The sequence below is a fragment of the Dermacentor silvarum genome, chromosome 1 (assembly GCF_013339745.2).
Source record: "Dermacentor silvarum isolate Dsil-2018 chromosome 1, BIME_Dsil_1.4, whole genome shotgun sequence".
NCBI classification, from domain to species: domain Eukaryota; kingdom Metazoa; phylum Arthropoda; class Arachnida; order Ixodida; family Ixodidae; genus Dermacentor; species Dermacentor silvarum.
The window spans coordinates 193,383,425-193,527,603 of record NC_051154.1 but is presented as its reverse complement, the minus strand read 5'-3'; the positions used below and the strand labels follow the sequence as shown (position 1 = coordinate 193,527,603).

General features: G+C 44.2%; 3 protein-coding genes and 1 long non-coding RNA gene across 7 annotated transcripts; 3 read left to right on the top strand and 1 right to left on the bottom strand.

Annotated features, from left to right (window-relative positions):
• The first annotated feature begins 32,485 nt into the window (after positions 1 to 32,485).
• Positions 32,486 to 37,045, top strand: LOC119436219 (endothelin-converting enzyme 2-like). The gene is made up of 2 exons (XM_037703010.1): positions 32,486 to 32,491; positions 34,925 to 37,045. The coding sequence occupies exons 1-2, from the start codon at positions 32,486 to 32,488 to the stop codon at positions 37,043 to 37,045; spliced, it is 2,127 nt and encodes a 708-aa protein (XP_037558938.1).
• A 33,174-nt stretch (positions 37,046 to 70,219) lies between these two features.
• On the top strand, positions 70,220 to 77,556 carry LOC125941522 (uncharacterized). The gene is made up of 2 exons (XR_007464413.1): positions 70,220 to 70,323; positions 75,766 to 77,556. It is a non-coding gene; the product is annotated as an uncharacterized LOC125941522 (long non-coding RNA).
• LOC119436584 (general vesicular transport factor p115) lies at positions 77,392 to 130,128 on the bottom strand. Of its 4 annotated transcripts, none has more exons than XM_037703469.2 (20): positions 130,008 to 130,128; positions 129,412 to 129,498; positions 129,179 to 129,317; positions 128,667 to 128,770; positions 127,558 to 127,716; positions 125,327 to 125,447; positions 122,175 to 122,539; positions 117,664 to 117,752; positions 109,839 to 109,993; positions 107,868 to 108,073; positions 104,043 to 104,153; positions 101,347 to 101,468; positions 98,709 to 98,890; positions 97,059 to 97,177; positions 93,896 to 94,034; positions 91,540 to 91,664; positions 88,087 to 88,275; positions 85,359 to 85,490; positions 84,150 to 84,164; positions 77,392 to 77,753 (listed from the first exon to the last, which is right to left on the bottom strand). In XM_037703469.2, the coding sequence occupies exons 1-20, from the start codon at positions 130,083 to 130,085 to the stop codon at positions 77,658 to 77,660; spliced, it is 2,733 nt and encodes a 910-aa protein (XP_037559397.1). In that variant the 5' UTR covers positions 130,086 to 130,128; the 3' UTR covers positions 77,392 to 77,657. The 4 variants fall into 4 exon arrangements, with proteins under 4 accessions (XP_037559397.1, XP_037559398.1, XP_037559399.1 ...); XM_037703470.2 differs by having other exon boundaries at positions 91,540 to 91,652; XM_037703471.2 differs by lacking the exon at positions 84,150 to 84,164.
• A 165-nt stretch (positions 130,129 to 130,293) lies between these two features.
• LOC119436585 (palmitoyl-protein thioesterase 1) lies at positions 130,294 to 131,516 on the top strand. The gene has a single exon (XM_037703473.2). The coding sequence runs from the start codon at positions 130,475 to 130,477 to the stop codon at positions 131,429 to 131,431; it is 957 nt and encodes a 318-aa protein (XP_037559401.1). The 5' UTR covers positions 130,294 to 130,474; the 3' UTR covers positions 131,432 to 131,516.
• Positions 131,517 to 144,179: the final 12,663 nt, after the last annotated feature.

The window sequence follows — 144,179 nt, the reverse complement described above, 5'->3', positions numbered from 1 at the left end:
TCCGCCACCATTGGAGGTCAAGTCGCCAGACGGTCTGCGCAAGAAATGCATAATCAGGACTAGATCTATACTACACATACACAAATACCCAACAACGTGAGATCATTGCACGCGCCATGCACAGGTCGTGGGCTCGGCTTCCACCGGCGGCAAGTTTTATTGCGATAGCAATTATATGGACACTTCAACTGGATTTCTGCCGTCGGCGTCGCCGTCGTTGTCGCCGTCGCCGTGAGGTTCCGTATAGATAAAATCTTCGCCGCGCGCCGTATGCCCGAGCGGAAGCGTGCGGGGACGCGCGCTATCACGGAGAACGAACGCACTCAATCTCCCACGCGCAAGCAAGGAAGCGGGCGCACTTCTACTCTGCCAACAACCGCGCTCGTCGCTCGCCCGCACCGTCTCTTATCTCCACACGGCTCTGACCTTTGCATGCGCTGTGCATTCGCCGCTCAGTTTCCGTTGAAGCGATAAACCGCACGTACCTTCGCCCGCTGCGGCGTATGCGCTTGCTGCCAGCGTTTTGACAGTCGTCTGCAGTCATTCAGTGTGATCTATTCATGTTTGTTTGTGCGCGCTCACACCACGCTTGTTCATTCAGTTAGTAATAGTCGGGCCACATTTTCCAACGCACGCTACACATGCAATGCTGCCCGGATCGGCAGTGCAGTGCTACAGGTGTCCCTTCGCACGCGCTGCCCACGGGAAGCGCTTCCCATCAACACCACCGTTTCACGCGCGCCTTCTCGTGGTCATCAAGTCTCTCTTCATGTCGGTCTACTTACGCCGCAGCACACCTGCTGACTTAATCAGCTCATGTTTACTACAATTCATATTGCTACCAAAGCCGCTCACCTTACTTCGTATGACATTGCTGTGTTGCTATCGCATTCATTGCTTCGAAACTGTGACATTTTTTTTGCTTCCACTTTCATCCCACCTTTTCCTTATTATTCCTATATTTCAATTTAAAAACACAGTTAATTTCCCGTTTTTATTGCTTGCCTTCGCCGGCCCTTGGGTTCATATGATTGTTCGTAGCAAAAAAAAAAAAAAAAAACTACCCCTCAGTTCCACTGAGTTTTACATCTATATAGCATATACGAAGTATTTTGTGAATACATTGTCAAGGTATAATGTAACAATTCTAATGCTGTTGTTTACGCGAATCGTCAAGGGTGCGAACGGCGCTCTGCCTGCATTATCACCAGGATTGGCCAACTGTCACACATATTATTAGTGCCCGCATTCACAAAAAGCTCTTACGTTAAATCTCTCCGTAAGACCAGATGCCAGCCAATCGTGACCTTGGACATATTATTAGCGAACGGGCCTATAGCCAATGGCAAACAACATTTACGAACGAAAACGTTTGTGAATTCGGCCATTCTTCCCGAGCTCATTTATTTGTGCGCTAAACACGGTACATAGAATACGAATCGAACTCTTATCAGGAAGTTTTACAGCTGCCCACCATGTAGCAGCTCAACGCAGCTGATGCAGTGACTGGCGAGGTGTAAAGACGATAGATGAGACTTGCCTATAGCGATGCGAACAAATGAGTCTATCACATTGATGACGTGCACTTCTGCAGGGGCCGAATATGTTACCGGTCCGAAGAGGTCAACTGAGTGCAGCGACCGGTTCGCGTCAGACGGTCCTCTGACCAAGAGTGGCACGATTACGAAGTCCTGTGGAGAAAGCCTCGCACGACACAGCATGCGACGTATCCGTGAGTTAATGGATCCCATTGTGCTGATACATAAGGATGTATGAAACTCTAACTTTGTCGTTTCTCTTTTACGCGGGGAATGGCTGCATGGTGCAACTTACACATAAGCAAACAGGTAGATTGAACGCATCTATATATACCATACACACGCGCACACACACACTCAAGCAGCGGCCGTTTACAGCACGCCGGCTGAAGGTTATACACGGCGTTCCAGCGCAGTGTGTGTACTAAATAAACGGGCACGTGGGTCTGGCGCGTGGGCGCCCTAGCTGCCGCGTGCCCACTGCAGTCGACCCATATGTGCGCGCCGCTAACCCGTCAGCTCGAACGGTGCGCAAACTTCGCCAGAGGCCGGCAGCCCTTGGCGCGGTGCAGTGAACCTGACGCGTCGCGCGCGAGGCAGGGCCCATTGTTTATGGTCGCTGTAAGAGCTGGGCCAGGTGTGCGTTGCGCGCGGCGGCCGCCGCCCCCGTCATGCGTATGCCATTCGCTGGTCACGGACGTTCACCACGCAAGTAGGTCGACCTTGAGACAATCTTTAGCACATAACCTGCGTGTGAGCTAGCCGTCGCATACGCGTATGCGTGTGGATATAATTCATCGCGCATTAGGCCCCGGAATGATCGAAAGCTGATAAGCAATCGTACTTGACTGATTTGCTTGCTTGCTTGCTTGCTTGCTTGTTTGTTTGTTTGTTTGTTTGTTTGTTTGTTTGTTTGTTTGTTTGTTTGTTTGTTTGTTTGTTTGTTTGTTTGTTTGTTTGTTTGTTTGTGTCCGTACGTGGTGTGTCGAGGAAGGAGAGGGGAGGTAGCAATGATTAGGCACTGTGCACGCCTTCTTATGCACAGTTCATCGTATGTAGCGGACACGAGAAGCGAGCGAGTCGACGCGGGATGCAAGCCTGGAAGAAGAAATAAACGAAGGGAAAACGGAAGATGATGTCTGCATCTGAACGCCGAGAGAACAACGAGACATTCAACAACTAGGTGTGCATATGCGGCACCACTTGGACATTCCACAGACAGCCATGCCCAACAGATAACGCAGTTTTGCACTCTGTAGTCGTTTACATCAACTGCTTTCCTAAATGTGAGTATAAATGGTGAGCAGAGGTTAGAAAATACCGTTAAATACGGTGGACCGACCCTTGAAAAAGGTCGGTCCACCGACCGAAATTGTTGGGTAAATAAACCTACGATAACCGCGAAGTTGTGCTTGTGATTTTTCTAAATACGCTTGGCCCATATATATATATATATATATATATATATATATATATATATATATATATATATATATATATATATATGTGTGTGTGTGTGTGTGTGTGTGTGTGTGTGTGTGTGTGTGTGTGTGTGTGTGTGTGTGTGTGTGTGTGTGTGTGTGTGTGTGTGTGTGTGTGTGTGTGTGTGTGTGTGTGTGTGTGTGTGTGTGTGTGTGTGTGTGTGTGTGTGTGTGTGTGTGTGTGTGTGTGTGTGTGTGTGTGTGTGTGTGTGTGTGTGTGTGTGTGTGTGGTGTGTGTGTGTGTGTTGTGTGTGTGTGTGTGTATCCCTCATCCTCAAAACCTGATTTTCATTCCCACCCCACCCTCACTTTCACCTTGAAATTTATTTTTGCCCGCCAACTCCTTATCAACCATAACTATAGAAAAAAAGTTACAGTGACGTGAATGCGGGTATGGGTGCACACGACGCTATCGGCCCTCGGTGCGCCTAGACGCTTAGACTGTCCGCATCGCAGATCGCTTTCAAGATACGGCTCGCGCGGATACGTCGTATGCAGCAGCCGCTGGAGTAACCCCCCATCCCTAGGTAGGAAGACGGCGCGCTTCCTCCCCGTTTTCCTGCATTGCGCGCGCGAGATTAAGCCGCCATCATCGGCTCACCGTCGCCCGCTTTCACTCGCACATAACAGTATACGGCGCGCGGGGACGATGTTATCACGAGACGAACCCTATACGTCCATTCCGCACACAGAACCCGTAGCAACTGCCAGAGGAGGTCAACCCAGCAGGCCTCTGCCTACCCTCCTCCTCCGTGACGCTTCGCCTCTTTTCTACCTTCCTGGAAAAAAAATTATGGAAAAAATATTAAGGAGATGTATACAAAAATGCGAGAATGAAAAACATGTATAGCATACCTGATTAAATCAAGCAGGCTAGATGACTATTTGTCACGACCCCGTTTCAAAGGGGGGTGTCATTAAATCATCATTACACCATCACAGCGCGCTCCTTCGTACTTTCCACGGCACGCGATTCTCTTCTCCACCTCCAGGCGCCTTCCTCCTCCGGCGCTCGCTTCCTTCGCGGCTTCAAACATACATTCACCAATTTCACTGGCGGGCCACTTATGCTTGAGAGTAAAAGATGTCGCCAGCGCTCACATTCAGTTTTCTGCGTCTCAATAAAAAAAAATGTGCTTTTCCAGGTAGTGAGAACTGTCCAGGTAGTGACAAGCTTAATTGACAATGGTAACTATATTAAGCACCCTTATTCACACAGCCAATTTACGAAAATATTTTGACGCAAGAAAGGTTTTCCGGAAAAATCGTATTTATTAAGCAAAAATTCACAGGGTCTTTTATGTTCTCCCTAAGACGACTAAGGCGAAAGCCCAAGTGCTGCTGCATTAAAGACGGACACATGACGTACACATCCCCTTTAATTCGCTTAGTCTACGTCGCTTAGTCATTCCTCTTAATTCGCTTACTCATCCTCTTAATTCACTTAGTCATCCCTCTTAATTCCAAATGTCGAGGGTTCTACTCCTACCTAAGGTTGTGGGTTCGAGTGCCATAATTAGCTGGGCCTTAAAAAAGAGGGAAATGACGAGGTTTACGCTAACTCAAATCGGAGCCCCTTTTTTATGTTTTATTACTCGCCGGCCACTCTGTCTGGTGTGATGAGAATTCAGGGGACAGTTATTAACTCCCCATATAGAAGGTAAAGTTATTCAAGAAATCCCGTGCGCATGCCTAACGCATGTGCAATAACATGGGTCCTCATTTGAGGACACCAGGGCTAAGTGCTCGCCGTGTCTAACGTGAGGTGGTAGTGCATCGTAGGGCACAACTGCGTCTATTTATTTTTCAGGCGCTAAAATTAAGCTTTGCTTGTCTTACTCAGTGACGAAGGCCCATTGGTCTCGCTTCTAGCCGCTCGAAGACGCGGATGAAATGTTTGCCCAACTTGATAATGGAAATCAATCAAACGTTGGGGGAAATTATGAGGAAGACGATGACTTCATTTTTGAGGAGATAGGAGACGGTGACTGCGTTTTTGATACATCAGATGCGTCTGATGAGTCAGATGAGGAACAAGTATCTAAAGAACTGTCATGGTGAAGAAAAGCTTTTGAGAAGCCACAAGCTGATTATATAGTAGAGTTGGTGACGAAAAAAGCCGGCAGATCTCACGCCCGGTGGGAATCGATGTTATGTGAAGCAGTGTGCGGGGAGCCTACCAAGTTAACGAAATAAGCCATGAGAGCAACAAGACGTAAGCGGCTGTTTCATGACCTACATGATACGCATGTCATGACATTCATGTCATGAGTCCTCAGGAGTCCCTTTAGCTACGCCTAAGAGACCTAAAGGAGAAAGCCTCAGTCATGCTCATGACTATGACTTCGACCATCAACCCTTAGCCTTTCCCTTCACTTAGTACCACATCCGAACCCATTCCATTGGTTTTTGAGTGTTGTTCGATCTTTTTTTCACTGAGAAATCGTCATTTTGCTGAGTCATGGTCATGACTATGACTTCTACCACCATCCTTCAGTGTTTCATTTACTTAGTACCCACGTCCGAACCCGTTTCAGCGGTTTTTAATTGTTAATCATTTTTCGACGAGTCATTCTCATTTTTGCTGAGTCATGCTTATGACTATGCCTTCTGCCATCATCTTTAGTGTTTCCTTCACTTAGTACCCACATCAGCACCCATTTCAGTGGTTTTTGAGTGTTTATCTTTTTTCCCTGAGTCATTGTCATTTTTGCTGAGTCATGCTTATGACTATAACTTCTACCATCATCCTTTAGTGTTTCCTTCACTTAGTACCCACGTCGGAACCAATTTAAGTGGTTTTTGAGTGTTCATCTTTTTTCGCTGAGATATTGTCATTATTGCTGAGTCATGCTCATGACTATGATCTCTACCATTATCATTTAGTGCTTCCTGCACTAATTGCCCACGTCCGAAACCATTCCAGTGGTTTTTGAGCGTTAATATTTTTAGCTGCATCATTGTCATTTTTGCTGAGTCATGCTCAAGACTATGGCTTCTACCGTCATCGTTTAGTGTTTCCTTCACTTATTACCCATGTCATAACCCATTTCAGTGGTTTTTGAGCGTTAATCTTTTTTCGCTGGGTAATTGTCATTTTAGGCGGCTGTTTCATGACCTACATGGCACGCATGTCATGACATTCATGTCATGACATGCGCCCATCATTTATGTTCGCCATACACTCTTGTCATACTATGCCAATTTTGGTACATACCAAGTTAACGAAACTACCATAAGAACACCAAAACGTAGGCGGCTGTTTCATGACCTACATGACACGCATGTAATGACATTCATGTCATGACCTATCATTTATGTTCGTCATACACTCTTGTCGAACATGTCAATTTTGGTACATACCAAGTTAACGAAACGATCATGAGAGCACCTGGAAGTAGGCGGCTGTTTCATGACCTACATGACACGCATGTCATGACATGCATGTCATGACCTATCATTTATGTTCGTCATACACTCTTGTCATACTATGATAGTTTTGGCACATATCAAGTTAACGAAAAGACCATGAGAGCACCAAGACGTAGGCGGCTAGATAAATAAATAGATACTGTCAAAATGGCAAATGTTCGCCAGGAAATGCTTCGCATTTAATATGCCTTGCTTAGATGAACTACCGACTCCGTACTAATATTTACCACGCTGCATGCCCAAAAGCGTATTATTTGAGCTGGCTGTAACAAACTATGCACAAGCTAGAAAAATGAACTGTCAGACAAAGCTTCACTTTTGCCTCTACTACAACACTCGGTTCTGATGATTTCATTTGAGGACGTATTTCCAGAGTTCACAGAGTTCACATAAAACGAAACACAGGCATTTTTTTTTTCATATATTTGGGTTTGTTAGGCGGTAAAGAAGCCCAGAAGTGTGGCTAAAATATATAGGGGCGAATAAAAAATTCCAGGGCCAGGAAATTTAAAGACGATGTATGAACCCGCCGTGGTTGCTCAGTGGCTATGGTGTTGGGCTGCTGAGCACGAGGTCGTGGGATCGAATCCCGGCCACGGCGGCCGCATTTCGATGGGGGCGAAATGCGAAAACACCCGTGTACTTAGATTTAGGTGCACGTTAAAGAACCCCAGGTGGTCCAAATTTCCGGAGTCCCCCACTACGGCGTGCCTCATAATCAGAACTGGTTTTGGCACGTAAAACCCTATAATAAGAAGAAAGACGATGTATGGTGTTGTAGCTGCTATGAGAAATGCCGTATCATTCTACCACGATCGTCAAGTTGGTCAGTGGTGTGATACGTTTTCAGCAGACATGTTTTTGCTGTTTGATCGCAGTATGCCAACCCTCGCTGACACGGCTGCGCATTTATTATTACTTTCAGACGCTGGTGACAGGTTTTAGGGGGGAGGGGGCCTAAGCTTTTACATGCGAAGTGAATGAACGATTACATATGGTCCGGCCGGCCGCAATTTATTCACACAACCTACGTAGGTTGCATCACGCCTCAAGGCAACGTAGGCCAGCGCAAACAAATGCCTGACCCACAGCGGAAAGGACAATTTTAAATGCACTAGCCATGATGATGATGGCCTCAAAGACAGTGGCGCACACGTGCTTAGAGGAATTCTCCAAGGCTTGGACGGCGCAGGCAAAATGCGTTTTAGAATAAACTTTCAGAAGCTAAGCAAATAAAAGAAGCAAAGGAGTGTGACTACACAGTCTGACGCGGATAGTGGAATTTTTTTAATGAATCAGCTGACTCGGTCGCATCGTCGTCACTAAATTGTCCAGCGTTAAATATTATTCCTGATTTCGCTTTTATAACAGGAGTTAGATTTAAACGCCTTTTGTTTCTGAATTGCAATGCATCATCCCTACTTTCCACAAATGATTTTCGACATCTACAGTTCCGGTGGAACACGAACAAATGCCTTTCACGACAATGCGAGGTGACCTTATCAAGCTTCCGTTGTAGAGTTCCCCGCCTAATTTTTCCCTTCATAGATCTGGTTTATCCATACCTAACCTCTGCTCTTTCTGCAATGAACCAGAAACTCTGGACCAATTTTTTTATTTCTTGGCACAGCTCCTCCTTACGCAGAATGTTTCTCATATTTACAACTAGTAAATTGGGGTTAGCGCTTACACCAAACATTTTATTCTTTGGTACCTCTCATTTAAATAGTCACAATCCGTGGGTCGATAATTGCTGCTCTACGCAAGTCCATTGAAGCGCCGGAAGGTTTTGCTGCTAGGGTACCGACCGTAGGATACTTTATTTATTTATTTATTTATTTATTTATTTATTTATTTATTTATTTATTTATTTATTTATTTATTTATTTATTTATTTTGTTTGTTTATTTATTTTGTTTGTTTGTTTGTTTGTTTGTTTGTTTGTTTGTTTGTTTGTTTGTTTGTTTGTTTGTTTGTTTGTTTGTTTGTTTGTTTGTTTGTTTCTCCCTAGATTTATGGATAGGCCCTCTCAAAATTTATGTTAGCATTTAGTTGCCTAATGCTTCGTTTTCAGTCTTTGCCTTTACCCCTTTTGGTATTTTGTTTGGTGCACTTTTCAATCAACCTGCAGTGGCCAATCCCCCCTGTGGGTACGAGCCATGGTTTCAGACAACAACAACAACAACAACAACAATTAGGTTGTGTGCTTGAATTAAAATGGAATTAAGTAAAGCATGTCAATGCAAGGATACAGAGAAAGAAACGACTAAAAGAACAATAAATTCAACAATGCTCTTGACGACTGGAGTCATGAATGAAATTTTTCACGAACAAGCCTATGTTACTTATTATGTTTTCTTTGCCGATCACTACGTGCGGCTGCGCGTGAGTTGGACCGTTTAGTTCCTCGCCGTCAGCAGCATTCGCACATAATCCCGTGTAAGTACGTGCCCACTGGTTAATCGCATGGTCATCACTTGACTGCCGAAGAAGATAGCCTAAAAGTCCAGTACAGCCAACCAAATGTTTCCCTACACAAACCAAAAGCCGCTCCGAAGCAGAAGCCCCGGTGATCGAAATTCGCCTCGACTGCGTCGCATCTACCCGTCGAGAGGTCCACTGAGCCGCTCCCCGAGCTACTCCCCCAGCTACTCCCCCAGCTACTCTCCCAGCTACTCTCCGACAAGCTTTCCTCGGAGACTGCCGGGCAGGGGCGCGACACGGAGCATCCGCAGCCCCTCCAGAAACCAGGGCGAGTACCGAAGGCCCGGTGAGTGATGCGTACGCGCACGCTGTCCTTTACGATCGACGGCAACGGTCGTCACGAAAGCGTTTATTCTCGGGCGCGGCCGTAGACATCTCCCGCTTGGATCTGACACGGTCCTGAGTAGACGGTGGTTTCACTGTCGAGCTTGCGACTTCCGGTGCCAGGCAACAACGTTCACGATTTCGCTAAATCCTTGCGTCTGCGCAGGGCCGGCGTCGCTTACTATTGAACAGGCTTCTCTAACTTTGACTATCCCACCGGAATGACTCAGAAAGTAAGTCTGACGTGGTCTGACTCAACTTCTGTACTTTCGATCTGGAGATACGGGCAAAAGGAATAGGCGACATTAGGGTCGTTTACCTGTGCCTTCCGCCCCCACAGGGGAGGCGGACCTAGGGGTTTCAGAAGACTAATTAACGAAAATTTGTTAACTGACTCCAAGTTTGCCATATAAACTGCCCTTGGGGGCAGTTGTTTATATGTTAACAAACAAATTCAAGTCAAAGTCAGTCAAAACAAAACAAAGTCAGTTAACAAATTTCCGTTAATTAGTCTTCTGCAGTTGTTAATATGGCAAACTTGGAGGCAGTCAATTTTAATGCACCCCTTTTTTATCTTCAAAATCATACCTGATTTGAAATATTCCTCGTAATATTTCAACGCTCAATCCAGAAACCGAGCGCTGCGAAGCAGTCTTTGCGAACATCAGGTGCTTTGAATCTATCTATCTATCTATCTATCTATCTATCTATCTATCTATCTATCTATCTATCTATCTATCTATCTATCGGCGTAGGAGGCTAGATAGATATCTATCTAGCATCCTACGTCGTGACGCCGGCGTGGTCGTTTCTTAAACTGGGTATGCAGGGTGTCCCAACTATCATGCACCAATATTTAAAAATATGCAAGTGCCACGTAACTGGACAGAACCAAGGTAATGTTATTTGCCGTCGCTTCCAGATACTCAGATTACTTTTTGCATTCCGCCTAATTACGTAATTGACCTTAATTAAACAACTTCTCAAATATTATAATTAGATAGAAAGTGTAAATGAGAAACTTGTATAGAAACATGAAAAACTACCGATACAGCTTTCTGTTGCTCAATACGTGCTACATAAAAGTGTTTTTCGGAGCGTGAAAGAAGCCCGAGAATACACGCAAAGTGCCTCGAGCGACCAGTCGCGCGGCAATATTGGTGAAAGCAACTGGTCAATAAACACACACATGCTAACTGAAGGCATCAATGCTCCCGGATTCGAGACCCTCGCTATATAATGAACGAGAAGAAAGAACAATTTTTTTCATCCATTTTCATTTCCATTAATTTATCATTTCTTTAATTCAATTAATAAGTACAAGTAATTTCCCCTATGCTGTCCTTGGTGTCTTTGTTTGTTGGCTTCTTATGATATCACTAATAAACATCGGGCCCCTCAGTTTCCTTTCTTCTCGTTCATTATATATAGCGAGGGTCTCGAATCCGGCAGCATTGATGCCTTCAGGTAGCATGTGTGGGTTTATTGACCAGCTGCCTTCCCCCAAAAAGTTCACGTAGACGTGACGCCTGCGGCAGAAATAATGTTCCACACCAGGCGCCAAGGCTTGCGAGTGGTGGCGCTGGCTAACACTCCCAGGGTTAGTTCTAGTAGATAAACATAAATACCTGGTAGTACCAGCCAACGCTACTCAGAGCCACGGCGGACGCACGTGGAACACCCTTCTTTGCTCGATGGCGCCACGCAACACGTGAACCCAGGAGACCAGCAACGTGGCCAATAAACCCTCGCATGCTACCCAATGACATCAAGGCTGCCAGATTCGACACCCTCGCTATGAATGGAGGTAAAAGGAAACAGAGGCGCTCGATGCTTTTATTAATCATGACCACATAAGCCATCAGGCATATAAGCATATCAGCCATCACCATACAAGCTAGTAAGCAATGTAGCCAAGAAAACCATAGGGGTAATTAGCTGTGGTTGAAAGCGACATGTAGAAAATAACGATGGGAAAATGAAGGTGGACCAAAAGATGACTTGTCGCCTGTGTGGGGGCCGAACCCACAACCTTCGCATTAAGTGTATATATTTTTTTTCTTTAACAATCGACTCTCTATGTATACCACAACGAGCGCGAGCCGACGCCATGTTTTCTCGTGCAAGGCGGGAGCCCTTCGTCCGCCAACGAAGCTGCTAAGCGCAGCGAGGCCTCCTCGCCTGCGCTCGCCCGGGTGCACTCGGTCCCGAAACGCGCCGACAGCGGAGCGGCCGCCGCTGCCAGCACCAGCGGAGTGGCCGCCACTGCTAGCACCAGCGGACCCTCAAAGGCGACGGGTGAAAACGACGCGGAGTCAGCGGCGGGCTCCCCTGGACCTAGCGGCCAAACGACACCGGCTGCTGCCAAAGACACCCCGGCTGCTGCCAAAGACACTCCGGCCGGTTCCGACGGCCGTGACCATGGCGCCAACGGCAGCGGTGAGACAAGCTGTATCACTTATGTTCAGTCGCGATTCAAACACCACGTTGTTCTGTTTTATTATTATTATTATTATTATTATTATTATTATTATTATTATTATTATTATTATTATTATTATTATTATTATTATTATTATTATTATTATTTATGCGAAAGCGTCAAATGGCCCATTGAGCGAGAAAGCCTGCGTCTATAGTCTGTAGCAGCAAAACGGCACCTAAAGTCCCATTGGCTGCGACGCCACGTCACGAGCGCGCCTCGACGGAGCAGAGCGGGCGAAGGGGGACACCTGCTGGTTGCTAGCGCGCTAGATGTTGCGTGAGGGGAGAGGGCATCGCCGCGACGCCACACCACGTCACCCTTACTCTCACTACTCTTGGAAGCCAGCGCGCGGTGCCAGCGCCTCCGTGCCCGAGCCAGCACCGCAGCATGCTGCTGCTGCTTGCTGGCTCGGGCAGCACGTACCTCTGCCGGCCTTGGTGGCCGCTGCTGCTTCTTCGGTCGCGCAGGACGTCGGTGGCATGCGGCGTTGGCACCGCAGGCTGCTGCTGGTTGGCTCGGGAAGCACGTACCGCTCTGGTACATTACTCGCAGAGCAAAAGTCGAAGGACCGCTCAGCGGCGTTCAATTGGACATTTATGCTTTCGCATTCACAATGCATCAGAAGTGCTTAGGTGTCTTCGGATTTTTCTTTTTGGAACTTTATTTTATTTTTATCTTTAAATCGTATGGGACATATACACCGTAATTGCACCTGTCTAGGTGAATTACAAGAGGTAGACATTATTTGGACGACTTATCGGACAATCGGACAAATACGGACCCAGGGGCCGAATTCACAAAGCTTTTTGTTTGTAAGTGCTGTTTTACACTAGCCGACCGCCTTCACGAATAACGTGTCCAGCATCAAGATTGGCTAAAATTTTCTATTACGAACAATTCTAGCGTAAGAGGTTTTGTGAGCACGGGGCCGTTGTAACGATGAATGCAATTTGATTGTCCCGCATTATTACGGCTGACTTATTTGTAAATAGGTCCAACGTGATTATACAGTTGCATATGCCGAAACAACATGCATGTTCCACGGTAGTTCTTGGCACCATGGTTGTCGGCAGCGGCGGCGGCAGCAGCAGCAGCAGTGGTAGTCGATTTTAAGTTCAGTACAGGCCGAGGGCCTCTCAGACTGATATACGCCTGCAAATTTCCTACTCCTATCACAGCACTTTCTCCCCTGATGTCCTTACCGTTTTTCCTTTCCCGTATTCTGTTATGCTCTAACAGACCACCCCGTTTACCTGGTCTACGCATTGCATGAACTGTTCAACTCCACCTATTCATCTTAACCTCAACTGCAATATCAGCTATACCCTTTTGCTCTCCACTGCCATACTGCCTTCTTCCCGTCACTTAACCAGACACCTACCATTTTCCACACCATCACGTGTTGCGCCGTCCTTAGCTTCTTCTAAAGTGTAGTTGTTATCCGCCAAACGTTTCAGCCCTGGCATATACAGGGTGTCCCAGCTAACGTTAGCCAAGCTGTTAAAGAAAAAGTAATATTACGCAATCAACGTGCAAGAAACAATTATCTACATACCGAACACCGTAGGTCTTATAGCCGTATCTTGCACCATGACTTCTTAATCGCATTGTTCCTTTGAACAGCTTGGCTAACGTTAGCTGGGACACATGGTATACGAGTGACATTACCTATACCGAACACCGTAGGCCTTATAGCCGCAAATTACATCATTATTTCTTTTTTTTTTTCAACAGGCTAACGTTAGCTGGGACACATGGCATACGAGTGGCTCTCGGCATACGAGTGGCCTAACTCTTTCATTATCGGCCCCAAAGAAATTTATCAACTTGACCGACAGTTTTTCGACACGTTGTTAAATATATGTCCGTTCGAATTATTTCACCAACAACGCCATGCGCCGTATGAAACGACGACTGCTCTTGAACATATTCGTCATGATCATATTTGACGGCAGATTGGGGGAGTCTGTAAAAATAAAACTTCGACCGAGGTATTGTCGAAGCTAGCCTCCAGGTGCTACTAGCACTTCCCCATAAGACGAAGCAAAATTTGTGCTTTGGTTGACTCGGCAACCTAATTTTAAATGACAGCAGCATTGAAGACACAGAAGCTTCTGTTTAGTTGTCTAATTTTCCGATCTGACGTCTATAGGCTGTCTCAACGATGTCTAAAACATCGGTAGATGCTAATGAGTGCGTGTTATTTTGATAATTGTGTCCGACTAACATCAGGTGCAACCTCATTTTTCCCAAAGTGGTTTACTTTTGTCCATCAGCGTTTCGACAGCGTATGTACGAATTATTTCGAGCGATCCTTCTAGTCGTAAGGAGTTTTCACTCACACAAGAGCTCGCAGTCGATTTCAGACCGACCTTCGACCGAAACTTGACTAGCAGAGCTAATCTCTTACTAACAGCGCCCGAGCAAATGACCTTATTCATGACTGTGCAATATTGCGCGCAACACTGCACATTACTGTACAGGGCTGTACAGCTGCTGTACAAAGCACGTGGAGGCTGTAGCGCCAGTTCAACGTGCACAACTAGACCAGCTTGCTTGCGCAGAAAAGCTGATCGAACATAACGATAACTGTTGCATAACTGAGCATAACTGTTGTCCCCAAACGGACAACAGTTGCTCAAGCCTAAAGAGCCTAAATTATGCATTAGAAAAGGAACCAGGTGCCTGCTGCAATGAATATAAACAAATTATTCATTCACAATAGGCAATTACCCGTTTTCACAATTGCCAAGTCACGGCTTTCCCTCGTAGCATGAACATTACTAAGGCTATTGTATTCACGCCAACAAAATGTTTTTCCAGCGTGTTCAAACTTACAGAAGTTGGGAACTAGGAGACAGACGCAATTTTGTATATTTCAGATTTTTTTTTTCTCTCAGTACTTATACTAAAATTAGCAAATAATTACTTTCATTCATTTTTCTGGCGGTGGTTGTTTGAAGTTTCCCAAAACAATTCTCAAAAAACTCTCTAAGAATTTATTTCTGCGTTACATTCATTAAAAACACCAGTGATAAGGTTACAGTTTTATGTTACATGGTATACGTTGTGACTGCTATGCATTGAAATAAAAGGTTAAAACATAAAAGCACGAAGAATTACCACATTTCTTGTCCTAAGGAAACAGTTAACAATCAAGCGTTCGTAAATAGTAAATGTTTGTCGAGAGGCTGCAGGGACAAATTCGCACCAAATGCGAGCAAAAAGGTCCACCCTGAAAATGAAACGCCGCGTCCTGGCTGAAAATCAGAAATAATGAGCTCATTGCCACCCCTGCGCAGAAGCGCTCGCTCTTTCCGCGAGACATGCGTTCGTGGGCCGCTATAGGACGGCCTCTTCTTTCTTTTTCTTTTTTTTTTCTTTTCTCTCTTTTTTAATTTTTTGCTTGCATTTCAGTTATACTTTTGCTCGACCGGGGTGCGTTCCACAACTCGGACATGCCGCCCATGCATTTCATTGGACACTTTGAAAATTAATATCTCGAAACTGGTTCAGTCCTGAGAATTCGTTCCAAATGGATACACCTTGCGAACTCAGCGGCTATAATTCTTAGATTGAAAGATGTGGCGTAAAATATTTAATGAAAAGTTAATTAGCGTAATTATGTTAATTATTCAAACAGGCGTTTTGATTTCTCGTGGAACTAATGGCCGTCTCATCGAGTAGTTTATTTCAAGGATTATAATTGTGCTATCTGCCACAGGCAATTTTTTTAAAATTTGGTGCAGCTAAAATGAAACACCCTGTATGTAGCCTATGACGCTGGAAGATATACACGTGCAGTGTGTAGATTTTGAATAGTCGCAGAAATATATTCTAACAGTTTCGGCCGTTAGATACGGAAAGTGACTCAATCATTGCAGCCAAGTTTAATGTAGTACATGGTGGCCGCGTGTGTCCGTGGAAATGCCAGTTTAAACAACGCGGCCGGCTCACATCGGCCCTTCTCTAGGACTCAGTCCAATAGACCCCAAGACAAAACACGTTTCTTTCTTTCTTTTTCATTCACCCTTCCTTTATTTCATTCTTTCTCTAACTTCACACTACTTGCTCAACCTCTTTCGATGCCGCGCCCATTCGCAAATCAACCTTCCGGAATATATACGACCTGCGTTTGATAATTCTGAGGCCCCTTTCTCCTTCTGACATCTCGCTATAAATTTCGACCACACCCGAGCAACCATACCTTCTGTACGAGCGCAACATAAGAGAAGAAGCCCAATCAGTATGCAAATGCTATGTTGCAAGCCAACGTTTGATTTCTTACAAGCCACCTCGATGGTGCCCGAGACGAGACCGACAGAAAACCTTCGGCATTAGTCAGCGCCTAATGAAAGGATTAGATAATTTTACCTTAACGTTTCCTGTCTGTTCCGCTCAGACCACTGTATGCGCCGCAGCTACCCGACGCCAACCCTGATGAAGTAGTCGAAACGACTCCGATACATTTTGGTTGGTGATTGTTTAATTTGTGTAATTTCACTTGTCCCCTACCGGGCGGCTGATTCCAGTCGAATGTTCACCTATACGGTGTAGTATGCATACAGCTGCTCAGAAGGCATGAGCGTTGTACGCGCACGACGCTCATGCCAGCAGCGTCCATGCTCATGTCATCGTTATGACGATAAAGTCAAATTTATAGAACCGTGTCCGAAGTGCTTGACTCTTACAAGCGCCAACGGCAGTAACTGCTGGAGCTGTGGCCAGAGATACGAGCGATCGAGTTCCTTAAAGAGCTCGATGTCCCGAACAGCTAAACCACAGTTCAGTAAAAGATTAGCCAAATTCATAAAGCTTTTTGTTCGTAAGAGCTGTTTGCCATTGGTCCACCGCGCCTTCGCTAATAAAATGTACAACATCACGATTTGGTGGCGCCTGCTCTTAATAGTTCCTGCTCATACGCTCCCGATTTGGTTGCACCTGCTCTTACGAGTAACGATATATATATCCTTACTCCTGTCGACAAGACAAATCCTATTTAAAATACGAGAAACACCATGCACGGGCCGAATTCACAAAGCTTTTCTTTCGTAAGTGTTCTTGGCCATTGGCCAGCTGCCTTTCCCTAATAACATCTCCAGCATCAGGATTGGCTGTAGTTTTTCTCTAGGAAAACTTTAGCGTAAGAGCAGCGTAAGAGTGTTGCTAACACGGGCCCTGCATGTTTAGGCACTGCTCTATACCGTACCACGTGCCCCATGTGCACGTACCGCACCAACCCATACGTTGCAACATATCCATTGTCACTTAATCAGGTGCGGCGTCACCGGCCGATAAGGGGGCTGCTGCGCTGCCAACAGATCCGAGCACCTGCAGCTCCAGTCCGGAGGGCGGTCACGGCCACTGCCAGGGGCGGTTCGGGGCGGCGTGCTCCAAACGCCGGCGCATAGTGATCGGCAACCTGGTGGACTTTGAGCGCCGCATAAGCCGGGTGCCATTCATGCAGACCGCCAGGGCCGCCAGCCTACCGGTATAGTATATAGCGAGGAACCCGTCGTCGCTTTGCCTCCGGCTCGTCGCTATGACTAAAAGCGGGAAAAAAATTGACAGAGACGGAACACCGCAACCCACCGTGCGCGCACGTTCTCTTTAATGCGCAAACATTCCAGGGCTGCTTCCCTAGGAACTCTCTCCGTCCGTCCATTTGTCTGTCTGTAACGCGTGACACGATGCCCTCCATAGGTATACATGGGGTCCTAAGGGGTATATAGGGTGTCCCAACTATCATGCGCCAAGATTTAAAAATATGCAAATGCCACGTAGCTAAAGAAGCCCGCGAATACACGCAAAATTTCCATGCAACTGGCCGCTCGAGGCACTTTGCTTGTATTCGCGGGCTTCTTTCACGCTCGGAAAAAAAAAAAACATTTATGTAGCACGTATGGGGCAACAGAACGCTGTATCGGGAGTTTTTCATGTTGCGTGAGGCAATACGTCGCACCTCTTTGTGGTCCCGGATCCATTATTTAAACCGCGTTCACCACATTGGCACATTATTGTCCAGGAGCTCCCTCGACACACATATCCTGCCTCTCCGAGGAGCGAAGTGCAACTGACGGTGGTCCGGAGCACACCAACGTCAGTTGTTACGTTATATATGTGCAACTTACGTATTTAAAATGTATACTGTCTTAAACCAAGGAAGAGGCACCGTGCACATTTGGCGAGTTCGATACGACACGATTATACAACAGCGCCGAAACAAAACCTGGACAGTGTGTATATACTTGGACTACGCGAGAGACGACAACAGCGCCGACTCGCCAGTTCTTTAGTTCTTTCTGAACGAACGTGTATGGCGGGATACCTGTAGAAGAAAATGTAACTAGTCATAAAAAGCGTGTGAAAAATTTTTAAGAAAGAAAGAAAGAAAACTAAAAAAACAGAACAAAAATTGAACAGGTACGTAATGTATGTTCCTCCTATCGAGGAACTAACGTAATCCAAGTTAATAGAATTCAATTTCTTGGTCTCTAGATGAACCACACGTGCTTACTATAGGAAACCATATCCAGGGTGTTCATTTTTTGGTTTTACGGAATTTTTAAAAATCACCTGCGGCACGTAGCATACGTCTTGTCGTTGAGCTGGGTTATTCGAAGAGGCGGACATTAGTAGCACGAGAAATCGAAACACATAGTCAACTAATTAACAAAAATTGACTAATGAACTTCTTAGTTAATTACGTTACGACACATATTGCAATTTTGCGAATTGTAGCCGATGAGTTTGAAAGACGCATCCACTTGAAATGAATTTCCAGAATGACACCAGTTTCGAGATATTATTTGCCAAAGTGTGGGACGAAATACATGGGCGTTCGAGTGACTTTTGTGCTTCAATGTATAAAACAACATTCTGGTAAAATTAAATTAAATTATGGGGTTTTACGAGCCAAAACCACGATCTGATTATTAGACACGCCGTAGTGGGAGACTACGGATTAATCTTGACCACCCGGGGTTCTCTAACGTGCACCCGATGCAGGGTACACGGGCGTTCTTGCATTTCGCCCCCATCGAAACGCGACCGCCGCGTGGCCAGGGCCGGTATTCTGTAGCGATGCCTTTCCGGTCATAATGCCTTTTCGCGCTTATCGCGCTTTGTCAGTGGTCGGAGCGACGGTCCGCTCGCGTTATGAAACGGGATCAGCCGGCCGTGAGCGGCGGATGATAAGACTAGAGTAGAATAAGTCATAATGCGTCGCTACAATATCGCGGCCCAGGATTGATCCCCCCGACCTCGCGCTAGCAGCGCCACTCCAAAGCCACTACACGCCACCACGGCGGGTCCATGCAGTTGTCGCATGTACTGAGGAAAGTCAAACTGAAAAACACCCTTTTTCTTTGTTCCCTTCAAACAGATGTTCCCAATCGCCCGTAGCATTTCTGGAGCCCAATTACATGCACAACGTGAAACAAACGAACAACAAATTGCATCACCAAATGCAACAACTAACAAAAATATTTGCTAACAAAAATTTTAGTACCCAAATTAGCATAAGTTAAACATGCTTATAACGAACCTCAATGTAACGAATTTCTGGATATAACGAAGTTCTTCTATTCCCCGCCGTTACCCCATAGAAGCACATGTATTTGAGACGTAACGAAGTGGCAGCGGGAGACCCCCTCGAAATAACGAATTTTCCCCGCCGACAACCTAGAGATTTCGCCCCAAATTTTGTCATTTTTGCGCGAGCAGCAACCGGAAGCACTTTCTCCGCCGCAACGCAATGCGAAGCGGCGGCGTCGCGCTTGGCGCGCTCGAATTCGAGGCGACTGCGAGGCGAGAGCGAGCACACGTGTGCGTGCTTGCGACCGTGCGCGAGGCGGGCCTGCATCCCTCGACCCGGCGATCTTGCCGCCGCGGGCGTGACCTTTCCCCCTCCCGATAAAACGGGTCCAAAAATTGTCTGCGCGTTAGAATCGAGTACAGCCCTAAATTTGCGCTACTATATCGCCATCAGCATTTCAATATGGCCGCCTCCTACGCACTTCGAGCCTAGCTCCCGTAGCTTCGACCATGTACTGTAGTATACATGTGCTTAGGCATTAGTCTACCAATTTAGTTAAACAGCGAATGTTTACAAGTTTATACGGCCGATAAAACTTCTATCCTTACTTCGTATAGCTGTCTGCTAATTTGCTATCGCAATCGATGCTTCGCCTTTCGGGCGAAACTGGGACTTTTTTGTTCATCGCAACTTTAGTGTATTGGGAGCAAACCTTGAGCGATAGTTGTATCTCTGTATGAAAGCATGAGGTGCGCGGTACTGTAAAGGATATTTTCCCTCTCTTTTGGTCACGGAAAACAGGTGTGCGTTACAATCGAGGGCGCGTTAGAATTGAGTAAATACGGTGAGCGTTTCTTTTTCGAATTTTCGTGCCGAACCTGCATATAACGAAATCCTCTTTATAACGAAGTTTTTCGGGAATTTGTCAATTTCGTTATATCCAGGTTTAACTACCTTCATATCGCACACTTGAGATCTATCTTTTCCCAAGGCCGTTACGTTTTGTAACATTCTCGTTAACTAGACTGTGCGTCAAGGTATCAGTTGCTAGAATCTGCAAGGCCATCGAAGATCTCTCTACGCAAAAGGTGCTGCGGCCGAAACGAAACAAGACGTGGATATGCTGTGCTTATGTGCGTGAGGAACAGCGGATAATTATAACACGCGTAGAAATTAGCTTTACTGTTGGTGTCCTTACGCAATTCAATCCTACGTTTCATGCTTCTGAAGGAAGTAGCCGGAACTCGAGAGAGAGAGACAGAGAGAGAGAGAGAGAACGTTTATTCTTTCAATTACGCTGGCCGATAAGCTTATATCAGCTGCAGTGCGTCAGGATAAGATTCCATGCACTGACTTCTCAAACGTTTTTCTCATTTTTCTCAAACATAATCTCTCCCCTCCCTCCCCTCCCCACTCGCACACACTTTTGTTTCTTTACTTAAGCACCCCTGTTCCCCTCCCTGTTCTTAGGATAGCATATCCAGAAAAAGAATTGTTACGCGAACGTACACTAAACGCCTCCTTGTATGCGAACAATTGCTGTCTATGTCCGCGACGATGTCGCGCCGAAGTCTTCCTGAAAGCGCTGTATCTCGAACAGCCTCCGAATGAAGCAAGGACAGTATTTTACGGGACAACAGTAGCAGAACGAAAGACTCTGTGTACAGCGTGAGCCCGTTCTTTATAGAGGTACGTGGTGAGAGCGAGCAGCAAATTACCCATCTGGGCACAACTTTCTTTTTTATTGCGTTAAAAAAAAACAGCTTATCGATGTCGTTTGATTTGACACTTTGGTCATGACGTGCACGAAAAAAGGCATAATAATGTTCCAGAAGTTTATTTATCAGGCCGACGACGTCTTCGTTAAGAACACGTTGCCCTCTTGTTTGCGAAATGAAGTATACATGGAGCACTGTTTGTCGACGGATGTGAAGGAAACTGGAAAGGAGTAATGGTGCCAGCGCTAACGTTCGCAAATGCCATTCTGTGCTCAAAATAAGACATCCTACATGTTTGCGATAGAAGTTAACCAGATATCGGTACGCGGGTTGGCCTACGGTAAAACTACAAATGAGGCAGTGCAGAGAGCCATGTGTTGGGCCTGTTTTGAAGTCAGAGAAGCACAGAGCAAGACAGAGCAAGATTAGTTTTGAAGAAAGACTCAGGAACATGGACGAAAATAAATGGGTGACTAAAGTGCACAAGTATCTGTACCTGAAAATCGTGGACACAGAATGGAGGAAGAGGTCAAGAAAGTTGGCAACCAAGTACAGGGTAATTGAAAGTGCAAATAGACAACCAGGATCATCATAAAAAAGTGAGATAAACAGAGACAGTGAATTGAATGCAAATAATGGAAACAAAGATCATGGAGATTTCCAAGAATGAGAAGAAAAAAATACGAAGGGAAAATCTGTACGATAACACGAAAGGAAATTCCTTGCTGTTTGAAGCTCGAGCCGGTTGCCTAAGGACAACAACATACCGGAGCAAATATTCGGAACTAGATGAGGCATGTGTCATCATCATCATCATCAGCCTATACTTTATGTCCACTGCAGGACGAAGGCCTCTCCCTGCGATCTCCAATTACCCCTGTCTTGCGCTAGCGTGTTCCAACTTGCGCCTGCAAATTTCTTAACTTCATCATCCCATCTGGTTTTCTGCCGACCTCGACCGCGCTTCCCTTCTCTTGGTATCGATTCTGTAACCCTAATGGTCCACCGGTTATCCATCCTACGCATTACATGACCTGCCCAGCTCCATTTCTTCCGCTTAATGTCAACTAGAATATCGGCTATCACCGTTTGTTCTCTGATCCACACCGCTCTCTTCCTGTATCTTAACGTTAGTCCTAACATTTTTCGTTCCATCGCTCTTTGTGCGGTCCTTAACTTGTTCTCGAGCTTCTTTGTTAACCTACACGTTTCTGCCCCATATGTTAGCACCGGTAGAATGCAATGATTGTACACTTTTCTTTTCAACGACAGTGGTAAGCTCCCAGTCAGGATTTGGCAATGCCTGCCGTATGCACTCCAACCCAATTTTATTCTTCTGTAAATTTCTTTCTCGCGATCAGGGACCCCTGTGAGTAATTGACCTAGATAAACGTACTCCTTTACAGACTCTAGAGGCTGACTGGCAATCCTGAATTCTTGTTCCATTGCCAGGCTATTGAACATTATCTTTGTCCTCTGCATATTCATCTTCAACCCAATTCTTACACTTTCTCTATTAAGGTCCTCAATCATTTGGTGTAATTCGTCTCCATTGTTGCTGAATAGGACAGTGTCATCTGCAAACCGAAGGTTGCTGAGATATTCGCCGTTGATCCTCACTCCTAAGTCTTCCCAGTCTAAGAGCTTGAATACTTTTCCTAAGCATGCAGTGAATAGCATTGGAGAGATTGTGTCTCCTTGCCTGACCCCTTTCTTGATAGGCAACTTTCTACTTTTCTTGTGGAGAACCAAGGTAGCTGTGGAATCCTTGTAGATTTTTGCTAAGATATTCACGTATGCCTCCTGTAGTTCTTGATTACGCAATGCCTCTATGACTGCTGGTATCTCTACTGAATCAAATGCCTTTTCATAATCTATGAAAGCCATATAGAGAGGTTGATTGTACTCCGCAGATTTCTCGATTACCTGATTGATGACATGGATATGACCCATCGTAGAATATCCCTTCCTGAAGCCAGCCTGTTCTCTTGGTTGGCTGAAGTCAAGTGTTGCCCTGATTCTATTGGAAATTATCTTGGTGAATATTTTATACAACACTGAAAGCAAGCTAATGGGTCTATAATTCTTCAATTATTTAACGTCTCCCTTCTTATGGATTAGTATAATGTTGGCGTTCTTCCAGCTTCTCTGGTACACTTGAAGTTGTGAAGCATTGCGTATAAAGGGCCGCAAGCTTTTCCAGCATGATATCTCCTCCATCTTTGATTAAATCTACTGTTATTCCATCTTCTCCAGCAATTTTTCCCTGGTCATGTCTTTCAAGGCCCTTCTAACTTCATCGCTAGTTTATTTATTTATTTATTTATTTATTTATTTATTTATTTATTTATTTATTTATTTATTTATTTATTTATTTATTTATTTATTTATTTATTTATTTATTTATTTATTTATTTATTTATTTATTCAAAATACCTTACAGGCCCATTGAAGGGCATTGAGTAAGGGGGGCAACAGTAATTACAAGTTAAAAAAAATGGCAGCCGGTCCGGAGTCCAGACAGGCTGCCAATGGAAACTGAACCTGGCAAAGTTCAACACGCGCACCCTCTCGAGTGAGGCTAGCTTAGCAGGACTATTTGAAGAATTATCAGGCATTGCCTGGGATATTATTGGCCTTAGTGACTCTGGACCCAGAGATTCTTAGCACCCTCTGCCGCGTAGCAGGTCTGACCGCCGCCTTGGTCAGGTGCTCCGCAGCCACTGGGGACTGAGGGCCATGGGTTAATTGTCGGAGTCATTAGGGAGGCGTGTGTATGCTGCAGCAAAAATCTGGATACAACTCAGCAAATCCTAATGAAATGCGAAGGGATTGACCCAGTGAGACCCGTGGGTAACGTCCACCTTCCAGAAGCGGTGGGATTTAAAGTGGCTAGAAGCATTAAACGATCAGCAGTCGAGATAAGCAAGATTCGTTTGGAGTATTGGTGTAAAAAAAAAAAACAAGAAAGAAATTTATAGGACCGGATTTGCTACAGGCATAGGTAACTATACAAGGTATATATAGAGGTTTGAAGGAAAAGAAAAAGAATATGGAGACATGCAAAATGCTAAACTGATAAATATCTATAGATTACTCGATTAACTCAAACAAACTGGGTGACTATTTGTCGTCGCCGCTTTTCGAAGGGGATGTCAATAAATCATCATCATCAAAATATGTTGAGAGAAAACCACATTAGGAACATTGCACAGTAGAATTTCCTTGGAGAATGAGCAAAATAAGATTTATTGCACGACAAATATTGTTAAAAATTAGTGTGACAAAGCTAGCACTAGAAAAGTTTTCTATTTTCTTTTATAACCCAAATAAGAAATAAAATACATATATCAGCATAAGAACTGAGAATGGTCAAGAAAGAGAAGAGCGTACAAAACAGCATAATGATCACGTCAACATTGATAAACCTAGGTTCGTTAACAAGAAAAATTAGCCTCTGGTATGCATCCCCTATTAAAGTGTATATCTTGCTGCCGCAACCAAGGGCCCAATTCTCCAAGTCCCGAAGCGCGGACGCGGATATACAGTAATGGGACCTCAATACCATCGGTTTATAAATAAAATGTTTGCTGACAAAAACCAAACGAGTTTGGAAAAAGGCAGGAGCGACCGTGTAGCTTAATGTTGCCTTCCAACAGATCATCGAATACTAATGCACTTGATACGTTCAAGAACACGTTATCAAATAGGGGGCTTTCCCTAAAGCAGGGGTTGTCAAACTGTTGGCCTTGGGGCAATCCAACCTGCCTTTCCGAGGGGGGGGGGGGGGGGCGGCCTCGCACGCACGCACGCACGCACGCACGCACGCACGCACGCACGCACGCACGCACGCACGCACGCACGCACGCACGCACGCACGCACGCACGCACGCACGCACGCACGCACGCACGCACGCACGCACGCACGCACGCACGCACGCACGCACGCACGCACACACACACAACACACACACACACACACACACACACACACACACACACACACACACACACACACACACACACACACACACACACACACACACACACACACACACACACACACACACACACACACACACACACACACACACACACACACACACACACACACACACAACACACACACACACACACACACACACACACACACACACACACACACACACACACACAACACACACAACACACACACAACACACAACACACACACACACACACACACACACCACACACACACACACACACACACAACAACACACACACACACACACACACACACACACACACACACACACACACAACACACACACACACACCACACACACACATTTTTCCTACCGATGTGCTATCCACGGCCTCCCGATGATTGTTGCGAATGGCCTAAAAATTAGGACAAAATAAGTGCACAAATTATCGAATAATTTAAACAGGGTAATCAGTGTGGTGCTTAGTGCTGCTATATATATATATATATATATATATATATATATATAGATAGATAGATAGATAGATAGATAGATAGATAGATAGATAGATAGATAGATAGATAGATAGATAGATAGATAGATAGATAGATAGATAGATAGATAGATAGTTCAAAAAATAGAAGCACGTAGGAAAAACAAAACAGGACTTTACTTTATACACGCAGAATTGCCGCACGACGGGCCGCTCGAGGCACTTTGAGTGTATTCGTGGGCTTCTTTCACACTCGGAAAAACACATTTATGTAGTACGTATTGAGCAACAGAAAGCTGAATTGGGAATTTTTCATGTTGCTCAACAACTTCCTCATTGACACTTTGATAATTAGGACAGTACTTCTCAAGTTAGATAATTAATTACAATTACCTAATTAAATCTCAGTAACGAAAAAATTACTGGCGGCCACTCCACTGTACTGGAAACAATACGCACTACGTTTGCTTCGCGTAACACCGTTCCTCTTTTTTTTTTTTTTTAATCGTGCTGCGTGATAGCTGGGACACCCTGTATATATGTTGTCACGGGTATCAAACTATGTACACGATGTATTATTTACAAGCAATACATAAACAGCAGCTGAGAATCCAGAGAGGCTGTTGCCACTTCGTCGTCATCTCCGTCGTCGACATTGTCTTCGTTCCTCCCCCTAACACAACCCCCGGGGCGGAAAAAGCACCGGGACGGGGCCATCGGGAAGGGCATAGTAAAGCTGAAGCCAAGAGACGTGTACGACGTCAGGTGATGTGGAACCCGGTGGCATAACGGAGGTCACTAGGATTATCTCATAGGTGACATTGGTCACTTGACGTAGACCGCGGTAAGGGCCTTTGTAGCACGGAAAGTAGGGTTGGCACCTGCCCGCTTTTGGACTGGCCGGGCCGGTTTTTTAGACAACGGGCCGGTGGCCGGTCCGCACCTAAGACCGGCCGTCAATGGCCGGTTTTTTTTTTTTTTTTTTTTCGGGGGGTGGGAGTGAGGGGGGGGGGGGGGGGGGGGGTTATAAGCGTCAGTCCAGCAATAACGATGATAAATGTTTGTCGGTCAAAATAAATTGTCATACATAAATATCTTGCATGGCGTTTACAACAACGGGAACAAAAAACAAATCGCGCTACAAATGCAATCTCATGCATTACAAACTACAAACATTGTGGCACGCCAAGGCCGTTCAAGGAAGTTCAAAGCACGCTATAGTTCAATTCGTGGCGTGGCGGTTTGTGAAAAACGCATTAAGTTCAGCATTTTCCAATAGTTTCTGTCTGAAATGAAGTTTGTGTCCACGGATTTCAGCGCCCAATATTTTAGTTCGGCTGAAAACCTCGGCGGCAACCATTTTCTTCAGTGCGCTAGCCAGCAGACTAGTTGGTTCGCTCAGTTCGGTGTTTGTATGTACGTGGACGTTGTGTTGATGTTGAAGGGTGCAATAAATGTCATTGCATGTCGAAGATTTGACATGGAGTTTCTTTTTTTCTTTCAACACAACTTCAAGCTCATGTCCCTCCCCCCACTGACGGGCCGGGTTTTTTTCTGGGAAAGGTGGCAACCCTAACGGAAGGAGTTTCGCGGAGAGCCCCACTCGGCGGCAAGGGGACCAAAGTAGTACGAGAGAGCCTGGTGAAAAGTATACGTCTCACGATGGCGGCAATTGCAAGCGTGCTTTTGAGTTTCCTGCGATGTCAACAAACGAGTACGGGCAAGCTGACGCGCATGGTCAGCGTGGGCGATGGCGTCGCGGGCATACTCGGTCCCCGAATCCCGTACCAAGGGGAGTAAAGCATTCATTGGTAATACAGGGTCACGACTGGAGAGCAAGTAAAAAGGGGGATGCCCAGCAGTATCGTGGCGTGACGAATTATAGACGAACGTGACATAGGGCAGCGCAACATCCCAGTCCTTGTGGTCGGGTGAAACGTATTTCGATAGCATGTCCGTGATGGTCCGATTAAGTCGCTCAGTAAGCCCGTTGGTCTGGGGATGATAGGAGGTAGCGAGTTTGTGCTTGGTAGAACAGGAGCGTAGGGTATCGGCGATGACTTGGGAGAGGAAAGTGCGGCCGCGGTCGGTAAGGAGCTGTCGCGGGACGCCATGGACTAAAATGATATCCCAGAGTAGGAAATCTCCGACGGCAGTCGCGCAGCTATAGTGGGAAGTGCCCGAGTGATGGCGTAGCGCGTCGCGTAATCAGTAGCCACAGCGATCCACCTGTTGCCGGAGCTGGACTCGTGGAAAGGGCCAAGGAGATCCAAACCAACGCGGAAGAATGGCTCAGTTGGAATGGCGATCGGCTGTAAGTACCCGGCTGGAAGCATTGCTGGCTTTTTCCGATGTTGACAGGGCTTGCAAGCAGCTACGTATTGCCGTACGGAGCGTGCGAGGCCGGGCCAGTAGAAGCGGCGGCGCACACGGTCGTAAGTGCGAGCAACCCCCATGTGTCCTGCAGTTTGGGCGTCATGAAGCTCGTGAAGAACGGATGAGCTGAGGTGTTGGGGAATGACAAGCATAAGGGGAGAACTGTCAGGGTGACAATTGTGTCGGTACAATATCCCGTTGTTTCGGAGGAACCACCGTAACGATGGATCAGTAGGAGCAGATTCCATTCGGTCAATGAGGGTCCTCAAGGTATATAGCGTCATGGCGTTGCTCGTGGGCCATGTCCAAAAGCTGGGAAATGGGAAGAACACTTGCGGAAGCGTCCGTGTCGGCGTTGGCGGGCGTGTGTGCAGGGAAATGGGTCAAGCAGTCGGCGTCATTGTGTGGGCGACCAGACCTATACACCACAGAATAGGAATACTCCTGTAGCCGCAAAGCCCGTCATCCAAGCCTCCCTGTAGGATCTTTTAAAGACAAAGCCAACAGAGGGCGTGGTGGTCCGTTACAATATAAAATGGCCTGCCGTATAAATAGGGGATGAATTTCGCTACTGCCCACACAAGGGCCAAACATTCGCGCTCGGTAATAAAATAATTCCGCTCCGCAGGCCACAAAAGACGGCTAGCGTAAGCGATAACACGTTCATGGCCGTGCTGAACTTGTGCCAAGATGGCACCGATTCCATGGCCACTGGCATCGGTGCGCACCTCTGTAGGGGCTGACGTACAGGCGCGGATCCAGGGGGGATGTCCGGATGTCCTGAGCCCCCCCCCTCAGATTGCTGCATTGCCCCCTCGCTGACAGGGGGATAGCCCTGTCGCAAAAAAAAATATGGCCACCAGCATTCTCCAAAAGTATTTTTGGCGAGTACCAGTGGCATCAGCCATGTAGAAGTAAAGCTAGCTCGCTCACAAGCTTAGTTGTATTCCGTAGGAGTGTGGTGTGGCGAAGTTGCCGTAGTTATTTTTTCTCATGAACACCTTGGACCTCCTGGCGCCTGCCGTGCCTCACTCGTCCCGTCGGTGGCGTCGAATGAACGAGGGGACGTCCCTTTTGCCAAGCACGCCGAGGTCCGCTCGAGCGCCTTCGCGCCTGATTAGTTTCCTTGGGGTGTCAACGGTTGCCTGATTGGCTGTCATCGGTTCCGCGACCAACCTGCTTAATGAAAGAGATCTCTCGCTGAAGTGTTCATATATAAATAATAACTAACAGCTAAACTATAAGAACTACGCATAGGCAGCGTTTTTATTGCGATAGCAATTATATGGACACTTGAACCGGATTTCTGCCGTCGGCGTCGTCGTCGCCGTCGTCGTCGCCGTCGCCGTCGCCGTGAGGTTCCCTATAGATAAAATCTTCGCCGCGCGCCGTATGCCCGAGAGGAAGCGTGCGGAGACGCGCGCTATCACGGAGAGCGAACGCACTCAATCTCCCACGCGCAAGCAAGGAAGCAGGAAGCCAGCGCCGGAGGGAGCAAGGGGGGGGGGGCGCACTTCTCTGCCAACAACCGCGCTCGTCGCTCGCTCGCACCGTCTCTTATCTCCACACGGCTCTGACCTTTAAGTGCATTCGCCGCTCAGTTTCCGTTGAAGCGATAGACCGCACGTACCTTCGCCCGCTGCGGCGTATGCTTGCTGCCAGCGTTTTGACAGTCGTTGTCTGCTGTCATTCAGTGTGATCTCTTCGTGTTTGTGCGCGCTCACACCACGCTTGTTCATTCAGTTCGTAATAGTCGGGCCACATTTTCCAACGCACGCTACACACGCAATGCTGCCCGGATCGGCAGTGCAGCGCTACAGGTGTGTCCCTTCGCACGCGCTGCCCACGGGAAGCGCTTCTCATCAACACCACCGTTTCACACGCGCCTTCTCGTGGTCATCGAGTCTCTCTTCATGTCGGTCTACTTACGCCGCAGCACACCTGCTTACTTAATCAGATCATGTTTACTACAATTCGTATTGCTACCAAAGCCGCTCACCTTACTTCGTATGACATTGCTGTGTTGCTATCGCATTCATTGCTTCGCCCTTAGGGCGAAACTGTGACATTTTTTAACTGTAGCACTCATTGTGATCACAGTTACACGTTGACAATATCCAGTACGAGCACAGTACCGTTCGTGCGCTACAAGTTTTTCATTGTAACTTCGCAGTTTTATTGTCGTACATTAAGCATAGAAGGCTCAAACACGCCGGATCCGTTTATCTGAGTGGGCGTTCTCGCGGAGCGGGGCGAAGCCTCGAGCCGCGGCTGCGAAGTGGGGGAGCGTGACGTCAGCGGCCAACGCCAGCGCGCGGGCCTAGGATGGCGTCGCGTGGTTAGAGAAACGGGAGCAGATGCGCGCCTTGTGTAAAAGGATGACGTCGCGTGGGACACAAAACATGAAGACGCTGGCTCGCGCTCTCGGCTACTATGCCACATCGTTATTCTTGTAGGTGGCGTCGTGAGTCTTCATACGCGGTGATTCGCATATCGTAAACAACCGGCGTAGTGGTTGCCGCGTTGGAGCGGAGCGTTACGCCCGTATTCAAGAACGTTCCTCTAGTCAACACACCACCACGACTCAAGAGAGAAGATAGCACCGCCATCCCTCCACAGAAGTGGTCACTGAGCTTCATGATCATTCACGGGAATTCTTGAGAATAGTCGCGTCTTTATCAGTCGAGAGGCGGCGCTCTGCTCAACAAGGTGGAGTGAACTAAGAGCTTCGAGTCGAGGGCTGTTTGAGAATACGGGAGTTAGTCCTCCAAAGCAAACGAAGGTGTCTCAGCCGAACACAAAGAATCTTCTTAAGGAAATCAAGGTGTCCCAACAGAACTTCAAAGACGGAGCCGTGCTTACGCATTTATTACGAAACTGCTAAAGATCATCCCAAATTTTATTTTAAGAAACAATACAGGCTAGATATACCGGGTGTTCAAAATTAAGTTTTATGGCTTTCTTAAAATTATGCACTGGGAGGCACATGCAGACCACCTGCGCAAATAAGTTATTTGGCCAGGGGGACACAAAGTGAGATGATAATTATCGCTGTCAGCAGCCCAATTAACCAAAATTGAATAATTAACTTTTTATTGACTGCAGTAAGTTTGTATTGACTGCAGTGTATGTTTGTATTCAAAAGTTAGAGGCAGTCGTGTTTCTACACAGTTTCACTAAGAAGAATTATTCTAGCGTGTCTGTGCTCCGAGAAATCCAACTCCAAATTTCAATTGTCGTTCGCATGATTAGCATGCAAGAGATTGAGGATCGGCGCAAAGCTCTTCCTGATGTGACGCGGCTGTTGTGTGTGGCGTTTAGTCTGACAACGGGGCGGAGGCATTGGCAAAGATAATAACTGTCCGCCTTCCCCTCACGGCTGGCGAAATGAAAAAAAAATCTAAGAACCCGTAACCGCTGTCCTAACACGCGAGCGCGCCGCATGTAAAGATGGCGCAGCTGCCATGCCGAGATAATGGCGCGAGCGGAGGAGCCGGAGGGCAGTACGCGTGCGTAATGGTGACTAGACCGGGCATGCTCCTTGTCTGGGCTACGCAAATAAAGTCACTGCTGATTTCCAAGTATTTTAAGTTTTATTGAAATCAAGAGCAACAACTGCACCATCAACAGCAGAAACCTATTTAGCTATGCTAACGAATATTTCATACTGCCGCTTTAAGTTTGGTGTTGTCATGCACAAATCTCATGACAACACTTCACCCATCAAGATGTCAATGCCCTAAAAATGTCCAAAATGCCTCCCTTCCACAGCAACGCAAAGCATAAACCGCTCTCGCGTCGACTCGATTATTCTGCGCAGTATGACAATTGAAATTTGGAGTCGAATATCTCGGAGTACGGACACGCTAGAATAATTCTTCCGGCTGATACTGTGTAGAAACTCGACTGTCTAAGTTTTCAATACACACATACCCACTTACTGCAGTCAACAAAAAATAATTGTTCAATTTTAGTTAATTGGGCTGCTAACAGCGATAATTATCATCTCACTTTGTGCCCCCCTAGCCACATAACTTATTTGCACAGGTGGTCTTCGCGTGCCTCCCAGTGCCTAATTTTCAAAAAACCATAAAGCTTAGTTTTGAACACCCTGTATTATCAGGCGCAGCCGCCAAGCACGTGGCTGTATTGGGTAACGTCCTTTTCCTATAAGCTCGGAGAAACCGATACCTGGCTTCGCTACAGGTCTTCTTCCTCTTTCTGGGGTTTTACTTGCCAAAACCAGTTCTGATTATGAGGCACGCCGTAGTGGAAGGCTCCGGATTAATTTTGACCACCTGGGGTTCTTTAACCTGCACTACAACGCAAGAACACGGGCGTTTTTGCATTTCGCCTCCATCGAAATGCGGCCGCCGCGGCCGGGATTTGATCCCGCGATCTCGTGCTCAACGCCTGAGCTGACTGAGCCACCACGGAGGGCTACAGGTGTTGCTCTAGCCGTATAAAACGCGGGTTTATCGTGAGCAAAAACGGTAAATTTCAGTAAATAAGAAAGGCCACTATCATCATCATCATCATCATCATCATCATTGACAGAAGCTGACCCCCCCCCCCCCCCCCTTCAGAAAAAACCTGGATCCGCCCCTGCTGACGTATCGAAGTGTCCTAGAATCAGCAGGGTGTTGAGTATGGTGGTAAGGTAAGAAAAGGCGGCGGCCTGAGAGGCTCCCTGTGAAAACGGCACACATTGCTTCAGGAGATCTGTCCGAGGGCGTGATATACGGTGACAAAATCTTGAACAAAGTGGCGGAAGTAAGAGCAAAGGCCGACGAAACTTCGGACATCTTTTGCGGACTGTGGAACACGAATATACAGGGTGTTTCAGCGAACACTTTCAGAATTTATTTAAGGTTGCCTGTGGCAGATAGCCCGGTTTCTAGTTAGTAAGCTGGTCTACTCGAAGAGGCGGACATTACTTGCACAAAAAATTGGCATGCATAATCGACTAATTACCAAAAATTCACTAAATAAGTTTTTAACTAATTATCTGATGATATTGCAATTTACAAATTGTAGCAGGGGAGTTCGCAAGGCGGGTCCACTTGGAATTAATTCTCAGGATGACACCAGTTTCGAGATATTAATTCCCGAACTTTGCGGAGAAATGCATTGGCGTTCCAGTTAATATTGTGCTTCAATGCATAAAGCGACATTTTGTTTAACTAATTTAACTGGAACGCCAATGCATTTCTCCGCAAATTTCGGGAATTAATATCTCGAAACTGGTGTCATCCTGAGAATTAATTCCAAGTGTATCCGCCCTGCGAACTCCACGGCTACAATTTGTAAATTGCAATATGGGCCATCAGATAATTAGTTAAAACTTAATTAGTGAATTTACGCATGTCAATTTTTTGTGCATGTCCGCCTCTTCGAGTAGACCAGCTTATTAACTAGAATTGGGCTATCTGCCACAGGCACGCTTTAAGAATTTTTGAAAGTGTTCGCTGAAACACACATATATATATACATATATATATATATATATATATATATATATATATATATACGGTAAAGTGAAAATGCTCTCATAACCCTCTACCTTCCCTCATAACCTTTTGGCACGGAGCATGTTTGAGCATGCTTCAATGATTTCACCAGAAATTCCTTTGGACGAGAAAGAATAAACAAGTGAACTCACGATAGTCCAATAACACCCGAATTAATTTTTTCCCCGCACTGCTCCGCGCGGCGCGCTCCCTAATGCAGCGCGCGCCGGCAAAACGGCTACCTCTCGATAGTTACCGCGTGCCACTAACAGAGTCCTGGCGCAAACGAAGTGTGGGACGCACAAACGTTTGCTTATTTACTATTGCGATAACAATTATATGGACACGCCAGGCTCATTTCTGCCGTCGTCGTCGCCGTGATGTTCCGTATGAAGGGCGATAACATCGTCGCCGCGCGCGATGTTATCGTCGCCTTCCCACATCGTCGCCGCGCGCGGTGTGGAAAGGGGGTGGGGGTTCTACTACGGCGGCTGCTATTATGGCGCGGCCGTGTGCGGCCGCGCGGGCTTTATTTTGAAAGCGATCTGCGATGGGGACAGAGTGCGCCGAGTGCTGATAGCTTCGTGTGTACTGTGTTTTCGCCGCTTAGTTCGCGTTGAATTAAGCGACAGGCAGCACGAAGGTCAATTCGCTCGCTGCTGCGGCCGCGCTTCCTCACTCGAGCGTTTTGACAGCGAGTTTCCGCGGTGATCGAGTGAGCTGTGTTCATGTTTGCTAGTGCGTGCGTGACACCATGCTTGTCAACTTGGTTAGTAAGCAAATGTTCGCAAGTTTATACAGCCCATAAAACTACTATCCTTACTTCATATAGCTGTCTACTAATTTGCTATCGCAATCGATACTTTGCCTTTCGGGCGATACTGCGACCTTATTTTTTTGTTTTCTCCAACAAATATTGCAAGTTATTTGCGCTATGGAATGGTCATCAATACACATACCTATCGCAATGGTATCCCGCGCATCCCGGCCACGTGGGAGCGCCGTACGCGTTGCGCGAGTCGATGTGGTTGTCCCATGTTTTTATTCCGGAAAACGCAGAAACGGACGCACTGCAAAATGAGGCCAACCTGAATATATGTAATCTTCTCCGTAACGAAATCAGGGTGCCTTTACCGCAAACGCGCCCTGCATGCCCTTACAATACGCCGAAGATGGCATTGTCATACGTCGACAAGGAGTCGACAGCCTGCTAGATTCGAAAGTTGCTTTCAGCTTGCAGGACACTAAATAAAGTCTATTCCCGTTCAGACCAAGCTGCGAGCACGAATGAATTGCGTCTAGTGCGGACACTGTGGGCCCGCGAATCACACCCCCATGGGTCTTGAACGCTGCTGCCGCGATTGTCTTTCTCGCAAGGACTACCGAAGTGCTGATGTGGCGGTTTTAATTGTTAAATCCAAACTCTAATGTAAAAATCCACCGAAGGAGGGATGGGGTCGGATACGTTTTAACCCCTCGTGGAACCATAAAATGACCAGTTTGGGAACCCCTGCCCTAAAGCATTACATATACAAGAAGTTGACGTCCCCCTCTTTTTTTCCATTGTTCCTTTCGCAGCTCACGCTGTCTCCCAGGGGGCGGCGCCACACGAAGGACAGGGACAGCGGCACCCTGATCGCTACCGCCGCAACGACGATCGTGCTGGCAACGCTGATCACGCTGCTCTTTTTCCTTGTGCCCTCCAAATCGCGTTCACCCGAGCAGATGCAAGGACGCGAGGCGTTGTGCCGCACTGTGGGTTGCCGCTACTACGCTGAGATCTTGGCAGGCGCGGTAAACGCCACGATAAACCCGTGCGATGACTTCGAGGGGTACGCCTGCTCCAGCTGGGCCCCTTTCGCGCAACCTTACAGCTACGGCACGGCTTCCATGAGCAGCGCTATTGGCGCCTGGTACGAGGGCTTCCGCAACATCTTTCTCGACGGGTCCCGTCAGCAGCGGTTCGGCAGGAAGGTGGACGCCGCGTTCGCTTCTTGCATGCTGACCAGTCCCGAGGACTCGACGAGAGGCATCAGGGAGCTGAAGGCTTTCATGGGCCAGCTGAGGATCCCGTGGCCGGACGCACCGCTGGCAGGAGTCGATCCGTTGGGCGTGATCCTGGACTTGTCGCTCAACTGGCGTCTAGACATCTGGTTCAGCGCGGCGCTTCGCCAATGCCCGCACGGCTGTGCGACGAGCGGTGGCCGACACATCCTGCTCGATGCCACTAGCTTCTTCACTGTCCGCACGAACATGCAACGGGACCTGTCTGCTCTGAAATCTTACATGACGTACTGGAATAGATTTAGCAATGCCTTCTTTGCTCCTGGCTATCCGGAACGCTCCGAGGAATACATCAACCGGATTGCAATGGTGGAGAGGAGCGTCTTTGATCGGTTCGTGCTGGTCAGCAAGAAAATTGCCGTTCAGCCGGTGCAATTCGAGCTCGGCAGCATACATCACGTAACGCCGAACATACCGGAATCACGCTGGATTTTCCAACTCAGCAGTAATGTGAAAAGTTTGGGCGAGTTTCACCGTAATGACAGAGTGACCGTCTGGGACAGAGATCTTCTTTACGCTGTGAATGAAATGTTTGCCAACTACACGAGAGAAGAGCTGCTGGAGCACATAGCTTGGACTTTTGTGCAGAATTTTGGCCCACTCGCAGATAGAGAACTGCTCGTGAAGCAGTACGGAGACAAGAGGAGAGCGGCCGAGTTCCGGCCCATCTTCTGCGCCACGCAGATCGAAATTGCCTACCAGTGGCTGTTCACGTCAACGTACGCTAAGGATCACTTCACTACCCAGACAAGAAACGGCGTTGACATTCTCCTGACCAGCGTGACGCAAGCGGCTGTCGATAAGATTTCCAGCGTGCCCTGGGCCGATGACGTTTCGAAGCAGGATCTCGTCGATCACGTCCGAAACGTCACGGTGGTGCTATGGCCTGGAAGAAGTTTTTTATCCGACCAATCAATATACAAGTTGGAAGAATTCCTGTTTATGGACGAAAACAACCTTTTCGTTCAGCAGTGGATTTGGGCCATGAAAAAATGGCGCAGCCTCCGCGATGATCCCACGAACAGTGTCACTGATAACAGTCCGCGCAACTACGCGCTTCCGTATTTCAAGTACACGCACGTTCTCAACAGGGTGTCGATATCTCTGGCCGCGTTATCCAGGCCGTGGTACTACGCCGACGGCACCAACGCCATGGCGTACGGCACTGTAGGCTTCTCCTTCGCACGCGAACTGGCAAGGTCTTTCGACCCGTTCACGGTGCCGGTCGACATGCGAGGACAGGCGGCACTGTTCCGGCCATCGACCACTTGGGCGGCGGCATCGAGGCGCAGAGCTGCATGCCTCAGCCCCTTCCACAGTACGCCTTTTCCCGAGATACCGGCCTTGGAATTCGCTTACCAAGCATTTAAGGACTCGGTCGCCAGTAAAAATGACAGCGAACGCAGGGTCTCGAGCTCCATCAGCGACGAACAGCTGTTTTTCCTCTCCGCCTGTTTCACGATGTGCAACCTCCCCGAGACGATCAACTCTTACCGCATGCACTGCAACAAGGCGGTATCAAACTTCGCCCCCTTTGCGCAAGCTTTCGGCTGTCAGGATGGGGCAAAAATGAGTCCTCCCATTAAGTGCTCCTATTTGGACTGCTCTGCATCAACCATATGCCCGCATTTTTAAGTTCTACCGCCTACCCCCCCCCTCTTTTTTTCTTTTCTTTTCTTGTCTTGTGCAACGTCCATCTGTGTCGCTCGCTTGCGGAATGAATTACAGATGGATTCAGAGTGAGTTCACGTTGCATCGATCTTTCCTTGCTGGAATTCGATTAGGCCAATTATTAGCGTCGATGAAACCGTTTTTGCATACTCTCGGGCATTTCTGACAGACAAAGTTCGTGCACTCTTTTTTCCTTTCTCTCAGATGAAGCAGGAGGGGCCGCCGCATGGATTACAGTGTGTGTGTGTGTGTGTGTGTGTGTGTGTGTGTGTGTGTGTGTGTGTGTGTGTGTGTGTGTGTGTGTGTGTGTGTGTGCGTGTGCGTGTGCGTGTGCGTGTGCGTGCGCGTGCGCGTGTGCGTGCGTGCGTGCGTGCGTGCGTGCGTGCGTGCGTGCGTGCGTGCGTGCGTGCGTGCGTGCGTGCGTGTGTGCGTGTGCGTGTGCGTGTGCGTGTGCGTGTGCGTGTGCGTGTGTGTGTGTGTGTGTGTGTGTGTGTGTGTGTGTGTGTGTGTGTGTGTGTGTGTGTGTGTGTGTGTGTGTGTGTGTGTGAAACTGATGAAACGCACGAACAAAAAAAAAACTAGGAGGACGCTTGAGCTTCGCCTTTAAGGTGGTGGTCCCACTCCGGCGGCACGAGCCCCCCGTTTTCAGTATTTTTGGAGCAACCGTGACGGCTCTTCTACTTAAGATATGAAGTTGTCGTATAAACCATAAAAAGCTTAATTCTTGTAGATTCCAACTATATATAATATAAGGAAATTGATTAATGTGATTTACAAATAAATGCTCAAGAACAAGCATGAGATACGTGGTTTTTGCAAACTGTGTCTATGTTGTGACCATATTTAGAAGAAACTACCGCACTTACTGCATTGCGGCTTGCTCTGTAGCTTTAGGACATATTTATCTAGTTCCTAGACGTAGAAAATTAATTTTTAATTTTTAATTTTTGAATAATTTGCTTTTGAAAATTGCCAAATATTGCAATCTTCTGTTGTAAACAGCCCGGCAACTACATGCCCAAGGAAGCTAAATTTTGGCTAAAGTAGAGTTCAAGGAATTTCCATTTAGGACACAAAATTTCATTCATGTAACTTTATTCGTTTTCCTAATAATGCGGCCGAAAATAAGCAATATTTAGAATTCTGGTTTTATTTTTGCCCATTTTTGCGGGAAGGTAATAAAGCTGCGAAGCTGCGCTTTAAAACTAATAAAGTTACATGAATGAAATTTTGTGTCCTAAATGGAAATTCCTTGAACTCTACTTTGTACAAAATTTAGCTTCCTTGAGCATGTAGTTGCCGGGCTGTTTACAACAGAACATTGCAATATTTGGCAATTTTCAAAAGCAAATTATCCAAAAAGTAAAAATTAAAAATTAATTTGCTACGTCTAGGAACTAGATAAATATGTTCTAAAGCTACAGAGCAAGCCGCAATGCAGTAAGTGCGGTAGTTTCTTCTAAATATGGTCACAACTGAGACACAGTTTGCAAAAACCATGTATCTCATGCTTGTTCTGGAGCATTTATTTCTAAATCACATTAATGAATTTCCTTATATTATATATAGTTGGAATCTACAAGAATTAAGCTTTCTATGGTATATACCACAAATTTATATCCTAAGTAAAAGAGCCGCCACGGTTACACCAAAAGTACTGAAAACGGGGGGCTCGTGCCGCCGGAGTGGGACCACCGCCTTAAGAGTAGAACGCGACAGCGTTGTCGGGTCCCGTTCGCATCGTATTTTTCTTTGAGTAGGCTTCACTGCAACACAGAACGTGGGAACGCCAGCTTACAAAGACCAAGCTTACACCGATCCCCTTAGAGTCGGCTTCACTTTTAAACAGAAATGCATTGCTGGGAAGACGTTTTTTCAGGGGCAATATTTAAATGTGAACGCCCTAGGACTTTTTTATTATTATTATTGTTTGCTAGCACCCCGACACGCGCGCGTGTCCAAAACTCATTAGGCAGGCCAAGTCCCAATTTGACCTGCCGAGGATGCGAGCGCCATCTGGATAAGATTTTCGCAATTAGCCTACCCGAGCGCGCCGCTGTTGGTGTGGTATAAATGCTGGAAAAGGGGTTTGTGTTTGAATTTCCTCGTAACAGAATTATGTTTTCTCGTACATTCAAATAACATTGTAGGTTGTGGTTAAGTCGTACTTTGCCATTTTTCTGACGGATTTCACTGTGATAAATTCAATTTTTGTTCACTAACACCTTGCGCCACGTGGAGGACCTGCGCCGTCGGGGTGGTTCGGGATGATTTTCTTTGCCACGGACGTCGACATCCCACCAACGCCGAATTTTCTGCGACACCGGGACTTTAACGCTATCGCGTTAAAACGGTTCAAGCACTTATAGGGTGCTCAATAGGAAAGCGATTCTTCTAAACATTTACTTTATCAGTCGGCACACCCCAGTAGCATACAATTACGACTAACGAGGGGCGTTGTGTGCGAGAATGGAGAGATGCCTATAGGCAGAGACACTTGGACTTATGAACTCGGCCATGTCAGTTCTGTCCCAAGGCCAAAACATTGTTTCAGGGGCTCCGCAGAATCAGTTTCTGTTGAAGCTCCCAGTTCGGCCGTTTAGGTCCGCTTAATTGCTACTATTACTATAGATAAACAGTTAAACCAAATAAACAGATAAACAACATTCACGGAGAGCAACAATGACGGCATCCTCGAGAAGGGTAAATAGGTAAGCCACCGAGTTTATCACTACGGCTTTTTGTAACAATAACACTGCGGTCGCTAATATAAATGCCGTCACCATCTCAGTCCGTGGCAACAACGTCGTTTTACGGCGCGAGAAATGCGATTTTTGTTGCGCGCCATGGTTCAGCGTACATGTACGTCTGGCGCTTCCCAGTAGATTACAACGCTCTTCGATTTTTTAAATCTTTCCCGTGGCACAATGTGCATGATTTGGACTTTTGTGTCCACGCTTAGTCGGCGCAAGACTACGCCGCGCATAGGTCGGCAAACTTTCTCATGAATCGACTCACTGAGACTGAGTCCTACCCGTGAGTCTGCTTCTGAGTGAGCCCGGCTGAGTAGAATTTTGGTGAGTCTGAGTCCGAGTGAGCCCAAAGCAAAAAAAAATGTACTATATTGCGAGTGAGTCTGAGTTCTGATCATTTTGCCAACCTAAAGAAAATTTCAGCGGAACCTCCCTCAACGGGTACTGTTCAAGGTGTGCGCAGCATTATATGGCAGTCGGCGTGGTGCGGAGTGTGTTATGCGTGGTAATGATATGTGTGCGGGTTATGCTGATGCACTATGCGTTATTTATATATGCGTGAGGAGCACGAGCAGTGAGATGCACATATTTACATTGCCGAACATATACATTCCGCACCACGCTGACCGCCATATAATGCTATGTATATCCTCCTAAGACCCCTTGTACTTTTTTTTTTCGAAATTCACTCGGAAGTGATTACGGAAAATATTAATCCTGGTTATGAAGTACGGTGCATGTGTAACTGTCAAGAAGGGGTTTACTCATATTCTTGTCATCCGCTTTCGATAAATTTGACACTAAATTGATCTAGACCTCTGTGTCGTCCCAGACGGCCGACAGCAACTTTAAGGTGTGTTTCGAAATCACTGAGACTGCGTGAAAATACCGGACGCGGCAGCAACATGGCAATGTACTAGACGTAGTTCCTTCTTCATCTCTGCGTTTAAGCAATGAAATGCAGTTTTTACCATAGCAAACAGGAAGATATGATGGAGATAGTTATTTTTTTTTTTCGCGAACATGGAGACGCAGCTTTTGGCATCATACCGTCGTATTTAAATTGAAAAAAAAATTGTTTTTCAAGTTCATAACATAACAGTAGACAATAAAAACTACCTTGAAGACCGGTTATATCCCATAGTTGTGTTCAGGTCTCAGGAGGATATATGTTCGATAATACCCGTACAGGGAGGTTCTACTTAATTTGTTTGATTTGTTTGCTCGATGCCCGACGCGGCATAACGAACGCGTTAATGCCGTCATAGGAAGCGGAGGGGTGTATACATGCGTAATTATTGCGTGTACATGCGTAATTATTGCACGAGTGGGGCATCCTTTCGTTTTGGGTCCCCTTTAGTCACCTTTGATTCTCACTGGTCGGGTGTTTGCCAGGGCGTCCCATACTGCTTGCTATCCCCCTTATAGTATAGGCTTATGCATTTTTGGCCTAGGTTTAATGCCTCCTTTGTACGTATGGCGTATGGGGAACAGCGAAAGCGGAGGAGCTTATGGTATGTTTTGTGCCGGCGCGCCTATTATTGCGGACAATGGGTCGTTTGTGACCATACTCCGGATATCAGCTATCAACCGCACAGTCTCAGCCAGTATTGGGAAAGGGGTTTTCTGGCTTCGCATGGAATTTTTCGACCGATCATCCATATGATGCTACGCATTTCAAAACGTTGCAAAAATTCTGGCGACGGCGGCAGCGCGTTGCGGCGTGCAGCGTACGTCGCACGACTGCAGAAAAAAATGGTAAAGCACGGTAATAAGCGGCCGTCCGGCTACGCGCAACCGCACCGGCACCCCCGCGCCCCTTCCTCCTTCCCCCCAAAGGCACTGTATCGATTTTACGGCCAGCTGAGACGAGTTTATCGCAGCTCCAGCAACGCAAGTTGCCGCCGCTAAGTCGAGACTCAAGGCGCCACGCTTCAACCCCCCGCCACACCTCCTCCTCCGTGCACCTCCACTGCTTCGCATTTTCTATATATTCGCGCCTCATTGGAACAGTGGAGGCAGGTTTGGAAGGCAAGTGGGGGGGAGGCTCGCTGCGAAGCGCGATACATCCGGGCACATTCGGGTAGCTTGTGCTGTGTAAGCTTACCCTTTCACCTTTGTAGCCAAGGTCAGACAAGGCTAGATAGACGATACGGCACTGTGGGTAGCGGTGTTACGAAAAGCGAGCAAGATGGACGCTGTCCATGTTTCTCGAGTGTGGTCGGTTCGGTTGGCTCAATTACCGTTCCTGTTCAACGCGCGCTCGACCCCTCCCTGCTTTATCTCGGTTCTTGCTTTCGTGCAGGAGCAATGCATAATGGCTGGCGTCGATGGAGGGCGTTGATGTTCAGCGCGCAGACGACAGTGCTACACTGCAACCTGCAGGGAGCGGAGAATCCTTGAGGTCGCGGTAAACGCTTGCGCGTGAATCAGATGCGAGATTCATGTTTGGTATTTCTGTTCTTCCATTTTTAGGTCAACGTACTCGCATGCACAATACGTATACAGTGCGAGCAATACCCCTGTGCTTAGTCGTAAAATTTACAATACGGCACATTGCTCTCGTTAGCGTTAAGCTCCAAACGACTAGACTGGGGAGTGAGTAGAATTTACAAACGGTATCCTGGAGAGCTGGCTTCACAGCAAGCACTGCTAATGCTTGCGTGCGAGGTCGAGAGAAAAAGGATCTTCCCTGCTTTGTCATCAGCGGCAATGAAGATACTGCTTCTTCTCGTATGAATTGCTGCCGTTGAAAGAAGCTTTTCCACCATGAACAGGCTCTTAACATCAGATAGATGTCACATGACGCCGGCCCATGTCGACGCGCTGATGAAAATTTCAAGCGAAGCTCCGAGTATCCCTAATATTAGGAACTCAACAGACGAAGAAAAGGATGAATATTTGCAGTTTGTGGATCAAGCCTACATGAAAACAAAAATATTAACTTCAAATTTTAAGATAATATGCCATGAAAATTGATATTAACGATTAGAATTCATTTCATATCTCATTCTTCAATAAGAAAATCCTATTTATAAGTATTCTTCCCTTTTCTACCCACTGTCGCCCGATTCAAGGCCCATCCCCCGTGGCGGGGTGTGCTATACATATATGCACCAAACCAAACCAAACCTATATGATGCGAACCAAGAAACCACGTCGGGTATTATAGATACATGCGGGGTGACACGGTGCAATTGTCTAGTCTCAGCTTTTTTTTTTTTTTTTAATTATTATTTTGTGAAAGTGGCAGCCACGGTTGGCCTAGTAGTTTCTTTGGATATTGTATGTACCGGATTGTAGCGGGCATGATGCGCATATATACTTTTCAAATGTGAATCATTTCTTGGCGATCATATACCACTTTGAGAGTATCTATATCTATCTATCTATCTATCTATCTATCTATCTATCTATCTATCTATCTATCTATCTATCTATCTATCCGCCTACGTCTTGGTGCTCTCATGGTCGTTTCGTTAACGTGGTAGGTACCAAAATTGGCATAGTATGACAAGAGTGTATGACGAACATAAAGGATAGGTCATGGCATGTGCGTCGTGTAGGTCGTGTAGCCGCCTACGTCTTGGGACTCTCATGGTCGTTTCGTCAACTTGGTAGGCTCCCCGCACACTGCTTCGCATAACATCGATTCCCACAGGGCGTGGGAACTGCCGGCGCTTTTTTTTTTTTTTTTAGGCACACATTTCGGCCTTCTATACAGCCCTCGTTCATGCCTGCCTGTCTCCACCTTCGGTGTAGTATTGTTTGCGCAACAACATCAGCTCTACATGCTGCACCAACAAGGACAAACTCCCTTGTAAGATGTGGTTTAATATACTTGCTTAAAAGGTTATAAGTAGTGTACTTCTGCTAATTAGCAGCTTTTACGTCACCATTTGTTGAAAAAAAGCGTTAAGCCTTAATTAAAGAAAACAACGTGGTAAAAAGAGTGCCCCTTCCCCCCTCGCCTTCGCTCAAAAAAAGATAAGCAATACTTCGTATGCACCCCCCCCCCCCCCCCCAAAGTCGAAATTCTGGATAAACCACTGCCTTAGAGGACGGGGGGGGGGGGGGGGGGGGGGACTAGGAGGGAGCATTCCGAGTGAACCCGGCTGAGCAGAATTTTGGTGAATCTTTGAGTCCGAGTGAGCCCTAAGCAAAAAAATATAATTTGTGAGTGAGTCTGAGTGAGTTCCGTTTATTTTCCCGACCTATGGCGCCACGTGCAGTAACACTGTCACGGTATTTAGCACAGACTGTCCTTGTTCATCGTTCAGAAGCAGCAATGTCCTCAAATGACGGGATGCCTGCAGTCCGCCGTTGTAGCTTGCGTTCGATGTCTCGAGTTTGCTCGGCGGCGTGGTTAGCAGCATTTGCCCGCCATTGCCGCTTGCAATTCTTCAAAATGAAATTGCTTCAGACGTAAATCTTTCCGTCACGTAAGACAATGAATGGCTCATACCCCCTTAAACGCGGCCTCCCCATTACGACAACAGAAGAGAAGTGAAATTCTACGCTGGAATGATGAGCGGCAACGCAGCCAGCTGTGGAAAAAGACGACGAACGCGGGAGCAGTGGCACGAGTGCATGCTGAGCACGAGCACGAGCGCAACCCGAGGGGCGCCAACGAGCCAGCTGCGGAAGAAGAAGACGGCGCTCGAGCCAATGCGGATGATGATAGTTTTCTGTACACAGGTGATTTCGCCTAGCCATATACGATTTCGCCTAGGCATATAAAGCTTCGTTTTGTTGAACATACTTCGTGATCTGCCATCAGGTTATATCGCTTTTTGAACACTACAGGAACTCGGCATCGTGCAAAATTGAACCGTTAATTAGCAAAAATATTTAATTAACTGTTTAAGTAGCGGTTATAGAGGGCACCTTGTAATTCAGGAATTGAAGCCAGAAAGGCATAACTACTAACGTGACAAAAACTACTCTAAAAAAGTTGGCGTTGGACGGGGCAACACATTCTTCAATCACTCACGATTACATACAACACCCAATTCAGACAAAAGCGGGGCATTCCCACAGAGTTCAGAAAACACACGTCCCACCATTACCTAAGAAACCTACCCTCTGCACAACCAAGAGCGCAGGCAGGAAAGAGCCAAATCCTTACAAAAACGTTTTTCAAGCTCTAAGGACGTAGCCTGTATAGACGCGGCCGAGTATTTTGATCGACACGCCATGACAGTGGCTATACTATAGATCAACAAAATTAAACCATCGCTGCAATCTCAGTCATATGCAACATCACCGGAGGTCGGGGATGAAGTCGCAATCGCCTTGGCATACGCCTCCTCCGCAGCCAAATTCATAGTCAGCGATTCAAACACAGCCATACGGCAAAAGGGCGAATTTCGCCCGAAGCCCTCAAAATTCTGGCCAGGGTAGCCGAAACCCGGCGCAGATGGACGCAACTCGTTTGGACTCCGGCGCACTCCGGTCTTCCGGGAAACGAAGCTGCTCACAGTGCGGCCCGAGAACTGGCCACCCGCGGCCGCACGACAACCTCTTGTAATGAGCAGTTCAAATCCCTCCGCCGTTCAGGCATGGGACCGGATGGTATCCTCCAAGGAAATTCTACAATTCTACCACCAGGGCAGGGGGCATTACCCTGCCGCTCACAAAAACTTAGATAATGAGCAAAGTTACCTGGCGCCTTTACAGACGCACACTTTCCCAAACCCAGTGACGTACAGTCACCTCTACCCCGGGCTATTGACCCTTTTCGCGGCGCTCCCGTGGGCACTGCCATGTCTGATCACGTGGTGACGCGTCCATTGCTTGCCTCAGCCGCCTCCGTTGCCTCCGCGTTTACAATGCAAGCGCGTGACGCCGGTGCGGCGCGGCAAACCTCCGTTTCGACGCATATCGTAGACGGTGACTGCGTGCACGACACGAAGCTTTGGCCACAGCTTTAGAGGACATGTAAGTGCTTTCAGAGCTCATTACGTCTTGTCCAAACGGCGCGAGCAGCGTATACGGTGCTTGTACTAAAAGCGGGGCTAGAAATGTATTCCAAGCTGTCCAAACTTTCCGCTTATGAATTAAATCAGGATCAGTGTGCTTTGCGTTCTTTATTTGGCAAACATTTTGAACCAGTTGCTTGTCATATTTCTGACTTAGTAAAGTTCCTCGGTGCGGCCACTATCTCTGATTGTTTATTTTCAGCGTAATCACTCGCGGGTGTGCTCTGCTGTGATAAATTTGTTCTTGCTGCGCACGTAGCTTGAAATTTAAATGTTCTGTATTTTGCGGTAGCTCGGAGCAAAGACGTATATTATCACTAGTCCCTCGCTTACTCTGTGGACCGTCACGAAACATTCAGCTTCCAACATTCGTGTCTTGTCGGTGTAGTCGCCGTCACTCATGCTTCGGCAGTGTGCGCCTATTCACTCACACGTTGGAGATAGGGTGGGCGGAAGTTTTCGTGCGAGTGAGGGTGGATGTGTGTAGATAACGTGCGGGAAACTTACTATGCCAGTAAGTGGCACTACTTCCTTTTGTAACGAGCGGTACTCACTCCCAAGTGCCGACGTTCCGGAGTTGAAGTAATTTCTTTAAAGGTTAGCTATACAGCGCAGGCGGATGAATTATATTTTTTTATCCTTGAGGAAAGCCGTGCTTCGCGAAGGGCGGCAACACAGGCAGCCCTTATGTAGCAGCGGCGACACAGGTTGATTACATTCATTAATATGTGAATCACTATTTTTGCAGCGAACTACCGCACACGTCTTCCCTTTATCGTTACACATTTTGCAGTATGAATTGGGCGCAGTGAATTAGCGCACACCCAGTTGCATTTTCGACAGCTGATCGCATGCACAGTAGCAGGGCAGAAGCAGTAATGGTTTCGTATTCGTGCGCATTCGCTGAGGCAACGTATGGCGCGCGGCCGAAAGTGCCATCTCGTTCTTGTAGAGCAAACTGCTCCGCGAAAAGGGTCAATAGTGCCTAGAATATACTTACTAGAGTGCCGACCGCGGGCTTTCCGGTGGCACCGAGAATGATGCCTTCCGCCGGCGGCCACCAGACGGCGATAGCCGTATACGGACCGTGCTATGCCGAGCGGCGTCTCTAGCCAACGCCCGTGTGTGTGACAGACGCCAATGTGCTGTCCCAGCCCGTTTCGCTCTGCGGAACGTTGGTTGAGGTGCGAAGTTTAATCGACAGAATATGATTTCGTTGCACTTAAACGATCGTATGCACAGTTATCATTATAACGCTACACGATACCGGGTGTTTCTGGGAAAAATACCAATAAATAAATACGTGGTTTCCGAAGAAGTGTAACTTTTTTCCACAGTCGCACGGCCGAAAGCGCCATCTCGTTCCTCTAGAGCAAACTGCTCCGCGAAAAGGGTCAATATACAGCAGATTGTAAATTATGCGCAGGTAGAGCCGATCTTCACCACATAATGTGGGCCCCCTGATAAGTATACCAAAAACGCATAAGCTCATTACCTCCATTTCCAATCACCATCCTAGAGCAGTGAGAGACTGCACTGCTCAGCTCAGACCCAGATCTCCAACTCTGGGTCGTCCAGATGGCCGAAGACGCCGCCAAAAAGCAAGGCCTGGCCGCCGTCTGAGGAAGAAGAGGACGGGCCTTCCCACTCCCCTCCTCCCTAAACCCCATCTCGGACAAAATAAAGTTTATACTACTACTATACTACTTGGTGATACAGCTTGCAGTAGTTTGGCGACGGTCCAGGACCGAATCAAATTTGAAATGTGTGCAGACCAACGGTAGCGGGGTGACACAAGACCTATATACGGACCCCGGGTGCCAGACGACAGGCTATACTCCATCTCACAAGTCGTTTGCAGCACTGCAGAAGGTACGAGGCGTACACATGCAATAACTTTGCGCAGCGGAATATATAGCTCCGGGCGCAACTGTCTGATTAAGGGCGGGATTAGAGGGCTTTGTTTTTCCTTGGTTCAATATACTGTTACATCACAGCGATACGTCACATGTTAGCAGGCGTGGATCCAGTGGGGATGTCCGTATGTCCTGACCCCACCCCCTCAGATCTGCATAGCCCCTCGTTGACAGGGCGATGGCCCTGTCGCAAAAAATATGGCCACCAGCATTCTTCAAAAGTATTTTTCGCAATACCAGTGGTAGCAGCCATGTAGAAGTAAAGCTAGCTCGCTCACAAGCTTAGCTGTTTTCTGTAGGGGTGTGGTGTTGCGAAGTGGCCATAGTTATTTTTTCTCATGAATACCTTGGACCTCCTGGCACCGGCCGTGCCTTACTCGTCCCGTCGGCGGCGACGAGCTAACGAGGGGACGTCCCTTTTGTCAAGCACGCCAATGTCCGCGCGAGCGCCTTCGCGCCTGATTAACTTAGATCCCCCTCGGGGTGTCATCTGTTGTCTCTTCCGTCCCCTGGAAAATACAGGGGTGCGGCGTAGCGCGTTCACGCCGGAGAACGAAAGCTAACAAAGCGGAGACCCAAGCAATATTGGCCGAGGGCCGACCATCGGGTGGTGCTCGGCAGATCGCTGGGAGCCGATCATGTCGGCTTGAAAGGCTTGGGCCGTAAAAAGGCAGACTTATGTTCCCGACCCCGTCGGCGCTGGCTTGGCCACGGATGCTGGCCCGAATGCGTAGGGCTGCATAATGCCGAGCACGAAAGTTTTGGCTGGCCAGAGACGTCGGCTTCACGCTGGCCTGACGCTGCTAGCTGGCCGATCATATAGGATGCCCCCGCCCGCCGCCTATGTCGGCGCCCGAATAGAAGCCTCCGCCTAGTCGGCGTCGACTTCCGACTTGGGGGGATGGGATTGGGGAGCGAAAGAATAGAGAAGGAGGTCGCCTCAACCGTCTGTGGCAGTCAGGCAGCATTCACGGGTAGGAACCGGCAAGAGGCAGGCGCGTAGATGGTGGCTTGTCGGGGGAGCTTTTGGCGAGCAGAGACGTTCCGTGGCTGCTTGGTCGGCGCACCTTCGCACGGTTTCTATGGCGTTGCGCTTCTTGTTCACGAAATATGGACATTTCCAGCCAGCGGATTTTCACCTCCTACGGAGGTCCACGTTTACTCGTAAGTTGCACGTATTATTTATGCTTTCAAAAATTTTTAAAGGTTGCCTGTGGCAGATGCACAATTCTAGTTCATGAGCTCGTCTACTCAAAGAGGCAGACATTACTTGCAACAAAAAAATGAAATGCCTAATCGACTAATTAACAAAATTTACCAATTAAGTTTTTAGCTAATTAACTTATGGCCCATCTTGCAATTTACAAATTCTAGCCGTGCATGGCGTTCGGATCCACTTGGAACTAATTCTCAGGCGGACACCAGTGTCGAGATATTAATTCTCTAACTTTGCGGTGAAATGATTTGGCGTGCCAGTCACTTTCCTAACAAAACGTCGTTTTATGCATCGAAACACAAAACTATGAATAGATATATAAATTATGAGGTTTTACGTGCCAAAACGACGATCTTATTATGAGGCAGACCGTATTGGAGGACTCTAGAATAATTTAGACCACCGGGGTTCTTTAACGTGCACCTAAATCTAAGTATACGGGTGTTCTAGCATTTCGCCCCCATCGAAATGCAGCCGCCGTGATTTGATCCCGGGATCTCATGCTTAGCAGTCCAACACCATAGCCACAAGCAACCACGGCAGGTAAGCACAAAAGTAACTGGAACGCCAATGCATTTCTCCGCAATGTTCGGGAATTAATATCTCGAAGCTGGTGCCTTCCTGTGCATCCGCCTTGTGAACTCCACAGCTAGAATTTGTAAATTGCAACACGGGTCATAATTTAATATGTTAAAAACCTAATTGGTGAATTTTTGTTAATAAGTCGATTATGCATTTCAATTTTTGTGCAAGTAATGTCCGCCTCTTCGAGTAGACCAGCTCATCATGAACTAGGATTGTGCTATCTGCCACAGGCAACCTTAATATATTTTTTGAAAGTGTTTGCTGAAACACCCCATATTTATGGCCTCTGCATGCAAGAGGCGATGTTTCCATCCCTAATGCGTAAATGTTGCAAATAATAAAAAGAGCTTTTTTTTTTTTTTGTCACCAGTCGTTAGCATTGCCTATACTGGAAAGAGAATCAATATTGAGACACATAACACTCACGTACTTTTCACCCGCCATTGATAGAAGACTCTGCCGAAGGGGTCACTGAAGTCTGCAGGTTTCTTTCAGGGTCAATAAAGCACGCAAAGTAATTTGAAGTTAGGTGAACATACATCAAAATATTCGTTCTCTAGGCATAGGCTATCCATTTAGTTGGCTGCTTCCTTCTCTTTAAAAAATATCATAAACTTTGTCCTGTGTATATATTTAAATATATTGTGTCTGTACATGGTGTTCACAGCGGAAATTTGAAAAAAAAATGTTGAAGTGAGGAAACACGGATGAGGTAGCCACCGCTGCTGTTTCTAATGCGCTTGTCCGAAATAAAGCGAAAGTATAAATTACACGCCGTGCACGTCCGCGCCAACAATGATGCCGTAAGCTTTTAGCCACAACAAAAGAGAAAATATAGAGGAAACGCCAAAGAATCCTAAAATTATGTGGGTAACAGAACTCCGGTAATGACACTCTAGGGGCGGGGGGAGGGGGGGGGGGGGGGGGGTTGGCACCTATGCTTCGCTTACTCCCATTTTCTCGACAGGGGAAGGGATGGTGCTTTTTTTATCTAGCATTTTTGTATACATATCTAATCTTTTTTTCCCCTTCAAAATCTACCTTGTACCGCTACTGCAAGAGATCCGGTCGCATCAATTTCTTCCCGGCTTTTTTTTTTTTTTTTTTTCACAAGTGCTCTTATCGTCTCTTGCTTATCTCTACGGCTGATCGGTTGATGTTTCCTTCCACTTTAAACCCAAGCGCTTCTGGAAGTTGTACGTTACCTACGGTTCTCGCTGGGTGAATCCCTTCGCATTGCATTAGGATGTGCTGAGTGGTCTCCGGATCTTTACTGCAGCATGCACATGCCTAATCTAGTTCCAAATATTTGCTCCGGTATGTTTTTGTCCTTGGGCAACCGGCTCGAGCCTCAAATAGCAAGGCACTGCCCTTTGTGTTATTGTACAGATTTTCCCTTCTAATTTCTTTCTTCTCATTCTTGTAAATCTCCATTGTCCTTTTTGTTTCCATTCTTTGCATCCAATTCACGGTCTCTATTTCTCTCACTTTCTTTCTGATGACTCCTGGTTGTCTATTTGCAGTTTCGATTATCCTGTACTTGGTTGCCAACTTCCTTGACCTCTTCCTCCATTCTGTGTCTACGCTTTTCGAGTGCCGATACTTGTGCACTTTAGCAGCCCATTTATTTTTATTCATGTTCCTAAGTCTTAGACTCAGGAACATGAACCAACTAAACTTAGAGACTTAGATAAATTATCAGGCACAGCCGCCAAGCACATGGTTGTGTTGGGCAACGTCCTTTTCCTGTAATAAGTTTGGAGAAACTGATACCTGCCTTCGCTACAGGTGTTGCACTAGCCGTATAAGAGGCGGGTTTATAGTGAGCAGAAACGGTGGATTTCGGTAAATAAGAAAGGCTAATATCATCATCATCTTCATCATTGACAAAAGATTACACCCCCCCCCCCTTAGAAAAAAACCTGGATCCGCCCCTGCATGTTAGGACCTTCGCGCATGTAACTAAAGCCCCTATATATATAAAAAGTAGCGTCACGCTTTGAAGAATGCCGCCGCCTCCTCGCACACCCTGTCCGAGGCCGACGCCGCGTCGGTATTGGCCTAATGGCATCACGTGGACTGTCGAGCCCCCGGGTGCTGGCTGCGTTTGTTTACGATCACGCTCCATCGCCATTTTCGCCCGAGAAGAGTCTACCGACTGGCGAGGAGCACGACGATAGCGACGAACACAGTCGGCGATCGTCGAATATGATCAGCGGCGAAAGATAAACAAGTGCACGTGTTTCAAGCGGTGTAGGCGGCGCAACGGTCGAAAAAGGAGCGCGAAAGAGAGGAGGAACGAGGAGGAGGGAAGGCGGAGGAGGAGAGTGTCGCTACTTTTATATATAGGGGTTTTACATGTAACATCGTCGTACACCGCGATTTCAGCAGTCGCTGAGCAGACGACGCGGCGAGGGTGAACACATATCAAAGGGCGTTCGGCCTTCCTATTGGCTAAGCAGTTCTGCAGCTTCCACAGTCCTGCAAACGACATGTGATATGGAGTATAGCTACACGACTGCTCAAAAAGAGGCACCGTAACGTGGGAAGCGCACTCCAACAATCCAGAGCCTAAACAGAATATTAGCTAGTTGTGTGCGAATATTCGAAATTTTCGAATAACGAATCGAATATGTCCTTTCTGACGATTCGGCCCTCGAATGGAATAGTAAATATTCGAAAATCCGACTATTTTTCTAATCGTTTTCGAATACTTCACGTACACCCTCGACGTCGCAAAATAAAACATGAAATTGAAGCGATAATTCGATTACTTTCGTTCTATTGGAATTCTACTGGAATATTGGATAATTTCGTTATATTGGAATTCAATCTTTTATGCAAATAAGTACTGTCAACGACGAATTTTTTTTCTTACAGGGAAGGGCCATACAAATTTTCTCATTAATTATCAGCCAATCAGAAAAACACGAATTTCAACGACAAAAGAAAAGCAATTTTGTTGAATTTGATACTCCCTCTGCCTGTTCAATCAGTGCTAATACTGTTAAGCCACGATATAACTAAGTTGGTAAAATCGGCGTTTTACTTCGTTATGTTGAAATTTCGTTATAACGGAATTCGACCTTTTGTGCAATAAGTACAGTCGCCAACGGATTTATCTTAAACAGAAAGGGCTGTCAAAATTTTCGTATTGGGCAATTGGAAACGAATTTCAGAAAAGATACGGTTTCATGTCGTGTCGACGGTATCTTCACATTGGCAGTACAGAGCGAAACCTGCCAAGCGTTCGCGTCCACTCTGCCACCACAGCTGATAGAGTCGCCCACAGTGGGACGATGCTACCAGCGGACCGCTCTCCACACAGTCCGACCCAAGCTGCATCAAAACCCGTCGGTCGCCGCGCAAAGAATTAAAGCTCCTTAAAATCGCATGCAAGCGAGGCGATAGGTGGCAACTTGTGTTCACGGCCACCATGATTGTTGTAAATTTGCGACATTGCGCGCCTGTCATGTACGAGAAATCGAGAAATCGAGCAATTAAGGTCTGGTACGACGCCCGAAATTTCGTTAGATGCAGTGTATGAGTAAAAAAGTCGCAGTAGCGCCCGAAAGGCGAAGCAATGATAGCGATAGTAAAGTATAACACAACTATACACGTACGTAAGGCTTGTTGTTTTATCGGCTATATAAATTTCAATAAACATTCACTCTAGCACGGCACGGCTTCCCCCCCCCCCCCCCCCCCCCCCCGTCTTGCGCGCGCTTTATCATGTGACCTCCGACATTGGGCGCGCTGACCGGGCTTCAGCCCCTCTTCCCCCCGAATTTTTTCCGGCCGGCACCCTGCTTCCTTCTATGCCTGCATGTCGCCTATAAACAAAGGTTTTAAAAAATATGGCGTTTTACGTGCCAAAACTACGATCTGATTATGAGGCACGCCGTAATGGGGGACTCCGGAAAATTTGGACCACCTGAGGTTCTTTAACGTCCACCTAAATCAAAGTACACGGATGTTTTCGCTTTTCGCCCCCATCGAAGTGCGGCCGCCATGGCCAGGATTCGATCCCGTATAAACAAAGGTGCATATAATCCTTCAAACGTGCGGCTATTATGGGCATTCACGTCTCAACACCTGGCTTACAAAGAACGAAGCACCGCAGTCAAGATGATTGCAGACGGGTGCAGCCCCAGAAGCTCCACAGAAACGCTTCTGTGGAGCTTCTGAGTATGTGTGGAGCTTCTAAGCCTGTGGAGCTTTAGCTTCTAAGCCATGAGTATTTCAACCGTAACTCCCCGCTCCTTTTTCTGCGTTATCTTCCCATTGTATAAGTTTTAGATATTTATTTCAGTCCTTAGTGCACTGATCTACTGACATCTGCTGTCTGATGTGAGAGAAAAGAAAAGGCTTCAGTAATTATTGCGCTTTAAAAAAATCGCAGTTTCGCCCGAAAGGCGAAGCATCGATTGCGATAGCAAATTAGTAGAGAGCTATACGAAGTAAGGATAGCAGTTTAATGGACCGCATAAACATTCGCTTACTAACTAAATAGACAAGCGTGGTGTCCCATGCGCACATGTATACATGAACAGATCTCGCTCGATGACCCGGAAACTCGCCGTGAAAACGCCTGAATGAGAAAGTGCGCCAGCAGCAGCGGGCGAATTGACCTTCGCGCTGTCTCTGGTCTCGCTTACGAAGCTACCGGCACTCGGCGCATGCACTTTGTCCCCATCGCAGATCGCTTTGAAGATACGGCGCCCGCGCGGCCGCGCTGTGAGCAGCAGCCGACGAAGCAGAACGCACCCCCCCCCCTCCATATTCCTCTCCTTCGCCTCGCCCCCGTGCCTCGCGCACGAAAGACCGCACGTGCGCTACAATGAGCCGCGATTCCCGGCTCACCCTCGTATGGTATGCTTTCACTCGCACACACAGCGGCACAGCGTACGGCGCGCGGCGACGATTTTATCGCCGTTGGACTTTATATGGAACCTCACGGCGACGGCGACGACAGAAATTCGCTTGAGTGTTCAATAATTGCTATCGCAATAATAATTCTGAAAGTACCCATACTTATAGAGCTCTAGATCTCCTAGCTTTTTTGCATAACTGTGCTGTTGCTCTTCTGCGTGTTTTGGGTTGATATTTGCGCGAGAATATTGCTTGAATGGTAGAGCTGCTTGTGTGCATCATTCCGCGTCTGCATTTTTTAAGGAGAAACCTGTGCGACACATCATGTACCTGTAGAGTTTTGATGTTGACTGTGCAGAATTAGCCGATTGGCCTTACATTCGATGCTGATGTACCGACCTAGAATGCTTGTATGCACAAAATATTTGCTATTTTATTTGTTGCATTTTGGATAAAAACAATGAATTAAAAAATCTCAGTCTTACAGTCTATGTCATTTTATTGTGGATATCATACACTCTCACCATAATGCACACGTTGCTATGAAGCAAGCAATCGTGCACATATGAAACAATAGCTGCATAATTTGTAATGCCTGCACAAAGTACCTGTGCGTGCTTCACGTATTAGCGGATTTGCACTACACATAATTGTAATTTTTGTCCAGTTTACAACTACACCTGGCATTCCATAACCATTATAATCAATGCCAAAATCATAAGAGAGACCTAAAAGGTTCTTGAAAACCAATGAGTGGGCGTATGCAACCTTAGCCATCCCCCCCCCCCCCCTCAAAAAAGTAATTGTGGCTACACGCTTGTTTTCAACCATTTCTGCTAGTGTTGCATCTACATGTTCCACAATGAGTTATTCCAGCAGCTGACAGCTGAGAAATTTTTATTAAGATGCTGAAACTCCTCAATATAAGCCTATATAGTACTTTTGACAAGGCAATAACACATCATGGTGCCAATAAGGCAAAGCAAAGCTTTATTTTTGAGCAATTGTTTTAAGGGATACTTTTGTGTCATGTACGTACATTTCATTTAGAGAAATGCCTCACTGCAGCAACACTTTCAAGAATGCAATATGCAAATAATTCTTATGGGAGCAGTAGCATGAACCGGAAGTAATATCCCTAATAACTGTATCCCATGAAAGAGACTGACTGAAAATTAATACAGTGCAAGGTGGTGGATTATGTCCTGACCCTGCTGAGTGCAGTAGCAACAGTGTTTTCATTCAAAATAAATACACTGGATCCATAGAGGAAACCTTGACAGATGCCACACAAAAAGTATTAAATACAATCAACATATATACATATATATATATATATATATATACATATTTGTAAAATATATATATATATAACAAATTCAATATGGTAAAAAATACAAGTAACAATGGACTCTTAAAAGAAGAAGTACTAACGAACGTCTCAAAGGTGGGGGAAAATGTCATTATGGCCAATGACATAAAAGGAGCCTTCGATAACATAATTCACAAAGGAATACTTGAAGGGTTGGAGGAAACTAACTGTGGACAGAGGATATTTCAATACGTCCAGTTTCCTTAATCAGAGAACTGCAATAATCAAGATGGGGGATTAAGAATCCGACACCATTCGGCCGCCAAATAAAGGAACACCACAAGGGGCGGTAATTTTACCCACACTTTTCAACGTTGCCATGATAGGCGTTGCAAAGCAACTCAAAGAAATCGCCGGTCTACAACATACAATATATGCCGACGACATAACCGTATGGATAACTACAGGTAGCCTAGCGGAGAAAGAAGACAGACTACAACAGGCAGCTAGCACCATAGAAGGGTACACGAGACTACGGGGACTCCAATGCTCAGCAGAAAAGTCGGAACTTATCCGCTTTACAAAGAGAAAATCACTAATGACGGACCCTGAGTCTAAAGCTGCAAGTCAAGCTAGAAGGAAAAATCATTCAAGAGAAGGATACCATAAGAATACTTGGTATGTGGCTGCAAGCTAATCAGAGATGCCTGCATACACTAAATACCCTCAAATCAGCAGTGCAACAGATCTCACGCATGATCGCCCATATAACAAACAATCGTACGGGGATGCGAGAACAAGATACCCTCCGACTGGTAAGAAGTCTCGTCTTCAGTCGCATCACATACTTACTCCCCTATCATAATAGAACAGGGAAGAGAAAGAAAAAGCAAACCAAATAATAAGAATGGCCTACAAGACTGCTCTAAGATTACCTCAGAATACTTCAAACGACAAGCTACTGGCGCTTGGTCTACACAACACGATTGAAGAATTAACCGAGGCACAGCTACAAACACAAGAAAATCGCCTGCTCCAGACTCCAACAGGCAGAGAAGTCCTAAGCAAGTTAGGGCGTGATGCACTAATACATAAACATCAAGAAACTAATGAGATACCCAACGAACTTAGAGAATGGTAGACTGTATCCCCTATACCAAATAACATGGATCCTACCCTGCATGCTGGGAGAAGAACAGCTAGGGCACAATACATAGAAAAAATGACAAAATACATGAATACGGCAAGATTCACTGATGCCGCGCCTTATCAGACAGATGCAAGGAAGGCGGTGGCAGTGGTCACAGACCGTAGAGGGAAAGTTACAGCCTGCGCTTCAATAGATCACGCTTCTACAACAGCAGCAGAAGAGGTTGCAATTGCGCTCGCAATAAAAGAGGGCTGGACGCGAAACGCTCCATTCACGATAATCACAGACTCACAGAAAGCTTGCAGAAACTATCTAAGGGGCAAAGTTGGAGCACAGGCGCTCCGAATACTTGTCGGGACTGGATGGGACTCCACGGATCAATACATCCAAACTCTGACCTGGGCACCGGGGCACGAGGGCGTCACCGGGAACCTGCATGCGGACGAGGCGGCTCGAAGCTTTACAAATCACTGTGTCGCCCCAGACTCTGCAATAGAGGACCCTAGACCCTTGCTTTTCAACAATTCTGAAATACTTCAGAGAAAATAGAAAGATCTATAATCCACCCCCGCACGGCAAACTCAGCGCTGCGGAGGCAACCGTGTTGCGAAGATTACAGACGAACACCTACATACATTTGCACACACACTCCACCTGATCTACCCCACGGCATACAGAGACATATGCCCGTGGTGTGGAGCAACACCAACACTCTTTCACATCACGTGGGAGTGTGCAGAACACGGAGAAGAGCACGAAACAAACGGCACGTGGAACGAATGGGAGGCGCCGATGTCTAGCCCGGCCCTGCAAGATCAGCTACAACGGATCCAACGAGCTGAGCGGATGGCCCGTTCTAGTGGGGCCTTGGAATAGGGGCACCACCCTGCTGGACAAACTTCGTCTTTAACCCCCTACCCCCTCTGTGGACTGGGGTAGGAGCCTGTCCGGTTTCTGATTATAATAAAGTTTTACTACTACTACTACTACTCTTAACAATGGACATGTCTTCCAATAAACATTAGCACATACAGAGCAACAAGATACTGTCAGCTTAGATCACAGGTAATTTTGAAGAAAAATACAACACATCTGGTAAAATATTTGTTCACATATCCCAGGAATTCACATCCCGCGAATTGTTATATATTTGTTAATTGCCCATGTCATACATACAGGGTGTTTCAGCGAACACTTTCAAAATTTATTTAAGGTTGCCTGCATGTGGCAGATAGCTCAAATCTAGTTAATGAGCTGGTCTACTCGAAGAGGCGGACATTACTTGCACAAAAAATTGAAATGCATAATCTACTAATAATTAAAAATTCACTAATTAAGTTTTTAACTAATTACCTGATGGCCCATATTGCAATTTACAAATTGCAATTTACAAAAAGGCGGATCCACTTGAAATTAATTCTCATGATGGCGCCAGTTTCGAGATAATAATTCCCGAACTTTGCGGAGAAATGCATTGGCGTTCCAGTTAATTTTGTGCTTCAATGCATAAAGCGACGTTCTGTTAAGAAACGAACTGGAACGCTAATGCATTTCTCCGCAAAGTTCGGGGATTAATATCTCGAAACTGGTGTCACCCGCAGAATTCGTTCCAAGTAAATCCGTCTTGTGAACTCCACGGTTACAATTTGTAAATTGCAATATGGGCCATCAGGTAATTAGTTAAAAACTTAATTAGTGAATTTTTGGTAATTATTTGATTTTGGATTTCAATTTCTTGTGCAACTAATGTCCGCCTCTTCGAGTAAACCAGCTCATGAACTAGAATTGTGCCATCTGCCACAGGCAACCTTTAAGAATTTTTGAAAGTGTTCGCTGAAACACCCTGTATACCACGCATCCATCACGAAAGCTTACAGGACTTAAGAACTCACCAATATTTATTTATTTTTTATTTCTAAGGTGGGAGAGGTTGGATGGGAGCAGGGAGAACCCAAATGGAAACTCATCAGTAGAAAGTTTTGTCGCACATGTAGAAATTCATACAGCCTCAAAATCACATACACCTGTCACCAGTGGGTGAAAAGAAGGCATGTTAATTTAAAATTATAGTACTGAGGTAAGATCACATATTGGTCGGCGTTCTTGATTGAACACTTTCAAGGATATATAAATTACCTTTAGTACATCCTGATCAGCTATAGCTGATATATATATATATATATATATATATATATATATATATATATATATATATATATCAAAGAAGCAATCAAAGGAATGGCACCTCACACATCAGTGTTTTTTGACATTGCATATCTTTCTTGGATACAATAATTGATGAATGGCCATCACAGATGCTACACTCAAAAGTGAAAATATTTCTAAACATGACTGATCGTGCAAGGATATGGTTCATGACCTCAGCTGCAAAGCATTGATTATTGCAAGCACACTGTAACCACAGCCTCAAACAGTGTTGAAATTCATTAATACACACACACACACACAACACACACACACACACACACACACACACACACACACACACACACACACACATATATATATATATATATATTAATGAGGGAATTCCCCAACTGCTTCCATGGAGCTGTGTTGGGATACCATAGTCCTGAATTGTATAATGAATAATATATAAGGTATTCCAGCCAATTAATTCTGAGAACTCTGGGCTCCATTCCAAAGTCTCTTGACAAGACATTCCCCAGCACATATTTCAAGGAAAGCTGCAACTGGCAGTTGATGCATGTTGTCATTTTAGCAAGTTTCCCTCAAACTATAGCAATCTTTTTGTCTGTTTAGCAGTGAAGATACACTTTTAATTAGTGAACTTTCTATGAATATTTTATTACTACATTTTTTTGCCCCGGGTTAAATGGCAATTGCAGTACCTGTCTCTAAACATAATTTCCATTGCAATGAAATACTATCCATACAACTCTTCTGGCATATTTTATACTGTAATACATATACATGCAGCATTTTTTTGGAAAGTCTTCAAATAAGTGCTCTTCTATCAAGATAAGCAAGTGTTTTTTGTTCTTTTCGCTTACGTTGCCACGTGGCTTAATGTCAATATGAAATTCAATATAAGCATGCAGGCCTGTTTCATGCAGGTACTGCAACAGTGACTTATAGAATGTGTTGTCCATAATTCGTTGTTCATATAGACTTCAGTTGATCACTGTTCAATTTCACACCTCTAAGTACACTTTCGTGAATTATCTTTGTCCTAGGGCACATCCAAAGTAGATGGCACTGCAGACACAGGAGCAGAGAACTTCGGAAACTGGACACTGTCGTCGTATGGTTGACCCCAAGCACAAGTAATAGCTGGTGTAAAAGCCCCCCCAACCCGAAGTCTCCAGAGAGGGACTTTCTCCGCCTGAGAAAGATTAGATCCACTTTCCCTTCGTTGCACTGTCACTACCATATAGTATGATAACTTAAACTTGCGCAGTCTTTAAAAACGCCTGTTTACTAGATAGTTATGCTCTTTCTCATTGAAGTTCTATATAATTAGTAGGTTTTAAATATACTTGATTTTTAACTCTACTTTAGCTGCAATAAAATAAATGGCAACAGAGTTTATTTTGTTACTGCCAATTAAAAGTGATCAACTTACGTACCTCCACATGCTTTCACAAGCTACATGCCCTGTAGCTACAAGTCAGCACCAGATCTCCCTCAAATAAATTTTTCCTGTGCTTAAACCTCATGAAAATTCTGCAGTTCTGGTAAAGATTCCAGCCACCATTGGTGCACAGTGCCATCCTCATTCAAGCACTGCTTGCGTTGGCACCGGCCTGCAGTACAGAAGCACAATGGTATGATGCACCATGCACGGACATGGTCATATAGAACAGAAGGAAGTTAGAAGCTGGGTCTTGGATCCTTTGTCCTATATCTCATTGCATGCATATATGTATTATTCACTTGCTCTGTTGTCTCATAAACATACATCACCAGCAGCTTTGTCTTCGACATGCCCTGGAGTACATAAGAAGGATTCCAGTATTAATTTATTAATTTAATTATTAAGGCAAAAACCTTACATATGGCTCATGGGTCGAAAAATCCAATGGCCATCCGGCATTATGGCACCAAAATTCAAGTGACGTCTCAGGTGACGTCTCAGACACATTAAAGAAACTGTTATCATGAGCAGAGGCAAGTTCGAAATGACTATGGAAGCTACAAACATAGCCACATATGGTGACGGATGCGCCAGTAAGCCATCAATTTCTTTATAAATAAAAGAGCTCGATTACCTCTGTAATTCACGTCGAACAGACACCCTTCTAAATAATCAGATTGGCCACAAACGTTTCTGCATGTGGTTTTCCTGGTTTTGTTTATATTTGCCAAGCAATGTATGCGTGTCTTATGTCGTTTTGAGGAGCATAAGTACACCTGCAAGAACTGGAAATAAATATGTTGTAGAAAGTTAGTGCTGTTAGTTTGTCTAACGTGCCTTTCCGTGCCCCTCTCATTCTGCCTGCACTACAAGAAAGTAGACAAATGAAAAAGAAAGCCACGACCGTTCTAACATGCCATTAACCACACAGAACCAGTGGCGATGTCTAGGCGACCGAAAAAGAGAACAAGTAAAAAGAAAAACAAGTAAAGAGAAAACACGTTAATAGGAAGTAACAACACATTTGAATGAGAATGTGTAATTTGATGAATTTCTCATGAGTGCACAGGCTTTGGCCTTCATCCTCTTTAATGTATGCATGCTAAAGTGACTGTCAACTTTTCATAGCATTTTAACTTTCACAGATATCACAGGGACTTTTTACCTTCCTCTAACTTTGTCAGACTGAACCTAATTTCACCTACAACTCATTGAATGCTTAAAGTTTCTGCATACTTTTATTTGACCAGTTCAAAACATGCACCAAGTGCAGCACGGCTTTGGACATGGTGCTAGTAGGCTGTTAATGTCACTGAAACTCGAGGTGACAGTCACATATGGCATCACAAACAACTACTCAATCATGTGCATGCCAGCCAGCCTGCATAGTGCAGTGATTCGTGTTGCTGACAGCTGCTAAACTGGCCCTCGCAATTGTGCACTTCTCTTCAAAACGCAGGGGGACCCTCTCTCCCCTGTTATCTTGCCAAGTGATGAATGGTCCCAACTTTCAGCAGCGTCATCATAGGTGTTTGTGTACACATCAGTGGTGTCTGGCAACACGACATCGCCACATCAGGTTTCGGTGACGTGAATAGCTTCATGTCCAAAGCCCCACTGCGCACATAACTGGTTGAATTAAAAGGTAGCATAATTATTTGTTGCACTCAACAAATTCAGCTTCATAGCATATAATTACTGTATCCAGAGCTATTCATTGAAAAGATAAAAAACAAGAGAAAAATTTTGTGTGTTGGTACTCCATTAGCATATATTTGAGCCTAAAACTGGAATCCTCTGCTCATGGTTATATTCCATAATTGCCACTTACTGATTTTTTTGTCTGAAATTGATGTGTAATGTATTCTGCACTCTAGCAATTAATAGCCACTGCATTGGGGTTATGGCCTAGCTCTTCTGTATGCATAAATAACTAAACAAGTTAATTAAATTAATTGGTAAAAATCCAACATGCCAAAGTATAATTTGCTGTAGTCTGTGGGGACTGAGTTCTCAGACTCAGCTGTGACCCCCAAGAAAGACACCAAGATGACAAACAGCCAAGATTTATTCTTTCTCCGGCAAAGCCAGGCCGTGCAGCTCTGACCACTGGATGTTTCGAGTGCATGCACCAGAGCTCAGGCCACCCCGCACCATGGGCACAGTAGTTCTCCCAGAAGCTGGCGAGAGGTGCCCCACAATTCATACTCTAGCATACACTTATTCAATCTGACCGAAATGAATTCTTCCAGGATAGCTCTTACCAACATTAATCTTCAATAAAAGATGAAGATTTGTTAATCCAAGTACATATCCAGATTAATTAAGTATATATCTTAGCAGGATTAAGTACTTGTTGAAAACTTTATTCCACAATAGTGAATTCCTCTTGAGAACAGTGCTCAGAGTGCAACCCAATAATTGGAGAGTTCCGAATCATATTGAGAAACTTGGTGAGAATGTGTAGAATTAAAGCATATATATCCTTCTATGTTTTAGTGTAGCAAAAATACAGAAATAATTTGTGTCTAAAAACTAAATTTCTGAAGCTGCATAGTACTTCACCACTTCTCACCTGTTCCCACTCTTCCATCTTAAATGTGGGGGGTTCAATATTATCCCTCTACAGAATGCTTCCTGCTCTGCTTTCCCAGGTGAAAATAATTGACTAGTTGATCTGACTGAAGTCATAATTGCAGCTTGTACAGTTAATATTTCCTGGTTTCTAATGAATATAAATTGGGCTTGGATAAAAAGGTTAACTGGTTCAACACATTTTCATCTGGAAAAGCACAAATTAAAACTTACAACTGATGTTCTGACTCGTCCAAGTGGTTCCAGTCTAAAACAGTTATGAAACACACTTCCAGATGTAGCTGGGACCAGTTGGAACTGGTTCCAGTTGTATATATGGTCTCAACATGGGTCTGATTTACACATGCCAGCAGTGACTCGTGAACTAGCTCTGTGGTGCAAGTGGTTCATATATATCCTGCTACAATTATTTTTTTTTCTTTCTATATATAGATAAGCATGAGCAGAGAAAGATAAAACAGATAAAATCAGCGCTGTTTCACTAACTAGCCCAACAAGAAATCCTTGTTTTTTACTTCCATGCACAGGTACGTGATTAACGCCAAATAGAGAAAGAGTGCATGGCACTGGACAAAACAAGTGAAGCACTCTTTTTAAAGGTTATATTCATAAATAATTAAAAATTGTCTACAAATCTGAAGACCTTCATAGTGGCTGTTTGTTGCAGGCTGCCCATAAGGCATCCATCATAACTTACTAGCAGCAGGTTGCTAATGGAGCAAGGCAGAGTCTATACACACATCTTCTTTAATAAAAAATTTACCATCACACGTACTCGATGAAGGTGGAGTGCAAATAAATGTTACGAGTTTAATTCCAAGAAAGTAGCTAATGCTAATGCCGCATGAGTCCTGGAAACAAATGCACCCATAGCAGTCAATGCACTGGCTCACTTCGACGCAAACCAGATCGATTGTGCGGTAATGAATAATGCAAGTCTTTTATATCAATGGAAAAACAACTCACTTTTGGCAGACACTGTAGACACTGCTTGGGGCTTCCTCATGAGGCACGAATCGTCCACATCAACTCTTTCGTCCCGTCCCATATGCGCTGATGCTTTATTTTGCTTCAACATGATGTACTGACTGGCCCAAGTTAGCACTCTTAATTTGCTTTTAACACTATGACATATATGTCACTTCAGAGATACATGATGGCCTGTAGGTCTTTAGCATGGCAATGAAATATTAAGAAGACAAAAAATTTAGAACACTTAATTCTCCTGTATTTATGAAAAGTTTTCAACCAGAGTATTTTTTTTCACTCACTCATGCTGCATACATGGAGGCAGCATGTCTTAGAGGACGCTGTCGACTATATAGAGAGCAATTTCACACTGATAGTGCAGCACCGTAATAACAGTACCACACCACGACTGACAAAGAGGCTTGCGTAGCCCTGACAACAGAAAGAAAAGGAGTCTGTTGACAGTGCCAGCCATGAAAAAATCGCGCGAATCTAAGCGATTGACCTCAGAAATGAAATGCGTGAATTTCGAAATGAGCAACGCAGCGTTTTGCAGAGCCTCGAGTTCACTCATAAAACCATAGAAGACCTGAAAAGCCAACTCGCAGCAGCAGTAACAAAAAATACTGAATTAACCAATAGTAACAAAGAGCTGCAGGCAAAATGCCAGACACTTGAGAATTATACAGAGTACCTAGAAAAACGCCTGGTTCACCTTGAACAGTACTCTAGAAACTCTAATATTGAAATTCAAGGCGTCCGAAAAGAAGAAAATGAAAATGTTCTGAGCGTCCTCTCAAAGATCAGAGAGGCTATTAACGAGCCTGTTCAAGAATCTAACATAGAAGTATGTCATCGCGTTCCAACCCGCAATCCTGGTCGAAGCAACATCATATAGTCCAGTTTAAGTCTTGGGCAAAGCGAGATCTGATGCTAAAGAAAGCAAAGAAGATGCGCATCCGCAACAATGATATCAAACTTTCAGACGATGCGCAGATCTATGTAAATGAGCACCTCTGCCCTGCTCTGAAGCACGGCCTGCTTGGCATGGCGGTGAAGCGCAAGCATGAGAAGCACTGGAAATCCGTTTGGTCTTTCAAGGGGAAAATATTCGCGCGGAAGTCTGACGATTCCGATATCATACAGATCGCTCGTGCAGTTGACCTTGAAAAAATTTACTAATAGAAGCTTTCAGTGTTTCACAGCTACCAAAGTAAAACAATCAAAATGAACTATCATAATTTCGCTCTACCACATGCTGTTCCCCCACAGACTAAGTAGATAACTCTGTTTTGCACTTGAATGTACGCTCGATAGGCAGTTGGAAAGAAAGATGAAATCATATGTTTCATTAACCAGTTCTTGTTTAAGTTCAACATAATCATGATAACTGAGACTTGGTACACGATGGCTGTGATATGCTATTACTATATTACGCAGGTACTATTTCATCAGATATAAGCGATCATTGTCCAGTGTTCATGCAATATAGTTCCTCACAAATGCAACAGAAACATCAGCATGAGACTATCGTAGTTCAGCATATCTCTGATGAGGCATTGCAGGCTTTCAAGCATGCTATTAGTATGTATGACTGGTCTTTCGTTTATGCTGTAAGAAACGTTCATGAAGCCTGCCTAAAGTTTATTGAAACTTTTACAAATATCTATATGTCTCATTTTCCTTTTATAAGGTTTAAACCGTCAAAGAAAGTAAGAAAACCATGGGTGACACGTGCTCTTAGGCGTATAATAAACAAGAAAAATAAGCTATTTCATGTGTTCTTGTGATCTCGGGCAGAAGGTTTATTAAAGGAATATAAAGCACTTAGAAATAAACTTAACAGTGAGCTTCGAAAAGCAAAGATAGTGTATTACGAGAACTTAATGCTTTCTAGTATCAGTACTAGAAACCCAGGTACTACTTGGAAAGCTATAAACAGTGTTCTGGGACGCAGCAAGAAAGAAGTCATGCCAGTTGAAATTACAGTAAACAATTGCGTATTCACCGGTGTAAACCTTGCTAATTGTTTCAATAAACATTTCACTTCCAGTATAACGCCAGATAATGGTTTCTCACTCGCAGATGATTTCATTATTCGAAGTCCTGAAAGCATATTTCTTAATCCTACAGATGAACCAGAAGTTTATAGAACATTTATGAGCTAGTCTTAATAATAGTAGTGCATTAGATATAGACAATATTTAGATAAGACCTATAAAATTTGTTTTAGAGTATGTTGCCCCTGTACTTGTTTATATATCTAATTTAGCAACGGAGTCCGGAGAATTTCCACGTCAAATGAAGCGTTCTCAGGTGTCCATTCTCTATAAAGGTGTAGACAAAAACATGCTCGGAAACTATCGCCCAATATATATTATATACCAGTATTTGCTAAAGGTTTCGAGAAGATGTTGCATTCCCGGTTCTCAGATTTTTTCAATAACGCTGATATTATCAGTGATGCCCAATTTGGTTTTCAGAACGGAAGGTCTACGGAGTTAGCTTTGTTAAGGCTCAAGGAATTCATTTTAGAAAACATAGACAAAAAGCTCTATACATTAGGCTTGTTCATGGATTTTACTAAGGCTTTTGATTCCCTTGACCATAATATACTATTGCATAAGCTAGAAATATATGGTGTTCGGGGCACTCCTCTGGCTTTAGCTAAATCATATTTAACAGATAAATCACAATGCGTGTGTATGGGAAAACATCGCTCATCTTCATTGCCGGTTAGTAGAGGTGTCCCTCAAGGAAGCGTATTAGGTTCCTTTCTTTATAACGCCTTTATAAATGACATTGTAAACATCGACAAAGCTGTGCAATTTATAATATATGCTGATGATGTGACAGTCTTGCTGTCTGGCGAAAATGTGGATGAGTTGGCAGAAAGATGTAATCAATTATTAAGTAACATTAAATCATGGTCACTATCAAATAAACTTAAGATTAACCCCGGGAAAACGAAGGTAATAATTTTCAGACCAAGAAAGACATTTATTTATTTATTTGTTTTATTTATTTTCAAACACTGCAGCCCTATGCAGGGCTATTGCAGGAGTGGGGTACATAGAATACATAAATGAAAGACGTAGAACAGTAACATCACACCAATGCTTCTACAAAATCAGACATGCAACACTAAACAAGTTATTATGTGTGCAGAACATAAAATCAATATTGTTGATGAACACAAGATCCTTGGTGTAACATTGTCATCTCATATCTAAGTTGGGATTCTCACATAAATAATTTATGTAAGCAACTTGCTTTAGCTAAGGGAGTTTTATCACAGTGCCGTGAAATTCTCCCAACACAAATAAAAGTTAAAATATATCACGTACTATTTCAATCACACAAACTACTGCAGTTTGGTTTGGCTTACTAGGGCTCAGCACAATATAAATAGAATACTGCTTTTACAGAAGAAAGCTGTCCGTCGCATTGCCAACATTGGTTATTTACCTCCGACCTCCACATACTTTCGCACTCACAGATTAATTAAAATCCAAAATTTGTGTGAGTTTGGCATCCTGCGTTCATCTTACATCTGCTCTTCTGCGTTGAAACATTTCATTCAGACTACTGCATTTCTGCAGCGTAAGAATCATGATATCATTACTCGAAACGTGGGAGAGTGGCTTATACCCCATTTTCGTACCGACTATAAACACCTGTCTTTGAAACATTATAACCTTCCATCTATTCTAACTAAACATAATGACTTAGACAAACCCACAGTAAATATATTACGTGAAATACTTCAGAATTACTAATTTATTTATTCATTCAATTATCTATCAAAACACAGTCTTCATTTGTAATGGACTGTGTTCTACAAAACAGGTTACTCTGGTTTCTAACGACTTATGTATTATTGGTTCATTTTTGTTACTTGCTATCGATATATAACTGATGTTATTTTGTCCTATTGCAATTAGTTCTTGTATAAGCAGTGTTATCATTTCTTTCTGTCAGTAAAATTAGAGTGTTGTATACGTATTACTGTAGAATTGTGCTTTGTTAGTTTCTTGAATTAATGTTTGTTTTGCATTGTAACACAAATGCATTGTTTTTTTTGTGTTTTTTTTTTTCGGTTCTACAAGTAAGAGTATAGAGGTTCTCAATGTATAATCATTTCTACTATCTGCGTAAATAACTTGTTTATTTTCGTGTATGATGCTTTTAATTACATCTATTATCTGTTTACCTGTCACTTGTTGCCATGTATGTATGGTCTCCTGGGCCCCGTCAAGCTGTATTCTTGCAGGTTTTAGCCCAGGAGTTCAGCCAGAATCTTTTCTGGTAAATAAAGAACATTGAATTGAAAAAATACAGCACAAGAGTAACAATTGTGTACTGTGGCCGACTTTGCTTCGCAGTGCCCTATGAAAAATTCACAATGATGTGCATTGTTACAAACTAATATAGAATAAGTCGAAGAGATTTTGTGGAAATTGTGTTTGCAAGTATATTGGCCAATATACTTGTAATTATGGTACTTACTACTTTTTATTGTGACCGGTCACAATAAAAAGTAATAAGTACGGTCACAATAAAAAGTAATAAGTACCATAGCCCATGACAGTTTTAAGCACAGTCAGAGCTCTAACACTTTTTTTTTACTACCTTTTTCACTTACTATCCAAGCTGTGGCATATTTGCAGCGTGTGATGGAACAAGCTGTAGACTGGACTTACTTTGTTAGAGACGCAGGCACAACCAGCCGGCATTCAGAGTCGTGCTGGTTGCTCTGCACATGTAAAATAATTCCACCAATACAGAAATAATAATTATACGTACGTTTGTATAGCATATATTTTTTTTCTTTAAGATATGACCTACGCGTGTTGCCCTGGTGCGTTACAGCAGGGCCGGTTACAGCATGGATATAAATAAGCAACTCATCATTTTGGCAACGTACTTGCTAGCTCTTCAGGCAGCTTGTTCCATTCTGCTATGCACTTTGGAAAAATGGAACAATATCGAAGTGGCACGCCCTGGGCTGGTGGTGTTCACGTATATTTAGGGTATGATCGTTGCACTTGGAAATATAAAACAGTTTCTTTAGGCAAGTTTCCTTAGTAATTCCAACTTTATTGTGGAATATTTGAAAAAAAAAAAAAACAGATTTAGCATTTAGCTAACTCTGAAATATTCAGAGTTAGCTAAATGTTAAACCTAACCAGCTGGAAACCAGCTGGTTAGATTTAGCCAGCTAGTCGCGCTAACTTGTAGAAATATAATCGTTTTATCATCACACAAAATGCGGGAGCAATATCGACTCACGTAAATGGCAGTCTCACCAAACTGAAAGTAAATGCTGGGTAACCGAATGTATTTCATGAGCTCTAAACTTGGTGAAGGTGCGTCTAAACCTGTACTAATGAAGTAACTTCACTGATTACAACAGCTGCGTACGCAAATAGCCGCATTTTCTTTTTTATCCCCCGCATGCGATCGGTTCTTCGTCGTCTAGACACGTACGGTCCCTGATGTAAAGGAGCGTTAACCTCCTGAGGACGCTGCAATTTACGCTATTTACATGCGTCTAAACCTGTACTAATGAAGTAACTTCACTGATTACAACAGCTGCGTACGCAAATAGCCGAATTTTCTTTTTTATCCCTCGCATGCGATCGGTTCTTCGTCGTCTAGACACGTGCGGCCCCTGATGTAACGGAAAGTTAACCTCCTGAGGACGCTGCAATTTACGATATATATATATATATATTTACATGCGTTTAAACCTGTACTACTAAAGTAACTTCACTGATTCTCGGCTGCGTACGCAAAGCCACTAGCCCAGCCTAGCCAATCAGAACTTCAACAGCAGACGAAATGGACATGTCCACGCGGTGGACTCTTACAGAATACCTGATCCCCAGGAGCGTATTTCTCCTGTCGAGGAAGCGGCGCATGTGTGGACAGATTGACCTTTTTCGGCAATTTACATGCGACATTTGTTTTCGTCGGCAAGACGGCGTGCACACGTTTTCGGTCTAGGGGAATCCGCGTCCAACAACAGGGAAAGAAGGGGATCTTTTCCTGTGGGTCGCAACAGGGCAAAGGAACCGGGTTTACCTATATGAAACCGCTACTGGGGACACTTTCTCGCTGGCAAGGACTAAATGGTCGCTAGGTGCCACACTTTTTTATGACGGTCATCCGACATTACGAAGGCTCTTCGGGTGTCATGCGTGTCTTAGGCCGAAGAAGGTTATCTCACGGGCCGTATAGAATAACTGCGGGCGCTTTCTCATCTGCGAAGGTCAGGAATACGATGATGATTTCTCATATATGCATTTTTGACGTGTATATTTACTGTGTATATATATCGTTGTCTGAGCCCAGATTTACGTGTGTCATCCGCACCACAGCAGTGCATACGCGAGCCTGCACTCTTTGGGCTGTCCCACAACGATAATCGTGACCTGTCTTGCCGTATTTCTTTCTTTAACGCTGCGAGCCCGGTACTTCCAGGTCACGAACGGCATGCGCATTATCAGCGTGATGTAGCATTGTCGACAGGAAAGTAGCGAGCGCAGAGTTTTCAATGAAGCACAAACAAGGCAGATGATGATTATCGTTGTAGGACAAGATAAGCCCCAGAGGGTGCAAACTTATTTAAGAGTGTATGCAAAACGCAGACTGTGGCCGTGTGTGGTTTGTTTTCGCGAATGATGTGACCATCTTACGATGTATTTCCAGTGGAATGAAAGCCCTTGACTCCCTAATGGTAGTCTACGCAACGAAAACTTTGGATGAAGCATTGTAACTCTTTGTAACCCTAGCACACGTTCGAAGGGAAGTTTGCGAGCTAACACATTATTGCTGACCTAGCTGGTAATTGAAGTAGCGCTAAGGTCGCACAGGAAGACCGCAAATGGATCGAAAAACGGCGCAGCGCGCTGTTTCGTTCGTCCCTTCTGTGTCGTCCTGTGCTTTGCACTGCGTGTTGGGGTTCATGTACCGTTCAAATTCAAACTTGCTTTTTGTATTGGCCCCGTATTCTAGAAGCTTTTATGTATGTATCGATGTGTGTGTACGCATTAACTATGAAATCCATGCAGGATAAATATCCGCTAAAATGGGGGCATGCTGCAAAACGATATCTACATTGGCGCGAACGCCAACGTAAATATCGCTGGGCACCGCAACGCCACAACAGCCACATCGCCACAGTCGACATCGAATATTTTTGTTACCAAACTGAATATGCATTTGATGTTTGTGTTACCTAAATTTGCAGCAATGTATTTATTCCGCAGTGACCTAGGGAATTTCAGAAGTATTTAAGGAAACATAAGCATTAATGAAATTCTGGCAACACTGTAGTACACGAAAATCTGCCAACTTGTCGTTTATCTAGGGAAAAAAAGGCTTTAAATTTAGGCAACTATGAAAAAGCACGGAAATCTGCAAACTTTGGGTCGGCATATATCAGTGTTTCCAGATGAAATGTCCCTAAACGCTAATATATTTATTACCTTTTAAAACTATATAACAATGTGAAGACGCCCAACAAAATTTTTGAAACTCATGCAGTTACTTTCTACATGCGTAGGGACAAACATTTCTTTTCGAAATGGTTGTTCTATTTTAAATACAAATTATGTATTACTTTTTACAACATTGTTTTTGTCATGTACTAAGTATATATAAATTACCAAGTGACGTATTTTCATCTGAAATATTTACTTGCGTTTGTTGACAGACGCGAAGTGTTCTGACATTAAACGTTGGTTTCACTTTTGCCGTTTGTGATGTGTTGATGAAGGAATGGGCGTTTACACAGAAATAACGTCGTAGGTGATCTGTGGAAATGCTTGTATTCACCAGCAGGCAACGTGTTTCAGGAGGCTGAAGCATAGCCTCCTATATAGCCTCCTTTAGTATATAGGAGGCTATGGCTGAAGGTATTTTGCGCGTTGAATGGCGTGCAGTAATCTGCACGGTAATGTGTGTAATAACGAAACAGGCGCGCTGCTAGGTTGACTGGCCGGCAAGGTTCTGACTGGTGTTGTAGAAGTCGCGGGGCGCTTTTTTCGTCGCGACGATAGATTAGATTTTTTAAAAGTACTGCTCCAGGAGGGCACATGTAACCGGCAAACGGAGGCATGAGAGCACCCGAGATTATAATCGCTGTGTCCAAAGGTACTTCGAACGTACCTGCTTTGCTTTCGTTTCGGTAGCTTCGCGGCTCCCACCTACCGATTGTGCACATGTTTTTGCAGAAAGATGTTTATTTAACTCAAAAGGGGGACCACTTAAAAATGCTTTTGAAAAAAGTCACAGAGAGTAGCATACGAAAAGCCTGGCACTAGCGAAGATACTGCTCCAGCAGAGCAGTCCCGGCGACCCCTACTGCTCCCCCGGGAAAATCGGTGATGTTATCTCTAAGGTAGAGCGCCATAAGGCGCGAGAAAGGTATAATCCGGCAGGGCTGACTCAGAGCGAGTGTCGCAGGCTCGAGAAAGTCTGTCCGACATACTGCCAGCAACGAAAAAAAGCTCCCCGCGACTTCTACAACACCAGTCAAAACCTTGCCGACTGGCATATGCCAGTACTACACGTTGAGTGCTACTACAGTGAGCTAGATGGTGCTACCACGGTGCTACTGCGTTAATCAGAGATTATACAAAAGCTTTCTGCATCATACAGAACGAAGCATTTCAGTGTGCATGGTAATATATCACAGAATACCTATAATAATGGTGATATGTTTTATATTATTGTTGGCAACGTAGAATAACGAGCGCCACTCTTCCCGCATATGTCGCGAGTCATTCGCATCGTTTTGCATACGATTCCCGAATATTTTCTGAAAGAAGATATTTGTGAGAAACTGGGAACACACAGAAATAAACTATGCTTGTGGACATTTATCGTTTGTAACTTTTGCACGAATATGCCTACATTGAGAAACACAATTTTTTTTTTTTTTTTTCGCGTGGTTTAGCTAGCTAGGGGTTGGACGCTGCCAGGTGCATCAATCAGACTATTTTAGAAAAAGAAAAAGTTAAACATGACCTTACTTATTGTGCCAGTGGACCAACGAAAATCACATAACCCAGATGATCGTAGCTAGCGGTCGGGAACTACTAGGTGCTACTTAATTATTATCAGTTCATTTACTTTAAAAGATCAAAATAGAACTCTTACTATATAGGACCGATGAGCTTAGTTTCCAGCAAGGCAAGAGTAGCGTGCATAAGGTTTAGTTCGTAAACCATGAACCATTCCATTCTCCAGAAACTATACTCCCTCCTCTATTCCTCACACATATAGCATTGTTATTTGTTCCCAAACATGAAACACACATGCACATCCTTGTTTGTATTTCATGTCCACTGCGACGGCGTAAAAAAAGAAAAACTGAGAGGGCTGCTTAGTGTTCAGCAATAAACAGATTAGTAGCATTATACAGTAGTAAAAGAAATAGGCAAAAAGCAACTATAATACTGCTGATCTTTAATTGCATCTTTATGCTGCTCAATTTTGTGAATGGATGCATGTATGTTGGCATGTTGCTTCTGTTATTTTTGCCAAAGTGCCAAACAGTTTGGTACGAGGCCCGGGGGACGTGATAAGCATATTGTGCCTTAACCAGAAAAAATTTAGCTAGGTAGCTGTTTATAATGGACAATTAAATTTGTCTATATTCATTGGTGCAATGAGTCGGCTTTTTCAGAAAAAGTTGTGTGTGGAAACCATGAGACCATAATCAAGTTCCTGTTTCTCCAAGGCAAAGGTGCAACTTAAGCAGGTGCATGATGAAATCTCTCAAACTTAGGTTGACAGAGGCCCTTCATATGGTCCCGTTAAACATCGGGTTGCCAATTATAAAATTGGCCATTTTGGTGTTGAAAGTGAGGAACCCAGTGGAAGCCCTGTAAATGCTGAAAATTACAGAATGCCATCCATGACATGATCATAGAGGACCATAAAATATTGGCTAAAATTATTGCTACATATCTGGGAATATCGCATGGGAGAGTTGGTGCCACTGTCCACAATGACTTGCAAATGAAAAAGGTGGCAAAGTGGATCCCAAACATTTGACAACTCAACATAAGAGGAAACGTGTTGAGACATTGGTGGCTGTTTTGGAATTGGTAACCGGGAACTGGTACCTGGTGATGAGACATAGATCTACTATTATGACCCCGAGAAAAAGGAACAGTTTAAGGAAGGTAGGCACAGTGGTTCCCCCAGCTGCCTAAGAAGTTCCGTGTGCAAAGGTCGGTGCAGAAGCAAATGGCGACAGTCTTTTGGGAGAAAACATACAGGTCCCATAGCAAAGTGTACAGCTCCCATAAAGATTTTTGCCGGTCCCGTATCAGGGCAATACAGTGTTCTATAAGACAAATAAAATGTTTTATGGGTCCCAATTGAAGCAATAGAAGTACTGATATAAACTTGTATTGGACAAATAAAATGTTTTATAGGTCCCAATAGATGCATTAGAAGTAGTGCTCATGATATAAACTTGTATTGGTAGTATTGCTTGGCAAGAAGTCGACCAAGCAGATGTGCCAAACATCGAGAATGAAGGCAGAAAAGGCGTCGCTTTAATGAAGGGTTTATGCATTCCAAGCTGTTTATTTGTTCTACTGAGGATATTTAGATACCGTTTGTTGTTTCACTGTGTAATTTTGTAGAGATCATAACTGGCCGCCAGCACATTGTAGGGGTAGAACAGATGTAGGGGTAGAACAATTCGTTCTATAAGTGCTGTCCTGTGTGTGCCGATTGTGGTTGCTGCTTCTGCCTTGCCAAAAAGGTAATTAAAAGTCCGGGATGGTTCATGTAGAAAGATAAGCTTACGAATAAACAAATAAATGCACAAATAAATGCACCGTAGAACAAATCACTTTGGTACACAGTGCTACTGTCAACATCAATACACTTGTAAGCTAATAGACCAATACAGGTTATCAGTTTTATTAGTGTCAGGTCTATCGTTTCATAATTCAATAAGATGAAACCTATAGAAACTAAAAAAATATTTCTATTAGAATTTTTCCTAGGTAGTTACCTCCAACGGAGTACAACCATCAATGCAGAATGTTCTTATAGACGAAGTTGAGGCAAAACATTAAAAAAAAAATTGAAGCTACAAGATTTTGGAAGCAAATGATGCTGCGAGAATTCTCTGCACCATCTTTAACAAATTCCTCGGATTTTAAACACATTAGTACCCCTGGAAAAGTAATCTATGTCAAAAAGAGAAAAATTCAAGTAGCTATTAGTAGGCTTCGCTGTCGCATACCTTCTCTAAATCTTTATTTACACAAGACTGGTCTGGCACCCTCACCAATTTGTTATGTGTAGGAACGATGAGACCATTGAACATCTTGTTGACAATCTTTTAGCTTAAAAAGTAACCGAACCTCAGAAAAACCACTCCACCTTCTTAGATTAGATTTAACTGTTCAAAATTTACTATTTTTGGGTGCCCCTACACTAGGGCACAGTGACAGGAAGGTTAGTGCTGCCGTCCAAGATTTTCTTTTACCATCAGCGAGATTTTAACTCTGAATAAAAATTTTAAGCCACCTTTTCTTTCACCCAATTTGAACTTTGAAGTTTTATTTTTATGGTATAATTTTTATTTTCATAAAATCATCCAGGCTCTCTAATCTATCTTTTGATTCTAACGTACCTATTATGAAATTTTGTCCTCTTATTTTGTACTTTGACCTAACAGATTCTTGACCAGTCCCCCAGAGTTGGTATGTGCCAGTATTTCCCAAGGATCTGCATCTACAATAACACCGAGGAAAGCTCTCCAAAGGTGTTGTCCTGTTGCATAACATTGCCTCATCACACACTGAAAACAATGGCAAAACTGACCTCCTTAATATTTCAAGTGATGCCCCCACCCTTGTCCGAACTGCACCTCCTTCCAACTCTTTCCCGTCCAAAATAATAAAAAAAAACCCAGAGGGACAATAATTTGGGAGTGTTCTGGAGGCATCTAACGCTGCAATTGAGTAAGTGTTTCACCAGCAGACAGATTTTTTTTCTTTTCTTTTTTGCAGTAATAAGTTGCAGGAGATGTCGCAAGTGCATAGACTTCATTGGGGAATATGTAAATAGTGTGGCAGTTAGTTTTATAGCCAAGCTTTTTCTGGGCAATGCTCAATACTTATCAGCACCCCCTCGTACATATGTAGTTTTGTTTTGCTTCCTTGTTTGTCAAGTGAAGAGTGTGTACAACAATTGCTAGTTTTGCTCCACACCCCTTCTTTACTGGATGTTAAACAATTTAGATTTTTCTGATGACATCAATACGACAAATAAACCGAAAAAATAAACTACAGAAACCATTTATTTCAAAACATTAAACAGAAAAAAAAAATTGTGCAAGCATTAATTCACAGTAATGCTCTTGCAGGCAGTCAGTTTGCACTGCAATTTGGTACCAAAGAATAGTTGACCTATGAACAATCACTTTATTTAAAATTAGTACCACTCCGTGCTTCATGAACACAGATTACTCGTACACATGCGGTTCTCATTAGGTATGCAGATATACTAGTTTATGTGCAAGGATGAGCAGAGATTGTCCCAGTGGTTTGGAGCAGCACAAGTGGAGTGACTGAGCAAGTTTCTCCAGCGTAGGAACAATGCTTAGGTTTATTTATAGCTGAACAGTTTGGAGGCCTTTTAGGTTAAAATAAAAATGCATTTGTTAACTTCATGTTCACTTGGAAGGGAAAATTGTTGGCAAATAGACAACCCGGAGTCATCAAAAAGAAAGAGAAACGGAGACAAGCAAATTGAGTACAAAGGATTCTACTTCAATCTCAATAATTGACCAGATGCAGCCATTTTCTTTGTACTCTTTCTCTTAGGTACTCCTTTATTTTATCAGCTACTTTTGCTCTAAGAATGCCAAAGTTGCTACGGTTGTAGGAGCATTTGCTGAAATTAACTGTATGTTTCCTAGCTGTGTGTGAAGTTGCAGGAGAGTAGCACTTGCATGGATGCAAGAGAAAGCTGGCAGAACATAGTGTCATGGCTATGAGCAAATGCTCCAGTACACTTTGCAGTGCTCCTTCATGCATAGCAAGCTCCTCAAGACACAAAGGTTGTACTTGATTTATGCAATAAATGAAAGTTCAAACCAGAATTCAATTATGTGCTGTGCTACAATAATACTCCAGCATTGTTAAAGTATGCTCAAGTTGTTTACATTCTTGAAGCTACCTTCAAATGTGGCAGTCTGCTCAAACACTGTTACAATTTGTTGTCACCTTACTTCAGCCAAACAATAATATTATACACTTGCAAAATTTGTGTTTCTTGTAAGAACAGTCCAAGACCAATGCAACATGTACAAAGATTTCTTTATTCACCAAGAAGACCTTGTTGCTCGTAGCTCAGGGCCATCACAAGCATTTGATGCAGCAGTAGGTCAGTCTCACGCAATGTGGAAAAAGCTCAATATAATGTGTATCTATTTCCTCACAGTAGCCCCAACCTTCCACCCTTTTTCACTGAAGAAAAAAAAATGCAAATAAAGCAATTTTGTACAAGCAACAGCTGTTTTGTTTACAGTCTATGCAACTCTCAGTGCCATTACTGGTGCAGTAGTCACACTTCCTCATTTGGCTCGCCAACCACAACAAGGTCCTCTGTCTCGCCAAGGTCGCTGCCCAAATCGTCGTCACTTTCACCAAGATCGGGAACCTGCAAAGGTTGCACGCAAAATGGGACAAGTGCAAGAGTGCTCTGATGATTGCTTTTGTGCATTCAAGCACAAAAAGCGAAAACTTTTTACTTACCTCAATTTCCAGATCATTATCTAGGCTTAGGTGCATTAAACCGAACCCAACCTTAAACAAAAACCAGAACGTAATCTGTAGTTTTTACTATGATCTCATTATGAGGCCAACCGCAGTTGGTGGGCCCCGGATTAATTTTGACCACCTGGGAAAGGTTCTTTAAGGTCCACACAATGAATCGTGCACAAACGTTTTTGCCTTCCGCCCCCTTCGGAATGCGGCTGTCATGATTAGGATTGAACAAAGGACCTTGAGGTCAGCAGTGCAACAACATAGCTACTGGGCTACACGGCAGGTTTACGTTAATATGACATTCGTGCTGGCTATGCTAGTACATAACCTGCTTTGCTGCACTATGTGCTTTCCTTTGCATTACTGTCTTAATAATGTGTGCATCAACAAGAAAAGTCAATGTTGAGTGTCTAGACAGGAGCATGATCACTATCAACAGCACAATATTTACCCACAAATTTTGGGTGAATGAGATAAACAGATGATGTGAACTGAAGAGGCCAAGCAGGTCCCTGCCCACAGTGTGCAAAAACATGCAATGCAGTGAAGCCAGCCCTAAATAAAAACAATCCTTTTGCTTTTAAGAGGCCCTGGAGCACCCACTATTTTCTAAAACTTCAGCACGGTGAAAGGAGTGCAGTACCTTTCAAGGAATATGTACAATTCCGCAGTGGGAGTTGGTTAGACAGAATTAAAACTGGCAAGCGTTATTGTGCTTGGGTGTCGTGTTTTGTTTTATCGCGTAAGTCCTGTTCCTTCGTCACTTTTTGCAAGTTTTAATTAACGAATATGTGTTTGAAAAGAATTTAATGTGAACATAGATATTAAGAATGGAATGTTTACTTCCTCCATTCACCCTCAACTCGTTCATATTCCCCAGTGGGGTGCCACTGGCAGGAATGCTCCACCTGTAGTGCCTACCTTTCACATTTTCGTTTTTTTTTTTTTTTTTTTCATCATGCCATTGCAGGCGACACGAACTGTAACATAGTGTCTCTGCTGAATTATGGCTGCTACCAACACTGATGATTCAATCAGATCACGCCTGGGACCCTTCGCTGAAAATGAGCAAGTGTATTTTGAGATGGCTATATTACAAAGCTGCCCGAGGGCAACAAAGGTGCAGTGATTTAATGGGTGAGATGCGTTAACTACCATTTCCCTTGTTTCTCAGTAACTCCCAATAGATATAAAAGGGCACACACACACGTGCAAGATTATGTGCGCAGGTGGGTCAGTGACTGGTGTCTATGGGCTGCTGTTGCCCCATGTCAGCTGACTAGCAGCCAGTAGCTCCATAAGTGGCAAGCAAGCACTCTCTGTTTGATTATAGTCGCATCAGATATTTTTATGTTTCACTTAAGTCGACACTCCGCATACAACTACAAAACTTGGCCGAGGTGTTCACTGCTCCATGCTCTATGCTTGCAAAATGCTTTGCTCACCAAGCTCAAGTGGAGGTTCAGGGTCCCTTTAAGAAATAATGTGCTTGCTTTTGTTAGTATGCCAAGCATAACATAATTGTCAAGTGTGGTAGAGATGCCAAGCATGGTTTAAGAAAGGGGACTGCACATCTTTCTAAGCAGCATACAACTGCAAGTAAACATTTTAAAAGCATTTTATATTCATTTGCTACACTTTTACTCTACTACATTATTGGCACAGCATGATGAACGAACTGTTTCATCTATACCAATTGCATGTGTTAACTCTTAGCCACAGTAAAAGAGGTGCTGCTTCTGTATGGTTATAGAAAAAAATTTTTTCACTTCAAAAAAATTGTAGGCCTTAAGTTAGTCTTTTTAACTGTATCTTTTAAAAAGGTGCTGCAGAAATAATCCATCATAAATTTCATCACATATTTGCACAGTTTGGAACAAAAGCTGAATAAGGCACAAATGAGAGGAATGATTTAAGGCTTTAACTTAAGTGTACTGAGACTTGCACCAGCCCACATACACGCATACAAAAAAAAAAAAAAAAATTGCAGACTTTTTGTGGGCTAAGAAGCTAGCTACTATAACAATTGTGCCATGTCACATAGCACCAATTACTACAGTTCTACTATACTACTACATGACATGTAGTAGTATAATAGTACCGCAAGAATGAACAACTGCACTTTCAATATCCTTGTAGCACAGCCTTCTGTTCCGTTTGTTCTGAATTTGTTACGCTAATGATGCAATGGCCCCGACATAGAGAAGAAACATGCACACACTTTCTCATGACTAGAGATCTGCTGGATGATGCAGCATCGTCTGGTACATTGGCGTATCCAAAGGGGGGGAGGGGGGGGGTTCCAACTCTCCCCCTCTTTCCCACAAAACAAAGTTTCAGGAGGTGAACTCAGAAAGAGCGACATGGATGAAAGGGGAAGCTTGAATGTGTGAAAGCAAGGCGAGGGCTAGTGGCAGTCCGAATGGAGGGGGGAGGAGGGGTTGTCATGGGGGCGATCTCTCCCATGCAGAGAACATTGCGGCCCCGCTCATGGCGCACCTCTGCCTCATTAAGGATCGTGTTAACTATGCCTGCTGAGGGGAGGGATCAGCGCTAAAAATTCCACACACAGGTAAAGATGGTAAAGTGCGCGTATAAAACTTGGATACATAGTTGATCCCCACCAGGCCTTCGTGTCGTCGAAGAGCTTCTCATTTCTGGTACTTGACCAAATCGTTGACCACGCTACGTGGAAGAAAATCATTCCGAAAATATTGCGACTTGCTTGTCTAGGAAACGCACAATAAGCACCCCCTCCCCCTTTTGCCCCCTTCTTTTTCTTTCCTTTGTGTCCGACTTCCAGTATGTTAATAAACTTGAGAAGAGCTTGCTGTTAGGCTAGTTTGTACATGCTGCTAAGAATGAAAACAGTGCAAAGAACGGGACAAGGAGGAGAGACCTACTGAACGCTGATTGGTGCACAGCAAAATATATCAAGGACGGGGGTGCCAGGCCAGGGAAGCTAAGAAACGGCCACAACAAACAGGTCGGAGGGCAAGTAGGTGAATGGCCTCAAAGACCACGCAGAAACAGAAATATAGTAATATTAGGGGCCGCAGCGCCATTCAACAACCCGGTGAATGTTGAAGAGTGAGACTGTGACTAACGGAAAAGAATTTTAAGAAGAGGAGTGGGGTGATGGATACAAGGAAGTGGGGGGGTAGACGCGCATAAAATGCGTCGAGAACGAAGTTGGCAGATAATTATGGACACAGGGAGAGCGTCTGGTCACTGCCCGATCGCTCAACACCAGAAGGCCGTGGCCAGTCACTTGGCTGAGGCTCACCTACGCCGTCGTAACACGTGCTGCTTGCTGCGGAGAGCCCGTCCTCCAACTAAACGTCTCGGCAATTTTCAAAATAGCCGGGTGTCAGGAGACACGACAGTTTCAAATCTCTTGGAGCTACTGGCCCTTATTTTACTGCCAACTACGGATGCCATAATTTTCACAAATCCTTCTAAACAGGAAGCAGCCCTGCTTCGGACTGTCTGCCTCATCAATTCCCGAGTGTGATCAAATAACAATGAGTCATGTGATGACTACAATACCATAATCACAAGTTACTTCCTAACATCTCTCCAAACAAGTCGGACAGCAGGTCATCAAAAGTGAGTGAAACTTGCATCGTATGATACTATCGAAGTTCTAGCACAAAGCTTCGTTCCTGTATTTTTAAATATGAATAATATAGCACGCCCACAATGCCGAAAGCATGATAGGCGACTTGCAAAATAGTGCCCGCCCTCATCCGTATGAAGCCGTGGATGTACCACTCATTGGAAGATCTGGCTGGAAAACAACGGTTACCTCCACTGTTACCTGGGCTGCAAGAAGTCTGGGCTGGGCTGCAAAATGCAAACAATAAGATAAACGATAGCGTGCTGTCTTGTTTTTGTTTGGCCCCATTCTTAGCGCTGTTCGTTTTTTCAAGTCTTGTACCAGCTATATAGGTCATCGACATATACATTATATAAATGCATCAATTCGTAAACGAAATTTTAGTTTCTTTTAATATCATAATTTTTTTAAATAGCATAAGGATGATAGCATAATTTGATGCGAAGTGGCTGCTCGTTTTAGCAATGAAAAGCTTTTGTCAGAAGTTAAGCCAAGTGTTGTTCCGGCAACGAAAAACGCGCATCCTCGTTGTTAAAGCATTCTAGTCCGGGGAGTGCTAAGAGTTCGGCTTTGCGGGGTCTACAGCCTCCACACACACACACACACACACACACACATAGAGAGAGAGAGACAGAGAGGGAGCGGCGGAGAAAACCCCCCCCCCCCCCCCCCCCCTCGCCCCCCCAAAAAATTTATGGCTATGCCACTGGTCTGGCAAGTCTAACAAACAAAATGGTTCATGCAGGTAAGTAATTATGAAGTAGTGAAAAAAAAAAACCTGCGCATTCGCTTCAATATTGTGTTAGCACCTTCATGGGCAGTGTATTTAAAGGGCACATTGCCTGGTCCCAATTGAAATTTTGGTTACACGAGTTCCAACCAGGGAAAGAATTTCTAAGCAGGGTTTAGTAATATCAAAGATCAAAGTAAAAGAACATGTTATGAGGCCTTATTATGAGGAGACAAGCTACCTTTCTTGCAGCAGAGGCTCTCTCCTACAACCAATGGTCGCGAGTGACATGACTCCCCTACCTCCTTCTATGCAGGAGCTAAGGACTCGCAGGACGTTTACTTCATGATCCTCACTTCCTTTTTTTTTCTCTCTCTTTCCCTTCTTTTCTTGCTGGGGAGCGCATTTCCAGTGGTGGTTTCGCATGCTCTGCTATCATATCAGTTATTGCACATAATGTGCTACTTGCATTGGTTGCCACACAGTGACCATCGCTGTGCATCTTGTCCTGCCTGATGGTGGACCTTTCACCAATGTCTCATGGTGCCACTACCACAGGATGAAGGAATTTAGCAGGCATGGCGATGACAACACAGGATCAACAACAAAATTTTCATAAGCACATTTGAAGCGTGTGATGATGAAAGTGCCAAAGGCTACGAAGCACCAAGCGCATGCGTGTGCAACATGCCAACGTGATTGGAGGCATAAGCCATCGGTCAACTCCTGCACTAGCTTGGTGCACGTGAAAATGGAAGTGACAGTTTTAACAAAGTGGCTACAACAGAGAATGTTCTTTTTTGTTTGCCTAATATGTAACTAAGAAACCACCATGGATTTTTTGTAACAAGCGCCTACACAAAAAAACAACACAGCTAGTAATTATTTTTGCTCTTATGTTGAAAGAGGATTTTTCTTTTTCTTTTGTCTTTTGCTCTGAGCACGGAAAAAAATTTAATTGTGCACACAGTCAATAAGCAACAAACAGGCATTGGTAATGGTGCCTTGACTTACCATATTTAAATAGTGCGACTATGGTTTAGTATTTGCAGTTGTGGTGGTTAATGGCTACAAATAATAGCATTAAATATACATTTTAATGCCCCTTTAACTTTGTTATAACAAGCTTAAATTCTATTGCTCCTAGCTGAAGCTTTAGTTCTCGAAGTTTCTCAATCGGCAACAAAGCAATGCAACCTAAACTGACAATAAACACTTCAAGCTACACATTGTATGGCTTCACTTGTTGAACGGCACTAATACCAATGTATGATAGCACGTCAGACTATTGATTGAATTGGTTGATTTTCTATGCTTGGTAAGGAAAGAGTTGCCTGCTACAGTTAGAAATTGCACCAGATGCATCATTTGCAACATGCCTTACTAAACGTAGCAAAAATTCCTTTTAAGCAGCAGCAAACACAAGCAGGTGCTACCAACCAGCAACAGCACACATGAATTCTTTAAGGTCTTTCACTGCACCTTATTGCAAACTGGACTATAGCACAGCCATTTCATAGGAATTCACATGAATGAAGTTGCAGGTGAGAGACTATGGCTTAACAAACACACACAATGGGTAGCAGCACTCATCAAGCCATGGTTATGACAAGGATTTACGTTGCAGCTTTCCCACAAAAAGAGGGGCACAACAGACTGAAAGCAGAAAAAAGGCGACTTCGTTGCTGCACCATCTTGTACAAATCCTCTACAAATGCGTGTGTACAACAATAATGGAGCTTTGATAAAAGAACTATAGCAGCACAAAGTATGCTAAACATGAAAAGTACTGCACCAATACACTTTTGCAGAAGCATGGTAGCTTTTGCTGCCACTGTCTTGTCCAAGAGAAAATAAAAGATCACTGCACCACATGCCTCCCTTCATCATGCCTTCCCTTCACCACTGTTACCGTCTTGTTAAACAGGCACAACACTCACCGCATCTGGTTCTGCCTGAAAATTTCAAAAAGCAGGAAACAAAAGGTCATTGAAAAATGAGACAGTGAATGTAGTGTGCTGTTTAGAACTCTGCAACAGCGTCCCAATTTGACAGCGACACAGAATGAATGCAGCAACCAAGAAGTGAAATGCATAAGCAGCTAAGCATTCCATGCCACTTAGGATGCTACTAGAAGGCAAGCTCGCATACCGAATAGAGCCGATGCCAAGAAGTGACAGTATGCCTATCCTTGGCTTAAAAATGGCACTTAAGCGAAGATTCTGTAGCAAAGGATGTTTCCAAACAAAAGAAGACACGCAAAGGAAAACAAGAAAAAAAAAAAGGCAAATTCTTTTAAAAAAGTCATATGGTCGTGGTATAGAGATCGGTTTCCACTTAAGCTAGTAAATATTAAGCACAACTTCAAAACGAATATGCAAAAATAAAACAAAAAACAGGAATTATACAACTATGACACAATACCTACGAAATTTAACTAAAAAAAGAGGGGGGGGGGTCCAAAGTAACTTATTATGTCCTATCAGATGCTCTACTTAATTTTTTTTAATGGCTAAAGATAGTATGTGCCACAAAGAAAAGAAATCTCAAAGTTTTCACGAGTTCCCATTTTAGCCCTTGTTCATATTACTTCGCACGACAGAAGCTTTACTGCTGGCACATTGACATTGAGAAAGAGCACATTGCCAGTGCATTTTCAGTCGCCTAATTAATAGCTATAAAATCAGAAACAAACAAACCTCTGACTCCCCATTCTGTCGGTCTAAATATGCGACACAATTTGATGGAAGATAAGAGAGGGAGAAAAAAAATGACCCTATTGCAGCCATGCTGAGCCAGGGAATGGTTTTGCCATTTTTAACACATTACAGCCCACACCCACCCACAACTGTCAAGTACTTGGTGGGTGGTTCCTGTTTGTGGTTGCACCAGGCACAAATCACTGTGTGAGTTGTTGCATAAATGTGGGGCACATAACCAAGGTTCCGCCACAGCACCAGCACCATGCCACCAACACAAGACAAAGGAAGCAGTATATTTGGCAGGGGAGAAAACAAGGAAGAAACAAACAGTTAGTTGCAATAGAGGCAGAATGCAGAAGAACGTGCAAAGCAGAAGTCTTGGAAGTGAGGTTTATGCATAAAGTTCCATGTCACTATTGCAATCTATGTAGGAAGAGTCCAGTGTACCTCTACCCCAAGCTCTTTGAACTTGGATTTGAGCTTGAAGATTTTTGTGTCCTGCTCCGTGAGCATCACAAGAAGATCTTCTTGCTCTTTCCGCAGAGTCTGTAGCTCTTCCTCTGATGCCTCCTTCTCTTTCTGCAAGTCACAAATACACAAATGAATTGGACACTGCCCACACATCAACATACCATGGCAAAAGCTTGCATAAATAAACATCTCTATAGACCTTTCTATTGGGACAGGAGGACACCTCTATCTGGACTGTTGCATGTGGGTATAAATAACACATGCTGTTCCTGTCCCTATGCTTTTGAGCAGGTACTCACATGGACTGAAAAAAGTTCAGAGGGCACTGTGTTGAAGAAGCCCAGGGAGCTCTTGTTGGAAAGGTATGTACAGTTAAACCTGCTTATAACGAACCTCCATATAACGAATTCCTGGATATAACGAAGTTTTTTTATTCCCCGCCATTACTCCATAGAAGCACATGTATTTGAGACCTCTACGTAACGAAGTGGCAGCGGGAGACCCCCTCGATATAACGAATTTCCCCCTCCGACAACCTAGAGATTTCGGCCCAAATTTTGTCATTTTTGCGCGAGCAGCAACCGGAAGCACCTTCTCCGCCACGACGGAATGCGAAGCGAGCGCACGTGTGCGTGCGTGCGTGTGCGAGGCGGGCCTGCATCCCCCAACCCGGCGATCTTGCCGCCGTGGGCGTGACCTTTCCCTCTCCCTTCATTCAAACCTGATCCTGCCGCTTGCTGCAGCTGGCCTAGCCCACCAAGCCGGCACTCTCTCCTTTTCCAGTTGATGTTGCCGACGCGCTGGTACACGCTGTGGCACATCACACTCGACGAGCGCGGACACGCGCTGTCAAACGCTGGCGGTGGGTGGAAGCGCCGCGGGAGAAGCGAGCGAAGTGACCTTCGTGCTGTTGTCTATCGCTTCAACGCAAACTGAGCGCCGAGAACACACAGCATGCACAAAGCTACGAGACTCTGCCCCAACGCAGATCGCTTTCAAGATACGGCCCGTGCGACCGCGCACCGCCGCGCAGTACGCAGTTGATGCCAGAGTACAGTACAACGCTGCCCCGCTATCCCTCTCCCTCGTTGCCTCGCTGGTGCCTCGAGCGCAACGGAAGAAGGCGCGCATCCTCCCTGCTTTTCTTGCGCGCGCGAGATTTAGACGCGGTCGTCGGCTCCCCTCGCACGTTTTCACTCGCACATACAGCATACGGCGCGCGGCGACTGCGTTATCGCCCTTGGACTTTATACGAGATATCTATGAGCCAAAACCAATTTTAGGGCCACAACGCGTCATAGACACCATCTTTGTATAGCAAATACGGATCTCAAGGGCCATACTTTTGCTGGCGGAAACCGAAAATACGTCATAGTTGTCGTCCCCGGCACTTTGGGCGGCCAATGCCATCGTCAAGCCACCAAGCCAAGCGACATGAAAAGTCAAAATGGCCGCTCGGGCCGGCGCGGGGTGGCAGTTCGCAATGTATGATGCGGGAACGGTCCCACAGTTGCGACGCAACAGCGGGGTTACCAATGCATTGGGTTCTATGAGAGTTGTACCGGGACCGGCCAAAAACGACGTAACAACCGGGAACGTAACAGAGGGGTTCTACTGTAACACTACGACGCTACGACGCCATTGTGATGCATTGCAGCACCCGGGAACGTAACAGAGGGGTTCTACTGTAACACTACGACGCTACGACGCCATTGTGATGCTCGCTCTTCGTTTCAGATGCCTCGCGCTTGTGCAAAACGACACGCGTCCACGCATCCGGTACCTGGTGTGACATTCCAAGGATGAGTGCTTCGACGAAAACGGAAAACGGGTGCACGTTACAATTGAGGACGCGTTAGAATCGAGTTTATACGGTAAGCGTTTCTTTTTCGAATTTTCGTGCCGAACCTGCATATAACGAAATCCTCTTTATAACGAAGTTTTTCGGGAATTTGTCAATTTCGTTATATCCAGGTTTAACTGTATTTCACTGCAAGGTTGGGGCTGAATATCTTGCAACTGTTGCTAGTCTCACAATTTCTGCTTAAGTACATGTCTTAATAATTGACTGGCTTCAATTCTGCAACTGCAACACACACGATACGTTACTAATTAAAAAACTAATTTACAAAACATTTCAAATTCTCATTGGCATTTATATATATATATATATATATATATATATATATATATAGTACAATAACTGATATCTGCCAGTGCTATGAATTTTGCCAACAGAAATTTTCATTTTGTCTTGAATCCCATATTTCTAATAAATGGAAACAATCATCATGGATCGAAACATATAGTATAATTGTAGCACAGGGAAGTAAACCGTACTAATGGCTTCTGGTCATTATATATGTTTTATGGTAGTACTGTTTCATGGCATGTTCGCACTCAAAATTTGTTAGGTATCCTGCAACAAAAAGTTGCATTTTAGCCGCTTAGCACAAAGGTGAGGGTTAGCACTGAGCATAGTCGGTCCATCAAAAAATTATAGGAACCGTAAGCACCACCAAATCAGTGAGCAACAAGAGTTGTGCTGGCAATCTTGCCCATAAGGTTCTGCTTTAGCACTAGCCTCTAGAGGAGACAAGCACACTGTAATGTCCTCATTTGTGCAAGTGACAACCAGTAACCTGCTTAACTGTGCTACAAATTTCTAACTGAATTGAGCAGGCTTATGAACGGGAAGGCCCACCTTGACAAGATCGCTAGCCTCGCGAAGCGAAGACACCTCTTCTTCAAGAGCTGCAATTCGCTCCTTGGCAGAATCAAGCTCGGCCTTCAGCGATGGGTCAGCTGCAGGGGCAGCAACTGTTTCGGAAGACGGCGTGCTGGCTGGCTCTGTGACAAATGCCTGGCTCACTTTTTCTGCCTTTAAGGTTTCCTGCAATGTTAAGTGGGAGGGGCACATCCAAGGTGAATATGAAGGAGGAGAGTGTTAACTGTGTACTTGAAACAAATGCTGTAAACAGATGAGACCGCAGAAGATGTGAGGGATATCTAAAGAATAAGTCAGAGGCCTAGAGAAGATACAGCCCTAGTTAAACGTACAGCATAAGGACTTTGAAATACACTTACAGAATGCAAAGCAATAAAACTTACTGATAACATTTGTACAAGGGCATGAGGCATGGTTGGTAATTGGACAGTGCTTGTAAAAAAAAAAAGAGGGGGGGGGAGGACAAAAGTACAAAAGGGTAACGTACTGAGATAACACCGAGCACTTGAACATAAGAAAAGTAATCACTGAATCTCGGTTTATCTACCTTGTCAATAAATAAGATTGCATGAGATGGCTTACCTTGGGGCACCATGAGAAGCTTAAATGACATCATACGTTAAAGAGAATATTTTTTGGTTTAAAGTGAAGGTAGTAAAATGTGGTTAGGTTTGATTTTAACCGCACATTTGTGCTTCAGATTGAACAGAAAAAGCTGCAAGCACACCACTCAATGGAGGTTCAATATATAAGGGTAGAACTATATTGATAACAGTCAGAAAAGCTGTTTGAATTGCCCCGCATGCTCTGTGAAGTGGGAGATAGCACAATAATGCCATTATTATGAAACATGGAGTAAGGTATCATAGCTATGTAGTATGTGGGGTTGAGGGGGCAAGAGGTGACATCAGCAGTCATACCTCGATTTAATGAGGAGGAGGAGGAATAAACTTTATTTGTGTAGCAGATTTGTGAGACCTAGGCGTCTCTACCTAGATGACGGCCTCGAGCCCTTGGGCTCTGGCGGCATCTTCGGCCTGCTGGATTGCCTTAAGTTGGTCTTCCGGTGCAGAGCTGAGCAGCGCGGTCTCCCACTGCTCTCTGGTCTTGTGCGTTCTATTCTGTATGGGTGTCCCAGGACAAGCCCAAACCATATGTTGCAAGTCCGCCCTTTCTTGACAGAATCTGCATCTATCGGTGTAAAGTTCTGGATAGTAGCGGTGGTAGGCCACCGGGTTCGGATATGTTACTGTTTCGATTTAATGAAACCCAATTTTATGAAATTTTTATTTTAATGAAGTGTTTTTGATACACATATTCAGATCTTAATCCACTGAAAAACCAAAAGCAACAAGTGAACTTTAGTGTCGCCTAATTTAACGATGATTTTTTCTAAAATATGGATAAAATGTGGAGAATACATCAGTATGCTGGGTTTCAGTTCAGGTCAGTAGCATACCCAGGATCTCTGCCAGGGGGGGGGGTTGACAGTTTGCCAATAACATCTAAACAGCACTAATTTCGATTTCTTCACGGGAAATTGTCAAAAAATGCGCTTTTTGCGAGTGTGCAGACGATTGCACGTCTTACATCTTAGTTGCAGTACTGAAATGCGTAAGGAAAGAAAAGGGGTTAAACAAAAGGGGGGGTTAAGTCGGCTTAAGGGGAAGGGTTACAAAGCCCAAATCCCCCCCCCCCCTCGTCGGTGCGTCGCTGGTTCAGGTGACAGATGATCTTTTGAATGAAAAAATTTGCTGCTACCATGATGGACGCAAGACATGCTCAATGAGCTCACTGCCTAAAGCAAGTACTATACACAGGCACTTTTTTTTTTTTTTCAGAAGTTAGGAATATGAGAATAAGCTATGGCCAAGATAGGCCTGCCAAATATGTCTCAAGCAGGTAGCAATGGCCGAAAAGTTAGAGACCAAGAGCAGCGATAAGACTTTACACTCCGTTTTGGACATCAGGTGCAATGCTGTGGAGGCTAGGGAGACTTTTTGCAGTGGCTACATGTGTTCGCACTTAGAAATAGTTCAATGTTTCTTGACCCCAATTGTGTGTAACTGTTCTTTATATAGGCTCAGTATTGAATTAAAGTTTTATTCCCTAGAAATAAACTGTGGTATATGGCTGCTAATGCATTGTTTTAGATCATTTTGCTTTCCATTGTTTTCCTTTTCGGGTTTTTTATTTGCAGGCCGTCACGACAGCCTCACGTGCATTTCGTGCGAGCAAACATCATTGGCACACAGTGAAGTTTAGACGGAATGCACAGCGAAGCACTGACGGAATGCACGGAGTCATACATTTTTGTCACCGAACTTCTTGCCAAGCTTCCACAGCCTTACACCTGATGTTTGAAACGGAGTATAGAGAGAGAGAGAGAGAAAATTATTTAATGAAAGGCAGGGAGGTTAACCAGGACTGAGCCCGGTTGGCTACCCTACACTGGGAGAAGGAAAAAGGGGAGAGAGAGATTAAGAGAAGAATAGAAAGTCCACTGTTGATATCGCCGACGTAGGAACAGATCTCTGTTCTATCACTGATCATCAATCAGTCCGGGTCATAGACGGTCACTCAGTCCTGTAGTTTTTAAAAATTGCAGCAGCATAAGGACATAAGAAATGCCTAAAAACTTGTGCAATATTTTCATGAGTTTTACTTTTAAGTGCCTCCAACTGAATGAAATATTTCTAGAGTCCCAGTGACGTTGTTAAATCGAGGTTGTAGCATGGAACCCATTTAGCATAGAAAGCCAAGGCAGCAACTACACAACATCAGCATGCAATGGCTACTAAGCTGCCCCAGGCATCTTGTGGTGTGCTTTGGGTTTCTAAATGTATGTTCAAAAGCTTAAAAAAAAAGCATCAACCTAGAATGCAAGACCTATTTCACCATTTCTTCATTTTCAGATTCAGTAATGCAACACCTTTTAAAGCTTGTAAGCACCAGTGAGTTTCCTTAAAAATTACTAGAGAGAACTCAATTACTAGTGTCTATGGGAGTTCCAAGCATGGCAGTTCAGCCTTCATGCGAATGATGGCTATTAGCATGGATTTGCCTAAACTTTTTTCTTTATACACTATGTTTCAAACAGCTCTGTGACATTGCAAGCCGACTAGCTTCAACAAAATATTGCGTTATAAGTACTACAATTCGCACTAATTACACATATGCAAAGAGTCTTATAGCCTTCTGCATTTAGAAAAGCATAGATTGCTTTGAAATTTAAGCCACTGAAGACAGATAAAACGTAGTAAACAGTAACAAAAACATCTGAAGCCACAAGCATGAAAATCAGATGGATCCATGTAGTAACCATCATTCCCATGGAAAGCTGAATAATCACAGTGCCAGAGTTCCCTCTGTAGAGTTTTTCGGCTTCTATCCAATCCCAATTAACAATTAGGGATATAAAAGCCTCACCAGTTCCTGCAATATCTGCTCATGTTGTTTCCGAAGGTCCTCCAGCTCTCTCTTGGTCTGATCCAGCTCAGGGCTGGGGCTCTTGCTGTCTCCTTGGCCACCACCAGCTGCCACTGTGAAAGATGCTTCAAGAATAAGGCCTACACTCGAGCTGCCTAGCCAGCTTGTTCACCATCATCAATCTTTATAGCCGTTTTAACAACTTGTTCAATCTGTAACAGTGTCTTAAGGTTAAATGCATACACATTACCATTACCACAACAGTGCAATGCCGAGAACACAGTCAAATGCTATCGCACTGGTGCCGACATCGAGTGGAATTGTGTTAAATTGAAACCTCTTGCAAACCGTACTGCTTCGCGCAACTCTTCTTGGTTGAACACTGACAAAAGTAGTGCTAAGGTTAATATGTAGCCGTAAAGGTATGCAAAGACAGTCACATATTCATCTGCAGGATTTCTACACACTTTGTTTCAAGGAAGCTTCCCCAGATGTCACTACAACCCCCCCCCCCCCCCCCCCCCTGTTACCTCTAGGCACGATACGCCAGTGATACATGCACACTGAGCTAAAAGTTTTAATGCCACTTTGATGACAACAGGAAACAACATTACACAGAAACATGATAGATATACACACTGAGTGCTAAACTGCTTCACTAAGCAAAAGTTACAGGGCATGGGTGCTGTGAAAAAACACTACTACTTTAAGCACTATACAATGTAGAATGCATACTGCACACTGACATAGTCATATGCGACATGATTAATTGCTTACTCTTTGCTCACATGAGAGGCAAAGTTTCATAAGTACGCCTTGTAAACTCAGATAAAGGCAATATAGACATTATTAATGCTAAAGACTTGGGCAGCACAACCCATAAAAGTTGAGCAGAACATCTTGAAGGCCTAGATGGTTCATTATTAAGGACAGATGCTTATTGCGCGAAACGTGAAACAGACAACACAAAGAAAAGGAACATGAAGAAAGCTTGAGCGCCAAACTTTCCATGAAGTCCAGTATTCGGATCAAGTACTTGCCATAATTAGCCATACCAGCATCACCACTTCAGTGATCATGGTTGAAATTAATTTTTTCACCGATGTTTTAGTAAATGGCCATTAGCTATGTTACGCTGAACGTGCCTGTTCTCGTAACCCAAGAACAGGGCGGATCTGATGACTCCCCCTTCTGCTGCAGAATCATTTGGTTCTCTCTCTTGAGTGAGGCAGTTATGGCGCCCACAGCAGGACATGACTGCTCCCCTAACCCTTGTGGGGAGCACGTTGGGGAAGAGCCCGACACCCTTAATGAGTACTAGTTCAGTTACATGAAACATATTTTTTTCTAATAAGTGATTCATCTGTGGCACTTTGTGTGCAACACGTACACCATTTTATTTTTGCTTATTCCTTCATACTAATCTAAAGGTAATTATGTACTTAGTATTGTCTTTGGTACATATTTATCAATTGAGCCCTCTAGAAATGCCTCTAGGCTTTAGATAAGTACATGTTTGGGGAGTTCACAAAATATATATGTTAACCCTAGCTACTCTGTCAACCAGTCTGAGGACCACCAATGCTTCCAAAATGCACAAGCTGAAGAATAACATAAAAGCTAAATTTAAAAAGCAGAACCAGGCTGGCAGGTGGCCAAACACTCAATAACGGCACTGCACTATTAAACAGAAGTTTACAGCCAACACAGCTAGCTTGAACTCCTCGACAACACAAAAGTTTGAGTGATCAGAAGACTGAACTACTGCAGGCTTAATTAAATATGATTCAAAATAAGCTTTTAAGGGAACAGATACATAATAATACATGAAATTATCTTACGCCTTCATCTAATGGCCACTGCCATGTACCAAGGCAGTCAGCTAGGGGGGAGAGAGGGAGAGAGACAGAGCGACCACACTCTGTGTATCCAGTATATCTGAGTCATGAATGCATAACTGGATCAATAGCATCACCTCGTAGCTGTGCCCATTAACCCATACAGCAACCTAGCTATCAAATGTGGGCCTGTTCCGACTACTCATTCTACATGAATGTCCCCTCTTCAGCTGCTTTTTAGCAGTTTATTCTGCCTTGGTAAACCAAATTGTGTGAATTAGCCGAAAGCCTTTGTCAAACTAAGCGGTTTCAAAATTGAAAACATCAAGCCAGCTCAAAAGTTTTACAATGACTTAAGTGAAATGTGTAATTGCAGTCAACCATAGCTGATAACTGCCTACCAACCCTAATGTACATGTGTGATGTTCCCTCTTTAGTCCATTAATCAGCACCAAGTAGGTGCCCACCCCTCATCTTGGATAAATAACACCATTTGCTGTGGCTGTGTATGCCCTAACCTCTTTGTGCTTTGAGGAGAGCGTTTTGGTCCTTCAGTTGTTGCACTGTTTCCACCATTTCCTTGAGCTCACGAGTACTCTCCTGATGCTCCCGACGCAGTGTCTCCAGCTCAGAGGTCATAGACTTGATTCTTTCATCCTGGAAATAACATGCCAAAATGATGTATCAAACACAGCATGAAACTAGCACTAACTAGAGTGAGGAGAGAAAGAGAGAGAGACACATTTAAGAATCAAATTTCATGCCCAGTCATTTGACTGAAGTTTCAACCCAGCAGGCACATCACAGAGCCACATTCAGAAGAGAGGAAACTGACGTTGAAACACACCTGGATACCTTCTAGTAGCAGTGGAAATAAATACTTTCACAATGATACCCGGCAGGATGATTTTAAAGCTCCAGCTGTGCTACAATATGAATTCAAATTAATTTTGGGCATGCATTGCTGCATTACTCTGCACCAGGCATATGAAGGAAGCTATTGTCCCAAGCACACCTGCAGTGAACAAGCTGCAGATGTAGTTTTACCACTTCCAAGTGCAGCGAGAATGGTATACAAATACAAGCTACAAATAACCATTGTGAGGCATGCTTGCCTGCTTTATGTTCACGGAAGTAAAGAAGCATCCTCTGAACAAAGCTGAAGCAATCTTAGCTCATGATCAGGGAAAAAATTCCGGCAGAACCCATCTCAAGATGAGCGTTGATGTTATTGCAATTAGCACTGAAGCTATATAGCGACACACTGCACTTCCACCGTCAAAACGCGTCACGTATGAGGCATACATGCAGCCAGGCATCTCTCCCGCGCTTCTCTCTCTAGACATGCTGCACCATCTGGCGATGACACAGCAAAGTTTGCATTTCCTGCATATATATATATATATATCACATGGGTTCAGTTCTGCCCAGCACTGGGTAAATTTTAAACCTTTTTTGTCATGGAATAGCGGCACATACCCAGTGTGACACAACTAGTGACCCAAGTTAGTCCTATGGTTGGTATCGAACTCAGTTACTTCAGTACAGCAGCCTGATTCCCTAACCATTAGACCATACACTACCTGGTGACCCAAGTTGGTGGGAAAATGGTTAGTTGGTTGGTTGATTGGTTGTTTAGTTGGTTGGTTGGTTAGTTAAGACAGACAGACAGATACCGGAAAGTATGTGAAGTATCCTAAGAATGCTAATCTTATTAAAGGGGCTCAGAAACACTTTGCATAATATGCAAAGTGTTTGCATAATATGCAATTTTCTTGTTTTAGCCAGAGGAATCCAACAGCAAATAAAATGCCTAATAATTATAATAATAATGACACCAAGGATGATGACGATGTTTATTTCTTCAGCGTTTTACTTAAAGTCTTGAAAGAGCTTGATAGGTCCAAGAAGCCGGTCTAGAGATCAGTGCACGTGGTCATTCGTTGAAGCTCTTACCTAAACAGTCATGGCAGCAGTGAGTGGGGGCAGTGTCTGAGGAGGTCACTTATGACTGATGGAGTGGGAGAACTCAGGATTGTCAGTAATAGCGAGGATAGAACACCAAAATAATAATGTGTATGTTACAAGCTGTCACTCGCGCGTCGTCAGCGTGAACTAACTCGGGTTAACGCGGCCTCAGGGAGGGGTTAGAACCAGTGGCGCACCGACGAGGGGGGATTCGGGGGTTGTAACCCCCCCCTGAGGCCGACTTAACCCCCCCTTTTGTTTAACCCCTTTTCTTTCCTTACGCATTTGAGTACGGCAACTAAGATGTAAGACGTGCAATCGTCTGCACACTCGCAAAAAGCGGATTTTTTTGACAATTTCCCGTGAAGAAATCGAAATTAGTGCTGGTTAGATGGTATTGGCAAACTGTCAACCCCCCCCCTGGCAGAAATCCTGGGTGCGCTACTGGTTAGAACCCCTGAAACCTTCCCCCCCGTCAGTGCGCCACTGGCTAATGTGTTGATGTGAAAGGCGTTCATGGAAATGTGGTGCATACCCAGTGCATTTGTGGCTCAGCCTACTAATGCATTGGGTTGCTATCCTTGCGGTACCCTTGTGATGCGAGTTCGATTCTGCTCGGCATCAGATATTTAAGGGATCTTTTTCGTCATTGTAGAGCGGCACACACCTTATGGCACATACCCAGTGACCCAAGTTGGCATCAAAAAGGTCCATTGGAGCACAGACTGAGTGGCACATACCCAGTACTCCAAGTCGGCGTCAAAGAATTTCTTCAACAGCGGTACCTACCTAGTCCCGCGTCTACGGTGACCCATGTCAGCGTGAAAGAGGTTCGTTGAAAAGCAGCACGTATGTACACAATGCCACATACTAAGTGACCCAAGTTGGTTCAATGGTTGGTTTCGAACCCTGTTACCTCAGCACGCACACACACACACACACACACACACACACACACACACACACACATACATAGTCTTCAGAAAGTGTGTGAAGTATCCTAAGAATGTTAATGCAGTAAAAATTAAATTCTGTGGTTTTACGAGCCAAAACCTCGATTTGATAATGAGGCACGCTGTAGTGGAAGACTCTGAATCAATTTTGACCACAGGCATCTTTAACATGCAATGCACGGCACACGGGTGTTCTTGCATTTCGCCCCATCAAAATGCAATTTCCACGGCCGGGATTTGATACCGCGACCTCGTGCTTAGCAGCGCCACACCATCGTCACTAAGCCACCGCGGTGGTTGGTGAAGTTAGACGCAGTTACCGGATGAGAGTGGCTTTCTTTCTCGTTTCATTTCCACTAGCATGCTGGAAGCTACACAGGGGCGCAATCAAATCAAATAATTGCATTTGGCACCCAAAAGCAACACACAGGATACAAGAGGTGCTGTAGCGGAGGGGAAGAGGGGGGGCTCCAGATTATTTTTGCCCACCGGGAGTTTTTAAAGCGCATGTAAATCTAAGTACACGATCGTTCTTGCGCACCACCCCCATCAGAGTGTGGCTGGGGATCGAACACGCAACCTCATGCTCAGCAGCAGAACACCATAGCCACTGGGCCACTGCGGCCTTACCACAACGCCTGTGCTCACACCTACCTTGTTAGCCAAATTGTTGTGCAAGTTGCGTATGTCATACGGGCCAGCCTCTACCCTTTACAGAAGCCTCAAATATTCCCTGGCTTATGTCCCTGTCTTGGCTTACCTGATCTCTGATAACTGTCTTGTATTGCAACAGCAATGAATGCTGCTGTGCAGTCATGTTGGACTCAGGCCCATTCGGTAAATCTTTTGGCCGCGGTTGCACTGCCTTTATAATTGTGCCTGAAACCAAGAGATAATTTCTTTCTTTTACTCATCTCATAATCTGCATCAATGTACCAACAGTCACACATGGTTGCATGAGCTGCCCAATGCAAAGACATTGTAACTTTGAGTGGAACAAATTTATTTACTGTCACAGCAACCTAGCAGTGAATGTCACTGAATGTAAGCTACCATTCTTAAACAACTATAAATCTATTTCCAATGAAGTGTTAAAAAATATAAAATTGCAATGGATCAACTTCTTTTTAGTAGTGAATATGTGTGATAGCAATTAGAATAATATGAAATTAAACATTCTATATTGCAAACATTAATTAATGACAATGTGCAGAATTTTACTAGCAGTTCAACTCCAGCCTAAAGTGATGGTACTGCACTGCGCAGCTTGAATGTAGAACCACCAGGAGAATGCCAGTGTGAACTAACACTCAATTGATAACAACAAATTAATAATGATTTGTTAACTATGAGTTGGTACGTCTGAAAAGTAGCATGCAGCTACTTCAAGGCAGATGCCAACTTTCCCTCTAAAAATTTTCCATCACTTTACGGGCTTCTCGACAAGTCATTTAGATAACACAAGGCTGTTTCAAATGAACAATCAGAGACAGCTTGCGCTCAAGGTAAGTTCTAAAAGTCCAAAAATCTAAAGCCAGTTTCAATTTATTCATCTTAAAAATGTGCTATAAAATAAATTTTGTTCGACGTAGTACAAGAAAACATTATTTTAGCACTCACTAGTTTGAAAATCCAGATCTGAGCACATAAAATGGTCTTGTCAATCATATGTGGAAGTATATGGTGTAAAATTATAATTTATTTTATGCCAATTTAATGTTTATCAGTTAACTCACCACACTTAAGTGTTCCAGCTATGATGAGAGCTCAACAGGGATGCAAAATAAACACTGATATCACAGTTGACAATGACGTGACATTGCCAGAACATAAAATAATCTAATCCGAAGCAAAGGCATGTATTCCATGTATTAGTGCAAGTATTTTCCATGTGCTTTCAACGTTTGCACAATCAAGCCCTGTCTGGGTTCCATGAGGTACAAATTGGGGGGGGGGTTATTGCATACTACTAAAGAATAAAAAACTTTGTTTATGCACTGCAAGATAAAACTGCATGGAATTACAATGCATTTTGTTGAAAATTCTAGGGACAAATAAATCATAACCGGTGATGGTCTTATGATTACAAGGATGCCTTGAGCATTTAACAGCTTCAACATTGCAAGCATATTATCTGCCCTAAAGTTAATTAAAAATTAGCAGAATTAGACTAACTAGACTGCTCTCGCACATAACATGCAATTCCTTACTATGTGATGCTGAGAAAACATTTCTGTTTTCACTGTCTTAAAATTGTACATCATCTTGGCCGAAACAGGCAGCATTTGTGCATGTACGAAGTTTCAGCAGATATAAGCAATAGATGGATGAAACCAGGATGTGTGTCTGCCTGCTTCCTCCTGTTTTGGTCCGTGCTACTATATCTCTTCTAAAAGCATTGTTTCATTACCTTCAAGAGATTTGAAAAGGCGACAAAACTCGTAGTCAAAAAACACTTCTGAGGGGTGCTTGTATTTGAGCTGCGGCTTCTGGGCTGCTTGACTGTAGCACTCCTGCTTCGGTATGGCCACCAGCTTATCCACAAATGTGTCCAGGCCCACACGCTTCATCAGCAGCTGGCAGAGGGACTCGCTGTACACCAGCAAGGAATACAAAAACAAGCGAGTTGATATAGCCCTAATGAAAGGCACCAATCAGCCAGTAATAGTATAGAAAAAGAATATGGCATATAGTGTAAGCGGTTTTAAAAAAGAAAGTTTATGATCCTATCAGGCGTCCATGAAATATTTCGGGAGTACTCATGTTTATCGCTTTTAAAGGCGCCCTGCAACACCTTTTCTTCAAAACTGAGTGGCGTAAGTGTGATGCCCTACAACGAATGTATTCCCGGAGGAATGTTTGAAAAGGACAGGATAAAAATAAAGATGTAATGAGTGAAACATTTACTTTCATCATTCCCACTCAGCATGTTTTTTCACAGTGGGGGCAATGCTCTACCTACTGCTCCTTTCTCACATTTACTTTTTTTTTGGTGGGGGGGGGGCTATGCACTAACTATTCAAGGTTGCTGTCCGACAAAGGTGCCAAAGAGCAACAAAACAGCGGTGACAGGCTAGTTGGACACTTTAACAACCACCTCTTTGCCCGTTTGCTAGATTGGAGGGGTGTGCATGTGTGAACAAGCTTTCACTCAAGAGCAACTAATGTTCATGAACAATTGCTCAATATAGTGGTGTCTATGGGCTGTCACGCCATTTTATGACGTCATAGGCGGGACATGATAGAGGAGGGCCTCGCAATTAATCCACAGCAGAGAGAGAGAGAGCAATCTTTCATGCGAGATCATGGGTTCCCTGTTGCTTGCAGCAGAATAATATTTGGTTCATGTTCCTGGCCTCATTGTCTACAGATTGTGAACATTTTTTTACCGCGTTCAAAAAGTATTGCAGTGCCCCTTTTATGACTCAATGATCGAGGCCAGAAAGATTTTCATTCAGCATGAAACTTCCATTCAAAGAATGCAAAATGTAAAGGCGCTACATGCAATAGCACATAGTTTTTTCTATCCATTTGATGGGACTGCCATGGCAATAATTGACCCTTTAAAAAAAAAAAAAATCTCAGATTTTACGTGCCAAAACCACAACATGATTATGAGGCACGCCTGTGTCAAGCAGTAGGCATTCAAACCAGAAAAAAACACCCAGCTTCTTGAGTCACCATGACTACATTAAACTACACACAAAAGATGAATGTTTAAGCAAGACTTTTCAAGCAAAAAGTTCATTTTGACCTAAAGTGATACCTAGTGCAATATTTGTGCAGTGAGTGAGCAGGCTGCAGTAAACACTAGCTGTGACACACAATGTGCACATCATTGTCAGTCTAAAAAATGTGCACATCATTGTCAGTCTGAAGCTGGGCCATAAATGTAGCTTTGGTGATTGGATATGATGGCAGTTTGGTCAAAGACTCTCTGGAGTACGACACAGAGCTAAGTCAGGAGGCTCGAATTGTGGCCTTGAACTGATATGGGCTTTTCTATAGAACACAATAGGAGGGATGCCCTTGAAGGTTTTTGTAGCACAGCAACCAGGAAATTTCAGAAATTCCCACAGCCTAAGTATGCAGTCTGGAGTTGAGGAGCATAGCATGTATTCTGTAATTTCAAACCTCAGTTAGTACCCAGGTTGAGAAAGTACCTTTTTTTTTTTTTTTTTGATGGCTTGCAGCAAATACTTTAGGGGACACCTGTACGTAGGCAAGTACTAAACCAAGCTGCAAGCCAAAGTACTGTCTCTTCTCTTTTTTTCACTAAGTGCTAGGGTGAATAAAATATCACAGTTAATCATTAAATTTCTCAGTAACCATGAACAATTACTGTCAAAGCAAAAAATAAAGGATGGTTGAAAATGCTCAAAAGACTGATGGTGTGCAAAATAGGTGAATACAGGGACCCATTTAAGGACAAAAAGTAGGTTTCTATAAATGCCCACTGAACACTGAAGCACACTCACATGAAAAACATAAAATTGTTAATTATGACTTTGCAAAAATTACTTTTTATGCTGCCAATGTCCCAGCAACACAGTAATTTACCATTTCACTGTTAGGCAATAAGTGAGTCGATTTGATAGGCGATGAGTCAATTTGAGTCAGTTAATCCACATTTTCACTGCATTGAAACTCAACATTACCAGCAAGCATGGCAGCAATACCACCTTAATGCTGCACTTAGTGGGAAACTAATGAGAAATATTAAATAATGCTGGCCAATTACTCCTCCAGAACATTTTGCACGTTTACCGACAAAATAAAAAATTACAGAGGATGGGGGGTTGTAAATAGTGAAAATTAAGGCTAAATATTTATTTTAATCAAGCACTTCAGCCACAGCATCATTGAAGTCAATTCGATGTCACAGACTTCAAGGTCCTTTCCAGTACTGCAAGGTCAAATTTAATGGCATTTTCCACCACCAAATGGGTATGAAAGTCGCCAGGCTTTTTTATTTATTTCCATATGTTGAAATTTCCACAACAGCTAGTATAGATTGACAAGAATCATCAATCACTAAAGATGCTCACCTAGTAAAGCTTGGTACAGAATCATCGTTGAATTCAATGCAAATTCCTAGAAGAAACGCGCACAGGCCTTGAACTAAATCTTCATGCTCGTCACCTTCTGCAAGGCCAACTTGCGAAGTAAGCTATGAACAAGATAAGGAGAATACACAATCCAGTTCTGCTACCCACTTCTTCCCCCTCCCACAGGCCCTTCACTTTTGTGTATACTGCACAGCACTGCAATGCATGGTATTGATCCTTTTCATGGTGATCCTGTGGGATCACATGGTGACGTGTCCATTGCTTGCCTTAACTGCCTCTGTTGCCTCCGTGTTTACAATGGATGTGTATGACGCCAGTGCAGCTTAGCAAACCTCTGTTTCGGGAGATATCATAGACGATGACTGGGTGGACGACACGAAGCTTTGGTCACAGCTTCAGAGGACATGTAAAAGCGCTTTCGGAGCTCATTAAGCTACGTCTAAACTGCGCAAGCAGCATACATGGTGCTTGCGCAGTTTAGACGTAGCCAGCATACATGATGCTTGCTCTAAAGGCGGGGCTAAATATATATTCCAAGCTATCCAAACTTTCCGCTCATGAATTGAATCAGGATTAGCGTGTTTCGCTCTTGGTTCTTTATATGGGAAATATTTTGAAGCAGCGGCTTGTTATATTTATGACTCATTAAAGTTCCTCGGTGTGGTCCCTATCTGATCATTTTCTGCCTAATCGGTCGCAGGTGCACTCAGTTCTGACCGATTTGTTCTAGAGGAGATAGAAGAAATTGATATGCATCGCCATGCTACCAAAAGACAAGTTTCCCTGCTATGATAGACACTACCTCCCTTTGCCTCAACTAGCATCCGCAAGCAAGATTCCTTTCCTACCTCCTCCCACACTGGAGCTGCGGAACTGAGTCACACTGACGTCTAGAGGTTTGCCTTCGTTATATTTTTTGTTTTATTTTCGTGTTTTGCTGCACCGCACACTTTCAGTGGCAGTTTTGCAGTGTTCTGCATTGGTTGATTCACCAAAATCAAGTGCCATAAAAATCAACGTTGCAGGCAGTGCATCTTACATAGACGTGCATGTATGTGCGACCTTGATTCTATGGCAGGCAGCAGCAATTCCTCAAGAGGAAGGGCGCACTGTCTTTTGTTTGAAATTTGAGCTGTCTTCGCACCATGGAGCGGGTTGATACTCTGGAGACACGATCATCAGCTCATGACCTACACACTGCTTTAGTCTGTTTGCAATGCCCAAACCTGGTGAGAGACCCTTTAAGAGTATGCCTGAAACTTCCAACCAACGACCTCAGGTTCAACCATCTGTTTCTATGCAGAGATGCTACTCAATGCAAGTCTGCATGCACAAAGATGATCCTGTTATAAGTGTTTTTATTTAGGCTACAGTGCTTTTCCAGCAGAAAACTCTCAGCACATGTAAGAATTCTTAAGTAGATGGGTACAAAATGCTTCAGATGAAGCAAGGGATGCTCTCCTTGGGCATTTCAAAATGCCTCCGCTTCTATTACAGCACACTAAGATGATAAAAAACTATGCTACAGCCCATTATACCCTGTGTAAAACAACAGCAATTCTACAAACATTCTAATTGTACAGCATACTGCTCTAACGAAGCTGGATATTGTATATGTACACAGAACTAAGAATACATACCACCGCCACCAAAATAAATGTGCTTGCCCTTGCTCTTGCTTACGGCCTGGCTTCCTTGTAATTAAAAATGAACAAAAAAGCCATATTGACACTTCTGTGATTAGAACAGAAAGGCGAAACCCTCCTTTAAAGAGTGAAGCCCTCGAACAGGCACATGCTGAGTAACTTTGCACATGGGCAGGTCATTATTACCAATGCAGACTCAAGAAGAGTGTCTGTGCTCAGAAGTGTGCAGCGAAAATTTGTTAAATGCCAAAACCCTTTGAAGCATATTCTTTCCTTTATTGTTCTTCACCAAGGGTAATTTCTTAATAAATTTTTAAACTATCTTAATTTCTTTCTTTTTCATTACATTTACCTTAATTTTCACACGGATTTGGGGTAAAGCAGCACCATACACATTTTATTAACTTTTTCAATAATGCAGCCATCAAAGACTTTACAAGCTTTGTTTCTCGTTTCCTATATATAAACAATAGCTATGTATAATAAAACTTGGTTACACCCAGTTATGATTATCCTGAAATAGTATGGCTGTAAACTCTTTCTTGTCATTGTGGCCCACTGTATGCCAAAGCACACATCTTTGCATGCTGCATGACGCATGCTTATTTAAAGCATACCCCTGTCTAATTCCCCTATCACTGAGCATAAAATTATAACGAGGCAGAGGTACATAGGAAAACGGAGACTTGAAATGATCAACAGTGGTCGAACACGAGATGCCAGTGTGGAGCTAACATTTCCGCAAGGGGTCTTTGTTAGGGCAACAATTTCTTCTGTCACCCAAACAGCTGTTACAGATAGCAGTCCTCTTGTTGAAAAGTTTGATCCAGAGACTTGCAAAAGCAGTTGTTGCCTTTATGACAAGTCCCCTTGACAAAACGTAGGCTCCAAGGACAATATCTTGTTCGAACACTGTTGATCACTAAGCAAATTTGGATGCACAAGTTGTCATGGCTGCTATAGCATCAGTCATGCAATAGCAGCCATGTTAAGGCTCTAGCGTTAATTTTCCTGTAAACAAAAGGATACATAAGGGATGTTTGTTGGGATGTTGAGGAAACTTGTCACTGCAAGCGTGCAGTTGGCCAGCCATGTGCTCATAAGCATCAGGAGACCTAACCGTGTCTGCAGTTTTCCACCCTGCAAGGAAATATTAAAAAGAAAAGGAGACAATTGTTTCTCCCAATGCACAAAACATTGTGAGGGAAAAAAAAAAGCAGTACAATATCAGCCCCTCCCCCCTTAGGAAAAAAAAGGAACAGCTGCTGCTAGAATATCGATATAGCACAGACAACACAACACCATCAAGATATGATGGCTACTCTCTCTCTCTCTTCCTGAGCTGCAGGTCTTTTCTTCTTATTTTATTGTCGTACACCTAACATCTCTAACTCTTTTTTTGGTTGTCCATGGTGTACTATTATCATTTAGTATACACATGTAATGCTACGCCCACAGCTGCTTCACTGAGAGAGGGATCAATAACCAGTGGCTTAAGTTTCTTCAGCTGCAGTGCACCTCAACTAAATTGAAATCAGCGCATAACATCAGGCATACACCACAATGTAGGAACATATTTCATTAGCTGCATAAAAACATATGGTATAATGTAGTTCCAATAACATGAACCGTGCCAACTCTCTTTTGCTCAGCTATGGCATGACTGCAATCTGAATAGATCGGGAGGTAAGAATGCTCCTGTACTTATTTTAAAAGGACATTAAAGAGATCCAAGTGCAGTCGATCAAGAGCCCTCCGGTATGGCATGTTTCATTTCCCAGGAATTCCTTGAGGATTAAAATTGTTAACCAATCTGCATTTTGTAATCAATGTAAATTGTCAAACCTAACAACTACGCACAGAAAGGACAAAAACAGCTGATATAGTCACTATGGGCTACTGAATGTACAAGTAATAAATGTTAAAGGAAGAAATGTAGAAGAGAAGCTTTGTTTAGTTTGAGACTTGAGAAAGAACTTCAGAAAGTTGTTTGGGCGTCCCCCCAAGATACGGCTGCTTAAGATACTATATTGCACTGCACCACATATATGCAGTTTTTTTGCAATCACAAAAAATAATGACGGAGTGACATGTGAGCGAACTGAGGTAAATGCTTGTGTGACAAAAAAGAAAAAGACAAGGCACAGTATGACTGAAAAACATTCAATAAAATTCTGGGGTTTTACGTGCCAAAACCGCAATCTGATTATGAGGCACAGCGCAGTGGGGAACTCTGGATTAATTTTCAAAACATTGGGTTCTTAAACGTGCATCTAAATCTAAGTATACAAGCATTTTTGCACTTCACCCCCATCGAAATGCAGCTGCTGCAGCCATATAAAACCCGCAACCTCGAGCTCAGCAGTGCAACGCCATAGCCACTGAGCTACTGCGGCGGATCACAATATGAATCAAGATAAGGTTTGACGGTGCAAATTTAGTATGCTAAGAGGTACTGTATAACTGAATATTAGAGTTGAAGCGCCATTATACACCGTGAAATAATACAAATTGCAGGTCTAAACTGATTTTTTTTTAAGTTTCATTTCTACGTATGCATATCAGCCCAGTTTCATTTAATGAGATATGAACTTTGGGCAGTGTGGATCTACTCTGTGATGCTTGGAGGCATGTGCCATCAAGGATGTATTGTTTCTTTTACATTTCAACCAATAAGTCTGTACGAGGTATGGTTTTGTAGCGTGAGCTACACTGGCCAAGGTTGAGCAGTTTCGCGCGGCTCCTGGAGAGCCGTGCTGTGCATGCGCGAGGAGCAGTGATGTCACACGGCGCACAGCTGGCACGCCGGGCGTTTGCGCTGGGTGTTTGCCAGTGTGGTATAGCCATGCAGAAGGAAAGCGAAATTGCTGCTCAGCGGCGCCGAAGAGCGAAGAAGCCTAACTCATCGGATCCCGAAGTAGTTGCCTGGCAATTAGCCGTTGAGCGTAGGAAGAATGAACAGAAGAAGGCTAAACGTGCTGCGGAGACACAGGAGCAAAGGGAGGAACGTCTAGCAAAGCGGCATCGCCAGGAGGCTGAGCGACATGCCCGACCATCTCAGCAGCAGCAACAAGACGCCGTCGATGACGTCAAGGCTCGCCGATTAACTGACTATACGGTGAAACTTAGCGAAAGCGCCAGTGCGACTCGGACCTTCGAGACTGACTTCATAAACAATTCGTTTGGATATGTGTGCAACGTGTGTGAAAGACTGTGGCACATGAAAGACTTGACGCTGGTAAGTAGTGCCATGCATGAAACGTTGAGTTTAGCGGCGCCGCCTGAGTGGGGTGAAACCGTGGCGCGGATTTGTACAACGTGCAAGAACTTTCTCGTTAAGCAGAAGATACCACTCTTAGCGTTACCAATGGGTATCGTTACCCGCCCTATGCCACCAGGTCTACCGGTTCTGAACGATGTGGCCGAACGCTACGTATATCCTGGCATAGCCGAGCTAAGCCACTGCTAATTTTTTTTCTACATTTCAACCAACAATCTGCACAAGGTCTAGTCAAAGTTTCCGGACCTATTGCTTAAAGTACAGACAGGCTTCATTCAGATATTAGTGGCTTCCATCACCTTCAAACTTGTCCTTCTATGAGGCCTGACAGCAATTCCAAAGAAGCTGCAAATTGTTGAAATATTCATGAAAGTCATTTTCTTGCAATGTTCTATAATTACTGAGTTCTGAAGGCGGTACGAGTTGGTGCACCGTCATGATGGAACAGCAATCTTTTTTTTTTAACACTAATGAGGTCACTTCCGCCCAACCTGTCCTGTCTTATACTTCGATGCAAAATGCAGCTGCAGCTGTTTCAGCAAGAGGAAGAAATTCCCTTGTGATATAACAACCAATCAACCTTGGCTAGATATTACTTCTTACTTGCCTTTTTTGAATGAGGCAAACTTGGACTTTCAATGATGAGTTTCCATTTGGTTACCATATCAGAGGCATAAGCTCAGATTTCATCACCAATATCGACATTTGAAAGAAATTGCAGATTACTAGCAGCCCTTTGATTTATAAGAAAATGTAAAGCTGCTGCTGTTTCTGGTCACCACTCAGGAGTCTGAGCACAAATGCTGATGCAGATGGCCTATTCCTGAAATTCCCCATCAAACTCTATTGACAACATGCATGATTAATCCCTATTAGTATTCTTAAAGCAATAATGGCGTGACGATGATTTTTGCAGATATGACCACTCTCTCAATCATTTCAGCACTGAACTGGTCATTGGTCGACCGGAGCACTCATCAATATCAATCAAATTTCTGAATGCATTAAACCCCCCCAAAAAATTATAAATTTTAAAAACTTTTTCGGGGACAACCCATACCTTCTTTCCTAAAACTGAGTCAACATTGCGCAACATTACCGTGCTTTTCTTGGCTGCCACACACGGTACAAACCACAGTGCAAACCACACATGATTTTACGACACTGACTCATCATACCTTGGGGACAGTACCTCTATTAGCTGGTGTAGTAGCCGTGACTTGCACAAGCGGGGATTAACTTATTTTGAAAAATTTTTGACATACAATCTAGAAACTTTTTGACTAGACATTGCACATGCTTGAAATGTGCTGTTACTCAATCACAGGCACTGACCATACTTTTGATGCCTGTGGCATGTATGTGCAAAGTTCCCATGCTTCAAGGATGGCCTCTACTGCCATACTGAAATCATTGATACTGTGTGAGTGAAGCCAGCTAGCACGTTTTGCTCTGAACAACTTCTTTCAGTCACTAGTGCAAGACAAATATCCCTCTTTGCTAACATTAAGATCACAACCCAGTGCACTGTGTCAGCCCATCACCAGTTCATGTTCCCTGCAGACAGTTCTCACCTGCTGCAGGATGGCGGTACACTGCCGCATGAGGGAGACTGGTGGGTTGCCCACACTGGTGGCAAGCTGCACACGAAGGAGCTGCTCTTTCTGCGTTGGGTTGTCAACAAGTGCATGCGACAGGGCCACGGCTGCAAACCAATTGCTCAGCGGGTCTGTGCTGAATAGACCCCCACACAGCAGCTGACCCGCTGTCACACTCGTCACTGGCAGGGAGGCAGGAGGACGGGGAAGCAAGGGACATCAGAAGAGAATACACTGGCAGTAACCAAGGAAACGGCAGTGCCACAAGAGTAGGCAACCAGGGAGGGGCAGTCTTCAAGGGTGATGCAGAAAAAAGACCATTTCATTGCTCAAGACCACGCTGTCAGTACTTGATGCTAAAGGCTCATTCACACTAGGCCAATACGGCACCGATTTTGGTCTGCCAAATGTTGGCGACAGCGTTTTCCTTCCTTTAAACCGTTGGTCACAGCATTTTCCGTCCTGTAAACTGCTGTCGCCAACAGTCGGCAGGCCAAGATCGGTGTCGTGTCGGCCTAGTGTGAATCAGCCTTAATGCTGTTGACCATGGAAATGCATGGAACCAGCATGCTCCGTTCCTGTCTTTTGCACTAGTTAAACTGTTAACTTGAACTTGCATATATCTCAAAACATCAGCTAACTTAAAATGATTTTCATGGCACATTTATGACGCTCTTTCCTGTCCTGATTTTTTTCCGTCCTTGGTTGCGTCTAAACACTACGGAATAAGATGAACCAACTAGCCCAGCAACAAGTCCTGACACATTGTAAGCTTCCACAGCACCATGTATTTCTCACCCCCTTATCTAAAATACTTCTCCTGGTAGGCTACTGATATCTCTAAACATCAGACCAGGAAAGGACGCTACTGATGGGTAGCAGACACAGAGCAGACCTTAACACTCACGAATGGAAAACATAAAGCATGAAAGAAAGAAAGGAAAGATGTAGCAGTTGTGCTGATTTTTGAAGATTCGAAGAAGCTGATTTTTGACCCTCTTTTGGCAGCTCTTTTTTTTTAAGATTTTGTCAATGTTGGCACTAGAAGCGCTCTCCCTCTTACACCACTGCAGTCCTGTGATAAGCAATGATAATGTGTTCACACTGTGAGTGGATCCCGCATCAGAGTCCAGAATGTGCTTGGGAAGTGTGCTCCGCATGAGGACAGTGCCAAAAGGCAACTTCAATATATCTGCATCCTTTACATCCTAATATGTCATGCATTTTTAGGCGTAGACAGCAGCTGCACCATTGTGGTTTATTTAGTTCTGAATTTGCAATGTGCACCCGGTACACTAACATTTTGCATACCTTGAAACTCGGTATCTCGAATTTTCTTTATCATTTTACGCCTTCGATTAACGGGGGTTCACTGTATACAGTCAAACCTGATAATAATGAAATAATAGATATAACAAAGTAATCGAGATTCCTCTTGAAATTCTCATAGAGATTCATATTGCAATACATGCAATAATGAATATAACAAAGTAATTCTGGATCCCCCTTCACCTTGGTTATAGCGAGGTTTTACTGTAGTACATTCCTAACACTTCCTCCATAACTACCAATTACATTTGCTTGCCACTTGGGATGCTGAACTAAACTTTCATCATAGTCCATTTCGTTCTTGGCAGAGTAGTTTCGTACACTATGTCAGCGGTAAATAAGAAGTGTAGAGGCTGACATTATAATCCTTATGCAACTGTATTAATTTGCCTAACATAAGTGTAACGAGCCATACAGTTAATAAAATGAAGAAAAAATACAATTGCTAGCAGAAGTTCATCAATAAATATACATCACAATCAAGGCACTCACACTGATTGGGGACCTACATAAGCCAATGGGTGCCTGAAATTTTTCCCATATAGCTCTGCTCAGAAAAGTGATCGTAGGTCATAAAGCAAAAATTAAAAGGTCATTCAAAATGCTGGATCAACTTACTATCTGCACATGTCGGTAGAAGAGTCTGGATGATCTGTGCCTGACCAAGCTCATTCTTGTAAAGGAAACACTGGAAGCAGTACAGGACAGCACATCGCAAGACAAAAGGCTGCTTTTCATTGACCATAGACATTAGCAGAACGACTATGGCAGGTCTGTAAAAAAATAGTGCAAAGAAATAGTAAAAACAGCCTGATGAAGAAAGCTAAATACACTTACAAGAATACTTGTACATATTTACAGCAGGTGTTCGAAAAGTCACTACTTTTACACGTACTGCAACTCTGTCTTTGCAGCAGGGTAATATGGAGAGGCAGACATAGCATGCACAAAAATTTTAAATTGTCAATGGGATAATTAACAAAAATTCACTTCTTTATTCAGCTATGTCATTTTTATATACAATCGCTGTTCATAAATTGGTTTCTTCCACTGTCATTTCTTCCTTAGCCTCTTGGTTTTTAATACCCTCCCCAATATGTCATGGCACCTTTTCTTTGGCTTACCTGATTGCCTCTTGCAACCTAGCAAGATAGAGTTTTTGTCCCTACTCGTAACCCAACTAATCCATCTTAGTTTTCTAACTTGAACATTTGCTGAAATACTCCCAACTTAAGCCATTACCAGGACGTAGTTGTCTCGAATACACACCTCCACCTCAGCTCTCTTTATTTCAGACCCTTGCATCTTCAAACTGCTAAGACTTCTTCATCACAACTTTTTTGGTTCTACACAAGGTTGACGGTATTAATACTATCCTTTAATGCAAGCCTGTCCATTAAATGTGGCAAGTACCTCTTGCACAAAGCACCTGAATCTTCCTTTTAATTTTTCCATCCTGAGTGGACTCTGCCAGGTCACTTCTCTTTCCACAGTGGCTTATTCACTAATTACCTGTTTAATTACAAGCTTTACATCATGATACCATGATTTTCCATCGTCGCATAGGTCACTCTATGAGAATGACTGTCCCCCCCTAGAGCACCTAATAAGGCACAATAACTGTGCCAAATGAAGCCAAACTCTACTAAGAAAAGTTTCAAGGCACAATTTCAAGAAAAAAAAAAAGAATAATTTTTTTTTTCTTTTTGCTGACACTTTTTGGTTCACTTGACAGAGTAGTCTACTATTACATTGTTGCTCTGATGATCTGAAGATGTAGTATCGTGCTCAGCCAAAAGTGCAGGCAATGATGCAAGAAAGGCCTGCAGGGAATGAAATGATGCTACTGCTTCGCTGGTCATCCCAACTTTCAGATCTGCCTCTGAATCCTTGTGACAGTCCACCAGGGCAGCTTTTCAGGATTCCTTCTTTCCGTTAATGGTACTAATAGCATCACAAGTCATAAGCGCTGAGCACATAAGGATGCTGCTGTCAACTGAGATTTACTCATTGGTCATTATGCCATGCACCTCTCTTGCTTTGGCAGAGTACATGAGCAGAGACTTCTCATCGGTGTGAAATGTTGTGAAACCCACAGCTACCCACAATCATGGCAGAGAGCCAGTGATGAACACTGGTGCATGGGATAACGTTGCCATGAACATACTCGTAAAGCAGGGCCAAAGAGCACAGCTGTTTGACGATAGGCAAAACCAAGAAATTTATTAAATTGCATGGAGTTCAGTCATGCACACAGCCTCTGCTGTACCTCTGGCAGCAAGCACATGCACAGAAACAGATCCATGTGCTCTCAGAGTTTTCATTTTGTAAAATAGCAAATGTCCGACAAACAAGTTGTTACTTCACATCACCACATGAGCTGGAAAACAATCAGTATTAATCATGGCCTATGTAGAACACTGCTTTTTGTCCATCTGACAACAAAATTGCACAAGCAAAAATCAAATATGACAGCACAAGCCACACAAGCACTCGGAAGCTAAGATTCTGCACATGAGAAACGAGATCACAGCAATAGATTCTGTATGTGTTCTCATGTACATTAGTCAAAGAGGTCCAAAATATGATTGGAGAAACAAATTATTTTATTAAACAAGTGCATTTAACATTTTGTTAAGCAAGAGTAAATTTTTCATTGTATTGGCACTCACAATAACGTTAAAGTATAAGAATCTAGCTGGGCCAGTTGGTTCAGCATTGCAAGCATGTAAATGTGCCTAAGAGAAACTACGGCCTAAGGACACTACGTACGCTATGTGTCTCTTGTCCTTCCTTCGATCCTTGTCTCTTAGGCGCATTTACATGCTTACCCCTTTATTACACAGGTCTTTTTTGTAATAACAGTGTTCATTGTAAAAGCATCCAACTTTACATATTGATGCAACACTTGGAACCACTTCAAGGCCTTTTTGTAAAACTTTTCTATTTGTAAAAGATCTGTTGGCAATTGTGTATTAAGGTATCTCTTGCCAAAAATTGCAGTTCATCAACTTTCCTTGGTCATTTTGTGTTGTGACATGGCAAGGCAGTATGATGGTGGCAGTGAGCCATACTGTACTACAGTGTAGACCGCTTATAACGTAAGTCGCCGGAGTCGCGAATATCTGCACTATAAGCGGTACCGCACTATAACCAAAAGAACTATTTTATTGCAATAATGGACACTCCAGGCGCATTACTGCCGTCGCTGTCACCGTGCTCTAGGTTCCGTATTCGCTTACTAAATAAATTAACAAGCACGGTGTCACGCATGCACAAGCAAACATGAACACATCTCACTCGCTGACCGCGGAAACAAACTGTCAAAACGCTCGAGTGACGAAGCATGGCAAGCGAATTGACCTTCGTGCTATCATGCCTCTCACTTCAACGCGACCTATAGGCGGCGAAAACACGGCGCGTGGCGGACTTTCCTCGTCGCATATTGCTTTTAAGATAGGGCCAAGGCGATCGTATCGCCGAAGTGGATCGTCGCAGATTACGTCCTGCATCGGTCCACTGAAACCTTTCCGCATTGCTTTGCTGGCGAAAATCTTCTCCTTCTGTTTGCGCCAGTCCCAAACGCAAGTTTCGGATTCTCTGAACGCCCGTGATGCGGCTCGATTTCCGTCCGTCTCCGCACACGTGATCACTTTCCTTTTAAATGCAGCATCATGATGAACTCGGTACTTCATGCTGATAGAGCAGACGCAGCGAAGGTGAAGACAGACGATAGACTATTGCCTAAGCACGTGTACTGCAGCACACGAAGGAAGCTACGGCATGCTACCCCAAGCAAAATTGGCCGAGGGCCGACCATCGGGCGGTGCTCAGCAGATCGCTGGGAGCTGTTCATGTCGGCTTGAAGAGCTTGGGCCGTAAAAAGACGGACTTATGTAGCCCCCCGTCGGCTCCGGCTTCGCCACGGATGTTCGCCCGGATGCGTAGGGCTGCATAATGCCGAGCACGAAAGTTTTAGCTGGCCAGAGACGTCGGCTTCATGCTGGCCTGACACTGCTGGCCGATCATGTAGGATGCTGCTGCCCGCCGCCCAGTCGGCGCCCACATGGAAGTCACTGCCTAGTTGGCGCCGACTTCTGCCTAAGGGGGGGTGGGGGGGCATTGTTGAGCGATAGGAGGTCGCCTCAGCCGTCTGTGGCAGTCGGTTTAGGCACCATTCACGGGGGAGGAACTGGCAAGAGGCAGGCGCGAAGATAGTGGCTGTTCGGGGGAGCTTTTGGCGGAAAGAGACGTTCAGTGGCTGCTTGATCGGCACAGCTTCGCATGGTTTCTATGGCGCTGCACTTCTTGTTCGCGAGAAATGGACATTTCCAGTCTGCGGATTTTCCCCTCCTACGCACGTCCACATTTACTCGTAAGTTGCACGTATTATTTATGCTATTAGAGGCCATGTTTTGTAGCTTTAATTTGAAAGGAGAGTGCGTAAGGCTACGTTTCTTTGTTTCGAGAGCTCGTCTGCGCTTTTCTGAAAGCGACATTATAATAGCGCGGCGAAAATTTGATGCATTGTGGTTCCTGGAGCTGCACTCAATGTGCAGGAGTTCACATGCCAAAGCTTGTCGTGCAAGCAAATTAAGAGAATGTGGGTGCGTCGTGATATACTACATGGAGCACCGATGTGTGCATGCAGTGCCTGTAGCGTACTATACAGGGTGTCCCCAACTATCATGCACCAAGACTTTAAAATATGCAAATGCCATGTAGTTAGACAGAACCAAAGTAATGTTTGCCGTCGGTTTAAGATACTCAGATTATTTTTTGCATTCCGTCTAATCACATAATTAGTCTTAATTAATTAAACTTCTCAAATATTATAATTAGATGAAAAGTATCAATGAAAAAATTGTAGGGCAACATGAAAAACTCCCGGTAGAGCTTTCTGTTGCTCAATATATGCTACATAAAAGCGTTTTTCCGAGAGTGAAAGAAGCCTCCGAATACACGTTAAGTGCCTCGAGCGGCGAGTCAGATGGCAATTTTGCGTGTATTTGCGGGCTTCGTTCACGCTCGGAAAATCACTTTTATGTAACACGTATGGAGCAACAGAAAGCTGTATTGGGAGTTTTTCATGTTGCTCTACAATTTTCGCATTGACACTTTTCATCTGATTATAATATTTGAGAAGTTGATTAATTGTTTAGGGCTAATTATAAAATTAGGCGGAATGCAAAAATAATCTGAGTATCTATCTCCAAGCGACGGCAAACAACATTACCTTGGTTCTATCCAGCTACGTGGCATTTGCATACTTTTAAATCTTCGTGCATGATAGTTGGGACACCCTGTATATGTCGTGCGCACAATGTATGTTTCTTTGCAGTCGTGGTGACCCTCCTAAGGTAATTTGAAGAAAGGCGAATTTCGCCCCACTCGCGTCAGATTTTTGCGACGCTTGTTTTGAGGCTAAATAATGTGAGACTGCGTTTGCATGTGCGATCCGTATTTAGGTTTCGTCATGAAAAATCATAGATTTGTCAGAACCTGTTCAAATTAAGCACAATGCTTAAAGAGTTATTGAGAGGCCACGGAGCATCTGGTCCGATATTCAGCACCCAAACAATAGTTATACATGTCCCATTTCTGAAATTTAAGTAGTACATGTCTGTACTTCAGATACCAGAGCATGACCATAGCAGAATCAGTCAAGTGACCTGGCTGCAAAGTTCTCTGGTAAACGGGCTTACACAATTCAAGGAAGGACATTTTCAAGTACCCATACAAGACTGTCATTGATTAATTCACATTTTATGTTTGTCACAACCACTGACCTACTATTACAGCATTTCACAACAAATTATTCCAGTTTCTGTTGTGTTTGTATCTAAATAGTTCAATAAAAGTCAACAAAAATCAACTGTAGTGATAATTTGTCTACAAAGCGCTTGCCTTCTATATAGTATACAGCGCGCTTAAGGACGCAAAGGTGTGCAATAATTAAATAGCGAATTATACAGTGTGTCCTTTCTTATGCAAAACTATTTTTTTTTTTTCATTCTTGTCGCAGATACCAGCAATCCGTTTCTTCATCTGGGTTGCATTTAACAGGTTGACATTATTTTCTAAAAGATTAGTAGTGCATAAGTTGCTAATTGACAAAATCAGGCCAATTATTTTTTTAATTATTAACTTTAGTGCCCATGTTGCTATGGTGGAAATGAGCCTGTTAACATACAGGGCCTATTCAGCTGCAACCAATTTTGTAACTAGTACCAGTTTCAATATGTACGTCAAAGTATGGGCCAAAAATCCCTTGTTGTCATCTGTATTTTCTTGCTGCACTGGGAATATATGTAATGCTCGAGGGTAGTATTCAGGAATCAGGACACCAACTCATTTTGATGACTTTGATTTTGCATATCTCAAAATTGGTGCTAATTACAAAACTTGTTCCAACTGAATAGGCCTTGCGTGCTGACGACCTCTAATTCCGCCCTTACGACATGTGCCCTAACGCAATTAATTAAAAATATAATTAGCGTGACTCTTTCAATTAAATGCTGCTGCACTTGCAACTTATCCAGAATATAATGTCTACAGTTAAGGCAACTCTGGTGAAGAAGCGGAATATTTGGTATCTGCGCCAGGGGCCTTAAAAAATCGACAAAAAAAAAAAAGCACTCGGTGCATGCGAGCAAACAACAACAAAAAAAAAAAACCTACATATACATGCCGGCAAAAGAATGCTGGCCGTGGACAAGCCGCGCTGTGAGCGTCGTGCGGAAGTCGTCGGCCCATACGGCGGCCAACCGCGGCCACATTATTGACATATTCGGGTAGTAGTGTTCGAGCACTCTGGTAGCGCTACAGAGGTCATGTAAAACAGTTACTAAGCGTTACCGTTTGCACAAACGGGTTCCTCTGATGATAACGAAGCAGGATCATCACTTCCATACCAAGTTATTGTCGGAATACAGCTTTAAAGTTGTTTTTCACCACTGTAGCACGGCCAGAGCACTCTGAAACGACCACTTGAATATGCCATAAGTAACCGGCGGCCATGACATCGGCCCGATGCCGACTGCCGACCACCTGCCGGTGGTCAGCAAACAAATTGTCCACGTGCAAGAACCGAGCCTGGCCCGACCCAGATTGCAAAGATCGGGCCTTCGTCTCTTTAACTGGCCATGGGCGTCTACCCGATTGCCTGGCTAGCTCATTTTTTTTGGTTGGGACGGTAGCTAGGCTTAATGCGCGTGCGAGGCGGCCATTTTGAAATACTGATGGCTATATGGTAACACAGATTTATGGTCGTACTCGATTCTAACGCGCACGCAATTTTTGGACCTGTTTTATCGAAAAAAAAGTGCGCGATAGATTGGAGTAAATACGGTATTTGTGGCTTAAGGGGAGCACACAGAAGAGAAACACACACAACAGAGCGCTCTGTTGTGTGTATTTCTCTTCTGTGTGTCCCGTTTGCCGTCTAGGTTGACTGCCAAACTTCCAGGCAGCCACAGTGTAACCGGTATTTCGTGTCCTGCAACTGCACTATAAGCGATACGCGTATACATAGAGTGCTATGGGAAAATTAATGGGAGTCTGAAAAGACCGTATTATATACGGTCCTGCACTATAAGCGGTTACGCTATAAGTGGTCTATACTGTAGTTGGGCATTACAACTAATGACAGCTGATCAATTTGCCAGATATAAGAATAAACATAGGTAGCTTGAGCATCAGTTAAAATACTGCTTCAGAAATTTAAACCTCAACACCAGATACCTCGGTCAGCTGGTTATAGGCATAAACATAGGTAGCCTGTGCATTACTCTGCCAGTGTCAATTGGCAATTGAGCTTTTAAATTCAAAACCAGAAATGTTGAAGCAATAGCACTGGGATTTCACAAAATGGAACAGCCTTGGAAAGCCACACGCTTCAACTGTGCAATGCCAAGCCTAACCCAATTACAAATGTTCAAAAAATTGATAATCAAACGTTGGGGCTTCTTATGCAAGTACATAACACTTGCCTCTCCATGTAATCCTGGTGCAAAGATGGAACAATGCTTTATGCCACAGGTGACTTTCAGAACATCTGGCGTAATTGAAAAAGTCAGTCTGCATGTTTCTCATCTATGATCAAGTGACAGTAGTTAAAGCAAATAAATTATATAATGCATGTACAAATCGTTCAACTTGAGCAAGCAAATAAAGCCTACTGTGCCTTCCACGTGGCCACAGGGTGGAAAAACATCACAAAGCACCAATAATGAAGATGTTAAGAGATTTCATGAGCCAAAATTTATCGTCATATATTTTCAACAATCAAGTATATTGCTATTTCTCTTATAGTTATGTAAAACAAAAATGTCTTGCTGTAATATGTTTACCCACAAGTACAGATCCTTGTATTTCATATTACAATGCCTTTTGCTTTAATAAAAATGTTCCAGCTCAAATAGTTGCAGAAAAGCTGACTTACCTAGGAGGATTGGAAGGAGCATTCACAGAAGCAAAGTACTCCTGGTTATTGTGATGGCCTCGTATGACTTCTGCCACTGTGTTTATTGTCTGAAAGATATACATAATTTTTTTTTCAATATTTTGTTCACTAAAAATAAGGCAAAACTGAACATTTTGCAGATATGAACACTCCTGGGCCAGGATAATGTAATGATTTTATTCAAATGCCACTTCGTTTCGCGCTTTGTCAGTGGTCAGAGCAGCACTTTGCCCATGTTATGAACGAGATCAGTCTGCCATGAGTGATGGATGAGAAGAGTACCATAGAATCGAGTGGAAGGGATCACCACACAATACCAGTCCTGGTCTTGTGCAACTGGTAGTAAACACCATTGACATTTCTGTTTTGAGCCCATTTCTATTTTCTACAGCAGAAATAAAGTAAATAGGACACAGTTCTGTGGTCTAAGCACGCAGTCAACAATAAATGTTTACCCGACACGAGTTTCATGACAAATGTGAATTTCTACTCTGTCAAGGCATGGTAGGCCACAAAAGCTACTACAGATTGAAGCTTTGAATTCCATGCTAAGTGCCTAGGCTTAGTGGGAATTCAGATTTGCCTGCAGATCCTGTGTCCCGTAACCTTTTGCAGCCAACTGTACGTTACAGTACAATTTAATGGGAATTATAAGAAATCATGTGCTCAGAAGCAAATGTAGCACTGGCATACTTTTGAATGGGCAGAACACTGTTCAATTACACAATATCACACAACAATAGACTGTGACCTTAGAACTGTGTTCCATTGACTTTCTCTGCAAATAGCGTGTATTAAAACCAGAAATGAGCATTACCCTATAAATTTCTTCTTCTTTTTTTTTTGATCCCAGGTGTAGGAAGGACAAAAACATGGCGGTAGAAAAACCACATAACACATCACAATAATTGCTCTGTCATCGTTGCTTACTCAAGTCAGTCAATGTAAAACTAACTAAATTTCTATATAGAAGTCACTTTTCTTTTATTTTTTTATTTCAATATTAGTTGCTTTATTTAACTCCTAAAAGCACTGCAGCAAATCAAGGGACATCGCGCCTGCCACGGTGGCTCAATAGCTATGGCACTAAACTGCTGAGCATGAAGTTGTAGGTTGTATTGCAGACCACAGCAGCCACATTCTGATGGAGGCAGAATGAAGACACGCTCGTGTACTACATTTAGAGTGGAGCACATTAGTTGGAATACGCTAGCGCAAGACAGGGGTAATTGGAGATCGCAGGGAGAGGCCTTCGTCCTGCAGTGGACATAAAATATAGGCTGATGATGATGATGACATTAAAGAACCACTGGTGGTCAAAATTAATCCATAGCCCTCCACTACAGCAACCCTTATAAACCACTGTGCAGATTCAGGACGTAAAACCTCACAATTCTATTTTTGTATGGGAAGACCCCTTACTTACAACACACTGCAGGCCAGCAACATGACCAAGGACCGCCCCCGTAAGTGGTGCATACGACATTATTGAACAAAAGACAGCATTTGGCTCAACACAAAGTGGGAAAAAAAGTGTTGTGCATTACATGTGAGACAAATGAAAAAAAAAAAACATTAACGTTAGCTGAACTGTATAGAATCATGAAAAATACAGACAATAATAATTAAATTATGTAGGGCCAGCTGTGCTAACTGCCAATTAGTTTTATATTATGTGGCATAAAGGCATTACAACTGCATATAATAACCATTTTTATTCCCTATATTCTTGTACCCACAGAAAGCCTGTAAAACACACCTGAAGTGAATTCTATCCAGTGCTCAAAGCCAAGTAGACTATCCAACATTCAATCCATGAGTTGTTTGTGGCACAAAATGGACTAGTGTATGTAGAGAATGAACAGGCACCCATATTTTGAAGTACAGACCACGGAGTAAGATAAGACAGGAGCGCCGACTCCGCTCGTCTGGAAGGGACACATTCTGCAACGCTGGCTCCTGCTTCACAGCGTGTTCGCCAGACGGCGCTACGAATTAAGAAAAACTCTGCAGCGGAGAGGAGCAAAGGCGCGGGGACTCTCTCGCGGCGTCTGCTTGCCTATCCGTTTTGTCGTCTGCTCCGCGCACGCCCTGACGACTGTAGTACTTGCGCTTTATTATTTGTGCGCATATATTTTTGTGTTTGATTGCTGTCAAATTGAGACGGCCGATGGTCCACGTTTGTAGCAGACGACACGCTCAGCGGGTGCCGCGCTGCCCGTTCTGCGCCGCCGTCGCCGCCGGTCTCCGCCGGTCTCCGCCACTCAGCGCATGCGCACATGGAAGCAAGCTGTTGAGTGTTTTCCACGCGCCTCGACAGATGGCGCTACGAGATGTATAATTTGTGTTGCACGTTTTGTCCCGAGCGAATGCGTTGCGCGGCGGCGGAGTCGGCGCTCCTGTCTTATCTTACTCCGTGGTACAGACGTGTGCAAGGGTGGGGTAGGGGGAAGGAGGCAATGACCTTTCCCAGGCTCACAAAAGGGGGGCACAGATTTGTTTATTATTATAAAACAAAGGTAATTAAGAACAGTGATGTATGTGCTGGTGATGTTAAGGCCACCTTTAAGGGAGCCCAAGTTTCCCATTACTTCATTATGATGAAATATTCTTGAAGCAATGGTTCTGCTGAGGTGCTTGGCCATTTTGCAGCTAATTAGTATGGAGCTAAGATGACCCAGTGATGGGAGGGCTGCTACCAGTAGCTTGGCCCTTTGACACTCCAGTGAGTGCTTGCGTGTGGGTCATGTAAGCTACTTCAAGTACAGACGGTCAAGAAATGAGCGCCAATGTGCACGCATTTTTTAGCTAGAACCTATAATCGTGGTGCAGCACAATTTTTCATGCTCCCTAGTATGCCATATTGTGCATCCCTGTCCTCACAGGCTGTGGATGCCATAGCCATCTTTTACAAGATTGTAGTCTCAGTCACTGATGTGCAAGAAATGCATGCTCATCTAACGGTGTATATACCAACAAAGGCTAACACTAGAAACAAAGTCGCACAAAGAAATTTGACTGCACCCCCGATTAAAGGGCAATTACGCTGATCTTTCTTATTGTCCCAGGGAAGTGGTTGTTTAAAATTTTACATTTGCTGTCATGCATAAATTCTTCCACTTCACATAAAATTATGGAAAAAATTAGACACAAGGTAGTACATTGAAACTGAAACTTGATTGGACAACCCAGGGATCCGTTGCTCAAAATGCCAATGTTGATGTTGAAATATATAGGCATGCACAAAGTACAGAACTGCTAGTAACGATATCTTGGGACAGTATCTCCAACTACAATGAATTCTAAACATTCTTCTTTCACACAATTCTTGGTGAAAAAACGAAACAACAATATTACTTTATGAAGGTTGGGTTGCCTTCAAAACCTTTCTGCCAGCAGATGAAGAGGTAAAGAGCTAAGGATAGAGATAAAGAGCTAAAGGAGATAAAGATAACATCCCTGCGCATTTCATTTAATAACAGCTTCAAAAATGTTGATGTTAGCATGGCTGCTCCAGTGTCAATACTGTGACGAGAAAGCACAGTGGCCCCAGTAAAAATACTAATTCCAGGGCCCTGATCAGGATTGCACACGCAAACCTTCCAAATTAATTTGTGAAAAAATTATGTAGCTCCCACTTGCCCCATTTGGGATATCTGACCATACTGCTCAGAACATAAGGTTCATTGAGGTTCGTATGCCTTAACTCCTTCGCTTCTGCCCTTTCAGCACTCCGCCGCACCTGGTGTTCCGCGGCACACTTTCCTGCTGTGTGGAGTATGTTCCATGTTGCACATAAATTGCTCTAAAATCTGCTAGACATCACATCAACAAAATGTCTGATTTTTTGTTCACAAAAGGCTTCGCGTTAGATGCAGCAAGAACTAGAAAGTGAGCATAAAAAAAAAGTTTCAAATGTGCAGGGGCACGGATTGCACTTTGGCACCTTTTTCACTTAGAATGCCTCTTGGACTTTTGAACTTGGCCCTTGAAAAATAAGCACTGCATCGAATGGTTCTGCTTCACAGTTTTTGGTGGTATGTGCTAAACATTACAAAAAATTTTTTTTATTAGCCCATTCGGAAGCCTATACGGTTTGTTTTCGTGCCTGGTACTCTGGTTGCAACGGCTACAACAGAGCGGAGTCTGGTGAGCAGGAAGCTTTCCATTGTTTTACAAACTACTGCTGAAAGTGTAGACAAATATGTCCATCTTGTGTGCGAAATCCAAAACAACCAGAAAATAGCTGGCAATGTGCTGCCATCTATGAAAAATAGCCAGAAACAGCGGTTCTCTGACTTTCGTCTTGGCCAGCGCGGCCGGCAGATCCATGGCTGTGGAAGCGAGTGGGTTAAAAGATCACCAAAGTTGCCCTTTAAGCAGTCACAGGGCACACAGCTCAAATACCTGCCCACACGCAGTGATGCTGCCATTCACATGGAAAGTACTAGCACTCAAGTTCAATGCAGTTTAAAAGAGCACATGCTCACCTCAGTAAGGATATCAGCAGGAACACCAATGGCCATAAGGATGTTGCAGAGCTGTTCAAGCAGGCCGGACTGGTTCATTGCCTTCTGACATGATGAAGTGACGTTGAGTGGAGCACTAGGCGACACCAAGGAGCGCACCACCTGGAGCATGTGGAAGATGTTCGACACCTTTTGGGCTGACCATCCAGCCCCACCGCCTGACTGCTGTGCATCTGAGCCCTCCTGTTGCTGCTGCTGGCTGTGGTGGTAGTTGAAGAAGGGGCTCAGCCGTTGTATGTAGCTGCCCTCCTTGAAGAAGTTCTGGTTCGAATTATTGTTCTTCAGTAGGTGTAGCAGGACCACCAGGCAGTCCTCGACAATTACACCTGTATACGCAACACAACACACACACTCAGGTGAGTGTGCTCCATCAGCCATGTTTCCTTTGCAGATGCCAGAATCAAGGGAACAGGTGACATGGGCATTTGCAGTTTGTGCCACCTCATCTTGCACAAAAAAACATTTTGAGTAGTAACATTTCAAGAAATAACAAACAAAAGAACAATGCATAAAGATGAATGAAAGAAGAAGCCGTTTACAATGCTACCCATATTAAAATTACCTTTCTCACAATTTTATGAATAGGCAACGACCGAAACATTTTTTAAAGTTAAGCCCTGCTCATTTACAGGCTGCTCATTCACTTATTTTAGTACTATCAGGCTACAAAAAAAATGAGTGCTATTAACCTTAATATGTGCAGCTACGAGAAATCAGATATGCACAATGACAGTAAGAAAAACTGTTGAGACATGCGCACCTCAACCACTACGATGTACACAAAAAGAGAATGGATTGTATTAGTATGTCTAAAGCGTGAGTACATTCTTCATCAAGTAGTGTCCGCAAGAAGTCAAATCTGAAAGCTCAGAAACATCTTAAATTATAAAAAAAGTGGAACTTCTATGTCCCGCTATCCACCTAGGCTATTTTCCTCAAGCGAGGCACACATATCCTCATTGTCTGCTTCCACCTCCTTATGGCTGCTTGCAAAATGGTCTGAAGCAGCTTGTGTAGACTAGCACACTATGCGAGCAACATGTGCATGCTTTTCAGGTTGTCGAGTTTATTGAGCACCCTTTGTGCAAGCATCATCTGTCAGGGCTGCCCAGTATCACAACAGTTTTTGTAATACAGATAATACTAAAACGCCTCAAAAGGGTGCGATTTTCTCATATATAGCACTGTGATGTTTTAGAAAGGCTAATTAATATATGGTTAAACTATTATTGGTAGAAGCAGGTATGACAAGTAAGAAAAAAAAAGAAAATGAAAAAAAAATTATGGGGTTTTACGTTTTAAAACAACAACCTGATTATGAGGCATGCCGTAGTGGGCGACTACGGATTAATTTTGAGAACCTGGGGTTCTTTCACGTGCACCCAATGCCCGGTACAGGGGAGCTTTTGCATTTCACCCCTATAAAAATGTTTCCGCCACGGCCAGGATTTGATCCCATGATCTCGTGCTTAGCAGTGTAACGCCAAAGCCACTAAGCAACCACGGCGGGTTATTATGACAAGCGAGATGCCTAACATCACAAAAATCAGAAAGCACACAGCTGTAACAAATACACATTTTCAAGTATTTTCAATCAAGATATATATACCGTATTTTCCGGTCTATATAAGTCGCACCTTTGTATAAGACGCACCCCCCTCAAAACGGCAGTTTTTCTGGAAAAAAACGTATAATAAGTCACACCAGTGTATAAGACGCACCTGTTCGTTCAATAAGTGATTTTTTAAAAAATACAATGACGTTTCACACCGTGAACGCGGGTCTCGCGCAAGCATATGGGTGCCATATATTTCCACTCCAGGCGCATTTCTGCCGTCGTGGTTGCCGCGATGTACCGTATGAAGTCCAAAGGCGATAACATCGTCCCCGCGCACTGTATGCTGTATGTGCAAGTGAAAGCGCATGCGACGGTGAGCCGAATCATGCACAGGAAGGAAAATGGGAAAGTGGCGCGGGAGGGAGGGGGGCAGCTTGTACTCTGGTAGCAACTGCGTAGTTTGCGCAGCAGCGCGCACCGTATCTTGACAGCAATCTGCAGATGCGACGACTTCAAGGTCGACTCGCGGTCTGCTTCCGCTTGTGTTGCTGCTCCGTTCTTCTCGCACAGTGCTCGGGAACTCGAGCACAAAAAGAACCCGGCACCTCGATAGCGCGCACAGAACCCGTAGCAATTAAGTCAACCAGCACCCTTTGCGTGGCCATAACATCGAATCCGATTTTGACGGCAGTTTTCCCGGGGGGAAAAAAAAGAAACGTACATAAGTCGCACCGTTCTATAAGACGCACCGACGAAAAAGTCAGAAAAAAAAAAATGTGTCTTATACACCGGAAAATACGGTATATGGAGGAAAATGGGCTTGGGCTTTTTCTGTGTCTTTACTCCAGTGCAAGAAATTTAGCTCACAAGAGAATTCATTTATTGTTGTGGTGCTTCACAAAAGATGAAAGAAATGACAAAATATAGCAGGAAAGGAAGAGGAAGTAAATGGTCATTCTATCCATTTCATCTTATTGATGAATATGAAATAAAACAGAAAAATCAATTAAAATGAGGCCCACAAAGACAGCCACACAAAAGACTTTCAGCCATATATTGCATTTCACAAGTACAGCACAGTGCAGTTACCAGTGGGACTGAAGTAGGTATGGTAAGTCAATCAGAGGGTTAAAGAAAGTAGTGCCATTAACAGATTATTACTCTTCCCCTCTTACTTACATGGTGTGTTCATTATGAGCATATAGCATGTCTTAAGTGCAACAGCACACATAACACAACAGTTGTCTTTTCTTTCACAGCTGTTATTAATCTTGAATTAGGGAACAGCGCAAAAGACAAGGACGCAGAAGAGGTCCAAAACAACCATACAGTGCTGTGTGGCGCACTAAGTGTGGTAGTTTTCTGCCTCTTCTGTGTCCTCGTCTTTCACGCTGTTCCATAATTCAAGATTTTCAACCAAATAGCCGACACGTTCACTTCATCAGCTGTTATTAAACAACAAACATAAGGTAACCATAGAAAAAGTAATTGCTCTCCAAAAAAATCCTAGCATCACTTGGCAACCACGTTATTGCACAATGCAAAGTAACCTTACCTCCATCACTGCAGCCTTCATCAATGATAATGTCTAGAAGACGATCAAAGGCATTCTCAAATGCAACAATCTTCTGAATGTTGGCATTAGCTTTTGTCAGGTGAGAGAGCAGAAGTAGTGCCTGGAGAGAAGAAGAGCATTGAGTTGACATGCTGTAATCTGCATGCATTGTTTCCAAATGTGTATGTGTAGATGGGTCCACTCTTAAAGGGGGACGCCAATATAGTATTAGATCTTACACAACTCAAGAAGTCTTCCTATTTTAACGAAACTTGGCAGCTAATATTGCCACACACAGTTGAGTGAATGTATTTTAATTTACGTACGTTAGGTGAACATGTGCCCTGCAAACAGCTAAGTGAGAGCCTGGCTCCAACGCACACAGTCTTCTTCCAAGCATTCCACACCTTTTCTTTTCCTCGTGTCCCGCACTGATGACACGTTGCTCCAACGTGACTTGTGAACACGTGTTGCCCACTTCACTGCTGCTATCTTTCGCATGTAGCCGTAAACAACTGGAAGGGTGCAGGAGACAGCTGGCATAGGTGATTTGAAGGCAGCGTGTGCAACTGTCCCCCTTCCAAGAGTGCATTGTCCCGATGCTCATAAAGAAATGCGGTGGTTTCCAGGCTGTCATTCGCAATGCTTGTTGGCATTGCGAATGACTCTATAGCTATTGTCTGTCATAGTAAGGTTTCATTTGGACAACATGAACTATTTCTGTGCGATGCCGCCGTCATGATGATGACCTTCTGGAAAAACTTCGTAGATCAAGGAGCTGAGTCAGTGAATTATCCTGCACGGGCCAAAATAACGACAAAAGCTTTTCGGATAGGCCACTCATCCGTACAGGAATCCACACCCATACTCCAAGTGCATACTGGACCTCTCTTCGTCACAAGGGTTATTGATCGGCGTCGGTTTGCTGTTGCTGCTGAATGCAGTGTCGCACCGGCTGTCGTGCCTCTTCAGCTCTTTGTGTGAAGTCGCTGATATCATCGTCATTTTCGGAGGTTTCATCTACAGGTAGCATTGCATCTAAGGGTGTGGTGACGGTCCAGCCAAAAACAAGTTGGAAAGGTGTCATTCGAGTCGTCTCGTGCACTGCAATATTGTATGTGAACATTGCGTATGGTAGCATCCTGTCCAATGTTCGGTGCTCCATGTCCACGTATATTGACAACATATTGGTCAGCATCCTGTTGAGTCATTCAGTCAGTCCATTTGTCTGCGGATGATATGCGGTGTTTTTTCTGTGACTGGTGTGCGTCAATTTCATAATGGACTGTGTCAAATGGGCAGTAAATATGGTTCCTTGGTCCATGATGACAACTTTAGGAGCACAATGCCATAATGACAAAAAATTCAGCTACTTCAATAGTCGTTCCTCTAAAAAGAGATGCTGTCTCAGCATATCAAGTTAGGTACTCAGTTGCAACTATGATCCATCGTTTTCCTGACGACGGCGTAGGAAAGGGGCCAAGTAAGTCCCTTCCCACTTGTACGAATGGAGCTTCCGGTGGCTGTATGGGTTGAAGGAGACCCGCTGGCTTCAAAGGTGGTGCTTTACGTCTTTGGCAATCTTGGCAGGTTCTCACATAGTGTTGCACAGAATTCAACAACTTTGGCTAGTAATATTTTATGCGGATGTGTGCGTAAAAAAATACCGCACATGCATCCACTCACACAAACACTCTGAAAGGCGCAGCCATGAGTGAACACCATGAAATTAACAAAGTGGAAAATGGAGCTTTATGGCACCGTCAATGCACAAAATGGTATCTATCTCTGCGGATCAGTCAAAAGGACAGATCCATCGAGCACACCTAATTTCCTACGTGGTACAGGCAAATTCGTTATAGTGGTCTATACAAAAAATAGAAATTCGGTTGGGAGATATGGAATCCTTCCTTATCCAGGTCATTTTCTTGTAGAGGCGTTCCGACTTTATTATATTTTTAGCTTTCATTTCTTTTTACATAGCCCCATAAAAAACTGTATTAACGCTGGGTTCCACCGTAACTACGAGATGGTCTCTAAGTTCTTAGCTGAGAGCACACAGCCATCACTAACCCAGTTTACAACTAAAACAAATGAAGCTAATGGCTCAGTTGCAGTCTCTGTGCTACAGCCATGTCACAATTTGTCAAAAGGCTTAAGTGCATATCTAACAAATTACTGGCAAGTCATCAGCTATGCGACACTACAGGCAAATGCGGTCCAATACTCACATCATTTCGAATTACTTCTCGGCTGTCTGAGAGAAGGTCCATAAGTCTGGACACACCCATTGGACTGGTGAGAACACACTCCTGGACTTCTTTAGCACGATGAACCAGCAAGCCAGTCAGTAGTCGCACAGATGGCCATCTTACTCTGAAGTCAAATTCCTGTAGTGCATGAATAACCACATTCGATTTAGCAGCCCCATGAAAGTCTGCATGCTGTCAGGGTAGCTTGGAAGAGAAAATATGAGGATGGCCCAATGAGCTTCTAGAGCAGCTTTCAGATGTATACTAATACAAACCCATTGAGATGTGAACAGCAGAGTATGTGGTTTCTGCACTGTCTAGAGGAAAGCAAAGGGCACAAAGATGTGCAACTCTGATGACTCGGGTGTTCCGGACTCATTAGAGTTTATTGTACATCTTTGTGCCCTTTACTTTTCGCTAAGCTCCGCAAAAATCACGCACTCCGCTGTCCACATTTCAATGGGAAGGTATAAAACCTGCTGATGTATGTGTGGTTGAATAATGCTAATGCTATAAACAAGTGAGGCAGATGCATGCTTCATTTGGTTCAATCTAAATGCAACTCAACACACAATATTTTGGCAAAGCGTTCAGAACCTTCAAGTTCAGAAACTGGCCACAGGCATGTGTGAAAAGCTACAACTTACTTAGTATAGAGCAGAATGCAGTAGATTTTGTCTTTCACTGAAAGTTAAACTTTCAGTAGTCAAGCAGTCACTGTGTGGTTCAGCCTACTATCCGAACTGAGATGCACTGTGCCTGCCTTTTATGTGGACACTTATGCTCTCCGTTGGGATGCCACTGTGTATTGCTGTCCATGTCAGCACGCGGCAACCTGGTGATCTTTTGCCCTGTTACATCTTTGTACCTGACCATTAGTTTTAAAGATGTCAGTGTGTGCATGCACATCTACAAGTTTTTACCTTAATTAAAGAGGTACAGAAGATTAATTCAGCAAACACATGGGCACTCACCTTTCCGCTGAACTCCCCATTACCATTTTATCCCTTCCCTCTTATCCCCTCCTTCTATTTAGTGTGAACAGTAGAAGCATCAGCAGTGCCATGGAACGTTGTTAACTGACTTACCTCCATGAGATCCAACAAAAGTGTAACATTCTCAGGTTTCTTTATGTATATTTCTGTGAACTGCTCTCCCAGTTCTCGACTTGCATTTTCATCCTGTGAGTCCTCTGTATAAAAACAAAAAACAGGTGGTGAGGTGAAGCCACCAGAACAGTGTTTTGCAGAGGGCATTATTTGCATCCTAATGGCCTGACAATGAAAGAAAAAGTGGAGGATTTAAAATATTTCTTTTGATATGCAACCTATAAGAAATCAATACTTTTGACAATATAGCAAAAACAAGCAGTATAGCACTAGCACATGCTATGAGAAAGCGGTTGTCAAACATTCTTCCGAAACAAGCTTTCTGGTAGCAAACACAGCTAAGCTGAAGTAACTGTCACGACTACTAAAAGTACTGCCAAGCTGTCACACCAATCAACAGTGAGTGCACAATATTTTTGGCGAAGTCGTATTTGTTGGTGCAGCACAACACAAGCTCAGCAGACAAACGGGTGCATTGACAAACACGGTACCTTCGTTCTCCTCTGCACCTGATATGACATACGAAAGGGCATCTAGGGCGTAGCCAATGATTTCGCCGTCTCCTCTGTCAGTTTCCAGAATATGAACCAGGGCGTCCATGCCTTGAGCACCGACTTCCACTCTGAATTTCTGAAACCAGCGCACCAAGCCATGTTAACCACACGCCCAAACAGTTTCTGTTTCGCCCTAAATAGTAGTAAAACAGCTGCACAATATCGGTTACCTTTGCCAAAGCCTTGAGAGCGCGGCAGGCATCTCGTCGGTCTTCCAAAAGTGTCGACGTCTGAACTCTGTTGACTAGGCGCTCAACCTACAAGAAAGATTTGCCGTCGCTATCTTGAGTTTCGGTTTGTGACGTAGCATCTCGTCAAACAAATATGTTATTCAGCACAGCACATTGAAGCAGCCTTGTCGGTGCTTATTCCTCATATTTGTCACAACGTTTAGGAGCATTCTCATTTCGAAACAAAAATCTTCCAAGCTGTGAAGGTAAAATAACATTGCAGAGAAACGAATGGCTCATCGCTTGAACGCTAACTCCGTGCTGCTGTCTGCTCTGGCCGAATTGGATGCACGTTCGCCGTTATATGTTTAACAGGCAAGAGAAAATAAAAATAATAAAAACATACTTTAAGCAAAGCAGCTATTGGCTTTAGTTGCACAGAAATACTGTAAACACTGGCACGAGCAAGACATACGAGCCCGCAAAGCAGCGAAGCCGGGAGCGTGGGCACGTCATCTCAACACAACCACGCTCAATAAAAGGCACTGACATGCTTTAGACCGAAAGCTGTAATCGCTGTAAAATAGTTATAGTACCGTTTCTGCCCCGGTTGGAGCATGGGCACCGGGCTGTCCACCAAGTACAGTTTTCAAGCCCGACTTGAACAGCTCCATCTTGCACCTATGGCGTGGCGCAGACGACTTCCGGCGCACGGTGCGCTCCCGCACGGATTTAGTTTTTCGCTTTCGGTTTTTGTTTTAATGTAAGCATTTAGATTGATGTTTAAAATGTACCTGTACATGCTCCTTTAGGGCACTTAACTCTGGACGCTGTTTTATTTTTATTTTTTGTTTCTTTTTACTCTCTTTTACCCAACTTTTACTTCTGTCCTTGGTCGCCTTAGTTACGCCGCTTTGTTACCGCTCTCCGCCTCTCAAATCTCAAATCGCGCGAGATACGCACTCCAAAACTTGCTGCTTGAGCTGTTGCGAAGTCCGCGGAGTTCGTCTGGACCAGTCAGTCGCATCAGCTGCAACTCACAGGTGATTGCTACGCAGCTACAATGAAATTCGACTTGCTCTTATGGACTCAGCTCAGTCTGTGCATCGGTGTCGCGTTTTGCAGTGCGCGCATAACTGACAGGGACAGGATCCGCCCTCTGGGCAGAGATGGCGAGAGCGTGTCGCAAGCTTTTCCCATCGTCATGTGGCACGGCCTGGGTGATTCCTGCTGCAATCCGTTGAGCTTGGGCGGATTCAAGAATTTCCTCGAGCAGTCTATCCCCGGCGTGTACGTGAACTCCTTGCGTATCGGCACCAACATGATCGACGAAATCGGCAACAGCTACTTCATGAACACAAACGCGCAGGTTGAAGAGGCTTGCAATATCATCGCTAACGACTCGAAGCTATCCGGGGGCTACAATGCGCTCGGCTTTTCCCAGGGCGGCCAGTTCCTGAGGGCAGTGGCGCAGAGGTGTCCCGAGCCGCCCATGCGAAACCTCATCTCTCTCGGCGGGCAGCACCAGGGAGTCTACGGGCTTCCAAGGTGTCCCGGGGAAAGTTCGGCGCTCTGCGAGTATGCCAGGAAGCTTCTGGACATCGGCGCTTATTGGGACGTCGTTCAAAACCACCTGGTCCCCGCTCAGTACTGGCAGGACCCTTTCGACCGACATACGTACATTGCCAAAAGTATTTTCCTCTCCGACATCAACAACGAGCGCGTCAAGAATGAGACGTACAAAGCCAACCTGCTCAAGCTGAATAATCTCGTGCTCGTCCTGTTCGAAAACGACACGGTGGTCGATCCCAAGGCAACCAGCTGGTTCGGCTACTACGCGGAGCACGACGACAAGACGATAGTGCCTCTGCGCGACCAGAAGATCTACACGGAAGACTGGATTGGCCTCAAGGAGCTTGATCAGAGCGGCAGGCTTCATTTCTTGTCCACGCTTGGCGACCACCTTCAGTTCAAGGACGAGTGGTTCACAGAGAACATAATTAAGCAGTATTTGCTGTGAGCTTGGGTTTTTTTTTTTTTTCTCTCATCTCGCGACACATCCATGCAGTGACACCTTATATATATATATATATATATATATATATATATATATATATATATATATATATATATACCAATGATAGTTATGTAGGTGTTGAGTGGACGCTTGTCACACGTTAGTGCACTTTTAAATCCTGCTAATGAACTTGGAAGAAAAATAAAGTTTTCCTTTCTTTTAATATCGAATAGCTTTATTTGCCTCTGTGGCGCGTTTTCGTGGTTAGCGGAGTTCGGTTAGGACTTGCGGTACAAATGCGCCAAGGGAGAGGGCGCGTGTCTCGCGCAACGTTGCGGGGAGGGTAAAATGTGAGGGAAAGGGGAGGGACCGTCGTACGGGAGCTCGGCAAGGAAAACGTTCCTTCCCTCGCTCGCGGGTTCTTTAGTTCGTTCGTTGGTGCTATTATTTTGATAATCATCATCGATAGTGTGTGCACAATTTGTCCCCCCCCCCCCCCCATTTTTTTTTTTTTTTTTTTTGTCATACAGTTGTATTGTGCTAGCCCGTGACGCAGCGCTGTGGGAAGTTAATTCAGTCTGTCCGATTTGCTACGCGGTACTAGAAACTTCGCTAGAGCGATTTCACGGCGAAAGAAATGCGTTGTAGGTTAGAGCAAATGAGTGCATTTTAACGAGCACTTTAATATTGCGGCACAAAATACAGCTTTTCTTGGCATGTATGGGCGTACGATGGATTGTGTACAAAAGAAGTATATATTGCAGTTGTCATATTCCATTGGGGTGTCATGCTACATTACAATGGTACCAGGATCAGATCACTAACCTGCTGTAAACAGCATCACACAAAACGGGTATTCTCCGTCGAGATGCTTCGAAACCGACGCACATTGCTTGCGCCGAGAGCACTCTGTGCCCGGTGCCGATGTATTATTATGATCATAATTTTTTTAATGAACAAAGAACACCCGCTCGCATGAGTGTAAAGCATAGGAAGACATGAAGAAAGGTTTTTAAGATATATAAAAGAAAAAAAGACGCTGTACCAAGTCCACTAGAGGCGCTGGGAACACACTGAAGCAGGCCGTTCTGCTGATAAGCACAAGGTTGCGAGTTCGATTGCTCGCCGCGGTGGCCGCGGGGGCTTTGGCGGCGGAATGCATAAAATGAGCTTTTGGTGCACGTTGAAGAACACCAGGCGGCTAAAATTATGCCGGAGCGCTCCGTTAAGGTGTGTCTCGATCATAGCTTCTGTACGTGTTGCTGTGGGATGTTGAAAGTTAAAACTCATATTATCATGATAAAATTCCAACCGCACCCCCCCCCCCCTCACCCCATGAGAAGAAGGTAAGGAAACTAAGTACACGCTGCGACTGTCATGAAGCTGTCGTGAGACTGTATCGTCACTGGGCTCTGTCAAGAGAAACGTGAAGATGAACTGCCAGAAGGCCAGAGCCACACCTGTTCTACGAAGATCGGTCGAGAACTCGAGCGTCATATAGCCGTCTCCCTGAAGTTGCAAGGGTGCAAATGCTTGGTGATAAATCGAGTTCGTGGGATGTCATTCCATCCAAGACCTTGAGCAGAGAAAATCAAGAACGCGAACCAATTGCGCTCCACTTCATTCACCTTGCCTGGAGCCTGCAGAACTCACTCAACTGCAGCTACACTCCATTTCACAATAATTAGGCACTGTATATGGAAACTACATCCGGCGTGAGTAATTTTTGCGTCGCCGCACGTCCATGTATACGTCGCAGGCTGCATTTGACGTTGGTTATTTAGATGATTTAGGCGTAGGCTGATGATGATATAGAACATAGAACGCTTCATGAGAAAAAAATCTAACTAATGTACAGTCGAGTATCGGTCCTATATTTTTCACTGGGCACTATAGAGAGCATTCGTACGTATCACCCGAAATTCGTACAATCCAAATTAAGCTATAGCTGTGAAGGCCATAATAAATTCATATACTGTAGCACACAGCATTTCACTCGTCTGCTGCCCTACGTTGTTGCAGACCCGCGTGGATATTGTAATATTTGAGAAGTTGATTAATTAATTAAGACTAATTATGCAATGAGGCGGAATGCAAAAAAAATCTGAGTATCTCCAAGCAACGGAAAACAACATTATCTTGGTTCGGTCCAGCTACGAGGCATTTGCATATATTTTAAAAATCTTGGTGCATGATAGCATGGGACACCCTGTACACTATGTTTAAAATACCTTACAGGGCCCACAGGGCACTGAATAAGGGGGTCGAACAAGGATATTATAAGGAAATGCTAAATATACAGGGGAAAAAGGGAAATGGAACGTATTGCATAGGGCTACGCGACTAAAAATCAGAAACAGACAAAAGTGCAAGGTACACAGTAAAATAATTGAAAAAAAGTATATAAATTCGGCGCAAATGTCAACTACAGAATTAAAGAAAGAAAGAGCGGCTGTTTATAATAGAAATGTAAATAATTGTAAATGAATGAAAAAGCAAAAAAATACGCAATAGCAAAAAACAAAGAAAAAAAACATATTATGATATACAACACGAGGATTATTGAAGTCACGATGTCATTTGGAAGTATTTGCGCAGCTGATGATGCATGGGGGAAAGGTTGTTGGTTGCAGATGGATGCAATATTATCGAGAAGATAATTCCAAAGAACAATGGTATGTGGAATGGCTGATGAAGTGAAGGCCTTTGTTCGTCCGTGTATGCGCTTGATGCTGTGGTGATTATGTAAGCGGCGCGAAATGCGTGAGAGCGCTTCGAGAGGTAACAGAGATGGCCTGGTGGGGTAACAATATTTATGAAAAGAAGCATAAAAGAGCAATGAAACGACGAATTTCTAATTACTCAAGAGAAATATCAAGTTTGATCTGTACACGTGTTATGCTCGAATTGGGACTGTATAATGTATAATGAAAGGCAGGCGTGCAACCGCTCACACTGCGCAGTGTTTCTTTTCTTTTTTTCCTTCGACCCCTTTTTTTTAAAGCCTACAAAATTTACACGTGTCACGACACTAAGTACAATTATGTGCACAGACGGACATAATTTGCATGAAATACCAAGGCGGTTTATTCACTAATTAAACTGATTTAATTAATGAACATCTTAATTACGAACTTTACCACACATGTTTCTATTGGGAAGTAAATGTAGGAAGTAGAATGAATCATTTGACACCAGTTATTTCGGTCTACATGGCTGTTTTGAAACGTAGAAACACGTAGCTAGACTTTTATGACGATTCCTTTCAACTTTCCTATATAAAAACATGCGCTGTAAAATGCGTGATTAAAAAGCTAACCAATGTAATTCTTTCAATTAGTGAATTTATTGTTTTGGTTTTCCTGCAAAAACGTCCGTGTCCCGTGCATTGGGGTCACGTTAAAGAGCCCCAGGTGGCTAAAATTAATCCGGAATCCCTCACTACGACGTGCCTCATAATCAGATCGTGGTTTCGGCGGATAAAACCCCAGAATTTGATTTTTTACTCAACACAAAGCGAACATACCTTTGAATACAAAACAATAGCGCTTTCATTCAGTTCGACAGTCTATCTTGACCCGTGCAACAGATATCAGTATTGTATATCCACCGCGCCTGAGTGCGGTCGCCGTTAGCGACCTTTCACTGCCCGACAGCAAAGCGCTCCAACCCCGAGTACGCCCGTCAAATTTAGTTGAAGTGGCGGCCGCTAGAGGGGTCGCTTACCGGAAAAAGGTCCATTACCGCGGCTTTGCGGAAACTATATGTATTAACGTCTACGGACGACGCCAAGCAAGTACCAAACTGTCCTGCTCCCTGGCCACCGGGAGTTACTATAGACGTTTTCACGAGGACGCTCCCGACGGTCTGGCGTGGAGAGTATGTGTCAGTGTTGCCTGCTCGGTCTGGACTGTGAGCTTGCCTTGCGCTTGCATTGCGGAGTGGTAGCTTTCCATCGATGTTCCCGTTTATTTTTGTCACGAATGACTTACGCTCGTAAATAATGGCATATATACTCATAAAAAGGCTACAGGCCAGCACTGGGCAGTTTATGGGTGCACAAACAACCAGCGGAATATAACGATTTTGAGGACCAAGTGTGTCCACAACACAGCACTCCGCGAGACCACTGCCGCGATGTGGTATGCTCACGCTTCGCCGATTTCCTGCATCTCCTGAGGACTTGGCATTTCAGTGTAATGTGAACCAATGCACACATCAGTAAAATAACGCATTTTGGTAAACTCTTTTCGGCACATTTCCCTACAGGTTGCGAGAATTGTCGGCTCTTCGATGCAATATTTTCTCGTATGTAATGGCAGAGGCCACATTTGTTATTCTTTCATACACGACTTCATTCCAGTGCCTAATACGGGGGTCACACGGCGCACTTTTGATCGTGATCGAGCCCGATATGGGTCGAATTTCTTGGTCGCGATTGGATTTTTTGCTCAATGTGCGGAAGGGAGCCAATCGCGGTCGAACATTCCAATCCAGATCGGTCTCGATCGCTATCAAAAGTGTCCGTGTGACACCGGTATAAGACAAATTAGAGCACTCTGCGAGAGAACTAGTCGGTAAATACACTTCGCAACGATCTGGAAAAATCGTGTCCTATGGAAGATGTATGCAGACCCTGTGTCCACCAAAACATTGTCTCTGCGTTCACACGCACCCTGTATACGCGGCCCTGCCCATAAAGGTAATTAACTTCAACAGTGTGGTGCTGCATCGAGCTCACCCATCTTTGAGCGTTGTCTATGTGCTTGGGCAGCAAGAGAACGCAAAAACGAACGTGTCAACCTCATCAGTGCGGCCTAGCGCCAGTTCGGGAACCGTAATGCGCTAACTGTGCGTGGCGTAGAAACGCGCTAAATGAGCCCGCGCAAGTAAGAACGTAAAAAAAAAAAAAAAAAAAAAAAAAAACGGTATTCGCATGGGTACGCGGATAATAGCATCATGCTTGAAAGAATAACAGTAACGAAAAAAATAAATTCGCACAGTCGATCAAGTGAAATACTTACGTGCGTGCAGAGACGGCTTCGCTGACCACTAAGCGCTTTTCACTCACGGTCAGTAGTGGCTTACAGTCATATGCATATGCATTTATTCGACAATTGTTAAGACTCGACATTACTTTATTATGAACATAGCACAGTGAGACGGTGTAAGGGAAACAAGAGAAAGAGCAGAGATGGCCCTAACGCTGCAATATTATTGGCTTATTTCGCTTCAGAGATAGCGCACACGAACAATTCTTGCCGTACGCGATATCTTCAATACAAACTTCGCGCACGATCTACGATAAGGTTCACCTTGAGCGAAGCTTGTTCCAAATTCAGACATTCGAAAGAAAAGCCATTCCGGGTAAACAAACGTAAAAAATAGGTAAACATATATATCTTTATAACAAGTCCTGTTATAATCCCTATTTGGATTGACAGTATGTATAAATAAATAAATACTAAAAATAAAAATCTAGCACCTGGGCTGTATCAGTCGCGCTGGCATCTGTGATCACTGCCGCGCGTCGGTTCGCTGCAGGTACCGCGCTGCTCGATTGCCACGCTTTATGCTTTGACATTTGGTTATAAGCGCCCTGCACCGCACCAGATCCAATACATTTTGCACATTGATTGAGCTGTTCAGTTAAGGCGCAAGCGTATGGAGTAACCACCGCATATCTACCAACCGCTGACACGCGTCGTCGGGTCGCCGGCGCCTGGTTCTATAAGCATTGCCCGACAGCTACGTACGCGCCTGCTTTCGCTAAATGAGGCAACCCTCAATCGCGAAACGTAATGGTGATCAGATTCAATCGACGATACGGTCACATGTGCCCAGCAATAACAATGAAATATACCGTTGATTAGCACGCCAGGTCTCGACGAAGCAGACGCGGCTGCCGCCGCTACCAACGAAGAAACACCACATCCACTGGCTGGGCTTGCTGTTGCCATGGCACACTACACTGAGCGCTCACGCGAGCACGTGAAACATGTAATAAGTCAAGCGGCACAAGACAAGCGAAGCTGAAGAAAACAATCGAAATAATGCGCGGCGAAGATCACACAACCGAAGTGCTGCCGGCCTGCTCTCGCAAGGCGCACAGTCCAAAATGGCGGCGACGCTAGACGTCGCTCGTGTCGGCCAATGGCGCTGCTCAAACGTCGGTTTGTGAAAAGGTCTATATATGGCTCCCATATACAAGTAACTCGATCTAGCACTCTAGTGTAGAGTGTCCCCGTTCTATTACACTCTATACTCTAGTGCGCCTAGACTTAAACTCCTATAGTAATAATCCTGTACAGTATAGTAATACTCCTATACAGTAGAAGTATATGCTCCCATATACCTAGGGCGCCCCGATATATCTGCACCGCCGACGCAGAAGCGTGGCATTGAGGCACCCCAGTGCCACCTAAAGTCCCTATATAGGGATTTTAGTGCCACCTTCTACCGGTGCGACACCTGCCGTCGAGAGCAGCGCCCGACATTGCGTCCTCTTGTTGTCACCCGCGCCAGCAGCACGCGGCTGATATGCGTGCCACTGGGCGGATATCAGTTACAATGATAGCGCTATCGAGACAGAAGTGCATCGTCACAGCTTCCGAAGAGCGTGCTGGGTGCTAAAGAGAAAAATGGAAACGCCTTATGCCGAGCAAGAAAATTTTCACGCTGGCGATCAAGAAAAGGACGCATATATCTATGTGGCCTCGAGGACATATACATATATTCCGTGGCGTCATCTCCTGAACATTACATTCACGATAAATCGAAACACGTGTTCAACTAATTAACGAAAATTCACTCATTAACTATTTATTCACTTTAAGGCACATATTGCAATTCATGAATTGGGCGAAAGGCGTATATCCACTTATAAATGAATTTTCAGGATGACGCCAGTGTCGAGATATTATTTCCCCAAGTGTGCGATGAAATGTTGGCGTTCCAGGTGTACTTCTGTGCTTCAATACATCAAATATAGTTTCCTTTAAAAAAATTAAGTGGAACAACCCATTTTTAGTTTGACGGCGTATATATCTCGAAACCCATGCCATCCTACAAATTCGTTCCCAGTGGATATGGCATGCAAACTCACCGGCCACAATTTGTAAATTGCAATAAATTAAGAAGTAATTGGTGAATTTTCGTCATTTAATTAATTACGTCTTTCGATTCCTCGTGCACGTAATGTCCGCCTCTGAATGATCGAGCTATACTATACAGGGTGATCATTTTTACGTTTTCTTGAATTTTAAAAAATCACCATGCGGCAGATAGCATAATTCTTGTCCTCTAGTTCGATTATTCAAAGAGGCGGACATTACTAGCACGAGAAATCGAAACACATATGCAACAAATTAATAATATTTCACCTATTAACTTCTCAATTAATTACTTTATGCACATATCACAATTCACGATTTCTCGATGGTGAGCTTGCAAGGCGTGTCCAGTTGTAATGAATTTCAGAATGACCTCCGCTTAGAGATATGCGCCATCAACCTAGCCGTAAAAATACACTGGCGTTCCGCTTTTTTTTTTCCTTTTTTTTCCTTTTTTAAACAAAACACTCTTTTATGCATTGAAGCACAAAAGTAACCGGAACGCCCACGTATTTCGTCCCGCACTTTGGGAAATATTATCTCGGAACTGGTGTCATTCCGGAAATTCATTTCAAGTGGATTCGTCTTGATAACTCGTCGGCTACACTTCGTAAATTGCAATACATACAGTAAATTGATTATTTAAGAAATTAATCAGCGAATTTTCTTTAATCAGTTGAATATACGTTTCAATTTCTCGGGCCAGCAATGTCCGCCTCTTCGAATAATCCAACTCAAGGACAAGAATTATGATATCTGCCACAGGCGACTGTTAAACATTCCATAAAACTTAAACTTACCTACCCGTACAACTTAATTGGCCGCCTCGCTCAATATATGCAACGCGTTGGACCACAAAGCCCATACTCGTCAAATGTTTTTTTAACGCTCGCTTCGAAAAACTAGTGGACAGCTATACGAAGTAAGGATAGTAGTCTTATCGGCCGTATAAACTTGTAAACATTCGCTTACTAACTAAATTAACGAGCATGGTGTCACGCGCGCAAGGCAAACGTGAACACGTCTCACTCGATGACCGCGGAAACTCGATGTCAAAACGCTAGAGTGAGGAAGCGCGGCTGCTGCCTCTTGGCTTTCGTGCTGCCTCTCGCTTCAACGCGAACTAAGCAGCGAAAACACAGCGCACAAGAAACAAGAAGGGATCAGCCCTCGCACTCTGTCCTCATGGCAGATCGCTTTCACGGCGACGGCAGAAATGCGCCTGGAGTGTCCATATAATTGCTATCGCAATAAAAAAAAAAAAAGCTAAGAACGAAATATTTTATTTGCCTATTTGAACGTTCCCGTGGTTTTAGCCTCGGGGCGCGGCACGTCTGCACGCTTTGGGGAAGTTTCGCGCACAATTGCAGACGGCGCTTATTGTTGACACATACGGAGTGCGAAAGCTGCCGACTTAATTACTATTTAACTACTACCAGCTGGCTCGGGGGCGACGATGTCTCGAGTAAACAAATTCTGAAACAAATAAACCCGCCGTGGGCGTAGTGGCTATATAAGGCGTTGCGCTACTAAGCCCGAGGGAGCGGGATCGAATCCCGGCCGCGGCGGCCGCATTTCGATTGTGGTGAAATGCAAAAATGCCCATGCACCGTTCATTGGGTGCACGTTAAAGAACCCCAGGTGGTCAAAATTATTCCAGAGTCCCTCACTAAGGCGTGCCTCATAATCACATCGTGGTTTTGGCTCGTTAAACCCCAGACTTTAATTAAATTGGTTTTTTAAACGAACGAACAGCCGCTGGCTCACTCGTACTTAAAGTACGCTCACCAGTGACCCCATGTGAACGATAGCGAGACAATGGGATAGTGGACAGCGCCGAACGGACCCAGGCAATACACAGCCAGCTCCGGAGAAAGAGATCGCTTGTTGGCAAATTACTTGACTGTGGCTACAACTGATAACTTTGCCTTTGTTTGCACTCCAAGCCTCTTCTTACAGGCACTCGTTAAAAAGCAAAACAGAAAAAAAAATGCTTACGGTGTGCTTACGAAAAATGCTTACGGCCTCTTGTTCTGGCCTGCTATAGGCATGTTGGCCAGCAGAGCATATATTGAGAGCATGCACAACTTAGCAAGCTTGCGTTGCTAATCCTGATATGGTTCGTTTCCTACAGTTTAACGCAGTGCGCATATTCGGTGAGGCGCTTCACCACTATATCATTTCTTCATAATTACGGGGCGAGAGCCGGGGCGTAATATACGTATACATGCTTTAACAAACTGGTGAAACTATAGCTCTGACACTCCAAGTATACAATTCGAGTAAATCAGGGTGGACGCACTTGCTATCTCTCAGATTAGTGCGTGTTTTAGAAAACAAGTTTGTACTAACCATTTTAACGCGACATTAGGAACCCCGAAGTTCTGAAGCACCCCTCCCCACTTTCACATGTATTACACACATCACGACCATCCTTCAGGGGGGAAAAGCGCACTACTGAATGGAACGAAGATTTGATTTCCAACTAGTACCTTATCCTTATTATTCGATGTTTCCAGATTTGGAGAAAAACGATTATTCAGATTAATACGATAAAACGCTTAGTATCAGCGTTGGGTGTACCCCTCTTCAAGTGCATTGCAAATTTCATCAAAAGATGTGGCAACATGCATGTATGATGGCTGAGCGCATTTGCGTGACACGCGTATATTGCCTGTGTGCAGTGATAATCTGGCGCAACAGAAATATGTATCGAAAACGCGTTGCTATGGGTAATTCCGCGAATTCGGTGATATTTTCCAGATGCCATGAGCTAATAGACTATATACATGGATGTGCATAGCTCAGCGATTCAAACGCGATAATCGGACCGCATGGCCGGGGACCGGTGTTTTTTCGCCATATGCAGCGGTGAGCGCTGATGATGGTTATGATGATTTATTGGCATCCCCTTTGAAACGGGGGGGGGGGGGGGGGGGGGGGACAAATCGCCACCTAGCTTGCTTGAGTTACTCAGGTATGCTTTCAATGATTTTCCTTCTAGCATTCTTGTGTACATCCCTTTAATCTTCTCTATCTATACACTTTGTATACACCGCTGCCTATATGCCTGTGATGGATCCGGTCGTACCCGTCTCTTCCCTGCTTTTCTTTTCCACCAATACTCTAAACGTCTCTCGCTTGTTCCGACTGCTGACCGGTTGATACTTCCGCCCACTTTAAATCCAAGTGCTTCTCGAAGTTGTACGTTCTCGCAGGGTGAATCCCTTCGCATTCCATTAGGATGTGCTCTTAGGTCTGCGGATTTTCGCTGCAGCATACGCATGCTTCATCTAAGTGCGAATATTTGCTCCGGTATGTTTTTCTCCTTAGACAACCAGCTTCTTAATTACATTAAGTTACATATTGCAATTTACGAATTGTGGTTGGTGAGTTTGCAAGGTGTATCCACTTGGAATGAACTTCGAGAATGACACCTGTTTGGAGATATGCGCCATCAAACTCACCGTAAAAATGCAGTGTTGTTCCACTTACTTTCTTTAACAAAGCGATCATTTATACATTGAAGCATAAAAGTAACTGGAACGCACATGCATTTCGTCCAACACTTTGAGAAATAATATCTCGAAACTGGTGTAATCCTGGAAATTCATGTCAAATGGATGCGTCTTGCAAACTCACCGGCGACAATTCCTAAATTTCAATGTGTCGTAAAGTTACTAATTAAGAAGTTAATTAGTGATATTTTTGTTAATTAGTTGAATATGTGTTTTGATTTTCGTGCTAGTAATGTCCACTTCTTCGAATAATCCAGTTCAAGGACAAGAATTATGCCATCTGCCACAGGCGACTTATAAACATTCGGTAAAACTTAAAAATGATCACCCTGTATATTAATTCAAATGCTTACCTGGAACACCTATGTGTTTTCTACTGAAGTTGTACGATTGAAAGTTGAGCAAGTTGGTATAAGGATTTATTGAATTATTTATTTAATGTATACCTTACAGGTCCCAGAGCTAGGGCATTGAGCATAGGGGACGATTAGGCATATATTCTAAGGAAATGCACAAAGCTCCTATCTTAAGGAAAGATGGTTGAACGCGAAACTTTCTCCCATGCAAACTGAATAAAAAGCCAACGACCACGCAACAAACCCAAGAAATGCTGAGCGACCCGATACGTGATTTGATTGCTTGTTTAGGATTGTATTTTTTGAAGGTTGAAGTTGAATGAAGACAGATTTCGAGAAGTTTCATAGCGTTTATTTTAGTTCATGTAGCCGTTGATTACACGCACACACGCACACTTTCACGGACGCTTCTACACTTGCACAGTATTGCCTTGTGATCGCAGTCATAGGCGTATCTACCGGGAGCCCGGGGGGGGGGGGGGGGGGGGGGGCAAAGTATGCCATTTGCCCCCCCCCTTCTGAAAGCGGGCACTTTCGGCTGCACGCCGGAAAGTCCAACAAAACTGCAGCTGAAGCTAAATTTTCTTGATAGAGTGGCCACGTAAGTAATGCTTTTCTTTACTACGCATCCCCTGCTTGGGCAGCGATGGTTGTCTTTTGTAGCGGGCGACGCGCGGGATTCGCCATATAGGCGCTCTCACATTGCGGAGAAGGCCTGGCACTGGACAGCTCCCGCAGTTTCAAATTGCCGTTTGCGCTACTTGCAACATGCCCAGTTTTTTTTTTTTTTTTTTTTTTTTGGGGGGGGGGGGGGGGGACAGCCTTAGCGTATTAGGACAGCCTTAGGAGGTTAATAGCCTTAGGACAGCCTAAGGAGGTTAACAAAGAAGCTCGAGAACAAGTTAAGGACCGCACAAAGAGCGATGGAACGGAAAATGTTAGGTCTAACGTTAAGAGACAGGAAGAGAGCGGTGTGGATCAGAATACAAACTGGGATAGCCGATATTCTAGTTGAGATTCAGTGGAAAAAGTGGAGCTGGGCAGGCCATGTAATGCGTAGGATGGATAACCGGTGGACCATTAGAGTTACAGAATGGATACCAAGAGAAGGGAAGCGTAGTCGAGGACGGCAGAAAACTATATGTGGGGTGATGAAGTTAGGAAATTTGCAGGCGCAAGTTGGAATCAGCTAGCGCAAGACAGGGGTAATTGGAGATCGCAGGGAGAGGCCTTCGTCCAGCAGTAGACATAAATATAGGCTGTGCTGCTGCTATGATGATGAAGCGTATTTGAAAACGCAATCGGCTTGCTATATTTCCCCTGCGGGCGAGGGAATGGAGAGGTTCCGAATAAAGTATTATAATCAGCCATGTCCAACGATTGGTGTGCCTTTTACGGCATGAAATCGTTGGATTATCTGTTGGAATCTCCGTCCAGAGATATTCTACATAGCGCTGCAGTCTCAGTATATAACCACCATCATAAATCTAATTAAACCACTTACAAGTCCAACTGTCGAATTTCATTGTGTAATCACGACTTATCGTAGATATTTTCGTGAAAATGACCTTCGTCGAACGTGCAGAGCCGTTTGAATTCCAATAGAACACTAAACTGAAGCTTTTCTAAAGGCATGTGTCACTTCCGATTTTTTCGATTTCGTGTTCAGGCCGTTTCTAAGTAAGAGCTACACTATTATTACTCGTTTCCCGGCAGGAGCAAGAGCAACAGATATTTTATAATTTCAAGAAATGAAAGCCACTTT

Coding starts and splice junctions, on each gene's coding strand:
- LOC119436584 (XM_037703469.2), bottom strand. CDS start 130,085: ATGGAGCTGTTCAAGTCGGGCTTGAAAACTGTACTTGGTGGACAGCCC. Junction 129,499..130,007: donor CTCCAACCGGGGCAGAAACG/GTACTATAACTA, acceptor TCTTTCTTGTAG/GTTGAGCGCCTAGTCAACAG. Junction 104,154..107,867: donor GTACCGCCATCCTGCAGCAG/GTGAGAACTGTC, acceptor ATTTCCTTGCAG/GGTGGAAAACTGCAGACACG.
- LOC119436585 (XM_037703473.2), top strand. CDS start 130,475: ATGAAATTCGACTTGCTCTTATGGACTCAGCTCAGTCTGTGCATCGGT.